This window comes from Melanotaenia boesemani, chromosome 6, assembly GCF_017639745.1.
Source record: "Melanotaenia boesemani isolate fMelBoe1 chromosome 6, fMelBoe1.pri, whole genome shotgun sequence".
Classification (NCBI taxonomy): Eukaryota; Metazoa; Chordata; class Actinopteri; order Atheriniformes; family Melanotaeniidae; genus Melanotaenia; species Melanotaenia boesemani.
This window is the reverse complement of record NC_055687.1, coordinates 19,842,087-19,965,222: the sequence shown is the minus strand read 5'-3', so window position 1 is coordinate 19,965,222 and position 123,136 is coordinate 19,842,087. Positions and strand designations below refer to the sequence as shown.

The window sequence follows — 123,136 nt, the reverse complement described above, 5'->3', positions numbered from 1 at the left end:
AATAATAAATGTTTAATTCTAACCATGGTGGAACTTAAAGAAGTGATGGGGATTTTCTATGGTGATGGACTCAGAGCAGATGGTTCCTGTGTAATGGACAGAATCATGAATAACTGTAGCAGTTATGGTCAAGAGGAAGTTCTTTCTAATGACAGAGTGGAAAGACTTGTTGCAGAGTATTACTTGATGTGTATGTCCAAAATATTACATAAAAGGGGATAATTGTGTTTAAGATAATGGTTACACTGCAGAAGTTTCACGGTTAGACGAAGAATGATCTGAGGTGGAATGAAATCAATAATCTAATGTGCTGCAATGTTTGGCACTATGACTTCTGCCTCTTCTTACTTTCAGCATGACATGATGTTTGTTTGTTTGTTTGTTTTCCTATATCTTCCCATAGGACATGTTTTAGGTTGCGGGCCATCACCCAGCACAGTCAGAAAAGCCACATCTAAAAACAGCATTTCTCCAGGCAGAAATGTAAAGAAAACAAAAAAATACTCTCATCATTTGCTAATAAAACAGTTAAGAAAAACATAGCGCTCTTTTTTTTTTTTTTTTTTGCAAGCACAATTATTAAATGAAAAATAAAGTCCAGCTGATACGCCGGCAGCAGATGTCCTCAGTGGAAGTGGGCAGCCAAGAACAGTGTTGCAAGCTGTGCTCCTCCAAACTCCAAACCCTGCCTTTTCCCTCAGCTCTGGTCTATCAATGTGATCGTTGTAGAGATTTACAGTGAATTCTCCCTACTGACCCCTGCTGCTCTGGTGCTCAATGAATAGCCTGTAAAGTTAATGGGTCAGATCCAATCTTTCCTTGTAGCACACTTCATCCCATACAGACACACACAAATACCTACACACACACCTACACACACATGCACTACTTTTTCTGTCTCTTTATGTCTTACAATGCAGAACAGCATCAGGATGAGTCCTAAGCTTTATATGAGTCCTAATCACAATGGTTATAAAATCCTGAATAAAAGAGTGAGCGATAGCTCTGGTAATACTCAAGTGTGCAATATTAGAAGAGGCATAGCAACAAATCCTCACTCCTAACTCATTATGTCACTTGGTTAGCAGATCGCATTACTCACCATAGTTAGGGATGTGCAACTTTCTGGTAAAAGTTAACGGAAATGTAAAGACCATGCTGCATTGATATGAATGTATAAAATTTAAGTAGATTTATGAAATGCTAATTCCTTCATCTGAAGCAGTTTATTAAAACAAAAGCTAACAACAGTGGTGAATATGACACAACATAAAAATATCAGTGTTTCAAAAACTCGTCATGTTTTGGTTTTATAATGTCAAAATGTGAACAGTGTGATGAAGAGGCCTTTTTAAATACAAGTTATCATGGAAACAGAACATTTAGTGGTCCTTTCATGGCTCACATACTTTGTTTTTGTTTTGTTTTGTTTTTTGGTTGTTCTTTTATTGCTGTTAATCACCTTGTTAGTGAACAGCAAGTTTAAGGTGACTTGATGTTTAGTCTCCCCCCCCCCATCGTTATGTGTTAGGACATCTGCAGTGGCAGTTTGCTGGGGTTTGTAGTGGCTTTGTGGGCGTCCTGGTTTTCAGTCAAGGACATTAATGCATGATGAACTAAAAGTTCTATGTAATCAGACAGATATTCAATCTAAAAGAAGGGTTGATAAGAGAAAATTACTTTATTAATAAGCTTTCCAAGGTTCAGTAAATACATTTTTTTATTTATCAAGTTTATTTTTGTAGTAGTATTGAATGTCATAAAGTCCCATGGCTTACATCACTACACACAAATTTGCCAATTTTTTTTTTTTACACTATAAAATCTAACAAGTTGGGTTTCCCCAAAAAAAATTATGCAAACTCACTTAAAAAAATAAGTTTTTGTTAACTTGAGTGATAGAGTATAATTAACTGGAATGATTTAAGTTTGTAGAACTTGGCTGAACTGGATAACTCTTGGCATGCTGGAAGTACATGAGGCTGTGGAAGAAACTTTATGTGATAAATATCATATTACTAGTAATTAAATAATTTCCATAAAGTTGAATCTATTTTCACTAAACATGATTCACCTTACTTTAAGTAATTTACTCTAAATTGTCCTTGCTCTGAAGCAGGAACTTGTTGGTTATTTTTTTTTTATTTTTTATTTTTTTGCTAAACTAATTAGACTCCAACGTCTCTTTCTCTTTGCCTGTACAGCCTAAACACAGGGATGCCAGTGACTGGAAAGCAGTCACATGACTCTAAGCAAGCATTCAACACCTGTACAAGAAGGATGGGAAGAATAAAGTATGGGAGACGCTTGGAACAGTTTTAGATCCAAAGTACATCATATCTTCATGGCTTCCAGGGGCTCTGGGTCACTGGTGATTATCAATGATGTGACAGCAGAGAGAAACAGCCAGATGAAATCCAAAGTTATAGGAATTTACTTTCTGCTCAGATTCGGTTAAGCTGATTGGATGTCATGTCACAGTAAAGATGAACAATGACCCAAAACATACTATTTTTTTTATAAATAAGTGGAATATTTTGCTATAGCTGAGTTAATCATCAGATCTCAACCCGAGTGACAATAAATTTCAGGAAGGGGGGGGGAAGACCCACTAACAAGGAACAACTGAGGACAGCTGCATAAAGGTTGAGCAACAGATCACAAAAGAGGAAACCAAGTGTTTAGCGATGTTTATGGGTTCCAGACTTAAGGCAGTCATTACCTGCCAAGGATTCACAACAAAGTATTAAAAGTAAACATTCTGTTCTCAGTAATGTTGATTGTCCAATTACTTTTGAGTCTCTGCAATGAGGAAACTATGCACAAAAATGGTTGCAATTCCTAAATGCTTCACAGTATATTTTTGTTCAACCCCTTGAATTAAACCTAAAATTCTGTACTTCAATTACATCTCAGCTGTTTCATTTCAAATCCAGTATGGTGGTATGCAGAGCCTAAATCATGAAAACTCGGATATTGTCTAAATATTTCTGGGCCTGACTGTAAATATTTGTGGCTTTTTAGATTTAACAGACATCAGATATGTTTAATTGTTGTCTGTGCTATCATGTGATTTATTTTTTTCTATTCATGAATGATTTCTGCACTTAAAAGCATCTGAAGCTTTTGGGAGTATCTTTTGTCTTGTGAGACCTGTTTGTGTGTGCCAGCAGTTGATGAACTACAGCAGTTGCAACATTACAGCTCCTCTGGCAGCACAATTTGCATGCTCAGCGATGAAAGCAGTTTCATAGGCAGAGCAGGGTTGTGACCATTTAAATTCCACTTGGAATTCACATTTTAATTAGATTTCAATTTGAAATTGGATTTTGCCACAAGATGAGTTAGTGGCATTGTAGCTTAGATCATTTACAGGAATTATTTTTCTGAGTTTAATTAAAATTTTGATTTAGCAGCTGAAAAATAGTGACAGCCTAGTTACAGTATTGGGGAATTTTACTGTATTTACACAGATATTTCACAAAACACTCTTGCCAAACACACAAAAACAAGAAGTGAAACTATTGTGAAAGTGGAAAAGTGGAAGCAGCTTGAACTGTTTAGCAGTTTATGCATAGAAGGTATGCATCAGTCATCTGTAACGCTAAATTACCAGAAAGATATTCAGACAAAAACTTTATTCAGAGCGTGTGAATAAAACATGAAAAAAGAAAAAAAAACTCTAAGCTGTAAGTCAGCAGTGCCCCTCTCACATCTTTCATGCATCTTGTGTTTTGCAGATCTCAGTGAGCTTTACAATAAAACTTCTTCCACATCTATTCTAATCTACCCCATCCTCTTGTCCTTAATCACACCATTCACTTCATGTTTCTGTTGTTCTTAGTTTTACTCTTGATCCCGTTATGTGTCAGCCCATACAACCTCAAATCCCACTCCTGAACATAAGTCCTTGCAGTGAAGAATATATAATTCATCTCCATGACCACACACTTCTGAATATTTCACTCTGAAAGTCATGTTTAATTATAGTTGACTGCATCATGCTGTCACTCCAGAGCCCACTTTCTGTTTTTTTTTTTTTTTTTTTTTTTTTTTCAGTACAGCCCTTCAGGCCGTTCTGTCTTGTGGAGGCAGTGGATGGCTCGATAACTGTCACTCGCTGAGTGGCAAACCACCATTAACACCTGGTCCCACCTCCGACAAAATGCGAAATGACTCACAATTACTGACAAAAAGTGTGCTGCACATAGCAGACATCCACAGAATGCATGCTGTGGTGTTAAGGAAATGAGATAAAGCAGGCAGTAATGATTCTCATGAGGGTGGTAATGAGACTTAATGGGAGTTAATGGGGTTACACTGATCAGAAGAGCGGATAGACCCCAGGTTAATACTGCATCTAACACGCCAAAGACTGAGTTGGGAGTAAAGGTATAGGCGCACAATGCACATGCACACACATATCAGATATCAGCAGTGTAAATGCCTATTGCAGCACTTGTGGCATAGCCTGAAATCATTAGACCCTTGTTATTCTCCTCAGTTTAGGAATAATACATGAGCCCTGTGGAAGTTTCTGTCTTTGATTCTGCTATGCAACTGTTAAAGTTATACAAGCTGTGGGTGTCTGCATGTGCTCATGCATGTGTGTGTGTGTGTGTGTGTTCTTTTAAGTCTTCTACAGGTAGCAGCAGTTAATTAGATCAGGTTGAGTGTTACCTGTGTGGAAGGCTTTGATGAAATATGTTCAGAAAGAGAGAGGGTCACTGAGAATGAGATGGGAGGAGAGTTCCAAAAGGACCAAGGTGTGAAGAAAGTGCCTGCATGTGTGTGAATATGAGGGGTGATATAGATGGATTTAAGAAAACTGAGAAAATATTGGAGGGAGTGAAAAAAAAGAGCATGCAGGAGCAGAGAGAAGGGAAAAGTGACAGAAGTGCTGGACATTTATTTTGAATCCTGAGGAAAAGTCAGTTTCACCACCGAAAAAGAATCAGATTGATGAGACCTTTTCATTTCCAGTCACTCATACACACTTAATACCTATGAGCATTTTACACGCTCGTACAAATCAACAGCAGGCATGCACACACTCACAGCTTCAGTTAAAAGTAAACCGTGTTTGGTCTGTTTATTTTTAAATGTTTGAAAGAGAGGATTGCATTGAAATGTTACAAAACCCATGGGAGAATGTTTGGATTATAGTTTCCTTCATCCTCATCAGACTCAAAATCCTCCCTTTAAGTCCTAATACTTTAATTCTAATTACTCCACAAACTTAAGCAAGCTGCAGGCTGGGAGGATCTCTATTGCCAGAAGAGAAACACAAAGGCACTGTAGGAGACAAAGGTGAGCAGGGAAAAAAAGAAACATTTAAAAATGGAGTGAGAGTAGGAGCACTGCCTTGATTACAGTATTTCAGTAAAGCTTTGCTGGTTTTAATTTAAAAAACGCGGGACCAAACGAGCACACAGTTCTCTATGAGAGTTAAAGGCATGTTTCATTTGAAGAGGCACATTGCAGCAAATATACAAACAAACCACTTTTGTTTGTTTTTTGTCTTTTAACCAGCTCTAAATGGTGTCAACATAAAAAGATTAATATAAAACCCTACAGAATGATCTTGAATCCAGAAATACACACCTAAATGACACATGTGACAGCTGTGTGCCATGGCAACCGAGTCTCAAAGCAAAGTATGAAATGGTCACAAAAATGTAATCTATTTATTCATGTTCATAGATGCAAGTTTTGCTTTTTCATGCACCTGAATATAAAAAAGAGCACAGCAGTGGGCAATTTTTGAAATAGTCATATTTTGTCATGTGTATGCTGGAGGATGGAGTTACACACCTGACTGCCAAGTGGGAGAGCGAAGATGGGTTTTTTTTTTTCTGTATTCAGTCGCTTTTTCCTTGTCGCTTTACACACAGCAAACTTCTCGGTTAAGGTTAGGTAACAAAAAAGAAAGATGGCTGAGATTAAATATTTTCTGTAACTTGACTAATTCACAATTTTCCATACAGCTGGGCAGGTCATAAGAAATAACTATACCACTCCTTATTAAAGGTGCCACAACTAATTAAATATACATCCACTATATACATCCATTATATATATATATATATATATATATATATATATATATATATATATATATATATATATATATATATATATATACACTTTCGTTCAGCTGATGTTAACCTAAGGAGTTTGATTTTCCTGCAGTCTTGTCAATCACATCAGGGGACCCGACATTTCAGTTTCAGTCGTTTCAGTCACAGGCAACAGGTTGTGACAGTCTGCAAATGCATCCATTCAGTGGAGTTTTTTTTTTGTTGTTGTTGTTTTTTTCTTCAGTGTTTTTAATTGTACCACAACTTCAGTTTCTCAGCTGCTGCATCTTCATCAAATGTGTGCTGGCATTTACTTATGCCTTGAAGTGCAAGAATCCAGCATTAAGTTCACTTTGCTGCAAGACCACACCAAGTGATTCTATGTAGTTAACACTTGTTTTTCATGTTTTTAATTAAATGATCAAAACCAAAATCATTGTTTATTGTTATGTTTTATACTATTCTTTTTTTGTGCTGTCCAAAGAGACGACAGTTAAGTGCTTTTATAGGGGTTTGCCTTGTTTACAGATTGGTCACTGCGCACACCTAGGCTCTTACTGATTCCCAAACTATTGCTTAAAGCCAAATTTACATCTCCCTCTGCAGGGTGTTCTGCTTATCTACAGCTGTAGTTGCTCCCTTACATCGTTTTATGTGTTTCACTTATGCTGTTTTTGATTAGCATGTTTCAAGAGAGCGTAGAATTAATAACAAACTTATTAACACAATAGTCAAGCTTGGACATGAAAGGTGGAAGGAGGAATGGAAAAGAGGTAGAAGAATAAAAACTGTGTTTCTGAGTCTGTCTTAAGAAGTTACCACAGGTTGTTGTTCACTTAGTTATTTGCAACACCAAAAATATTCTCTCCTCAAAGATATTGTCTCATACTTTTGATTTTTCTTTGTTTTCCTCACACAGATGTTTATTGAATGATTCAATAAAAGAGAAGCGTGTACTTATTTATAACTATGTCTCCTGTGCATCCAGCAGCAACATCCTTTACTTGATTACCCTCAGGTATCACCAGCTTAGAAAACAGACAAATGTTCTGTGGGATCTAATAACACTTTACTGACCAGTGGCCCAGTGGGATTTTGGTTCAAGCCAAATAAAAACATGAAAACGAAACAGGAAGGATGTTTCTTTTTCCCAAGGGGTACCATCCTCTTTCTTTTTGCTCATCCCCTTTTCTTATCTCTCTTCACATAGGTTGCTTTCATCCTGCTTCCAGAGCTGAGGAGATACACAGCACACAGAGAGAGAAATACACACAGAAGTTTAAAAACACACATACACACACACACACACACAGAAAAGAAGGAAACAGATAGAAAAGAGAGATGCTCTCTTTCACACAAACACACACTCACATATTGGTATATACAGACACAGAAGGCCCTATTTCAGGATGCTGTCAGCAGGGGGACAGAGGCTAGAGGAAACACAGGATGAATTCTCCTCTGCCTCATTCCATCACACTGCCATGACACCCCTATTTACCTCCTCCATCTATCTCCACAGTGACTGTCTACCACCTTGGCTTGTCTGTGAGTGCGCATTGTGTGGGTTTGTCTGCATGTGTGCTGGTCTAAGTGTATCAGCACATTCACAGTGATGGAATGAGGTGAGGTGGACACTGTATATTATGCTCTGTGGTGTGAGAACATGCTGTGTAGCCCATCATTGCTTGACAGAAACCCTGGGATTTTGGCTAGATGGCTGCAACAATGGCACTCATCCCCACAGGAGAGCCTCTGGAAGTTTCTTCATCTAAGTTTAAAGTGGTGCGAGTGCAGAGGTATCCCAAACAGCCTCTCCAAATGACACCCCCTTAACTCAGTTTTTTGCTACTTCTTCTTTGTCAGCTATTCAGGCAATCGAGTCCTCATTGCCATCCAGTGGCTTTACTTTATAACATGTCATCCTGCAAATATGAACAAGCCACTTTCAGCTGAGGGAAAAGTGTTCTGTTCAACTCTTCAATGTCACTTTTGCTCCGAGAGAAATGGTCTCTGTCTTAATGTCACTAACTCATTGTAATGACCCTGCTCGGCTAGGGAAGGAGGAAGAAAATAAAAGAAAGATGCCCAGATGTAAAATGGAGTAACAGGGAACTTATGGTTCTATGGCAGGTGGAAGGTGAAGTAACAGAAACAAACAGGAGGGATGGATGGGGCGGTGCTGCTCAAATCAAAGAACCAAATAAAACAAAACTAAAAACAAAAACACAACAGCAGCAGAACTGATAACTAAACAAGATAACAAACGAAAACGGAAAAAGACACAACTAACTGGCCCAACCTTCAAACAAGTAACAACTAAAATGATCCCACAAAAGTCAAGAAAAAAGCCTTAACAGCTGGGCACACGACCTATGACAGACACACTGCAAAGAAAAAGTGAAAAAAGTCAACCAGAGTCTCTAAAAGTGGGTGAGCTTTCAAACCAGAACACAGCTGCCACTGAATGAAGGACGCCACACACTTTTATCTATCTCAGCAGCAGCGATTGATCCAGAGGGCAGCAAACAAGGGAGCAGGTGAAGAAGGTGTGGCGGAGAGCAGCCAATCCCAATCAGGCAATGACACAATGACACGATGACATTTTGCAAAGCAGATGGATTGATTACCTGCACAGGTGACAGCTGTAATACTGATGTGCACATACACACTATCCCACTGTCCCTCAAGGCTATGGTCATGGATTTTTACTTCATTTTCTTGTATCTTTCTTGCCCATTTTTTCATATTAAAAAAAGACTGAACAGTCCTAATCCTAAAACAGTTAGTGCAAATAAAATTGATGTTAACAGTACAGATGTGCAGGTCTGAGCTGCCTAGTTCTCAAAGCAAACAAGGAAATCTTTGTGCACGGTTTTTGCTTGCTGTTTTTCAATGCAGAATAACATCTTACTAATTGAAGAAGAAATTTGAAATAATATGTGGAGAACCATGTACTTGTGAATAGGTGTGCTGCATGGTGCAGCTAAGCAATTTACATTTACTCATACTCTGTGACTCGTTTGTAAATACCACCAAAGTGACTTTACAGGTGACATATTATAGAAAATTCACTCCTTCTTTCTGTCCTTGAGATGCGCCTGAAGCCACTATAAACTTTAAACCACAGAAAAAAGACACCATCCTGGAATTTTTAAGCTTCCTCGAGAACATGGCATACAGTACGTCTTTCAAATTCTCAGTGTATGTCACTTTACAAAGTTCTCCAGTCTTTTCTCATTATCATGGCTTAGCTTATGACTTCAGATGATGGTGCATTTGCTGTATCTCGTAAAGTGGGAACTTGAAACCCTTAATCTTGCTTTTTTGCTATTAAATTATGTACAACCTAACGATGTGTGATTGATTAATCCAGATTAATCATATAAATTAATTTTGCAGTTAATCTTTAAAATTGTAAAGACAAACGACTCAAGTTTACACTCACTGTCAATGATGAGTGTAGTACCGAGGTAATATGATTGCTGACTAAAGCCCAGCAATCCCCAGTCAGCACAGAAGTTTTGACTCTGACCACTAGATCTCCCTTTGCTTTCCTTTCAGTGAAATAAAGTTTTTAGACCATTACGCTCCTCAATAGTGACTTGTAAGTTAGGTTAAATGATGCTATCCCTTTCCTTTACCCTGAAAGTGGTCTGCAGTTTATTGCTATCCATTTTGCAAGGGAGTAAATTAGTTGGTTAGAGGTAAGATTGGAGGCAAATTTCTTGCTGCAGAACTTGGGCTACAGTAGTAGCGGTTTAAAAGTTCCCATCCAAGCTGAAAGCCAGCCGAATACCTGCCGGCTTCCAGCCCAGTTCCATTCCAGTTCCAGCCAGCTGCCTTCCAACTTCCAGCCGCCAGAGAGGCCCCCTCCTTCTCCTGGGAGTGTCGATGTTTTAATCAAACTCCACCCATTCCTTGTAATATAGGGTAGACCCAGAAGATGGCGCTTCTCTCACAGACTTCTCATCGCCCGTAGTCTGTCAGATTTTATCTGAATTTACACTGACCGGCAGAGGCGCCACTCAAAGCACCTCTGATGGCCAGTCACAATTCATAAAAATGCATAAAACTTAATACATAATCATCGTTTGACGTGGAATGTGAAATTGTAACATGCTTGTGCGCTGCCAATTGTTTTATTCAGAAATGAATGCTAGTAGGTTAATAAAACCTTTCAAATACTGGATCACAGCCCCTAGCTCTATTCTCAATAGGATGTATTTATCATACTGATTAATCTTTTAATATTAGCATTATTAACATAGACAAATCAGATTTGGATCAAGCAACACAGAATCTGTTTGAGGTAGCTAGGAAGGGTTATTTTATTCTCATATTATTTATTTCACCTCCATAAGAAGACAGGGCGACAGATAAAAGCCCCACGCAGGATCGGAGATAATTTCTTCCACTTCAATGTGTCTAATCGCGGGGGGACATCCAACACTCGCAGTGCTGCGACTTCCTGCTCGCCGGGAATCCCGATTACGTCACCCCTCCAGGTGGGCTATTCCCCGACACGCTCTGATTACCATTCCAAAAGGTACTGTATGCAGCCCCCAACTTGAACATGCGCCTTCTTCAACATTCGCACTTGCTCCAGAAAATTACCATCTCTTAGGCTCCTCCACCACCACTTTGACTGTGGATTGATACGTAAATGAGCCGCAATGAGGCAGCTGAACAAGTGACCCAGTTTTGTGATTGTTGCACATTGGGTAAGAGTGGTCAAACGAGTCCAGTTTGTGTTGTCATGCTACCAGAAATTCAGTAGGCTAGTCGGTCCTAATGCAGTGAATTTCCATGTTAATGTTGCCAAATTCAATAGCATAGCAAGAGATGAAAAAAGAAACAACGATATTTCTTCAACATGTTAACCAAAATATTTACCTCTTAAAGCATAAACCAAGTATTTACAACAAGCAGTGTGCTTTTTAACGTTAACGTGTGCCATAGCCTACTGCACCGCTGTTCCTCCTTCCAAGTCTTCTTTTTTATTATATTGTTGTTTTATCATCTGAATATACTACAACAACACAGAGAAAATATATGAAAGTTTATTTTACGCTGGTATTTGCGCAGCAGAGTTTTCTGCCGCCGGATTTGTAGTCCAGGAACGGAGAACACAGCTGCTGCCAGGAAAGGTGGATTACATTTTGTTAAAGCACAGCAATCTCCGAGTAGCCTATTATAAATCTCAGTGGCAAAATAAAACACACTGGTCTGGTTTAGTCTTCACTCTGAAATGGTTCAGTCAGAGGAATATAAAGCTGTTTTAAAAATGTTGAGCAAGCTTAAAATAAACATTCATAGGCTATCTATGTGTTTTAGATTAACACAATGATAAAACAACAATAGGCTATAATAATGGAAAAGAAGCGGTGCAGCATGGCAATGATGCGTTAATGGCTCGGGTCGCGGGTTAAACATCAGTCTGGTTCGGATTTAAATGGAATAAATACATTGGTGACGAGTCGGGTTCGGGAGTCATTCTAACGGGTTAGAGCAGGTATGCGTAGCAAAACGGAACCGTGCAGGACTCTGCTCTAAGCAGTTCGGACTTGGTTGACCTGGAACCATTTGACAATAAAATCTGGAGCCATCCTGCAACGCGCTCGCTTAGGCGTCCAGTTAAACCGTGTTTATTCAACCAGTCCCTACTTCATTGCATTCATTCTTTCCTCATAGCCTACGTGCACATTTTTTTCAAGATTGTTTATGTCAGTTTTGTTTTGGAAAATGAAAAAGGAGTCTTTGCGCAGAACTTATAACATTATTCTAATCTTGCCACTTGCCTATTTTATTATTGTGTATTTTTGTAATAACATGTAAATTCACTGCATAGGAACCAACTAGTCTACTGAATTTTGTGTGACAACACTAACAGAACTGTTTTGACAATGCAACAATTACAAAACTGCGGCTCATTTACTTATCAATCCATAGTCAAAGTGGTGGTGGAGGAGCCTTGGAGATGGTAATTTTATGGAGCAAGTGCGAATGTTGAGGAATTTAGCCTTTGTTCAAGTTGTGGGCTGCATATATGCAGCCCACAACTTGGTATACCTTTCAGAATGATAATAAACACAACAAGACACACCAAACCAGGAGCTAAGACCACGAAGTTCAGCATCATGCTTATCTATCTTTGGCGTTTTTACACCAACATTTTTATACACTGGATAATGATAATAATTATCAATTAAAGTCACGGATAAAACTGCTGTTGTTAAAACACACCCATCTCTTACAAAATCTAAAATGTAAAACAAAAAAAACAACAAACAAAAAATCTGGATCACTGTAGAAATATCTTTATTCATTGCTGATCATCTGGCCATTGAAGCGTTTTTATTTGGAATTGGGAACAAATATTTTCCACCCTGTTATATTCTGTTCCACTCTGTTATGTTCCATTCCACCCTGTTAGTAAGGTGTTTTTTAATTTTTTTTTTTTTTTACTAAAAACATTGAGGACTGTGAACCTTGTTGCACCATATTAGGAAGTGAGGAACATTAAATTGATTTTGCTTTTCTGTTCCCAGGTCAAAAGGAATGTAATTATCTCTCATTTGAAATACTTGATTATGCTTTCCTTCTTGCCTTTGTGGAAACAGAAACGTGATAATCTCTCACTTGAAAGCAAGCTGGGCGTACAATAGTGTGATGACGATGAAAACTCACATGACCAATGCTCAATAAAGGGTACATGAAAATGTGAGAAATGGTCAAAAGCACATATACCGTTTGTGGTGAGTGAAACTATACAGCACAGTCCACAAGGCTCTTTTCAAGCACACTCCTCCCCCCAAGGAGTATGCTTGAACAGCTAACGGCAGGTAATGGCTGTGTTTACAAATGTAAAGGTGCTAATTGTTGGCCATTGAATTGTTAATTTCAAACCGGGCAGCCTTTTGGTTGTACTCTGGGCATGGTAGAGGGATAAGAAATCTCTGGGTTTTCCAGTGTTAAACACTGGAAGCGTCGCCAGCGGTCTTTTGATGACCGCCAGTCACGCTACCATGCTTATAGTGTATTAAAAACTAAACGGCTGAACCTGGTATTTTAGGACTTTTATTAGATAGTTGTTGTCTATAGTTTTACCTGCTTACTTGTTTGGAAAAGTAAACACATCAATATTTACGAGCAGTTTAGCACGTCTAAACTTCCACAGAGCCGCTCAGGGAGACTCTTTCTCAGCCAAACTGTCGTATATCACGGCTATGGAGTTGTAATAAATGGCCGCCCTACTCTGCTTCTGATTGGCTGTAAGATCACAAACCCTGTGTGATGATAGGCTGCTGGTTCCTGTCATTCCTACCAGCCTTTGCGCATGTGCCTGCTTCAGACAGCGGGCAGGCAGCTGTCCCACCGCTGAGACACAGTTGTATGACGTTTTATCACGTTTTATCACTAGATCGCTATGAATAAAATCCAGGGACACTTCATTTCACAGTATAAACCATTTATTTACTTATCTACTTAGGATAATAGCACTTTGAGGCCTAATTCAGAATATAGGTTGGGCTGGGTCCGGACTTTTGTGATCCCTGCTTTACACATTATCAGTATTATGTTATTTTTACCTGCCGATATTACGTTATGATTTTGTCAATATTCAGTTATGCAGCAGCTGTATCAACCCCCACTGTGAATAACTTACGTTGCAGTCAAATGACCGCTGGCAGCGCTCCTCGGGATGTTTAGAAAGCTCGCTGCTAGTGACATTCACCACTTAGCCGACTTGAGGAGGTTGTGCTTTGCCTTATAACACCATTAGCTACACATGTCGGCTTTTTTGATACATTTATTTGACGCCATTTTCAAATCAAATCATTTTTTAAATGTTGGCAAAAATGCAACAAATGAGCGACACAGCTCATTATAAACTGTTTAGAGAGCAGCAAGATCAAATCACTGCTCCTCCCCGTGGACAAAAGAGGGATTGCAGCTGTTTTTTTACTTGGGCTGCTTAGGGGCAGAGCCTCGCTGACGACGTCATTGCGGGGGATTACATTACCCCCACAGACCTGTGAAGGATCGGCCAAGGATCAGTCAAGGACCAGTCAAGGACCAGTCAAGAACCAGTCAAGGACCCATCATGGAAACAGGGGAACTTTTAAACCGCTACTACTGTAAGTAGTATCATGTGTTCCCACATTTTACAAATTAACCAGGAAGGCAGTAAGAAGTCAAATGACAGCTGATATAACATTAACTGTTTTAGCAGAACTGCTAATATTATTAAATCACCATAGTAGTTATATACTTCACTTAACTGAAGATGGAAATGAGATCGTTTTGCTCTACCAGTGCTGCTACCTGTTTATGTTGGAAGTAAAAATTCAGATTTCCCATTTTAATTGAATGCAATGCTAGTAACAGCTATTACAAAAACAAACATAGGTGAAATATTGGCCATATAAGCAACAGTTCTTAATGTAAGCTGCTAAAAACAAACAGAGGAATAGAGCAACAGATAAATCCAGAGTTTATGGAGCCAATATGTGACAAAGAAATTACAAAGAGTTCTCAATGGTGTTATAAACAGGCCGGCAGCAGTTACATTCTGCATCATGTGTTTTATTAACACGGGCCAATTCAACAAATGACTCATGATGAGACTATGCCTAAAAGAGGAATCACTACCAGCAATCCATGATCAAATTCAGATGGGGAAATGTTATTATCTGAGAGGACAAATTGCCATTGAAGTATTTTTCTTTAGTTCCTCAAAATGTTCTACTTGAATGTAAATTAATGGAAGTGAAAGAAGCTGCTGCAGGGTGTTTATGTATTATTTTGACAAAAACATACCACAGACATTTTATTTTCAGACATTTACATTAAGAAATTGTAACATTTTGTGAAAAAATGGTAATATATGTCTTGCTTAAAGAGGGCTTTGGAGGATATAAGCCACAAAGCCTTCTAAACTATGAAGTTTCAGCAGGGGAAAACAGAAGAGCAGCTTCCTCTTGTTTGATTGACTGCCTCCGCAGGAAGTGATCAGACTTTGTCAGCAAGAACAGTCTGCCAACAGCTGCAAAAAGATGGATATTATAAAAGGGTTGCAGTGCACCAACCCCCATTTACAAACACCTATTGCATATTTCAAAGTTTAATAGAGCAACAATTACAACCACTGATCCACAGAACAATGGAAAAAATAATATTCAGATGAATAATAAAGGGGATTGTGCATTTAAGCCATTAAATTTTTTTTCTCTTTTTTTTCTGGCATGGTTTGGGCATGCTCTAGAGCAGGGATTGGATGTGTCCCTGCAGCAACACACCTGACTGAGTCATGAACAGACTTATTTGAATCAGGTGTTGCAGTAGGAAAACATTCAATACCTGCTGGACACTGGCCCTCGAGGACTGGAGTTGGTGATCCCTGCTCTGGAGGAAAGGGTTACTAAAAAAAGTTTTTTAAGTGATACCCTTACCCTTTTAACTGACAAGGTCTGTGACATGAGAAGTGATATCCTCCATGATGACAGTCTATCGAACATCAGCGGGTTCACAGGATTATTTGCTGATTATAGAAATTACTTGAATTGTAAGCCATCTCCTTCACAGTGACAAGATCTCAACTCAGCTAAAGACCTGTAAAGAGATTGTGGACCAGATTAGGGCAGCTTTCTCCAAATGTCTCAACAAATATGATTCCATTCATCTTTTAGAATAATAGTGTTAGATCACTCTAGTACAGCTCGTCTATAGTGGTATCATAGAAATACTTGGATTTAAGAGGTGGAGGCAAACAGTGTGTTAAAATTGTGTTTGGGTACCAGAGAATGGGAAAGCTTTTCCGTTAACTGTCTTGGCTATGCAGATGATAAGTGACGGTAACACCACCACTTCTGTGAAATGCCCTACAGAGCAGTACAACACAGTAACAAGGGGTGAAAAACAGAACTATCTCAAAGCTAGATTGTAATTAAATTTATAGCAGTCTTGATAAGTTGGTCCATTAATAGAGCAAGTGGACTGTCCTTTACTAAAAATAAAGTGTCTTTGGCCATTATGTTAAAATACATGCTCATTTACTACCAAACTCCACCGTTTGAGAAGAAGCAGAAGAAGCAGGAAGCAGGGTTCAGACTGACTGATGTGAATTATTTTGTACACTTTGTTCCATTAGGAAAAGCAACCTTTCCTTTAAAGTTGCCAGCAGTGAATCTATTAAGCCCCTCTTTTTTCTTTGGGGGCTGGTCCTCAAAAACAAATCCTAAACAGAACTTGCAAATTCACATTCATGAAATGTATTATTCTTGCACAAAATGAGTATTTTGAAACTTTGTCTTGCCTTTTTGCTTATACTGAATAGCATTATCATGAGATTTTTTTTTTTTTACTTCGTACAGCACCTGAAGGCTCACTCCATGAATGAATCATGCTAAAGTTGCTTAGCTCATCACATCCAACCTTCTGGGATAGGCAAGATGTCAATCTTTGTATGTAGGTGTGACATAATAGTGCCATAGATCACATTCTCCTAGATATGATTACTGTTCTTTTGTAAATTATATTAGGCTGCTAATGCAACAATAATGTTCATTCACTTTCTCCATCTACTTAATTCACCTCAGCGTTATAAGGAGATAATCAGTTTACAGCACTGATCTGCAGCAGGGTGAAATATAGATACAGCGTCATATGCACTGATTAATATCATCATTCACAAAATGTTAGCACACTGAGAAACCTCCTCAAATGTGCAATGATGCATGCTTGAAAATCAAATTTTCTCAGTGGTTACTACTTTTATCATTAAGTATTCGATAACATGTGATATTCAAATACCTCAAGGATGCATAGATTTTTGAAAAGTGCTTACTTGCTGTAACGTTGCTCAAGATGTAATTCCTGCTGGGTTTGCTGTAGTTAATTTCATTGTGTTCAATCCAGAAATTTAGTTTTTAATACTCACTATTATTCCTCATGACAGCTTGAACACTGTGGGATGGTTGTTGCTCATATGAAAAGGTTTGTATGCAGTTATATTCATTCGTGTATTTGCATGCATGCAGGTGGATTGAACAGACTGGCAGGGAAGACTGTCAGAAATCCCCTTCCATTCTGTAGTGGCTGGCTGAACGCTATTTGTGAGTTTGGATGTGTCGGAGTGTGACTGACAGTCTGCAGATGGGCTAACATCTCCTTTCCAGACAGTCTATGTGTCTGTACTGTCTTGCCACAGCAATGGAGACTTCCTCAGCATAATAAACACACCACACCTGGACAAACAATACCCATGTCACCCACTCAGAAAGTCACAAACACTTACACATGCACATATACGCTCACAAACAGCTAAAGGACTTTTACAGAATAACAATAAAGGCAGCAAGTCTACCCCAGAAATTGAGTTGATGCAGTGTGTAGCTTGTAGTGGGTTGAGCTAACATGGGTTTCACTTTGAGGGTCTCTTTCTGATCTGTGGATGAACTTCAGGGTAAAGCCTGTTTCCACCAGTTGTTGAAAGACTTTCAAAAGCCCTGCGGCACGATTTGAGACATCACAAAAAAAAAAATCACAGCTGAGGATCCTCTACTTTCTTTGTTGCTGTGCTGTATTTCTTCGAATCTTAATGAAATGTGCATGACAAAGCTCTGCAACTGCTTTTAGGGTATGAAGTACATACATACATGAATTAAATGAAATAGTTATTATATAAGATTAGGTTAAATAAAAGATAAATTAAATTAAATTAAATTAATTTCTTTTCATGTGGGGGAATAGATATTAATAAATGTTGATGTGTACATGTTTCTGATTTTAGCCATTGTCTAATTTCCACCGTTGTCTCTTAGCAGGTTTACATTTACAGCAATAAACCTAAAAGACCACAACATAAATACATGAAATAATATAATGTAAACTTGAACCTTGGAAAACACTATTGCACATTCCCAATAATAAAATGCCTTAAAGCAGTCAATACAACAAGTAATAGAACTTTTAAAGTTCAGACTATACTGTGCTACTCATAGAGTTACAAATTGCACTTTGCAAAATTTATTTGAACTTTAAAAAAAGTTTTCAGGTTACTCTTGAATACAGACTGGAGCTTCTTCTGACTGGAGGTCCACTTTGCTGCTAAAAAAAAAAAAAAAAAAAAAAGAAAGAAATCAAAGGAACACCTAAACAATACATCTTGATGAATGAATTTCTGTGGAAAGATAACATCACTTGCTGATCCAACCTGTCGAAATTTCTCAAGACAATTCAAAATGAGGTTCAGTGGTGTGTTTGGCTTCCAAGTGTCTGTATACACTGCCTAAAACATCTGGGCATGCTCCTGATGAGACAACAGATGTTCTCCTGAGGGATCTCCTCCCAGACCTGGATCAGTCTGGGAGCATCAGTCAATACCTGGGCAGTCTGTGGTGCGATGTGACGGCGGTGGATGGAACAAGACATGATGTCCCAGAGTTCTTCGATTGGATTCAGGTCTGGTGAACAGGCAGGCCAGTCCACAGCATCAATGCCTCTGTCATGCAGGAACGGCTGACAAACTCCAGCCTCATGAGACCAAGCATTCTTATGCATCAGAAGGAACCCAGGTCCCACTTCAGAAGCACATGGTATGACAATAGGCCAAAGGATCACATCCCGGTATTTAATGACGGTCAGGATCACATGGAGGTCTGTGCGGCCCTCCAAGGATATGCCTCCCCAGGCCATCATTGACCTACTGCCAAATCCTTCATGCTGTAGTATATTTCAGGCAGCTGAACATTCTCAACAGTGTCTCCAAACTCACATCTGTCACATTTGCTCACTGTGAACCTGCTCTCATCCATTAATAGCACAGAGCAAACGGTCAATCTACCAATCCTGGTGTTCTCTGGCAAATACCAATCAGGCTGCACAATTTTGGGCTGTGAGCACAAGTCCCACTTGTTAACCTCAGGCCCTCGTACTACCCACATGGCAGTGCCAGTCTTTCCTGTAGCCCAGTCGCCTATGGTCGCCTATGAGGCCAAGACAAATCTACCAACAGGTGTTAACAGAAGGCTACGTTCTCACTGCAGGTTACGTTCATGCTTCTCCCACTTGATGTTGCTAATAGGCATCAAAATGAAAAGGCATTAGCTGTCGGTAGTTTTATGCAATAACCCAACACAAGAGATATTTTACCGTTATGAGAAGCTCCGTTGCAATGCACCTCCCCACCACTTGGTCGTGATAATGAGTCAGTTAGTTTAACAAATTCCAATAAGCAGAATCATCTAGCTGATTTGTCTTCATAAATGTGTGTATGGCTATTTTATGACTAATAGATTTGACAGCTGTTTCACTAGAAAACTTCAATAATACTGAAAATTTATATAAAATAAAGGCAAACAATAACTAATTAATACTTTTAGGTAAATATGTGCTGATATGAACCATGAACTGCTGAACTATAAACAAGTGCAACAAGAGAGACGGTACTAGCAACAGAAAAGCCAATCAGCTGATCACCCACAACCGGTTTGATGATTCACAGAATAGAAGAGGGAAGAGGAGAAGGCAGCACAGACACAGCGCAATGACTACAGTAAAATAATAATAACAACAATAACAACAACTATAATAATAATAATAAGAAGAAGAAGAAGAAGAATAAACTATGGGTTAAGTTAGAATTGAGAATGAAGGACTGAAGTTGAGAAACCTGTAACTCTCTTGCTAGGAAGTCATACCTCTTAAGGCTGCAGGCAGTGTGATCTGGGTTGTTTGGGGCTTTTGGCAGGGGGTGTTTCCCTTTCCTAATGGCTTCATTTTTAATGTCAAGGACTTGCAGATATCATCTTAAACTGGATGGAATCTTCAAATCCTTGTCTCTTCATATTAGAAGTCAATGAGTCTGATTTTCTAACTTGCTTTTTAATTGCAGATAAACATAACTTGCATAGAAATGTTAGATATTTACTGTCGGAATCTTCTGTAGACAGTATATAGTACACAAACTTTTTAAGGCACCTGCAGCTCCTCTCCTTTCACAGCCATTTGCCATTTCAGAGTAGGCAACACCGACTTTGCAATCTTGTCATTTGTTATGCTAGAGTGCGCAATGCATGGTGGTTAACGTAGTGTGAAGTTGGTTAGCGCTGGTGACAATGTAGGAAGTTACTGTTACAGGATCTGACACAATCCAAATTAGTTCACATTCGTGATTTATAAATGCGTTGCATTCAGTTCACCGTTCACAGAAAAATTAACGAATTCAGTGAACGTGTTCACTTGAGCAACACTGGCTGGGAGACACCAGCAAACCTTCTTCTACAGCGAACATTGATGTGCTACCCTGGATAAGCTAAACTACCTGAGCAACATCTCTGGGCTGCAGACACGTCCTCGTGTTATGTCTAGTGGTGAGGGCACTGGCAAAATGTAAACATGATCAAAAGACAGGGAAATACTCTGTGGCCACCACCTGCAGGACATTTCCTTTATAGGGGTTGTCTGGCTAATTGCCTCTCATTTCTACCTGCTGTCTGTTCCATTTATACAACAGCAGGTGAAATTGATTCACGATCAGTGTTACTTCCTAATTAGACAGATTGATATCCCAGAAGTGTGACTGAGTTCTATGCTAATGATTATGTGTTGTCTTTATTTTTTTGAGCAGTGCAACATTAAGCTGCCCCCAACAGACAGAATGAGGTTGCAAAAACAATAAATACATAAAGTATTATGAACTAAATATAATTATATTAATGTGACTGTTTACATTTGAGGTGAAGCACAAGTCATTTTTGACACAAACAGAAAACCAAATCAGATCATTTATGTCATCTGAGATATAGATATTCTATACATAATATATGTTTAAATCACTATATCTCAAATTATTATATATTTAATATCTCTGGTTGCCAAAGCAACATGATAGAGGACCCAAGAGTTTTGTCTGGATACCATGACAACACAGAAGTATTAGAGCTCAATTAGAGCTTGATAGACCATTCCCCTATTCAGTTCTGAATTCATTTTGGTTCCAACCTTTGCTAAAGACAGAGCTCTGTCAAACAGAGTGGATTTAATTATAATTCTCTGATTGAGTTAAACAAATTCTTTTGTCACCATGCCATTCTTTACTGTAGGTTTCATTGTTGCAGCCTTGGTGACTAAGTCAATCAAAACATACTTTAAAAAATATCTTGTAGAGGAGGAAAGACAAAGTAATAGACATCAAGATACCACAACAGGACATGTAGGACATATTCCACAAGATTCCCCAAGTTATCTGGAAAATACCACAGCCACACAAGACATGATCGTCTTATCAGGTAACATCGTGGAACATGAGAGATTCACTAATGGACATGAAGACACTACAACAAGACATGTGGAAACTTCTGTCCAACAATTTCCAACCGGATACCTGAGTATAAGCCCAACCACACAAGGAAGCCTGTTGGGAAAGACTGATATAAGGGGTGCTATGATTATTAGCTGTGGTTTCTTCTCAGCCAAGCACTCCACCCAGACAAGATACATCTGGAGGAGATGTCCCAGATGATGACATGGATTACGTAGTAGAGTACGTAGAAGAAGGCTCCTTTATAGACCCTATTTTATACTTCTGCAAGTTTTCAAACACATTTAATAATAGCTTTATGAATTCATTGCTGCAGTCTGTTATGCATCTGTATGCCACAAAAATGAAAGTGCACAGCGAGCTCAAAGGGTTTTGGGCAGCTTCATCAGAAACATCCATATTTAGAAAATTCTTTGTATCAGCTTTACTCAAACCAGGGAGATCTTTCTCTCCAAATGAGATTTTCCTGGTTTTGAGAGAAATAAATGCAAAGATACCATCAAAATATCTGGCCAAGCAAAGCAACTTGACTGATTTATTACAATATGCTATGCTTTGGGTGATACATGTGGGATTCAATCAACTTTGCTGGTAAACAAAGTCACAAAATGTGACAGCTGTCAATCTACAAAAAGCAATGAGGGAAACCTGGGTAGTTTCTGTCTCCTACCACCTCCTAGCAAGGGTGACACTACAGAAGTCTTCTCATTCTCCCTCCAAATTAAGGAGAGGACTCTTTGTAATTGTTCTCATTTCATAGTGCTCTGTTTGCAGAGGCCTGCTGATCAGATAGAGTTAAAACATCCTGTGCTTCCAACTAAAGAACTCCTCCTTCCTCCTTCCTGGAAGAAAAGGATAACAGACCTATCGTCTCTCCTCATTCATCTGTCACAAAGTCTTGAACTCAAACCTTGATCACTTTTATACATATCTGGTTCATGAAGGACTATTCATCAAAGCTGATGATCTGACAGTATCTGTGGCTTATAGAAATGCTATAGAAGACTTTTCTGTAAATGGGATAATTTACTTTTATGAAAAGTGCACATGTAATAGTGCATTCATGTGCATTTATCCAAAGTAACTTACATTAGAGAGTAAGAACAACACAAGCATAAATTCTAACAAGATGGGGCATCATAATTAAGTGATAGTCAGACTGCTGTGAGTCATGTTCGACCCAGGTGCTGTCATGTAGTGCTAGAGGCAGTGCATAATTTATTTATTTTTTAAGTTTTTTGTAGTTTTTTGTAGTTTTTGTAAGTCATTTTGTTTTGAATACAAACATCACGATTCCATCAAACAATATCAACTTGTTGATCAGTAGAGACTTCAGTAGCAGTTCTGTGGCTACTCTGTGTCCATTCAGGGTCTGTACAAAGACATGTCGCACATGGAGCACGTCTGAAGAATCTTTAATCCCAGGAAATCTGAAGCGAGCGCAAAAGTCCATTAACAAAACACCACTTAGATTCAGATCAGGGGGGCTGTATCTCCCATTCAAACCCCTCCAGGTCTTGCTGTCATTGCCCACGTCAGCATTGAACGCTCCAGAAGGAGTGCTCTCAACACCCCATCCAAGGACTCCATGAAAGGTGGGTACTCTGAACTGCTGTTCGGTACATAAGTACAAATAACAGTCAGGACCCATCCCCCCACCCAAAGGCAGAGAGAGGCTACCCTCTTGTTCACCAGGGTAAACCCCAATGTACATGTGCTAAGTCAGGGGGCAAAAAATACTCCCATGCCTGCTCAGCGCCTCTCACCGGGAGCAACTCCAGAATGGAAAAGGGCCCAGCCTTTCTCAAGGACAATGGTTCCAGAGCCAAAGCCATGCGTAAGGTAAGTCCAGCTATATCCAGCCGGAACAGCTCAACCTCGCACCCCAGCTCAGGCTCCTTCCCTGCCAGAGAGGTGATGTTCCACATCCCTAGAGCTAGCTTCTGCAGCTGAGGCTTTTGGCCATTGCCCAGCTCACACTGCCCTGACCCCTATGGCCCCTCCTGCAGGTGAAGAACCCACTGGAGGGGAGGCCCATATCACCCTTTTCGCTGAGCCCGACCTGGCCCCATGGCTAAATGCTCAGCCACCAGGTGCTCGACTCTGTGCCCCATCTCCAGGCCTGGCTCCAGATGTAGGCCCCAGTGACCCATGTTCAGACAAGGAAAACCTGGATCCTTTTTTCATCATAGGGGTCTTTTGAGCCATGCTTTGTCTGGTAGCTCCCTTAGAGACCAGTTTGACATGGGTGACCTGACCAGGGGCATAAAGCCCCGGACAGCATAGCTCTAAGGATCTTCAGGACACACAAACTCCTCCACTGCAGTAAGGTGGTGGCGTAGGAAGGAGCTATATTAAATATATTTAAAATATATTAAAATAAAAACTTTTTTAAAAGATTTCATATTTGTAAATATATTTTATTTTAAACATGTATTGTTAATTTGTTTCAGCTCCCAAATATATACACACACACACTCGTAAGGTGCATTGACCAGAATGGTTTTATTCACAGCTAACAATATATGTATATTGACCCATAGCAGTTCTATAGAATTCCCAAGGCAAGGTCAGAAAACCTTTTGTAATGATAGAAACACAACCACAAAACAAGCCAAGCATAATCCAGAAATAAAAAATTAGCACACAGCACAGACTAACCACAAAAGCTGCCCCAGATGCTGAGAAAAGCTCCAGGGGCCCATGCATTTTGCCTATGGGTAATAGTTATTTTCAGACGCAATCATTAGGGTCCATAGTGTCAAGATATGTCTCCGCCTCTGCAAAATAAGATTTTGTTTGACAACTATTAAATGGTATTAAATCAGCTTGAGAAGCTTATTAGTTTAACAACTTGGACATAACTACCTCAATATGAATATAAATAATACAAAAGGAGAATAACGTAGGGAAAAAGAAACAAGCAGCAGAGCCAAATGTCAGAGAGTATTACAAAGTATCTGTACACACTAAAAGAAGAGAGGAGAATAGAAATTGTGCACTAACAGGTTAAAGACAGCAAAGACTTAGGGCGTTTTTAGTTGTGTTTAGAATGTTTCTTGAAAAAAACAAGTATTTTGGGTTAAAAGAGACACATTTGCAAGTTATTTTATAAATGAACTACTTCTGTTTAATCAAATTAGACGCAAGCATAATTTGTGGCTATTAAAAATTAAATTTACCAAACACTTCTTCTCCTTTGAAATAACTACACATCTCTTTTCAGAGATCTGTGTATAATTTCCCACACACAAATTACTTCTTTCTAGGAAATTATATGAAAACACCATAACACCATATACAAAACATAACAGAAGGCAGGGAAAAAATGGCCGTTCTGAAGGGGTTTTGAGCTTAACTATCATAAGTCAAACTTACGTTCCACAACATCCCCTACAGCCCTGTTAAAAGAAATTTGTTCAGACATAAGCACTCCAGACTGATGATAAAATGTTTTCTGTTAGATTTTAATATTGCTGCAGCCATTGTGCAACATGGACACTTTGTATGAATTGTACAGACATAAATAGGTTCTGACAGAACAGCATTATTTGACGACCTGGAAAAAGGCCAGGATGGAAATGCTTAGGCACCCATCAACAGAGGCATCTGGTCTTTAAAGGCTTAAGGAAAATTCTCATTTAATGTTATTCCTCTGTCCATCACATCACCCTGCTTGTAGTCTGTGTAGAGATTATTGTAAGGTGATGGAGAAACCGCTGAAATGATCAGATGACAAGACAGTAAGTTGAAGAAGCAGACACACTTTTTCTTACAACAATGTCAAACAATACTTGTACTTTTAGCAGCGCACTCAAGGTCACTGAATCATCTTTCCATTTGTGTTTCCTCCTCTCTTCTTTAACTGGATATCAGTACAACTCAAACACTTCCTGTGAAGATGCAAAAATCTGTGGTTGCATAAGTGTGTGGCTTGAGTTTGTGCATGTGTATCTGTAAGAGAATGAGGATGTGAGGATAATTTAATTATGGACCAGATAGAGCGGGTTACTGAGGTTAATATCCTGCATGCACTCTTCTCCTCTCCGGACACTGTAATTGCTTTAAGCACATTAGGAAGTTTATTGACTGTGATGGCCTTTTAAGACGTTACATTTATGCTGCTTAGTGTCAGACAGGAGTTGTCCTGCTCATCTTACTGTCTCCATCTTCCTCCGTCTCTGTTGCTCCTCTAGCTTTCCCTTTCTTTGCTATGTCACTCTCTTCTTTCTGCATGCGTCTCCTTGCCTTAGTCTGCTTAATTGAGGCTCCTTTAATATGATGAGATTTGTATAGTGGCTCATCCGTAGAGGCGGTTTGATGAGGTTTGACTGGCAGGTGATTAACTCCTCTTAACCCGCAAAATCATTTGTCCTCGGTGGAACAGTTGCACTAATGACACCATAAAAAGCTTCTGGATGTGTCAAATTCTGGAGCGGAGCTCTGGAGATAGAGCTTCCAACAACTCCCTGGAAAAAATGCAGCCCCCTCACTTTCTCTCCACGTAGATCAATCCTCTCAACACCCCCTCTGTAGATGTCTCCATTTTCACTCAACTAGACCTCTTAATGAGGATGGAAGTGAATGGAAGGAGTTATTAAAAGGTCCTCACCTTTCTCCTGGGACTGCTAAAGAGGAATTATATGCAACCAAGTGCACTTACAGCTCCAGTTAGAGTTATTTCACATTTCTGTTGCCATAAATCCACATCCCACCACAGTAATAGCAGGAGAAAATTATTTCTAGCCCAGGAAGAGTTTGGTTACTTTTCTTTTTATTAGGGATCTCCTGGAAGATTTTTCATGAGAGGCTTCAGGTGAAGAAAGATTAAAATTACAAGGAGGAAGGAATAGAATTAGAGACATGGGGAAAGTGACTGGGGACGAGGAGAAGTGAAGGAACTCTGTCACAGCTGACAGGGAGCAGAGCCAAGCAATAACTACAGCAGATACAGCCAATGTGCAGAGATAAATGACGTAATATCTGCATGGATCAATGTCAATACTGTCTCTCTAAAAGGGACTCTCTCTATAAATTACACCAGTGTGCCTCTCACTGCACCCACAGACACACACTGACACCAAAGATGCACTCAAATAAACATCTTGCACAATTAGATGAATTAAGATGTTTTGCTGTGAAGATCAAGGGCCTAGAGACTTCTTTGGAAATGTCTTCCTCCAGCTGTCCAGGCCTATCACTATGCAGATGGTAGAAGGAGGCAGTGAGGAAATTATTTTTTTTTCAGCTAGTGATATCCAGCTAATGAGAAATCAAGTGGCTTGACTTTTCACATGAATTCCATCATGCCTGTTTCTGTTATGAAACCAGGAGGCCATTAGGTTAGTTTGACTAATAGTGCAAAATATCCTAATGTGGTGTCTTTGCTAACAGTGTCCCCTTGTGGCCAGTTAGATAATCATGGCCAAAAGCATCATGCTGTGAGAGAAATTATTTCTTCTTTTTTATTTTTACTTTATTTAAATTTTAAAAAGTCACACTTTATAAACCATTACATTTCTAAATGATGATCCATGATTTTGTCTTACTAAGTCTGAGAAATTACACACTCCAAATTTGCATGAAGCTAATAGATGACTTGTTTATGAAGATGTCTTAGGGATTATGATTTATTGTATTCACAACATGAACTGCTGCATCAGTTGCAACGACAGCAAAACTGTCACAAAGAGAAAAGACGATACTTTGTTTAGAGAGGTTGCAAAGTTGTGGTTTCAACTAAATGTTAATGCTACATGCTCATAATAACAATATGTAATTATGTTTAATACTGTCTGAATCTGTAGTTAGTTTTTGGATATGCAACTATATACCAAATTATCAACTGGAAAGTTACAAGATCACCAAAGTGAGATTATTAAAAGAACACCTTCCTAGCCTGACTAAATACATTCGTCCTGAGAGTAATGTTCTACTGTAATCCTAAGTGTGAGCCAAACTTCCCTGTTGTGTTATTTGTTACTTCTGCTTTCTCATGCAGTCAAAACAAATTTGTGCCAAATTCCTGCTTAATTTCTCTTTGTCAAAAGACTGCACTTAAAGTCATGGAAGGGTCATGTAGCGCATTAGCCGAGGAATACTAGATCAGTGGGCACTCTCTTCGTTGAAGACTCCCACTGTGCTGCACAGCACGAATTTTCATGCACTTCTATGCATGTGCTGTCAGATCAACACAGAACACATGAGCAACAAATCAGGAAGGACACAGAGGAGGAGATATTACATTTTCTGGTAAGAACATCACAGCTCTACTCGTTAAGATTTAGAATATTGAATTTAAACCTTTTAAGAGCACTACAAGCCTTTCCTTTCACCATCTCGCCTTTATAAGTTGCTTTCCTTCACATCATGAAAATTGTCATAGGTTAAGAGGAGATGACAGGAGAAATTTGGAAAGGCTTAGAAAAAGACAACTCTGCTATAATTAGAATTGGACCACATTAACATTAAGCTGTGGCATTGGTCTGCATCACTAAAACTACAGATATTCAATGAATATCCTACAAAAGTGCTTTAGATATTTTGTCTAATGCAATCTTATCACTTTGAAATCACATGGAGACTATATATCACATTTGTATGAAAAGATGGAAAGCATGACATTATTATGAAAATTTGTCACAGACTTCTTACACCCACCGTTCTGTCCTTATCTTGCTCCATACAAATCCCAATTAGTATGATAGGATAAATGGAATCAAGTATCCCTTTATAATTACATCCACATAGAATTGTGAAGGAGATAATGAATCAAATCAAATCCAATTTTATTTATAAAGCACCCTTCATGCACAAAGTGCTTTACATAATAAAACAAATTCTGCATATTAAAAACAAAATTTAAAAGCCTTCACACACCAGAGTATAAAACAGGAAATTAAAACACACCTCATTGTAGTTTCGTTCACACACAATCTCACACACACGCACTCACACACATATAAACAAAGCGCATGTACACTCCCCCCACCCACGCATACCCCATTCAAGCATGAACTCCCATCCCTAGTTACTGTCTCTTCTTTGAATATAAGTATAAAAATATCAACAGAATGAAAACACCTGGCTTGATGCTGCTGTGAGGAAACAGTATCTTGGGGATCCAGTCACATCGGAAGCCAGCCCACCCATGACCACAGAGGGTGCCACCACAGGACCCACCCAGGTCAGGGAAGGCTGGGGTCCACACCACAGCCACAGGGTTGCAGTGCAGGACCCCCAGCCACCCAGACAAGGGCAGTCACCATGGCAACAACCCCACAGACAGAGCAGATAGAGCTCTTGGTGTGGAGGATCCCCAGGAGGACAGTTAAAAAGTAAAAACAAGAATAAATACATTTAAAAAAATAAGAACAGAAAAGAACTGAAAAGAACTGATAAGAGCGACAAGAATAAAAATACAGATGAGTTCAGAAAAATGATAAAATAAATATAAAGGAGTTAATAAAAACTGTGTACTTGGGTAAAACAAATCAATAAAAATGGAGGTAAATAGGTGGTATTTAAAATAAATAGAAAAATATATAATTAAGTTGTTCACATAAAATTTCATAATGCATTGTTAGTTTTGTTTTTCTCCATTTCCTCTCCGCTCTCCTGCTATTTCTTTTTAGCATTCCTTCAGCTTTGTTCCACGGTGTTTTGGATTTTCTGTTTACAGTTTTTGTTTTAGGTAGAGCTGCTGAGTCAATAGCTGACTTTAGTCTATTGTTAAAATGATCAACAATAACATCACATGATGCAGGTAAAATCTGAGCAGGAGTTTGGTTTAAAATGTAAATTAAATTAGCAGCCACTTCAGAAGTAATGTATCGTTTCCTCACAGTTCTCACCGGGCCTCCTGTTGGCTAAAACTGGTGATGTTAAAAAACACACAGTAGTGATCCGATACAGCCAGGTCAACAACAGAGGACACACCAGAGGACAGGCCATAGTTTATGACAAGGTCCAGGGTGTGTCCTCTTTTGTGTGTAGGCTGTGTTATATGCTGCTTAAAATCCATACTGTTTAAAAGATTTAAAAACTTGCCAGCATGGGGATTACTACTATTATCAATATGTACTGAAGGTTTAAAATGACCAGTTATTAAAATCTTTTTGTATTTATTGTGTATGGCTGATAAAAAATCTGAAGACTCTTTAATAAAACAGGTAGGATGTTTTGGTGGTCTATAAGCTGTGATGCATAAAACAAAAACAAATCCATGGTGCTCAAATGTCAAATAATTAGTTAATGAAATTATTTGTGCTGATATTAATTAATGAAGGAATCCCAGAGGCTCCCTTCCAAATAATTTTGAGAATTTGCACATCACTTATCACGTTAAGATACTTTTGGGTCATTTCATCCAGTTAGGAATTTTCCTAAAAAATATACTCAACCAAATCACAGGGCTTCTCAACTGAAGACTCTTGTAATCTCTTTCTGTGTTGAATGTTCGGTCCTTTTTTTATATAGTGTTTATCATAGTATAAAAAAAAAAGAAATAGCCATTGTAATGTTGCTAAATGGTTGGGGGATTAACATTTTCTGGTTGGGAGTTCTGCATTTCATTTTTAAATGTTGAATCCAACAGAAAATTGGGCTTTTCCATACGATACTGTATTGTCAATCAGTCATGTAGCCCTCTTCCTAAAATGTACCCCACTTTACTTCCTATTTTATTCTAAAATGATTTACAAAATAAACTGTGTTGTAAAAGAGTTGAAATGAGTAACTGAGACTATCAACAGCTGGGACATGGTAGCAAACTAATCCAATAAGCAGTAGGGTCATTTCCTCAGTGGCTTCTATACAGTGTTGGGAAAGTTACTTCCCAAGTGTAATATATTTCACATTACCAGTTACTTTCAATTTTAAGTAATACATTTCTTTACAATATTACTCTCTGTATAAAGTAATAAGTAACATATTACTTTTCAGTTACTTTTCACCAAAATAAGCATTTAGGACAAGGCATTACGCAATGAAGGTGCGCAATATTTTGTCATGGTGAATAGTTCTCATTTAAATGTAGTTCCTCATTATTATAGTATGTGTGTGGCAACAAAGTCTAATGAGGTTGCATCAGAAAGTAGTTGTTAATATGAACTGCTGAATTACAATAATGTAATGATATGGAAGAATTAAACGACATGATGTGATACAAACTCTTGTTCTACACCTCATTGTTCTTTTCGATTTCTCTGATGTATTCAAAATAGTGAGGGTAAACCCACTTAGAAAATGTCGAGTCGGTTGCCATCATTCCTCGTCCTTTTCTTCTTCTTCTTCTGTTAATTTAAAGCCGCCGCCCTCGTCTTCTTCTTCTTCCTCTTCTTCTTCTTCTTCTTCTACTTCATATTTATTTTCGGCTGTTGCGCGATGGTTGTTTTATTATTTATTTGTCTGATGTTTATACTGACAGTTGGGATTGTAACGCATTACCGGACTCATTTACTGTAATAATATTACCAAAATATAGTTAGTAACGCGTTGTATTACTTCGTTACTGCCAAACGTAGTATATTAGAGTAACGAGTTACCTTTGTAACGCGTTACCCCCAACACTGCTTCTATATAATCTGACCCTTTTTGTTTGTTGTTCACCAGGTCTTGAATTGCTTGTTAGCCAGTAGAACGAAAGAAAGAAATTTTATTTTGGCTTCTTTTTCTTTCTTTCTTTCTTTCTTTTTTTTTTTTTTTTTTAAACCTTGATTTACTCAAGAAATAGAGTGTGTGATTAAACTCACACTTACTACTTGGTGCTGACACTGTAAAGTCCAGCTGATTTTCCTGGATGTACAATGGTTTTCTTTTTGTTTGTGTGTTTCTTCTCTTTTAAAATTATTCATCAGTTACAGGAACTGTGGCCTTTATATTAAAATAATAAATAAATAAATAAATAAAAATCCAGAGACAATTTGTGTCTGAGTTAAGTGAGTTAAGTGTAAAGTCAAATATGAGGTACACTTTTAAGTGTGGCTGCAAACTATTCTTGCCTTTGTAAAATTAAGTGTCATTTATTTGTTTTGAAATGATAAATGTACCGGCTTGGAAATGCTGTTAAAGCAGGGAGATAGTATACAGTACCTCATGAAGACAAAACAAATAGAAACCTGTTCTGCAGCTAGATAAATGGCAATTCTTCTTTTCCCTGCATGTCAGCTGCAGTAGGCAAACTACTCAATCACTGCTTTTTTATCCAGGATAGTGATAAAGAACAACTCTTCTTTCATTTGCATTTATTGTCATTAACTTATATATGCAGAGGTTAGTGGTAATACTGGAAGGTTGAGGTGGAAAGATCGATAAAGCAAAGAGCTCTTTGTCCTTGGTCCACATTATCCATCACAATGCTGCATCATTACAGTGTGAAATGAGAGAAAGGCCATGTGGTCCCAGCCACAGTTGCTAGGAGTAGCATTCACCCAGACTACCAAGTTACAGAAAATTCCCAGAGCCATATATGGGCATATGTCTCACAGAGATGATGTCACCAACGACTGAAAGAGCTCCCCTTTCATTTTGAGGAATGGAAAGGGTGTGTACTTCTCTGGGCCATTAAGATAGCTGAGGGCATGCAGATAGCAGTGTGTGTGTGGCTATGAAGGAGACAGGTCAGATCTTGCTAAACTGAATGAAACAAGAGAAACATGCGCAATCATTATTGCAGCTGGATAAATAGCTAAAGGGGAACTTAGGTAAGTTTCTGTGAGTTCTAGACAGGATGAAACAGAAAAGCTTGCATTAGTAGCTGTTTCAGACCAGTAGTGTTAAAAGGACTAAAGGTAAGGTGGGAGCAAACAGAAGAAGAGATAAAGGCAAAGGATAGGCTGCTTTTATCCTGTGTCAGCACCATGGGAAAATCAGGTGAGTGGAAACTGCACCCTAAGGGCTTAATTTTAATTATAGGCTCTTGGATTATTGTATCTGAGCTAGAACTTTTGCTCCATGAAGCTAGCTGCGTTTGTGTGCATGAGTGGGTGCTGCCTGGTTTTGTGGACATTACATATTAAAGTAGTAGAGAGCACATATAGAACTACCAGTTGAACTTATTCTTGTTTCCTCCTTTAAATTTCGCATTGTCTTAAACAGCCCTGATTGTTGCAACATGCTTAGTAAGGACAGGCAACATTTGTACTACTATTGTATTTGTGTGACTATTTGAATGTGCCTATTGTGTGTGCTCTCAAGAGATTGTGACACTTGTGAAAAGGCCAGTGAGTGATTGGCACCAGGCAGTAATGGGGGAAGGGGGGTTGCTTTGAATGACGTTTTCTGCTCCATCATCTGTCACCAAGTTGTTACTCACAGTCTGAGCTCAGTCAGCCTGTAGGTTTCAGCTCTGCAGTCATGTATGAGTCTTCACGTTGCATCATTATGTCTGTTCTGTCAGAGGGTGTCTAACTCTTCCTGTCTCTGTCCTCCACGTTTCGCAGCCTCGAAGCAGTTTGCTGAAGAGGTGCTGCAGTGCCATAATGAGTACAGGAAGAAGCACCAGGCTCCTCCACTGAAGCTGAGCAGCAAGCTGAGCAGAGAGGCAGCCCGGTGGGTTATTGCGCACGCAGATCAAATAAGAAACTTAATTAGGAAGGACTGTGTAAATCAGTCTTTGTCAAGGTGCTGTAGATAATAGTGACAGTTCCAGCTGAGCCTGTCAAATGCAATAACCACAAAATGTTGATATTTTGACTCTGTTTGTAATTGCAGGTTATTGATACTTCAGCGCCTTTAACTGCAGTTGCAATAACATTTTATTCAAAAGTTTTAGTGGAAATTAATTTCCATAGATTTTTAAAATCATTGTGACCAAATAAACTCAGATGTTACAGAGGAGTTTTTCTCCTCTTGAGTCTTATGAGAAGCTGACTAGTGCAGTCAGAAGAACAGATGCAACTATTTAACATAACAGTCTTTCACATATGTTTGATGGTGCAAATAAAAGGCATCAAAGACTTAAAACCATGTCTGATTATGTGATAGCTGATGAGATGTGCTGCAACATTTGAAACAGAAGTTTTTAAAGTGTGAAGCATGCCTTTCCTAGGGGGCTCTAAACACTTAGTTAGAAGAAAGGCCTGGTGAATGAGGGTGAGGAAATGTAACTTTAGTTATCAACAGATAACTTAATAAATGTGATGTGGGTGAATGGCTTAGGACCAATACTTCATTTTTTCCCTACAGTCAAAAAAAAAAAAAAACTTAGGAAAGACAATTTAAGCATTTAGTGTAGTCTAGATATATCAAACAGCTGGATATATTGATTTCCTTTAATGTCTGTGGGAACAGACAACATAGTCATGATCCTGCTGGCTTCCAGGAATCTGTATATATATAGAAAGTAGAATGATGAGGTGAGTTAAACTTAATGGATAACATCTGCACCACCACAGAACAGCTCGGAGGCTCCAACATCATTGTAGGTTGTAACAACTGCTTGCTTGCTGGAAAGCTTGTTGATTTAAAGGTATTGTTGTATCTGTTTAACATGGTTTTTTTGTTTGTTTTTTTTTTTTATTTCAGGGTCATATTAGGAAAAGGGAACCTACCTATAATATTTTTATTATTTTTAATATTTTAGTATCTGGTAATGTATATTTAAGCCAAAACGTTTCCTTAAGTCAATACTTCTCTTATAGTAAAAGCAATAAAATTAAGTTTTTCCTCACTTGTTTGTCTGAAATGTGAAAACTCTGAGTCTTCACCTGTACCCCTAGTACAGTTTCTATATGAACTGGATGCATTCACAAATGTTAAAACAATATGAACTGAAATGATAAAATCTTAAAAGTACAAATTTATTTGAATATAAGAAACTGTCTAACTTTACAATGATGAATTACAACATGAAAATATATAATTGTACCGCTTAGATAGTAAAGATTTTATGTTTTGCAACTTGTGAAAACTGAGACTTCTCATAGTCTTACATCTAAAAAAAGAAATTAGTCCCCTCCAGTCAACCTGGGATTGTGTCCTTTAGTAAGACACAATCACAACCACTCATGGCTGTAATTTCTCCTGTGCAGAGGTGAAATTTCCGCTTGAGTCACAATTAAAAGAGGGCAGCACACTTTAAAACAACACTGTGAAACTTGCTACATCTTTTCTCAGGTATGCTGAAAGCCTGGCCAGCACACGAATCCTGAAACACAGCGTGGAGTCCAGCAGAGGGAGCTGTGGAGAGAACCTGGCATGGGCATCCTACGATCAAACTGGTACATACAAACTAAAACATCACTGTTCATAAACTACGTTAGTGACTTTGCATGTAAACTTAAGCTTTTGAGTAATTCTGTGGTGGCAGTGTGGATAAATAAGAATGTCTGCGGTCAGAATCGGAAAAGTCCAATAAGACAGGTTCTTCTGTTGATACAAGTGAAGTTAGTCTGAGGCCTAAAGTAAATTCCTTGTACTGACTGTCAGCTGCTGCAGCTGGGATCTATTTCTCCTCCACCTCAGACACCATGACTCACTGCACAAATATCCCAGCACATGCAAGTGTGATTCATAAAAATGGCTCAGTAGTCAGTGACACAAAATAGCAACATTAAAGACAACATATTCCAAAGAGGAATTTGCTGCCCAGAGATGCTGTCTTCTTTCATTTCCTTCATGGTTAAATGTGTAGCACATGATTGAGCTGACGGTCCTCTGAGATGACTTCATATATATATATATTTTTTACTGATGTTCATGCAGGGAAGGATGTTGCAGATCGATGGTATAATGAAGTGAAACAGTACAACTTCAACCGTCCTGGATTCTCTTCGGGCACTGGTGAGACTCACTCAAGTGTGTCTCTGAGCTCCTGTTTCATGTTTTGTCCTGTCTCATCTCACCTTCTCATCTTACTATGTGTGTTGCTTTCTCTGCTTCTTCTTTATTTTCTGTTGACTTGTCACTCTTTCGTTCTGTGTCAAACTTACCCAGGCATGGGTAGGGTTGTTGTTATTCTTGTGCTGTTGTTAGTGTGTGACTGCCTGACTCTGTGACCGCTGAAAGGGAAACTTGGGGGACATCACAGTCCTGTAAATAACTCTGAAACCCACATGTCATGTCCAGTCTGCTTTAATTCCCTCAGGTGGCTTTTTTTAACCTCAGACTGCACCATGTGCGATTCAGTGTAACTTAATAGCACATGAAGCAGATCACTGGCAGATTCATAATGTTCAGTCACAGAAAAAATGTTAATAGCTGAACCAGATATGAGGAAAAGTTTAGGACTCATGAATCGGAGAAGAATTCAGACTCCTCGGTCTGTAAATATTTAGGTATACTTAAGAGTGTGTACACTTCAGCTGCAGCAATATCCAGGATGTTTCTCACTTCTACTCCATCCTCTGCTGGTTGCCTTCTAATTTTCTTGTGATTTCTCTTTCTGTTCTTAGGACATTTCACAGCAATGGTGTGGAAGAGCAGCAAAAAGCTGGGTGTGGGTAAAGCCATCGCATCAGATGGTTCATCCTTTGTGGTGGCTAGATATTTCCCAGCAGGAAATATCACTAACCAGGGACACTTTGAGAATAATGTCCTCCCAGCTAAAACCAGCTCCTGAAGGAATATTGATCTCCCTTTATTTCACATGGTCCAAAAGCATTTACTCTGTTCTGCAGGAGAGAAGCTGCCTATCTGCATCGCTGTGGAGAATCCCTGGAGATCAGCCCATCTTTAAGGATAGAAAGCCATGCCACAATCTCTTATGGATCTTAGGAGATAAGACGTGCTCAAGCTGTCTTTGTCATTTGAAAATGGGACCAGTAAATGACAGAAAATATTGACTTTGCTAACAAAGCATTTCCACTGACTTTGAAAACTGTGTAATCTTAACTAGTTTAGTTGTTTTAATAGCCACTCACATTATTTCCTCCATTTATGTTCTTTTCTATATTTCTACACAGTGAAATGCAACTTACCTTTACATCTGTTTTTGTGTAAGAATGGAGTTAATTCAGAGAGACAGACGCATTAACATATAGTTGTTGCTGTAATTTGAAGCTGATGACTGTACGTGGTTGGAATGTTCTTGTTATTGCCTGTTCATGGGAAAGCAGCCCCACATCGTGACTTGCACTCTGATCACTTTTGTATAATAAAATAGACGGATTGTCAGAAGCGAGTTGGCATCTGTCCATGTGTAATTGTGTCATCAATTCTGGATGACATTGTTGTAAGTGAGACACAGAAAGAAATTAGTTTCATTTCTTAGATACACACAATAAAAATGGCCTCTGAAACATTAAAAAGATCAAATGTAATCTTAATTTAGTTCTGCAATCTGCTTTTTCTATTCGGCATCTGCTTTCTGTGAACAGAATATGATAAAACATGACAGCTGCTGTATTAAATACTCATTTAATTGTCTTTTGAACATGAAGCAGGGGAATTTGTTCTCATTTTAAGAAATTATAGGAAAAATAAGTTTTTTTATTCTGATTATGTGGAAAAAATAAACCTTTCAATGCTCAAAATTGATTTCAAAGCCCATAAATTAGTTTCTCGTGGGAACAAAAAGGGTAAACTAAATGGTGTTTTTAAGATTCATTCCTTCATTCACTGTTTTTAAGATGTTTGTGATTTAATGTGTGTGTTTTCTGGAGGGTCGGCCTCAAAGCTGAGTCAAAGCCCACGCTGGAACAGACTTTATTTAGCAGTTACTGGGGATGCAACATACAGCAGCAGCGATACAGAGGAGTCACTGGTGTTTAGGCTTTATAGGCTGGAATAAGAGAGTCAGGAATAGTTTCTTCTTTTTCTCAGGTCTCACTCACATGGTCAGCTCCTAAAACAAAGTAAGAAGAAAAGATTGAAGAATGAATCAGAATTAGACAAAGCAAAAAACATTTAAAATATGACACATTATTGCAATTAGATTGTTATCCATTCATAAAGATTTAAAGATTAAGCCTGACAAAACACTCTTGAAGGAGGTTTATTTAGCAGGGTTTTTTTAAGAAAATAATTTTAAAAAAACATTTAAATAAAGCACTTCTTTTTACTTTTTTCCGATTAAGTAGATTTTTTTTAAATGTAATAATGCTGTTATTTACATTTCTAAAGGATGTGCATGTTTTAATCTGTGAATTAATGCAGTTAAGAGTGTTTAGCTTTCTAGCTGTCAGTGGAAACAGATTTATAAAATTCCTCTCATAAAGTAATTCAACTCAGATTGTGATAGAAAACAGAAAAAGCTACATGCCTGAAAATAAAAACACGTATAAATGTAATGAACTCAGTGTCTATGGCTGAGCATTAAGAAACCTGGAGGAAATGGGATTTACATCTAAAAAAGATTAACATAAACTATCATGAACATCTAAACAGAAGAAAACAAAGTGCAAAAGAGCAGCCATGGACTGTGAATGATTGGATTAAAGTGATAAACGCTTGCTGGAAAATCTGCAAGGAGATGATGCAGAAATTTGTGTTTGGTGCAGGTGAAATAAAGCATATTAAGACAACTGCCTGAATAAAAAAACAAGACAGCTTTTACAACCACTGATATGGGGTTGATGTCACGTAATGGACCCGAACAGATGGCCTCTTAACTCAATGTGAAGGTGAAGATCGAAATTTTGGACATTTTTCTTAAATATGAATCTAAAGGTTTGCTGATGTGATAATGCATCTTACCACAGAACAATGAGTGTCCAAATCTTCCTTCAGAAAAAAATGATTAACTCAATGATGTGATCAGCAAACAGTCCAGGTCTCAATCTGAATTACAATTCATGATGAAAAAAAAGGCCAAAGCTGATCTGCTACACGAGAAAGCTGGATCTCAATTGATTATAGACATTGTTTTAAATAGATTTAAAGTCCAAAGAATTAAATCTGTCAACAAAGTAATAATTGTGATAGTTTTTTGTTTGTTTGTTTGTTTGTTTTTTGTTGTTTTTGTTTTTTTTAGTCTACGTTTTCTGGGGAAATTAAATCCAAAGATTTTAATCATTTTATTCTGTTTTTGGGGTGCATTTTATGAAGCCAGAAATGTGTTAAAAAGATCATTTTTGTCATATCTATAATTTGTTAAATTTTTACTAAATAAAATAACTGAATGATCATTCTTCCAAAAATGTTGATTTAAATTATTTGTACCAGGGTTTGTCACGTCAATAAAAAAAAAAGGCATCTGCACCATTTAATAGCTCCAATATTCAACTCAAAATGAGCTTTTGCTGCCATCTGGTGGGCATTAACTGTACTACATGGCTTTGCAGGTTTCTCAGTCACTACGGAGAGGTTCTTTGTGTCATTTGTCCTCTGCTCTTTCTCCTCTATCCTCCCCCTTCTCTCTCTGCTCACTGGCTATGACTCATTATTTTGTTTACCATCTGCCCTCTCACTACCCTCTTGCTCTTCCTCCCTCCATCCCTCCTCCCTTCATTCTCACCATGATAGCATTCACAATGTCATTCTTGTTGTGTTTCAGTGCACGGACGGCCTTGGCTCGTGACACATTGGCCTGAGCCATCACCAGTTCGATGTCTCTCTGTTCAAGACCTCCTTCGTCCACCTGATGTTCAGAAAAAAAGAAAGGAATAAGGATAGTGGGACTTTTAAATGACAAGATTTTACAGACACATCAAACAATATATATATATATATATATATATATATAATAAAATATTTTAACAGTTAATACCTCCTCTTCCTCTTCTTCACTCTCTTCCTTGATGGTGAGGCTGGGCGGGACGGGTGGGGCTAAAGGTGATGACGTCACAGGCACCTTGAATTTCTCTGCAGCTGCTTTGTGAGCCTGCTGAGATAGGTCCTCAATCTGAGGGAAGAGAGATGAGAGGGTAATAAGCAAAAAAAAAAACATTAAATTATGTTTATATGATAAAAAAAAAAAAGACAAGAAAGATATACCTTTGCCTCTCCAAATACAATATAAATGTCTGACACGGGGCTTTTAAATACATCTGGTCTGCTGATGACGAACAAGATACTCTTCGACTTCCTAATAGTTATTCTAGTCACACCGTGGACTGGCTTCAGACCCAGTTTAGACATGGCCTACATACAGAGAGTGACAATTAGGAACAGCATCACACAAATTAAGCACTGGTGTCATACAGCTTTCAACATTATCTTCTTATTTGCTTTATTACTTTGGATGTAATGTAGAATTTAATATGAATAAATAGTCATATATAGCTTAGGCTAACCTTGCGGGCCTTCTTCTCACTGCGGCTCTGTTTTGGCCTGTTCAGCCCTTCATCTGCAGAAGAAATAGACTGAAAAAACAAACAAATATTAGTTAACTCACAAATATTTGCTCTGCTAATTTTACTAAAAAGTAGTAAACATGTAGATGTGTTTGACTGAAACCACATGGCCAAGCACAACATTTAAAGGGTCGCTTTCTATACAAGTCAAAACCATTCAAGCCTTTAAAAACCACTGTGTTCAATTATTTTCAGGCTGTTGACACACTTGTTCTAAACAATAGCATCTTGCAGATAACATAATAATCAGGACCCCTCTGGAATGGTATTTTAATTTGAAAAGGTGCTTAAAAATGAAACCTTGATGGTCTTTTTTAATAATCAAAAGCAGACTCACCTGTGGCTCTGATGGTCTTAGTGGCCCTGGCTCTTCAAGCTCAGGTACTGAACCTTCACTCTCAGACTCATTACAGGAAGCCAACATGGAACCTAAGCAAGGATATTGTTAAAAAAACATACTGTATAAATGAGGTGCACCATATCCTTATTACCATAGAAACTAATATCCATGGAAATTGCAAAAAGAGCCATCGTTGAAACTGATGAAGAGTGTTCATTATAAATTCCAAAGGCACATCTGATCAGTGCCAGGTTATTAAATCTTCCAGTGGAAAATCAACTTGATTACATCTCCCTACTATTTAATCATTAACTTCATTTACATTACGCAAGTGACAACAACAGAAACATTATGTCAGGTAGTCATCTCTTAGTCTTTGATATTCTACTCTGTAATGCTGTATTCAAATTGCATAAATGTAACAGTCAGAGAAGAAATTTAGGGATTTTTTTTTCTTTGGCCTTAAGAACATAAGAAAAAACTTACAGTTGTTTTGTAAAGAGAGGTCTATCTCTTCAGAAATACTGTGGTTGTGGTTGATTGGACAGAGTGACTGTCTGTCAGCCACTTGATGAGCAGAGAACGGTTGAATTTCCTTTTGACTGACAAGACCAGACTCATTTTGTGATGATCCGTTTTTGTTTCCTGCAACACCTCTGGGCTCAGATCTCCAACCTTGTTGAAACCATCCACCATCCTCCTCACTGTCTGTCTCCTCTTCAGCCAAAGATGAACCTTACAGAGGAAACATCATCATTGTTTTTCCTTTTTTTGGGGGGGGGGGGGGGGGGGCAACATCAATAAAATGAAAATGTCTTTACTTACCTCTGCACCTGTCTAGGTTGCTCCATGTCTGACCTTGTTTGATTTGCTTGTGAGGCTGGACGTTGACAGCAGTCTGAGCTTGTAAATAAGACTGAGATTGTGGGTGGGAAGAAGAGCCTGGAACAGAAACCAAGTCTAGACTCCCTGTCTCCTGGGTAGCCTGTGACAAGTTTAATGGCATGGCAGTGGGCAGTGAGGGCAAAGAGACATTTGTGGCAGATGCTGTTGGCGTAGAAAATACTTCAGTGACCTCTTGGATGTTGTTGTTTGGAGGAAATCCAGAGTCAGGGGGTTGCTGTGCTGTTGGGGAGGTAGAGAAAAGGGAAGGGTTGGTGTGACTTATAGATAGTGAAGATTCTTGTTGGGCAGAGAGGGCAGGTTGGGATTCTTGGACAGGTGTGGAAAGGCCATTCTCTGGCTCTGCTGAGGCACAAGGAAGGGAGGAGGAGGACATGGAAGATAAAGAAAGTGGAGTCATGGAGTTTGATGTGGTACTCTCATTCTGTACGCTGGAGTCAGTATTTATGTTATTGTCATTTATGTCCACGGTGATTCCTCTCAGAGTATCAGTTAGTGGTCTGTTATCAAGCACTTCCTGCTTTTGATTAAAGTTTTGCTTCAGGTCCACCACAGTATTGAGGTTGCCTGGTGTATTTGTGGTAGAACTGCAGTGTCCTTGTCTTGGACTTTTGACATCAGGGCTGGAACTGTTACGTCCCTGTATCTGTGAACCAGATTCAGCTTTGCTTTCCACAGATGTCCTCTGTTGATTGTCTGACGATGAAATGTTGTTGTTTTCATTACAGGCTGTTGTAGTTTTAGAACTGCCTGCAGTCTCCTTTGACCACCCATCTGTTCTAGCATTTAATGGAACAGAAACGTTCTTTGTATCTTCAATAAATTCCGGGCTAAAATCAGTATTGCTTCCTGTCAGAGATGCCCTGCGTTTATTCTGCCTCCTTCTCCTCCCTTTTGTAGCAGCAACTTGTGTATCTGTGCAAGGCCCACCCTTAGGTGTGTGTGCAAAGTGCTCTGAGCCATTCTGTGCAGAAGATGATTTTCTTTCCTTTTGGTTTTTATCTTTCACTCTTTCTCTCTCTTGTTCTCTGCTTTCCTCATCTTCTTCCCCTGAGGTACAAACACAATCCTGTCCTCTAAAGGCATCTTTAGTCTTTGGTTCATTAACAGTTCTGTTCCTCACAGGGCTGACATCACATTTGCTTTGGCTATCAGTCTGAAGCTGCTCCATCTCTGTTACCAGTGGAGAAATGTTATTTTCCACCTTGTCTTCATAAGACCCTCTTGGTCTGGAAATATCTGATTTACATTTAGGAGTAAAGTATCCAAATGTCCCCTGTGGCAAGGAAAATGCATTACTTTCTCGAGTGATTGATTGACACTCTGGGGTATCATCACATCTTGATTTGGCTTTAGCTGGTGAATCAGGGTGTTTAGTTATTCCAGCTGCATCTATGTTAGTGTCAGTCATGGATGCTGAAAACCTACAAACAGCTTCCTTTGGGACTGGTGTCTGTACTGTGTCTGATGTTTGGTTTTTGGGTCTTGCTGTTAGTTCTTGGTCTTCATCAGGAGTCTCGTCTGAAACCTGCAGAGGCATCTCTTCAAGTGGAATATTAGATACAGACTCTCTAGCACTGACATTCACACTCTGGGGTCTCACTTCCTCTGACAGAGCATTCAAACTTCCAAACAGGCCTACTTCCAAGGAATCAAAGGCAGAGTCATTGGAACTCCTCCAAGTGTCTTGTATTAGTGTGTCTGCATAGTCGTCATCATTGTCTGGATTCAAATTACTAACATCCTCTGGGAATCTAGAGCTTCCATCCTCTCCTCCACCCGCTTCTGAGATCTCCTCAATGGACTTCCAACGAGCCAAGTTGAAATCAGAAACTCCCTCTCCAACCAAATCTTTATCCACCATTTGCTCCTTCTTTCCACAAAGACTGTTGTTATCTTCATCATCAAGAATTGAACCCAGAACATTTTCATAATTTTTGCACACTTCACTGCTCATATTAGAAACCATAGCTGTCTGCATGCTTTGGCCTTCTGTGTCACACATTAGCAGGCTTTCAGACTCTAATTCATACCTCTTTCCCAGAGACAAAGATAGGGACTCTCCTGCTCCCCAGATACCAAACTCAGCCCCTGATCCAAACCCTAGTTCAAAACCCAACCCCATTCTGGTGTCAGACCATGCCCCAGCTCCAGGACCCTGCTCTCTGCTTGTGTCAGTTTCTGAATTTTCTCTTTTGGGGGAAATGGCAAGTGGGGAGTGTGAGGACCCAACAGCTCCAAGAACCCCCTCATCAGTACTCAGAGTATTCTCCCTTAGGTTTTCCTGAGCAGAGTCACCAGCACAGTGTTCAGGAGTCAGAGCCAGGTTATCAGGAAGTTCTGAAATGACTTCTGGGGAGACAGACACAGGGATATTACTTGGGTTGGGACTTGGGTCTTTAGGGCAAGACAGAAGAAGCACACCCTTATTTAAGTCATTGGTAGCAGACACCATCTTCAATGGGGAGCCAGAATTATTGATTCTACACTCCACACTTATAGACTCAGCTGATGTATTTCCATTCTTCTGGTGAGGCTCACTGCCAGAGTCGCTGTGCATACCTACCCCTTCTTCCACCTGTACAGGCACATCATATTTACTGGAGAAGGACTTTGATAATGCAACTCTACTTGCTCCTATGGTCTTTTGGCTTTCTGGGTAGTTATGACGAGGCTTAATGAGCAATTTGAAAGAGTCACTCTCAGGTTCTTTAGTGTCGTCAGCTTTCACATTGGGATTTTCTGTTGGCAGTTCATCCGAAAGGACGGAATTGTTCAGGTTTGTTGTCTCCTGGACAGAAGGAGGAACGGTTTGGGACTCAGTAGCAGAGTCCAGTGATGCATGGGTAAAAGAAGTGGTAGATGCATTTAAATGAGAGATTTCCTTAGGCTCCATGAGAGGGCTAGAAGAAAGACTGTGATTCATCATCTCCCTCTTTTCTTTGTTCTCATTCTGGTTAGTGTTAGATTCTAGCTGACAAGAATTTGCTTCAGAAGGAAGAAACAGTTTCTGGTTATCCACAGCTTTATCTGTCCTTACTTCCATGTGCAAAGTTTTTGTCTCCCCTGCTGCACTGGTTGATTCACAGTCAGGGTCTGATTGGAGTTCAGGGGTTACAGATACACCTAGAAGTTTAGTTTCTACACCTTCAGGATGCAAAGCAGTGGTTTCAGAAGGACAGGTGGTTTGGGGGTGATCCATTAGCTTATCCATACTCAGTTGTGTGTGCAAAGGTTCAGTTTGACTCAGTTCCTCTTCAGGTTCTACTTGGATTTCAGTCAATTCAAGTCCATCCACTGGCATGGGTTCAAGTGATTGTGCATGTCTCTCAGTGCTGTACAGGCTTTCATCTTCCTCCCCATTATAAGAGGCAGAATCTAATGAGTCATCTGTATCATCTTGGAAACAAAAGGATTCATCTAACCCCTCATTGATAGATGTTTCTGAAAGTGAATGAAGGAAAGATGCTGAGCTGTCCTCATCAGTAGGATCTTCTACTGCTTTGATGTCACACTCATCATCATCGCCATCTTCTTCCTCCTCTTCTTCCTCCTCTTCGTCTTCTACCACTTTCACCTCTACTTGAGCTTCCTCACCATCTCCATCCAGCCCGTTACTGTTATCATCTTTATCATTCTCCTCATCTTCATCACTATCAGGAGCGGCTGTGGCATTGCCATCATCATCATAATCATAATCGTCATCATCATCATCATCATCATCATCATCATCATCCTCTTCATCATCATCACCATCTTCTACATCTGCTTCCTCCTCTCCTGCAGCATATGCATCAACATCCTTTCTTTCATTTCTGTCATTGACTTCAATTTCATTTTCTTCCTCTGTGGGGAAGAGGGTGATTTCCATCGAGTCAGCCCTAAAGATCAGGCTGGTGTGGATGGGAAAGGAGATGAGTGAGGCAGGGATCATCATTTCGTCATCTAGTGTATCATCAGCACATGCTGCCTGGGAGAGTATGAAAGAACTAGGACCAAGGCTATCAAAGGCTCCTGGACAGAAGGCATCAAGGGGGTGGATGGGTAAGTCAGGGCTGATGCTAGAAGAGGCCATAGTCATGTTCTCTGTGTCGGGAGTCAGTGCAGTGGAGGAAAGATCTGGGTGGGTATCAACAGGTCCATAATGATCCTGGGATGTACATTCTTCCAGTTGGAGTGTCAGACCTGTCTGTATGGGCCTAGAGTACTCTGCTCTCTCTGAACTGGCCTCTTCCACCGGGCAAAGTGAACTTTCAGACTCTCCCCCATCCTCCTGTGAGTCACTGCTGCTACTGCTCCTTGTTGGAGGTGTATTATCAGTCACCCAGCAAGGACGACAACTTTCTCTGGAAATATTGATGTCCTCCCCTTTTAGAGCCTCATCTTCCTCAGGGATTATTGTGTCTGTAATTCCTATTCGAGAATTCATAACAAAATCCTCAGGATGGTACAGACAATAGTCCCCAGCTCTTTCCTCCTTCCTTTCTGCACTCAGTCGTCCCCTTTCTTCCCCAGCTTCATCTCCAATCTCTGATAAGGAGCTCACAAAGCAAGCTGGGGCCTCTTGTGTTTCTTCCGCAAGAAGCAGGTTGGGAGAAGTGGAGGGTGAGGTGGAGGATGTATAAGAGGATGTCCAGCTCCCCCCCTCTGCTGTGATATAAGAGCCAGAAGGAGAGGTGAGAGGAGAACAGAGGTCCTCGCTGTCTGAGGGAGAACCAGGGGAGAGAGGGGAGACTGGGGACCCAGGATATGAGTGATGTTTTAAGTGCGAAGAGCGGGTAGCCATCTTGATTGGGGTGGAAGGAGCAGTATAGTAAAGCTCTGGGTCAAGAGATGAGGGAACACCCACTCGTAGGGGGTCAACAGCATAAGCTGGCTCAGAGAAGGACAAAGCAACTGGACAGGCCAGCTCAGAAAAAGAGAGTGAAGGCACTTCATCTTGGGAGAGGGTCTCATCTTCTTTCTTGTTGTCTGTTAAATTACCATCTGTAGTGATGAGCTCTGGAGAAGATGGACAAGGGTGGGTGACTGAGGGCTGTACAGGGTCTTTTTCCTGATCTTCCTGTTTTTTAGGGATTTGTGATTGGCTTTCCTCTTTGCTGGTTTCGAGGTGTCTTTCTTTTATTTGGGCCTGAGGATGAGAAAGCCTTGGAATATCTGGCAAAGGGATAGCTTGGCCACTTGGCTTAACTGGGGTATTCCCTTTCTGGTTGTCTGTTGTTTTGAGCAGTGTCTCTTCACCCATTACCACCCTTGTGTCAATGGTCTGTGGCTCTTGATAGTCGCTCTCCACCTCAAAACCAGTCAGGACCTGGCAAAAACATCAAACACACACAAGCTGATATGAATATACCTCTGAAATGCATCTTATAGCATGTATTTTGTAGAATTCCAAACATGCTTAAACAAGTGCATACCTTTATTCTCTCCATCTTTACAGGTACATGACGGCCACACGGCCCATGACCACCTAATTTTCCAGACAGTCTGGGCGTGTTGCGGTGGTCAGAGCCTTCAGGCTGTGGCCTTGGAGAACCAGAGGAGTTGGGTGGTACATGAAACAGTCGTGGCCCAAATGGAGAAGTGCAAGCTGGGAGAAGTTTCTGTGGAGTGGTGGGAGAAGGGCTAGAACCACTGTCACTGGGGGAGGAACCACTGTCACTTGGGGTGGAGTCAGTAGATGGGTGTCTGGTCATGTCTGAAAAACAGAAAATAAAATCTTTTAAATAGTTAGAAGAAACAGGTTGATCAAACTCCAAATTTCAGTGGAAAAATGGGATTTATCTGGAGATTTGTGTTGATTTAAACTAATATGAGAAAGTGAAACAAAATGACTAGACATGATGGGGAATACTCTTCCATTACGCATTCATAGACTTTATCTCTCCACTGAACTTTAAACATTCAAAAATGTCACCATAATTCTAGTCAGTAAATTAAACGAATATGTAAGTAATGCAACATTGACACTGAAAATGACTTTTACAAGAGCAACAGAAAATTGCTTTGACCAGTGTTTAAAACTAAATAAGTGCAGTGGTCAGCAGTTTCTTTCTGTCACTAATACACAATTGCTCAATTAACCAGAAGCAAATAAACTGGTACTGAAATATAGAGATGTGTGTCCTCTTGTTCTTCCAGATCATAAACTTGTTATCAGATAATGGGAACATTATTTAGATGAAATGGCAGGACGGGTGAGGGAATTGGGTCATGGGGCTAGTAATGAGAGTCTTCTTTACAAGCAAGAAAGGAAAAGCAAGGATCAATAAGATGGAATGGAAAAAAACCTCATTCAGCATTTGTTCCAGTTCCACTTATTATCTTTAATGACTTTTTTAAAATGTTGATGGACTACTTTAATACAAAACTGTGCATTCATTGAAATATCCCGAGAGGATGTGCTTCAACTTTCTTTTTTTATGGAACCCCCAAAAAAAAATCTTCATTTACCCTCTGAACTGGGCTATTACCGCGGTGACCTCAAGCCACATGCTGTTTAGCTATTATAACACAGAAGTGGCTCAGCTCAGTGCCAGCCACAAACACTCACACACTTCCTTTCGCACACATGTACACACAATTTGTTCTTCCAGGAATCCAGATGCAGTATCACATTTACTCTGTTCTGTAGCTCCATCTCTGCATCTGTACCTCAAATTACCTCTAAACCTATTTTAATCTAATCCTCTCCTTAGTCCTGCCTTGTGTTAATACAAAGCAAGATTTGGTATTGACCCCTATGTCTTTTGTCTTTAAGAATTCTTTTTTTTTTTCCTGTCTTTCTTTTTTATATTTATATATGCTCCCTTGTGGCCATCATGCCCAGACTGTTGTGATGGCAGATGCAAACATCAGCACTTAGCAGTCCTGCTTGATCACTCCCTCAGTATTGTACTAAGTGTGTGATAGGAAGTGTGCTGAGTCATGCTATGGAGAATAAACTAGTTAGAGTAAAACATCCACAAAAGCAACCTCTGTTGTACAATTAAATGTGCAGGTAACAGAATGATCAGGAATGAGTGTGATCATTTCCTCATGCCAGGCCTGACAAAAAAGTACAATGCATTTGTTACTGTGAACTGACAAATATGAAAATAATCTCCGCCTTAAAGGAAATTAAGGAAGAATAGATTGTATTTAGAAATGCTTATTCTATTCTATTCTACAGTCATTTAGCAGATGCTTTTATCCAAAGCGACTTACATTTTACTTATGTTCCAGGCTTTAAAACTGCATGAATGTTTTGCTAGGTTGTTAATTTAAGCCTTAAATATATATATCAGAAAGCATCTGCTTCTTTCAAGTTCTATAATGCAGTAAAATTGAGCACCATGTTTGCTGTATAAGAAGCAGGCCGCAGCAACTTGAGCAAACTGGAGCTGCGTCACAGAGGCTGCAGTGCTACCCCCAAGGGTAGCCTTGATACAGTTACGACTCTATTTGAGCTATAACAAAACAGAACCCCTAGCAGTGTTATATGTTCCTTTGCCTTAGTCCATCTCCATAACACACACACATACTCTAATTCACATTTATTTAATTATTCCTTTTTATATCAACTACATATAGGAACATAAGTTCTAACTACAATATGAGTCAATTCTCTTTTCTTTCTATACCAAAATCCACACCAAGAAAGGTAAAAATTATTCAAGCCCAAGAACAAACAAGGTCACTAGTTAAGTTAAAGCAGCAGTACATCTAGAACAGCCAACCACTCTAAAATGTGTCCTGCAAGGAGGATGGGAACTGCTATTGCTCTCCCTTTCATCATTTTTGCTCAATTTTTATGGCAAGATTTGCAAGTTCAGATATGTGGTTGAAAAATATAAGTTGTTTCCTATGTTTGTGTGTTGCAAAGTGCTTTCCCATGCTGCTGTGTCATGCTTGTGTTGAGGCTGGGGGAAGGGAAGATCTACTAGGCTGTTACAGTTCACCAAACTAATATGGAGATGTGGGTGAGGATGTGGCATGAAGATGGGGCAGTGGATGGAGGGATGGGGGTGAGAAGGCCAGGTTAAGTGGGGTAAAGAGGGCTGAAGCTCTGATAAGAATGGAGGAAAGTAATTACACAAAGGTTTTGGAAGTCCATCAGCACATTTAGGTAAGAGATTCCTAATTTGGAGCTGATGTCTAGGATAGGAGGCTGTAGGGAGGTTGCCAGTAGCTAGAAGGGGGCACAACATGCCGTTTAATGAAGAACGATGTTAACAAGAGATGACCCAGCTTTGAAATGAGTGTTCTTCACATTGCACTTCTGAGCAGCAAGTATTTACCTAACATCCTCCTTCGTCCTATCTGTTATGCCGCCTGTTCCACTTGCCCTGTTTTATCTGTTTTATGCAACCTGTCTGTCATACAAAACAGCTTAATCGATTCAATCTTCTTTATCCACCCCCGAACCCAAAAGTCCTACCTGGTCCTTGGAGCCCTGTTTCCTCAGCTCCCCGCTCTGGTTGCTTCTCAGAAGGGACAGATCTGTGGGTGCTCTCTCCTGGCATGCTTCTCGCTGGCTCTCTCTGTCTCTGACGCAATAATAAACCATACAGCCAGAACAGACAAGGTGAACAGGGAGAGGGAGTGAGATGAAAGAAGTAGGGGAGGGGGATCTGAATGCTCAGCGACCCAGCGCTCAGATCTTCCCTGCAGCACGTGTCTGTCTATGTGTGTGTGTTTGTATGTTAGAGAGAATGAGGCAGACAGAGAGTGAAAGAGGGAGAATCAGAGATGGGAGCATGGGCTGGTCTCTTTCTGTGGTGCAGCGCAGTGATGCTGCTGCTGTGGGCGTGTGTTTTAAAGACCCATGATCCTGTTCATTTGAATATGTGTGTATGTGTGTGTTGAATCTGAGAGGGAGCTGCAGTATCCTCTCCTGATGCCCAGTTCCTGCTTTCCTCCCTCCCCCTTCCTTTATTCTATCCTCCCTGTATCTCTCTCCTTCATAGCTGCCCCCCTCCTTTGCTTCCAGCCAGGCAATGACTGGATCTTGAGGGATGATGTCAGCAGATTTGTGCTGATTTCTCAGTGCTGCCCCCAACCTTGAAGGAAAGGAGCGGTACTGCAAAAACAAGAGTAAGTTTCATATATCAAGGAAAGGTGGGGGATTTCAGGAAAATTAAACAGAAGAAAAAGAAACCAGAAAACAAACAGAATCAAAGGGGCAGATGAGATACCTAAATCTGTTACTCTAATTAGGACATATTCTAAGACTCCTGCTCTGATAATGTCCTTGAGGAGTACACAAGGAGACATTTCCCCTGAGTGCAACTAGAGCATCTGTCTGCCCTCCATCTTCAGCACACATCAAGACAGCTTTATCTAATATCTTTTTTCAAATAAAATTCAAATGGATCTACACATAAAAAGCATTAAAACTAAATTCAAAATATTTGTTATGAAAATGAATCCTGACTAAATCAATTTGGCTTCAGGATCAAGAACAATAAATATGCTATATTTAGTCCTCTAAGTACAAGAAGAAGATTGTTGTTTTCTAAAACTCTAACAATCATTCTTTCATATAAAATAATGTATTTTAGTTCAGTATTATGGACTTTCAGTAATCTTGGTTCTTGTGAGAACTCAATCAGCAGCTTTCTGAATGGCCTAATATTGGGTATCAGTTCTTTTGAGCTTCTCTCTCTCACACACACACACACACACAAACACACACACACACACACAAACTTCTTCTTCTCTGAACTCTCTCTGATCAGTAAAAGCCAGTTCTATGCTGACGCTTGTCAAATTTCTTGTTGTGTCACTTTCTCGATTTCTTTTCTTCACTTTCTCCAGTAATGTCCTCTTTGTTTCAGGCACCATTACCTCTTTTATTTTTTGCTAAATCAGCCATGGTGCATATCAAAGTGGCCATTATGTTGATATCCAGTTGTTGGCATGTGACACAGTGGTGTAAATTAAAATGCAGTTGTCATATAATAATCTGGGCTGGGATGCAGAAAGGCAACTATGGCTCCAGAAATGTGCAAAATGATATAAAGTTTGCCATTAAAATAAGTCAAAAGCACAGAGTTTTATGGTTGGAGACTAATGTAATATTGCTTTAAAGCATGGCTGAGTTTTTCCTCAAGTACTCTAGCTAAGCATATGTGATTATAGTTTTTGTTTAAAGTTGGAATATTTACCTCATCATACCACAGAATCCAATGATTTACTTACTGGTGTAAAAAGTAATTCTGACTGCAGCCTGATGTTGGTATTTGGCTTGGTTGGTTTATCCTCAAAAGAGCTTGAACAGCTTAAATACCAGCGACCCAAGAATTTAGCCTTGAGGGACTCCAAGTATTGGGGTGAAATTTCAAAACTGTAAAAGATTTATTTTATTTTTTATTTTATTTTATTTTTTTGCATTTTTTTTCATTCTGCCAAGAAAGATTTTAAAAGGCTGCACAAATTTCATTTCAGGGTATTCAGATTCAGGGTGGTAATTTAATTTCAAAGTTGAAGGTTATACAGGCCTAAATATTTAAAGAAGCTTTTTGGATACCTCTGCCCAAGCTAGATCATAACACAATAATGCTTTCTCAGAATATTTTTAGGTCCATTTCCCTCTGTTTTTTTGTTTGTTTGTTTCTTCACACTTTTTAAATGCACTCCTAGCACTGTGATATTGTCAGAAACAAACAAACTTGACTAAACGGCAGTTTAAATAAAAGGAGCAAGCTGAATGGTAATTTACTTCAAAATCTTACTTTTATCAGAAAAGCCTTTTTTTCCCTCCTACAATGAAGTTTAAAGACGTGTTTTCTCAGGTGCCAAGTTGTCAAAACTAACTGAATAAATAAAAATACTTCCAAACTTGCTCCTGTTGAAAACACTGACATCACTGAATGCAGAGTTTTGCTAAATTATTTTAATGCAACACAATTGACAGCTTCAATTGTTTGACATATAGGAATTATAAAAACAGTCAGGAGGTAACTGTGTGGCAGAGTTAATCAGCTTCCCAACTGTATAAAACAAGGTGCAAGGATCTGTTCCTGTAGATTATGTCATAGAAAATGGTTTGTCAAGCTAATAACATACCTTGAATAATATTTAGGGGGAAAACAAATAGAAAGAGGGGACAGCAGCACTGAGCCAAGTTATGAGCAATGGTTATTTCCATGGCAACCTAAATCTTCCCATGACAGAGTGCCAGCTCAGCAGAGGAGATAGTTTTCAGCTCATCCACTGCTCAGCTGTTTCTCTAAGCATGTCAGTGACAGAGTTGGAGGAACTACTTTTTATAAATTGAGCTACATACAGGTCATCTGATGCACTAGCAACAATCAAGCTTCAATTTTTGCTTCCTGAATAAAGTCTGGCTCTCCCTGCAGCTAATCCATCACAAAATACTAACTATGACTAAGGAATACAATACTGGAAGTGATGTCAAGGTTTTTTTTTCAACAGTCCATTAGTCGATCCATTAATGAGACAATCAGGAATCAGATGTAGTGTCTGGGGATCATGGGTTAGCTTATCAGAATAATATATATATTGTATTTTACCTTGTTGCCTCTCATGTCTTTTTGTGCATCATCTGGCTGTTTGCAACCTTTTCATGTGCTTTAATTTCTGTTTCTTTTCCTCTTTTTCCCACTTAGCAGTCACTGATGGTCGAATGCTGCAGCAGCTCATGATGTTGTGTAAGCAGTTTCAGGTCAGCAGAGTTTATCTCTCAATCTTGCCAGAGCTATTTTTCCATGCCAATGCTCTTTCACAAGCAAATTCACTGATATCATTTTAAAATTAACATTTAAATTAGCTATAGTTTTATCATATTACAAACCAGAAGTCCTTTAATGAACAGAAATATATATATCATTGCTGTCAGTAAAGCTGTCATCAACTCTGTTCTGCTGATCCAGAAATACAGTAGTTCACAAACAATAGACATTAATATGCTGACATTTGTGAACCGACATGAAGCATCTTCCATCTGAAAACTCCAAAACAGCCTAATATAGAGGGCTCCCAGCTGCACACTGTTAAAGGAAAATATGAGTTTATTTTCATCTCACATCTGGGGAGAATTAAGACACAAAAGGAGAAAGCTGGCAATAAAACTATTTATTCCATCATAAATTGACAGACACAGATAAGTTATTTGGATCCATTCACATCCTAATATTAAGTATATTTTGGCCTTGATTCCACAGAACACAACATCTGTTTTCAAGTCACTCACAGATGTAAAGACTTTATCAGGTCATCTCGCGGTTGTGTTTATTTCTGTCTCCAAAATTCTTTACTTATCATCACTATGGAAACAGGAAAAACCCCACACGTTGCCAAGGGAACCAGAGTCAAAATCTGTTTTTTTTTCTCTCTTTTTTTGTATTGCCATGCTGCAATGCTGCTCAGTTCAGCGTGTGAGTGTAGGTGGATGTGTGTATTCCCTGTGGTCCAGTGTAACGGGGAAGGCTCTGATTTAGCTGAGCCTGCAAATGTCCCTCAGTTCACTTGGCCATATCTTCAGCCACAGCCTTCCCCATTTTATCCTTCAGGTAGGCCAGTTTCTGCCACTCCGTCTTCAGCACCAGCCACTCATAATATGGCACCTGAGAGAAAATACAGGAAGGTAATAAGTGGGGAAAAAAAGGAAAAAGAAAGGTAAAATTGATCGTTTTCAGTCTTAATTGGACATGAGTTGATACATGCTGAAACTCTGCAAACCTTGACGAAAGTGATGCTACTAGTATGTAAGGAGATTGTCCTAGATGAGAAAGAGACAGAGCTTGGATTGGCCTAGATGAGGCAGAGCTGAGGCTGGAGCTCTATTTATACCACAGACTGCAGCGGGGCCCACCTGACTCTCAGCTCTACCAAAGTATTAGGTCCACTGTGTGCATGTTTAAGCTTTTAGCTGCAGCAGCTGCAGTTGTACTGCTCTACCTCTGTATCCCCCCTTTTTTACAGCAAACAACATCCTAGCTGATTCTTGTTTAAACTGGCTTAAGTGTGCATGTGCATATTGCATCTCCAGACTATCAATCACCTCCACTGTGATGAAACCAGCCAGCTGAAGATGTCGCTTCATCATGACAAAACGTCCCAGGAGGTCTCTACTCTTGGAGCCAAAGTCTGGAAATTCCCAACCCAAGAAAGCTAGCCTGAAAAAATAAAAAGATGAAGAAAAGAGAATAAAATAGTTTTAGATACCTACAACAAAAACACAATTGCAAAATTCAAAGGCAAAAAACAAAAAATAACTTTCACAAATCAAACCTAAGTGGTTCCTCCATATGACTCACCGTCGTGCCCCTGCAGGTAAATCCTGATCTCCTCCTCCACTTAGTAAATGAGGGGCTTTTAGCATTGATATATCAACTGGTTTGTTGTCACAGTCCACCACCATCTCACCATCTGATTAAGAAGGATGTGTCAGATGTTTTAAAAAAGAAAAAAAGCTTTGTTAATACAGATTGTACTTGTATGGACAACATTGTCCCCCTTACCAATAGTCCATCCATACACAGTGTCAACACCAGTGCGAAGGACCTCTGTCTTCCCACCCACCAAACACAGCAAGGCCTCTCTTAGACTGCTCTGCAGGGGAGACAGGGGGGAGCTGTTGGCTGGGACAGACAGGAAACTGGGCGAGGACGCAGTATCTGAGGAACTCGGATGCTCCAAGTGAAGAGTGGCAGCGATATGCAACAGCTTCAGTTTATAGTTCTCCACTCGAGCTGGGCTGCCCTCTACAGAAAGAAAAGAGAGGATATCTTAGAAATCAAAGAAATGTTTTCTGTCAGTGAAAACATGGGAACAGAAATCTACTTGACCTGTGCTGACATCTACTGGACCAGAGTGAGATTTAGATGATGGGAACAACAGGATGTCTGCATTAGAGGCATTCTGGTCTCACCTCTGAGTTTTATTTAAACCGTAAGGCAGTATGTCATAAAACTGTTCCCCCGCCTTCTTACAAACCATCAAGTCCATGTTGATTTTTAGTTCATTTCATCCCAGCTGCTTTAATCTTTGATCACCTAAGTTAATTATGATATATCAGTCTCTCGCTGTAAAACTAAATTGTATCCGGTAATTCTTATTGATGTGAATCAATCCTGTATGAGCTTAACCACACTGGTACTAAGTGTGTATCTATGTATTTATACATTCGTTACTTATAAAAAAATAGGAAAGCGGATAAGCAAACCCAGCCTCATCTCTCACCTGACAGTTTGTTGACATGATTTTGTTGAGTAAGTGGGATGAGGTACTGGGGCTTGGCCTGCTGTAGCACACACAGAGACCAAACCACATCCGTCTGCAGAAAAGGCTCCAAGCTCGTGAGAGACTCCTCCAACACAACATGAGCCTTCATACAAAATGGAACAAAGGGAAATATATTTGTGGTATAAAATACAACCAGCTATCTTCCCTTCCACAAAGAAACCTCTAACATCATTAGTACCTTGATAAAAAACTCATCTTCTTTGCTGGGCTGGAAGCCTAGTCTGGCAAAAGTCATGAGTAGATTACAGATCTGGAGGGTGCTGTAGTTGTTACTGTTTGCTGTATAGTGCTGATGAAGATATATATAAAGAGAGAGAAAAATAAAAATTTAATTTAATAACATAGATGGAGCTGTTTGAAAGTAACTGCATGTCTTGTTGGATACTGACCTTAGCGAAGGCCTCAAAGAGAGGGATATGGAGCCATTTGAGGAAACCCAGTGATTTCGCACAGCGTGTGACATCAGCAGAGCTGAGCGCAGGGACTCTGGGTAACAACTCGCTGGCCATTCGTTGAAAAACCTGAGTATGATTAAAATTCAGCTTTCCTATAAAAGGGCAGAATCAAAAATCTGTCAATGCTACAAAGTCTTTTACTTGCAAGTAATCTGCATTCAGTCTCAGAATAACTTAGAAAATAACAACCTATGTTTGATAACCACTGTTGCTGAATTATTACCGTATGCAAAGGCCATATCCATTATCAGTGGAGTGGTGTACTCTGACGAGGGCTTCTGGAGGAGGTAGTAGGACAGAGCCCTGAGTAGTGGAACACTTCTGCGACTCTGAGCTGCCAAAGATACACATACTTTACGAATCTCTTCAGCTGAAAATGTCTCAGCAAGCTCCAAGGCCTTCAAGAGAAGCGGACACAAAGTTTCCGTTATCATCTGGGTGTATGGAGCAAAAGTACAAACATTCACAGTTTTGGAAAAATTTAGGTTTCAAAATAGTTATATAATTTATTACATTAAGTATAAGCAGGTATGTATATTTCAGACTTGAACTTCTAATAAAAATATTTAATTGAGACAATCGCTGCTTTAACTCTAACAATACCTTGTCTTCAAGTCTATCCATTAAAGTTGGTGACACGTGTTCTCCTTTGGATATTAATGTACAGACAGTTTTGGCATCAGCTATTTCAGTCCAGCGCAGCTCCAGTTGTTTTAAAGCAGAGTTCACTACTGCTGCGTCTTGTGGTGTTTTCCGTGCCACTCCCCAGTCTGCCAGGTAGCCCAGCTGCTTGTATGTTAGCCTGCGGACCCTCCATATGATCTCTGTCTGGACAGAACTTAGCACTGCATTGGTAGGGGGTACACCCATAATCCAGAGAGTCCGTAAAACAGTTACTAGATTACTGTTCCACACCGAAGACACCTAAAGTAATAATGAACAGAGGACACAAAATACTTGATGTCTGCTACCTTACAGTGATCCCATTGGCCCATCTGAATGTAATAAGCCTTCCTTACCTTTTGAGATATTGTTTTCATCATATCCTGAACCCTTGAATCTGTCAGCAGTTCTGGTTGTTGTTCCCTAAATTTCCCCTTTGTCTTCAGCACCAACTGAGTCCACTTTATCATGGCTGTGGCAGCTTGATTACCATTTCCGCCATACTGTTCCCAGGCTGACAGGATGTCTTCTGGCGCTGTTGCCTTTTCCAAAGCCACATCCAGTTGGGAACGTGTAGTCACAGTTGGACATGGGTCTTCCTTGGTAACTGTCCTTTCACACATTAGCCTCTCTGTAACCCATGGCCAGCCCTTAGCTCTTGGCACCTCAGCAGGTCCAACGCCAAATGCAGGCAGTCGGGCAGTTGCAGTTGCTGAAGAGGAGGCCCGGCAAAGCAAGCGGGCACATCTGACCAGGAGGCGGCCAGCCATTGGGTCTGAGAGGAAAAAGAGGCCTCAGGCAGAGGAGGAGAGAGCAAGTTTCTCACAATCCAGAAGCTGGAGTCGCAATCCCACACTAGATCTACAGGAGTCACACAAGACACCATTAACAGTGGTTATGGGGCTGTCATTAACAAAGAGCTTATCAATATTTACACATTGTCAAATATCCACCATCGGGACAACCAAAGGCTTAAATGACCGAGATCCAGGAATTAGAGGTTGTGTAACCAGAATTTACATACCTGTGATACACAATGCTGCAGCTACATGAAGCCCTGCACAGCATATTGTTGCAACTCTAACATCTCTTGTTTTATAAGAGGACATCTCTTACAACTGCCGACTGATCGGACAGTAGCTGTTCTTCCTGTCATGTAACGTAAAATCCTGACCTTGTCGCGGAAAAGAACAGACCGGTAACGTCTCGTTCCACTTTTTCCTCATCCGAAAGAGTTTTATTTTAAAAGTAAGAACGTTGAGAAACTACAAAGAAAATCTGCTCTCACATATACACGAGACTTACCTTAATTTAAAGATAGGTTTTACGAAATCTTCTCACATGGGTATCTGTCAGAGTAAGTCGCAGGAAATTGACGTCAATGCAAGCCGTCACGTGATCTGCGGAAGGACGCGGCTACACATTTTATTTTAAAGATACATAACAAAAACACGACAATTGTATATAATAAGTATTCAGCTTAACATAGTTTACTCAGATTGAGCAAGAAAAAATAGGCCGTCAGAAACAAGACAAGATACAGTAAAACAAAAGAAACAATGAAATATAAGGAGTAAATAAATAAATAAAGTGCATTATTCCATCAGGTTAAAAAAGAGTGTTGAGGATGACTGCATGTTTAGTTCTGACCAGTGTCAGTGTATCAGAGATTTAGAATACAAGATAAAAATCATTCTTCCAGTCATTAAATGTGGCTTTAATTTTGAAATATCTACCTAAAAAAAAAAAAAAAAAGTCAAAATGTTTACTTAACATTTAGTCGTTTTGTTTTCATTTTCTACTCCAAATAAAACAGTCATATCAGACAGTAGAGAGAATACATTGTTCTTAAACCGCAGCCAGGATTGTACATCTTTCCAAAAAAGAAGTTCTGGTTCACACAAAAAATAAATTATGTAAACTCTCCACATTTCTCAAACAAAAGATTCAATATTCTGTATTCAAACTGAATTAAGACATCAAAAAGTTGGATATATTTTATTAACTATTTTGAACTGCATCCCCTTTGCATTCGCATTAAATAATTTGATCTCTTGTAAAGTCTCTTGAAGAATGTAGTTTCTTCTAACTGGGCTTGGGAAACTTTCTTTAAAGAGGAAAATCCTCAGAATTTTACATTTATCATCACAAAACTTTATTCCTTCTATCTGTAATGAGCTCAGTACTGGAGTTGTGTTTGAATACAGAACATTTTCTTTAACAAGAGTTCAGAATAGCTTGGAATTGACTTCAAAATTTTTTTAAATATTTTTTGAGACAATCTAAATGATACTTAATACAAAACCTTTCATGATCTAAGAAATTCCCTCCTGGTCCATCAAACGATTGACTGACCAGATGCCTTTTGAAAACCGCTCTTTTTCAAACACTGATTTGCAGGTGAGCAGGATGCATCTGTTGTTCCATATGTGTGGTGTAAAATTGTGTTTGCATCTTAATTTCCAGTATACTAACACTTGCTCATGAAACACAGAGTTTAACTGAAGTCACAATGTGAAAGAAAATCAATTCCTCCCATTTTTAAAAAAAAAAAAAAAATGAGTTTGGGGATTGTGACTTTAGCCATTTCAAATTTAAGACTCCATTCACTATATCACATACAGTAGCTCATAGTTTCATATCTTTAGATGTGACCCATAACCTCAACCTATAAAGTAGTTGTGTGTGTTTTATTGAAGAGTTGTTAAATACTTTGCATTTGATGTTTGCCAGACTATTATTAAGTTCGAGCTGGAAACTTTTGGGAACGCTGCACATGAGACTACAGCTTCTGAGGCCCTGAAGTGGTGAAACTGGTACATGAGAGATGGAAAGTGGAAAATTTGAATTAGTTCCTCATCAACGGCTGGCAGTTGATATTATTTCAAACAGAGACCCCGATGAATTTGACTGACCAACAATGGCAGAACTCATTACTTTCTATAAGGGAAGATGGACAAAGAGAAATGGGAGGAGTGCATCTTTACAGCAGAGACAAAAAGAAAGCATGTTTTACAAAGCGCTCTCACCATGTACATGTAAAATCAGGTAATCAGAAAATTATCAATGCTGATGACAAAATGATTGGCAGTTTATGGTATTTTAATACTTTACTGTTATTAATGCATTCAGAAATATAAACAGCACAAAAATAATTTTTTACTTGTGTATAAATGGTGATTCGCTTTTATAAATATTGGAAATGTTAATTTTTAACAATCATTTTTATTCTAGCTTGTCACTGTAAACCAACACTACAATCCTGCAACAAATAGACCATCCTTTTCATTTCAAATCTTTTTGTTTTCCTTTTTGTCAGCCTTGCTGTCTCCAGATATGATGATTTTCTTGTCACTATGGGAAAAACATTTATGTCTTCCATGTGTGCTTATTTATTCTTGTCTCTCCATTATCTTCTCCTTCTGCACTTTACTGACCTTTTTAGAATACATCTACTATTCTATCTGTTCTTTACTCCACTTTCCAGATGGCAATTTTGCCATCATGCTGTGCAGAGCCACTCAAGACGTAGCGATCCTCAGCAGAGCAGAGCGTCTGGATGCTGTCAGAATGGGCTTGCAGCTCCTTTGCCACCACGAGGTTCTCCAGATCCACCACCAACACCTGGCCTCTCAGCGGACCGTCACACTGCCCTCTGACGCCGCTCCGTCCACGGCAGCCCGCCCAGATCTGAGACAGCAAATCGTAGACAACGGAAATGAAAGATGAAAAGATGGATGAGTTGAATTACAAACAATTCAAAGCAGACAATGGAAGTACTGGATATTTCTGAACTGGTTTAACAAAAAAAAAAAAAAAAAAAAAAAAAGCATTAAGCATGGATCTTTCTGTCAAGTAAGTGTGGTGCAGCTCCAGAGAATATAGAAAATATTAATTATAAAAATAATTAGAACAATAAAAATACATCTATAGCCTGAAAGTTTTCATATCTTACCTGGTTTTTGACTCGAATCATGCATGTGATTCCTGAACTTCCTGGCAGGGAAATTTTTTTGAAAGGATGTTTGTGGTTGTTAATGTGCCAGAGACACAACTCCACCGAGTCTGAACAGCCCGTCCACAACTGCCCTCGCTGTAACACATAGCCGCAATTATTAGGTCTGCAGGTGTACTTTTAAAACATAAAAACACCAGGATAAATCTTAATGGCAGCCAAAAACCATAATGTGTGGGGTTGATTTTTCTTTTTCTTTTTTTTTTTTCTTGAGTGTTGTAGAAATATCAGTAAATCCTCAAAAATCTGAGTTTCAGTGGGTTTTTTGCTGCTGCCATGTGACAGTTAACATACAAAATTGAAAGATTTTCTTAAAACTATTGAATGGCTGTCTGACATCTTTGCTGAGAATTGCTGAAAAGTCACCTCTGGGATGACGATGAAGCAGCTGAAGCTACAGGGCATGCTCCGTATGTCATCGAGAAGTGTTATTCTCCTTTGTGGTACACCACTCTTTTTCAGTTCTACAATACTGTCGCCGCAACCTGTACAGACAAACATCGCTGATACAAAACATCAAAAGGGCCAACCTCTGGCTGGCCAAGTGCATTTGAAAGGTATGTCGACACTGTTGGCTTTAAATTGTATATCCTCAAACATAAGATCATGAAAATTACTGCAAATCTAAACTTAAAGAGAAAGAAAAGGAGCTGGAAAACATTCAAAGGATCTCAAAAAGATGCCAATTAATTAGATGAGCTAGATATAGTTTCATGTTAGGTTACACAAACTGACAGTGTACTCACAGCACCACAGGGTGCCATCATGGAGCTGTATGGACGAGAGACGCTCACAAGTGAGGTGTAACTGTCTCTTTACTTTAAGACTGGATGAGTCCCATTGTAGGATCGTCCCATCACAGCTGCAGGAGTATGTGTGCTGACTGGGAAACACAGAGGAGCCTGATTAAACAGTACTGCATGAGGTACATATACACATTCAAGCTCACCTTCGTGAGGCTGCTGTTACTGTTCAATTGTTAACTGCAGATAATCAGTTCTGGACCTGCTGTATTGATCCCTAGTGTCCACTATGAGCCCAGTCACTTCATGTCTGTGCTCGGTCAGCTGTTTGTTGCAGGACATGCTGTGAGTATCAATGATGTAAATGACAGAGTCCTGAGAACCAATCCACACCTGTTCCTGGACCAGCCCCATCATGCAGGTCTGCACAGAAGATTATGTGACAGCTTAGTTTCACCACCCTCAGAAAATTAAATGTGAGCGGAGTCAAAAAAACACATCATCCTGAGAGTATCAGTCATGTTTTTACACATCACACATCTCTAAGTACACAGCACAATCAGTCACCAACTGTGGCTGAGAAAGTGTTACAATTAATTTAATCTTTTATTATTCCACAAAATGCACTTTTTAACAAAACATAGTAGCTGAATTACAATGTCACATGACCAAGAGTAATGCGGCACTCAGCCAGTGGAAACACAGATTTACCAGCAATAATAAAATCAGTTAAATGCAAACAAGAGACATGGCAAACCAAGTCAATGACATGCACTTGCTGTCAGCAACACTGCAAACCTGGAGGCAGCCACGTTTTTATCCTCTTGCTTTGTGCTGTGAATGCACAAAGATCACCAATGATCAATTTCGAGTCTAAGATCCTATTTCCATGGTATATTAAATGCAGCAAAGTACATGCAACATTTCCTACATACTGTATGTAGGTACTCCTCAAGATCTATAATCCGATTCTGATGAGTTAAAATAGTGGATATCCCCTTGGTAACTTATCTTGGTAACATAGTACAACATGTCTCTCACCACTTGAGACTCTCCAACCTGAATGCAGTCGAGCAGAATTGACCAGCTAGCTGCATCAAATACAACCACTTTCCCCCCGCTGAGAGCCACCCACAGCTTTGGGTTCATCTCACCCTGTGAGTCGTTGGAGGTCAGCTGACCTGAAATGAGAGAGAAACAGATGAAGTTTGAGAGAGAAGAGAACACAGCTAGAGAGGAGGTGGTGAAGATCTTCCCCTTCTCGCTGGACAGGTTGAAACATGTAAATCAGATCAAACCAGAGCATAACACGGTCTAAACTGCCATTGTAACATGTTATTAGAAAAACTAATGTAAGTGGGCACCGTGTGACTTTCACAAAGTACAGCAGAAATACCACTATACCATTAAACAGAGATAATAAAACTTGTAGAACGGATGGGGCACATGGCAATTACTCTCATTGTATAATAAGATGGTTTGTCAAAACTGATTAGCATTAAATGCATCTCAGTCTTTGGCTCTGAACTGTAAAGAAGAAATCAAAGAAATTCGTGTAAGAAACTCTGCATTAAACATGTGGTTCAAAAGACAATGTGATAAAAAAAATCTTCACATGTTTGAATGTTTCGGACTAAATAATAAATACATAGAGAAATAAAACTGTTCCATCAGATACCTGGAGTATACAGCAGTACGTGTACTGTCTGAGGTTCTGCCAGGTGCAGAGACGGGTTGATCTTGTGCTTTAGAGTCTCGGAGGTAGTTTTAGGGACCATCATAGGAACTGATTAGAGGCACAACATATTCATTTAAAAACCAAGCTGTACAGGGGCATGACTGCAAACGTTTGACACACCTTTGGGTTTACAGAGGTCGTTTTGAGCATTTCCTGCATTTTGCTGCTATTCTGAAGACCAACATGTGTGAATTTGCAAAATATTAGAAATGTAGTTTTTAAATTAGCAAAGCAATGCCTTTTAATAGCAGAAGAAAGGCATCAGTCCAGACCTTCATGCTTGATTTTGTCAAAGTAAACCAGCTTTGATGCTGCAGAGATGGATCTCTGAGTCTGCAGGCAACCCACGACAGCATCCATTAACAAGACATTAGTCAGGGCCTGAGTCATGTACTGAGGGTCCTGAAGAGACAAAAGTAGATTAAAAACAAAAAACATTATACATATAATACATAATATCAGGCTTTTGACAGTTAGACCTCATTTTAAGAGCTGTAACATTTGGTGGTCACATCAGCATCTAACAGCAGACAAACCAGTTTAAGTAATAAAAAACGATTATATCCACTTTTAAAAGCGCAAAACCCCTACAAAACTAGTCCAAACTTTCAAGACAGAGTAAAAATCAGAAGAAATGAGTTTCTTCTTAAGTTTCCTGCCAAATCTCTTAACAGAAATAAAGCAAATGCTTGCTGGGTGTGCCAGTTATACAACAGCGCAGCATTGCTCATTTTACTCATACTACACGCTTTATGCTCCACGCTTTTTCAACCAGTTCTGAGATAAAAATTTGAGCCAAATAGTACTGCATCTCCTGAAGCCATGCTGTTCCAAAGGTGCCGAGTTTCTTGGTTGACTTGTACCTTGTGTTGGTCTGCCATCTTACGTCCAGCCCACATCTCCTTGACCACAAGGTTCCAGAGTTCAGTCTCCATCTTCAGGTTGGCTTCAAACACGTCAGGTCGGCTGGACGTCTGGATGCGAAGCGAGGGAATGCGAACAAGTAGAAAAGGAGCAGAGGCAATCTTGACATCCTGCAGATAGGTGGGTAGGAGGGATTTAATCAAACAGGAGTCCAGAAAGTACAAACAATTCAATAAAAGGTGACACTGAACCTGTATGTCTCTGAACTTGGTGATTTCCAGGAAGCCCGGTCGTCCCTCAGTGAGCAAAAACAGACGTTTCTGCGTCATGGCAATTTTACCCACACCATGGGAGGTCTTGACACAGGATGACAACTTGTACACACATTCGCTATTGTCAAGGTGGTTGATTACTTCAGAGGGAAGGTGGACATCTTGTGCTTCGGCCTCTGCTTCTTTCCAGAAGGTGTAGAAAACTCTGAAGAGTTCAGGGTCCACCTGCTTTAACTGGTCTGAGACACAGGGGAGGAGTTCATGTGTGCTCATAGCGAAAACAAGCAAGCACATGAATAAATAAAAAAACACAATAAAATGTACCCGACTTAACTTTGAATGTCCCCCAAACCAGTTCATTTACAGATTACATTAATCAGTTCTTCTGATTTAGAAGCAGTTATGGCAATAATATCAATAAAATCCAACTTTGCTTCCTGTGGTGTGACACTGAAGTTGACCTTCAGCCTTAAGAATTAATTATTCATGACTTTTTTTTTATTTTTTTATTTTTATTTTTAACATTTTAATATAGGGAAACTTGCAGAAGCAAGTTTAGTTTTTTCTTTAGGCATCACTGTGACATTTGTATCAAATTTAAAAGGAATGTCTTAAAGTAGGATAGGCTGGGATACTGCAGTTACAGCCAGCAATGGGACATATGGACATGTAAGGACAGACTGAACACCACTGGCAGTTGCTGGCACAGAAACATAAACCATACAAAAAATATCAGCAGAAAAATAGTCCAAGACCCAGTTCCCAAGAGCTTGTTTAGTTCCACATTTAGTCTCAGAATACTGTGGACTTCATGTATGAATCCATTAAGCAATTTAAATGGCCTGTTACTTCCAGCGTGTTGAACACTGTCACAGTTTTTTCTTCCATCTAGCTGTGCACGATTGCTTTCACACCAGATAAAAGCCAGAACAAGGACTGGTGGAAAAAAGAACTTTCTTCTAAAAATGGATCAAAGAATGGACTTAAAACTAAAAGTCTTGTTCTATGACCTTCAAACACATTACACACACTTGTTTTTCTTCTGGTTCTTCTTGATTTATAATGCCATTTCAAAGCAAGGTCATTTTTCTTTGACAAACCAATTAAACTTACTAACTGCTAATTTATAATACTTAATTTCACTGTGAAAATGACTGTAGTGCTCTATTTCTGATGAAGTAGATGACTGATTTAAACACCACTAAAATACTACTACTTTTCTTTTACCAGTCTAATAGTCTCATTTTCACACTCTGCTGGTAGACAAAATCAGCTGCATTTGGAGTGGTGGCAGGTTTAATATTTACTCTTTTTAAAGTGGAGTTTCTAGTAAACTTTGATGTGGATTCCTCAGGATGTGTAATACAGACAGAGCTCTTCTCTTACACAAAGCAAGATGTCATCTGACAGCTTCCACTCAGCCTGCTGTTGCAATTGATTTCAAATTCTATCATGTAATGGTGCTGGAGAGTGAATCCAATCTAATAAAAGGAGCTTGGGAAAAAGGCACCAACATGTACAAAAGACTTCTTGTGGATTTTGATGCAGATCCTGAATCGGTATCTTTAGCACTTTCTCTTTGACTACTTTGCTGGATGCACAACAATTTACAGACAGAGAACAGTATTGATTCAAGGTTGATAATATATGGTGTACACAGTTTATAAAAATAAAAAAATAATAATACAGAGGGGATCTTTGTTCTGCATATATCAGCCTTTCTGTCCCCTCTTACCATCAGTGAGAGCATCAAATAAACGATGTATGGTCGCCACATCTTTAACAATTCCGCACTCCTGAACGCAACGCACAAACTCATCCTGATGCAGACGATTTCTGGGAAGTTCGAACTTCTTGATATGATCATCAGTCTGGACCAGCGTCTTCTCATTATCGGTCTTTACCTAATGGATAAAGAAATGTATACCTCCATGACTGTACCATTTATTCACCAACAAATGTTGAACTTCCGCAGCATCAAACACAGCGGTCCAACCACAGGAGTAATCAATATTTGAGCTGACGGACCTTGAAGATGAGTCTTCTGAGTTCAGGTCGTCTTTGGACTTGCTGCCTCTCGTCTCGATGGAGAGTGTCCACAAGCCACGTGACCAAGTGTGTAGGGAAGATGGCGGTGTCGGTCTTGTAGAGATTCTGGAAATCACTCAAAGCGTCCAGCCGCCTTGAACACAGCGTGTTGATAAAACCACGCAAGTAGTAAAATCTACAGAGAGAAAAAAAAAAAACAGGTTTACCAGACTGAGATGGGTTTTGCATTAGAATATGCACCTCAAAATAATAAAGTTCTGACCAAGTCCATTCTGGAAAAGGTGGGAGAAAAGCTTAAGGTATAATAATAAAAAAAAAATGTTCTTAAAAGAAAATAATCACAATACCTGGCCAGCAGAGTGGAGCTCTCATTTTGGACAGCCAAAATAGTTTTGCCAAGCTGCTGAATGAGCTCACTGTAATAACTTTGGACCGAGTGGAAAGACAAAGAGACTGGGAAGTCTGGCAGTTTAAACACCTTTACGGGTTTCAGAGGCATTCTCAACGCTGGACAGAGAAAAAAATAATAATGCAGAATAAAAGATATGAGAACATATGAGCAGAATATATCTATATATAAAAGAAACAGAGCATGACATTTATTTTTCCAAGCCAGTTTGTCTATGTCAATGTGTCCTTATTATAATTTGAAGAACTGTGAGTATAGTAAAACAAATGAGCCAACACTATTAGAATAAATCAGGTACAGTCTGACAAAATGATGAATAATCATAAGCTCTGAGTGGCAGAAATATGTGAACCTTTGATATCAGCAGTGAAAATAAAAATTAAATTAGATTTAGGTGCATCCAATAAGTAGAACAAAACCTGGGCATGACTGGGTTTAGTTAAAGAGTCAGGAATCCAATGTGGTCTCCACAATATATAAAAAGAGACTTTAGAAAAGAGGTGTTAATATGCAAGCTGATGGTAACCTCTAGGTTAGTAAAGATGTCTCTTACACTGACTAATGTTGATGTTCATGAGTTCAATATGGTCTAGTTGCAAAGAGAAAGCGTTTGTTCTCCACAAAAAAAAAAAAAAAAAATTGCAAAAAATATCTGAAGAGAGAATTTCATGTGAGAAAACTCACTAACATCCTAAGTTAAAGCTGTCCTCTAGTTACTCAAACGTTTAGCAGCAATAACAGCATAAGGCCACACTAGACACTTTAAAGCAAAAATAGGTAAATAGGTAGGTAAAACTGGACATTTTAAGTATATAATTTTGGTCATTATTATGCACATCAGGCGTTGCTGTAAGTTAGTCATGTATTACGTTAGTCATTTTACATTTCTCTCTAGTTTTACCTGAGTCAGGCATCACAATCCTGGAGAAAAGTGGATTTCTTTGGAAACTGATAGTTTGATCATCTTCCAAGTTAGGGAGACTCATCCCCAGTCTTTTACTCAGCCTGTTTTCAGTGATGGAGCTTTGTCTCCGGGCTTGAATCTCCTGCATGGTGGGTCTGCGTGGTATCTCAAGCATAGCCTTCATTCTACACAACACATGAATGGAACTAAGTGCTGCAGAATTAAATTTTTCATAAGCTTGTTTTGTCTGTGAATGTTAACGTGTTCATGTTTTGACTGCACACGTCGCTATGTTTTCTAAATTATTTCAACAACTTTCTGTACTAGGTACTTGTGTTGAAGCTGTGGTGGGCCCTTAGGCTATAGGTTGTGGTGTGTTTGAATAATAAGTTGTTTGTAGCACTATATAGTCAATATCTAGATCATCTGATGACTGTATTAATTCAGCGAATCAGTAATATCAGTAATACTTACATCTCGGAACGAGTACTAAGTTCCATTCGGGCAAAGTTATCCATTTTCTTGTTGAGGCGATCCCTGAGAAAGGAGTGGAAGATGTGAGTCTCCAACACCTGCAACAAAGCCATGTTACAATTATAGATGAGCTCCCACCCAACATCTTTCATTTATAAACAGATGTCTAGCTAACCATTGAGGGTAGAGTTTACCTTTTTGTAAAAAAGTTGCTCAGCTGGCTCTCTGCTTTTTAAAAACTCTTCACTGTGAAAAACTCGATGTTCATAGTTCAGATGTCTGCCAACATCCCTGTTAAATGCACAAGCACAATTAATCTTACCAAAATATAACAATCTCTATTCAGGAAAACAAGCACACTTGTTCTCAGCACCCACAGAACCTGAAAATGCTGACAATAAGTTTCAGTGCAATCGTCTGGATATCATGATTGAGGCTGTGTTGCCATGCTCTTCTCTGTGCACGCTGCTCATTGATGTCAGTGCAGCTCGCACTGCGGCACTGATCCAAATCAAAATGTATCTGCAGTGACTGACACCTGCAAAACATATTGACAAGGTTCAGAGCAACATCTTTTGTCAAGTTTGACAAAAAAAAAAAAAAAAAAAAAAAAAAAACTTACAGCTCATGTACCTGCTAGGGTTATGATGGTACTGTACCTTTGTGCAAAGCTGTCTGCAGCAGCTGGAGGAATGTCGGGTAGATCAATAGTTTCAGAGAATGATGTGCAAATGCTTCCATTGTCAATATCAACTAAGATCAAATCATCAGTTTCCTGGGTGAAATAGTAAAAAGAAAAAACAGTAAAATTATTAAGCAGTAAGGAATTAAATATTACAATAATGACTTAATCATATATGAACTTTTAATTTTTTTTTTTTATTTTGTCTTTACAAATATGAAATGACCTCCAAAGATAAAAGCTCAGATATTCCTCTGATTCTTGAACTGAAACTTGAATTGAAACGTACAGCAGCAACCTCTGCAAAATGGTTGAGGTGACATCCCATAAGGAAGGCTGTTGGAGCCATCAGAAAGTCCAGCATACCTCTGGCCAAGACTGGAACATAAGGATGCTGCCATGACAGAGGCTTGAGGAAAAGATCAGGCGGGCATAAAACGACAAAATGAAGGTGAAGGACAGTGAAGGAATATGCAGGATTGGAAATCCTTTAATGAACCTATATAACTTTCGTACAGGAAAACTTGCTTTGACAAATGAGTAACTAGCTGTATTCTGCCACAACCTTCTTTTTCTACAACTTGCATCCCCAGGAAAACGTGTGTATTACTGCAGTTTTAATTTTTCTAAATGTTAAAATGTTGATTCCACAGGTTTGACTGCAAACAGCTTTTCAGCTAGCTGTTGAGGCTAATATGTGAAAAATGTTAATGGACTGTAGTAAAATATGGCGATTCATTCATCACAAATAAAGTCCTTAGTAGACTGACAGACAAATTTTGAACTAACCTGCAGAAAAATCAACAAGCTCTCTGCTATCAGGGTGAGTCTGGCCCAGTCAGCAGAAAACAGCACCACCCGCTGTTCCTGCAGGAGACAAGACAGCACCTGCAGAGATGGGCGCAGAAAAAAGGCGATACATGGCCCTTAATATGAGCAGACTACAATCACAAAACGTGTGTGTAATACCTGCAGTAGCTGCTGTGGCCTGAAGCAAAGGAAAGGCAGGTGGAGGTCTAAATCTATAGCTGGGTGGTCTTTGTCCTCTCTGGAGGGTAATATGATGGTCAGAGGACGTAATGTAAACATCTGGAAAACATAGTACAAAAAGACCAAACAAAATGAGAATGAAAACATAGATTTATAGAGCATTATTGAAAACGAAAGCAATGTGATGTGTTGGCTGCACAAGCTTCCTCTGTTTTACATCCTAAATCAAATAAAAAATTTAAATAAAAAGGCTTTTGATCTTAGTTTCACAGTCACACACTGCACACACCAAATGTAGTTGTCCAGGGGGAGGAACTGGTACAAGTGTCAGTTTGGTTGCAAATTCCTTCACTCTGTCCTCTATGTCTGACAACCGACACGTTCTCAGCTGGATTAAAAGACTAGCAAAAAAGAAAAACAGGAGTTGTAGGTATTCCATCTGCATTATTAGCCTGCTGATAAATGCATCAAAACATTAAAACATGAAAAAAACTGCCTACAAACAAGCAAAATTATTTGTCAAATACTTTAGTTCATTCGTTTGTTTCTCACCATGACAAGCAGTCTTTGAGAGCAGAGAAGTAAGGATATTTGGATATGACACAGAAACTGTAGGCAGAGAAAAGTTTAGAAAACTTAGAGGACCCAGCTCCATTCGGATAGACGGATGGATGGATGGCACCTTCCTGTGAAAACAGACAATCCAATAGTGACATGGTTTCATTTAAGGCTTTGTTACATTCACTCAAGATTAAGTAGAAGCCAAACTTTCTTAAGATACAAGCTAACTGGTTAAATCACGACCATTGCATCTGAAAAGTATTGTTATTTAGCATGAGCATTTTCAGCTATAGAGTTGGCTGGGATTGTTACATAAAGGATAAGTGCTGTGTGTGACACACTGCATGTGGAACCATGTACCAGTAATGGGCGGAAAAACTGCATCACTACTCCATGGGTCTTGTTCCCAAAGACATCAGTAAAAACCAGGAAGTGGAATTGCTCATTTTTCTGTTCACTGGTCACTTGCAGGCCACCTGATTGAAATAAATAAATATAAAATCTTTTTTTACACATATAAAACACAAGTACAAAATCAATGGTAAAAGTATTCTTTGAACATAGGTTATTCAAAAGAATCCAACTATACCTCATGCCTGTACATCAGACATATGGTTTAAAGATTATGTGTGTAAAGACAACTTTGACCCACTGGTGCTGTTACAAATTTCAAGGCACAGACAATAAAATTGGTGCTGGAGATTATCTCCTATCAGACAAGAGGTCCCAGTCCATCACAGAGACACAAACAACCTTTCAGTTACCAGGGAAGCAGAGCTGAGGCAAAGCCATAAAGTCGATGTCTTTTGGTACACTGACATCTTCATTCCCTTCTCTTCCCTCAGGAACACCTGCAAAAACAGAGATGGTAAAATAATATGATGCAAAATGACAAGACTGATTAAACAGAAACCTTGAGAAATGCAGCATTTCTGAGGCTCTTTAAATAGAAAACAAGACCTTTCAAATACCCAGAAAAGTTATATTTTGGTCTGCATGTACCAGACCTTGTTTGTGTGTTGCTGCAGCTGAAGATGGTTGTTCTCTCTTCTTCCTGAGAAAGGAACGCCGCCGCTTTCCTCGTGGCTTCAACACTTCACTCTCACTCTGTGGTCTGCTAAAGAATGGAGGTGCCAAAACATGAAGAACCTCTGGCTCCAACTGGAGAGGCTCTGGAGTTGCATTACTGTTAATGGCCTGAGTGGAAAACGGAATAGAGAAGCATACTAGATAGGATTCAATACGTTCAGTGCAACTTAAATATACATTCCACATTTTCTACATATATCTCACTGATAAGAAGGAAGACAGGAAACATTTAACACTGATTTTTTACTAAGGCATCGGGGCATTAATTCTTCTTCCCTTCCTTGCTTTTTCAAATCAGTTTGGTCTTAAGACCTTTTAAAAACTGGTTAATATTTGAGGTTGTCACTGATGTTAATCCTCCTAACTCTAACACATGTGTGCATACTCAAATTAATACAAAGCATGTTTGCTCAGTTCTGCCAGAGTGATTATAGCTCATTTCATCTGTGAGGAAATACATCCTTACTGACTAATGTCTCACATGGAGGCACTGAAACTGACTTAAGGACAAAAACACACCTGATTTTACCCATCTGTAAAACGACTGATAGTCCCTCCCCAACATATTATTAAAAACTGGAAGGACAGTGAGGAACCATTGTCTTTGAGAAAAAAAAAATGTTCACAAAAAAAAAAAAAAATCTGAATGATGGTGATCGGTGATCACTTAAATGTTTGGTGAAATCAAATAAAAAGACAACCAACATTAGAACTCAGGTCTATGTTTAATAGTGAAATAAGAGCATTTCTACATAAACAATGCAAGGAAAACTCAAGGAATTGGGACTGAACAGCTGTGTAACCATGAGAAAACCACTAATCAGTGAAGCTAACTGGAAAAAAGGCTTTAATTTGCTAGGGAGCATAAAGACTGGACTCTGGAGCAATAGAATGTGTGTGTTTGTGTGGGTGTGTGTGGTATGGGTTTCACAGTCAGAAAATGTGACAGCTTAAAATGTGCCACAGAGGTACTTGACCATAATTCAACAAGTTTTGCAGTCAAATTGTCTGAACCGTCTTGTTACTCATGCACTTTGCAAACATTGCAAATCATGACAAAATGTTTGCCTCCTGGTATCCAAAGCAAGACCATGAGACTGTAAATGTTAGTAACTAAAACTAGACTGGCACCGCTGTCTTATAATTTATAGCACATCAGTCCCTCATGAGGGTCACAAACATTTTGGAGGCAGACACCTGGTAGACTTCCTGGAGTTTGTCACTGGATGCTCCAACCACCACACAGGCTTCCAGGAGAGCAGGTGGCAGATAGTCCGTCATCACTGGAAGACGTCCAATATCCGGCCACAGAACTGATCCGGCTTGGATGTGCTGGCTCACAACCACTAAACTAAAAAAAACAAACAAACAAAAGAGTCAAAATTAATGACCCTAAAAGGGGAAGAGACAAAAATAAAAAAATAAATAACAATTTTCATATTACTTTGTATGTTAATTAGGAAGGCGTCTGTTTAATGTCCTTCATTTTCTATCAAATAAAGCCTTAACTCTTGACAGAAGGGTCGCTCCAGTTCATGTCTCTTAGCAGCTATTTTCATCAACATAGAAACTGCTGCTGAGATTTGGAAAAAACTCAAGTGCCAAACTCAAGGCTGGCCTGGACAGTTTTATTTTCCATTGCAGAATTAATCCCAGATAATCTGTATAGAAATGCTTTCTTGATACATTATACTTACAAGATGTTCCCAGGATTCGAATCTGGTTTTATTGGATTTTATTGCATCATAATTACGTTGTGTGATTAGAATTTGTTCCACATTTGTTCTTACAACAGCTGCATGCACTTGTTCTTGCATTTCTATCTGTGACTGCCTTCTTTCTCTACTCACCATGGCTGAAGTTAATCAGTAATAACCATAGACTATGCATAAGCATTTCTTTTTTTATATTACTAGTAAGGAGTCATAAATTCGGATTAGCTCAAAAACATCTGCAGACTCTCATTCAAAAAGTGTCAACTTCACTTAATTATGTTATTATTTCCAGCCGCACTAGACAATCAGGGTTATGTTAACTCCTGCCTTCACTCTATTACACTTTGTCTTGTCTTTTCCACATAGGAGCAAAGTTAAAGAAACAAAAGAATAAACACAAGAATTTCCCTAGGCATGTCCAGGTAATGCTTAAGTAATGGTAATGGTCAATGGTGGGTAATGAAGAGAGACCACAGTGTGTTGTATGTATTAAAATATCAGCATCTGATAGCAAGAAGTTAAAACACTACTTGGGGATGTGTCATCTTGAACACAAGGAAAAACCTGTTGATTACTTTAGAAATAAACAACTCACCTGTCTGATATAGAAGAGTTGTTTTACTAAAGCTGCATCCGTCTGAAAGCTCAACTCAAGTATTAGCAGAGTTTCCTGGTTTAGGTGAAATTTAGCTGAAATTCTCAATTCATCTCTGAATTTTGTACAAGCCTGATTCCTGAGGTTGCCCACGATGTGGCATCAAACTGTCATAATATATAGAAGCTTGTTTATGAAGCTCCAACGTAGAACTGCTGCAGAATTATATTCAAGACTTTAGGCCTCAGCCTTCTCTTTGAGAGGATTGGAAAGTACAGTTAATTACATTTTTCCTAAAACAATGTCTACATTTATGAATAAACACGCTGTGATATTGATTATTCTGCTGCAAAAAAAGGACAGAATATATTCTCATTTGTAGTTTATGGCCCCCATAAGGTTTCCATATATATCAACAGCATTAAACACGTGTAGGAAATGTGGGCGTGAAATAGGATGACTCATTTTTTTACACCATATCACTGGCTGTTGCATTCTATGTTCTTTCCTCTTTCTTTACAACTTAAGTCAGTGAGAAGTAAATGTCTGTTCTCAGAAAATTGGGCTCATGTGTGCAGAAGGGGACGCGTGCACAGAAAAGCACCAAGAACATTGCTTCGAAGTGGACTGCTACACATGCTACACGCTACCACCTTAAAACGCTTTAGCACATAATGCTTATATATGCAATTAAAGAAGACTATACTTACAATCCAGGCTACACAATATCAAGCAAATTTGCCATTTGGAAAAGGCCAGGCTTCAGTTCTTTGTCTTTTCACTTGGAGTTTTGTTTTGTTCATGTATTAAAATGACAACTTAACATCAAGTTTGGAGATAATCCACGATTCACAAACTAATATTTCCTTAAAAAAAACAAGCCATACACACAAACAAACTGCTTCTCCGTACACATGTCTGGTCAAAAGATGAAATATGATTATCGTGACACATAGTACAGTCATATGACAAGGGGAGGAAAAAAGGAGGGACACTTTCACATCAAACTACAACACAACTCTTGCCCAGTGAGAGGTTGTACCGAGCTACATCCCTAGATACTGTCACATCAGTTACATGAACATTGCGTTCTCAGACCTGAGATGCTTCCAGTGTGACTGGAATTCATCTCAGTCTAGCAAACACAGAAACTAGTGTGAAGGAAATATGGCAAACTGACACAGGCAAGCATTCAGAAATAGAAGCAAATGAAAGAGGTATCTGTCTTTTTTTAAGTTAAAGTTGGCAAACAGAAACAGACTTTTTTCTTTTTTTTTTTAAAGAGATAAATAACATCTGACCTGCAGAATCAATTAGCTGGAAAAAAATGCACATTCCCAGCCTTCCAGAAGAGTGCAAAGTAACTGCCACATGATGTGTCCTGGTTTACAAGTTCTTCTTTTGGTCAGCCTCTATGCCAGTATAGAAAACTCTACCAGGTGGGGTATTTTTCAAGTTCTTGTAAAGAGTTGACAAGTTCCTGAAAATTATTTTTATCTAGGGAAAATGAATATATTTTCCTTTCTCTTTTCTTACTTCATTCAGCAGCTTCGTGTGAATGATTAGACTAAATCTCACCTGACCAGCATACGCACTTTTTTTTTTCTTTGTCTATGTTTGTAATAGCAGATATTAACGTCTTTTTTTCTTTCTTTATAATTTTGTTTGTCATTTTTTTAAATATAAAAAAAATAGATCCAATAGTATTCTGTCTTTTGTGCACGAAAATAGATCATCTCTACTTTGCAGTTTAGCAAAATCGGTTTTGTTGCACTTGTGACACGTGACCGCGAGTCACACGCTGCACAGGTGAGGAGATGCTTCTCGCCGGTGCACGACACAAACTTTAAAGTAAAAACCTAAATTCTCACGAATTAGCTTACTAAACAAACTATAACTTTGCTAGACTGGTTTGAATTGTTCATGTTACTACCTTTTCGCTGACGCCTGCGGCTCCTTATCTCTTCCCCTTTACATTCATGGCGGCAGCACCAGAGCGTCCTTCCCTCTGAGAGAAGCTGCAGAAAGTTCCCATTTTCACCGGCTGACTGCTTCCTGTTTGTCTGCGTCCAACCTCAAACATGCGTACAGGCGTTCAGAGAAACTCAGCGCGGAATGACAGCGAATCATAAATATTCTATCAGAACTTATACCAAGGCGCGAGACGTTTATGAAGAAACCCCGTGAATGGAGGCGGGGAAATATTAAATATATAAGTATATAAACGCCCCTGGACAGGTTGCTTCTTTTTTGTTGTTGTGTTTTAATTTGTTTTAAAGTGTTTGTGGGATTAAACAACTTCATCAAGATCCAAAAGGTATGAAATAAAAGATACTTTAATCCCAGAGGGAAATTGCATATTTTTTTTTAAACGAAACAATAAACATCCATGTATTTAATAAAACATCATTCAGTGTCTTTTTTCCAAATTTAATTTAAAGTAACTAGAAAATATCCTGCATTGTAGAGAAAGTGGTCATTTAAATAAAAACAAACCATCTGAAAAAGCAAATCCCATTAAAAAAATAATAAAAGTACAAATGTGAACAGATTAAACGTAAACACACACACACCTTTCTGAAACAGTAGTTCTTAATGCCACTGTGGTAATAGCTGGTCATTTTTAAATCATAATGCTTTGGTTTATTTAACAGCCTCAGGTAAAATCTACAGGAGCAAACTAGAACAGTACATATTTCACAGAGCTACAATGACACTGCAATAACACACCAGGACCTGAAGATGGCGCTGATTTATTACATTAAACACTCAACCAAACAGCACCTGCACTGGCTGAACAATATGTTATCCTGTTGCACATATAAAACCCAACTTAATTTCTTGGTACAAATCACACTGTTCATTTCAATTTTACACACACCCTCATTGATCTCTAATCATTCATAAACTATAAGGTCACAACAGCAGGCAGAAATGTGTGTAATGGCAGCTTGTGAATAAAAACTCAGATGCAATAAAAAGGTGCAGTTTTGTCTTTTTTCACAACTATACAAAATTAATTATAATCAATTACAAAAAGATGTGTCCAGCAGCAAACATAATCAAAGATCCTTCTTAACGAACTCTTAATTAACAATTTATTCATCAAACCAAAACACACAATGTCATCACAATAGTCTTTACAAAACTACTCTCATACCTGGAGGCATGTTCTCAGAGAGGAGTTTGGCACTTAGAAAAGCTTCCTGGTGTGATGTAAACATCTGTGAAACTTTTCCACCAGCTGAAAACTGATAATAGAAGTCAGCTAATAACTACTGTGGCAGCAACAGAAGCCTTGTTTCTATTTCTCAATTTAAAAAAGTGAAATAAAAAAAGACTCCCTTCAGATTTTACAGAAGTGGAGAAAATATATATTATGATTTACAGATACTTGATGTGAAGATAATAAAAAGCTTTTCTGTATCAGTACCTTATACTGGTTCATAATCACAATGTTGGAAAAAAACTGCAAAAAATAAAGTACTTATATCACTCAAAAGGTGTTTAAAAACAGACATGTATCCCACATCACACCAGCAGTCAGTGATTTAATGCACAAAATAAACTATTTATCCTAGTTTTTGGATAGTGCTGACACTATCCAGGTACAAGTGAGTAACCAAGGTCCTGTCCTAGGTGACTGGACAAAAGTTTGTGTCAGGTCTGGCACTGTCTCCCCTGAGGTGAATAGCCTGAGAACTTTCTGAGAATTTTTAAAGATTAGTTTGGTTATGACACCCCAGTCAAGGAAAATTCAAGTTTGTCACAGGTTATCTGTTGGTCTTGCACAAATGTGGTCGTCATTTCCCTTCCTCATGCTGAATTACAGGTTTAACAATGTGTGTGTTTAATATTGTGGTACAGAAGTAAGTTATTTACTTAAGACTGTTCACAAGTCTTCTGCTGGTTTGAACTTGCAGTGAAAATATGACTCTGCCAATACCTTGCATGTTGCTCAATGGTTGCTACAATTCTCACCTGCCTCTCTGCAGTTTCTTGTGCCATTATGCTGAGATAAACTGAAATTTTACAGGAAATGTTGTTCCACTTACACATAAAACGGGATAAAGATTAACAGCTGCCAGAGGATCATTATGGGACTCTTCTGTACAGCAGGGGAAAGGTGAAGCTCCTTTTAATATAAAATACAAAACAATTCCCTTAAAATCAGACCATTTTAATTATTTATCTAAAAAAAAAAAGGAAGACTAATGTGAAAATTCATCTTAAAACGTATGTGCTATTTCAAATGAATTCAAACCATGAATCTGAAAGCAAATACCACTCTGCAATGTGATCATGAAATCCAAATGTCCCTGAGATTAATTTTCAAAGACTATAATAAACTAAAACTTCTAATTTAATTTTAAAGTATTTGCAGAGTCACTCTTCATGAAGAGACACTGCTACTGGTTGGTAATCTGAAAAACATAAAGAGGAGAGCATTCTCTGGAGGTTCAGTTGTGCCCAAAATATTCTACTGTGACAACATTCCTCAATGACTTTTTCATGGTGTGTATTTTGTGTATTATTAACGATAATCTGAACTACAGCATTTTTGTCAAGGCAAGAAAAAAGAGGGGACTGAGTTTCCCTTTGTTGCACTTTTTGCTGACAAGGAGTTGACTAAAAAAATCATTTTTATATATTTCTATAATTAGCACATTGTATAAAATAATGAGAAAATGTCAAAGAATTTCATCAAGGATTAGAACAAATATTTACATCTGTGTTCAGTCTACATTTATCCAAGATCCCACACAGCATTATGATTGTCATTAACTCTGAAGCAGCTTTCATTAAGTAAAATGTCGCATGATTTGACTTGCCAGCTTCAGTGTGATAGCACTGTTCAGAGTTGAGACAAAGTGCTATGTGCTTCTTAATTATCCGGCTGCGCGTTCATTACGTTCATGCGAATCGCAGTCTCCTCGCTCCTCTTGGAGACTTTGGCCCTCCCTCCCTATAAAAGGCTACATCCAGCGAGCAATGGCAGCGTGTATTTTTGAAGTGAAATAGCGAGAGTGTAATGAAACGTTCACCTGAAGACGAGCAGGATCCTTGTAGTTGCCTAACCAGCTAAACATCTATTCTTTTTAGTTGAGGTAGTGACAGTAAAAACAGAAAGTCTAAAAAGGACATGACTTGGAATGTCAACTTCCTGCCATCTCTTCCCTTTTTTCTTATCTTAGCTGCTCTAGAAGGCACAGACTAACACACATGTATGCCACTTGCTGCTGCTGTAATCCTCTTTTGGTTGATGAGCTTTATGCTTGGGAATCAGAGTGATCCTCTGTCTTCTTCAAACTACCTCTGTCTGAGAGGTTTAGCAGAGCCAGCCTCTGCTCACTGGTCCTTTCTCCTTTCTGATCCTGCTCTTCAGGTAAACCAGTCGAGTCCTGGTCCAGCTCTGAGCTGTTGGGTTCATTCTCAGGGTAAATGATTAGAAAACAGGCAGTAAGGAAACCGAGGAAGGCGCCCCCAGAGGCCACAACTGGAATAACACGCACACTTCCAACTGCCTCCACCACAGATCCAAGGGCCGATGCTACCAGGATCTGGCTAATATAAACCTGGAAATACAAAAAAAAAAGAAACTGTGACCACAGGCTCACATTATCCCCAACCAAATATAAAGACAATCCCAGTAACCAATTTATCTCTGCATTCATGCAAATAAAACTGATAATCCCGCTCCTGTTTGAATAAAGTTAATTTCTAATGCTCAATGTTAGCTGAATGGCTATAACTGTTTCAGTTTAAGTTTACAGCAAACAAGATACTGGTTTGGCCAGAAAATTAAAACAAGAGTCAAGACTGACCTGGCATGATAGTATGGCACAATCAATACCGAAACCTCTTCGAGTGTTTTCTGGACTGTGGTTGATGTACTGAGGAAGGAGGAACAAAAACCATAACCTTAATTACATCTTTCATGATTTTGCTGTCATGTGATATTACTGATGAAAAAGCTGACAAATCCTGCACTGGGGCTAAAGCTGAGGAAAAATAACACTCAAAACAAAATATGAGTATTGATTTGGATTATAACAGCTACTGTACACCAGGACAACAAACAGGACAGAATCAAAGTTTTTAATTGATCAAAGCTTTGGTTTAAGAATCAAAACTTTAGCGATTTATTTTTTTCATAATCTTCATTTATAGTAAAAATCACAGATATGAGTGTGACCATACCTCTTTGATCTCATGGTATTGCCCGAGTAATGCATAGGGACAGTAGGAGATACTCATGGAGATGATTCCCATGGTACTGATCATCACCATAGCAACATAAACATTGGGGAAGATTGCCATGATTGCAGTTCCTAAAACCAGGGATAACATTTCATAAATAAATGGATTTACTTTGTGCAACAACTGTGGTGCTTGAAATTTGTGAAACATTTACAGTTTTTGGTGTTTATGTATAAATATGACCCTAGAGGAGAATAAATATTCTGGCATTTTGTCTTTAGCTTTCGCTTTCATAATTAAAAAAGAATGAGTGACTCAATGATGCCAAGCTGTCCTGCCCCAGATGCTGAAACTCAGACTCAAGTCATGATACTGTCACTTCATATGTATGCAATCCGTAGTCATTCGTTGGTGCAGTTTAATTATAGATGTTTTTGTACATTTTTTTTTTTTTAAATAAAATCACGTTCATGATACAAACAAAAGTTATTTTTGAGATACACTTAAAAAAATAAGTTGTGAATGTTGGACTTTTGGCCCAATTTTTAAATTGAACAGGGCAACCGCTCACACCTGATAACATCCCAGAGACAAAAAGTCCTGACTCTAACATTGTCTTCAAATTAACTGCTAATCCTACAAGTTCACATACTTTCGCCCGACGCAGCATTGGATCATATCTGTTCAGAATATATATGAACTGATATAAATCCTATTTGTACAAAGTCCAGAGTGTAAGATATAGTGTCACAAAATCGGTACTTGGTTTTTCCCTTTAGTGCTACTGTAGTAAAATAATAGTGTCATGTATGTGGAATTTAACTTCACCTTCTATAGATGTAAATAGGTCATTCTATATTCATTTACTTTTAATAGCACACTAATTAAAACACATTTAAACCTTGTGAAAATTCCTCCTCAAATTTGGCACCCTCTTGTGACCCATGTGGCCAAAAGTGTCCACGCACAAAAACTGCTATAAAATCGTCATACATCAATATTTTTTTCTATTTTTTCTTCATAAATCATTTAAAAAACTTTAGTCCTGCTTAAAACTACCAAACACTCAATTTGGTCCCATAATATTTATTTTATAGAATTTTATGTTTTGTATGTTTTTTCAATGAATAGGGTTAATCCATCCATCCATCCATTTTCTACCGCTTATCCAAGGTTGGGTTGCGGGGGCAGCTGCCTAAGTAGGGAAGCTCAGACTCTCCTCTCCCCGGCCACATTCACCAGCTCATCCCGAGGCATCCCAAGGCGAGTCCAGGAGGCATCCTGACCAGATGCCTGAGCCACCTCATCTGGCTTCTTTCAATGCAGAGGAGCAGCAACTCTACTCCGAGCCACTCCCGGATCACCGAGCTTCTCATCCGATCTTTACAGGAGAGCCCGGTGACCTTGCAGAGAAAATTTATTTCTGCCACTTGTATTCAGGATTTTGTTTTTTCCGTCACCACCCACAGCTCGTGACCATAGGTGAGGGTAGGAAATTGAGAAAAATTGAGAACTTTGCCTTTTGGCTCAGCGCCACACCGATCTGCCTGCCGATCTCCCGCTCTGTCCTTCCCTCACTCATAAACCCCGAGATACTTGAACTCCTCCACTTGGGGCAGGACCTCATTCCTGACCTGGAGAAAACACTTCACGGTTTTCCGGCTGAGGACCATGGTCTCAGATTCCAAGGTGCTGGTTCTCATCCAGCTGTTTCACATTCAGCTGTGAATCACTCCCACGAGAGCTGAAGGTCACGGGCTAATGAACCCAACAGATCCACATCATCCGCAAAGAGCAGAGACCTGATTCTGAGGCCACCAAAGCGGATCCCTTCAACACCTCGGCTGCGCCTAGAAATTCTGTCCGTAAAAGTTATGAACAGAATTGGTAACAAAGGGCAGCCTTGGCGGAGTCCAACCCTCACCGATAACGATTCTGATTTACTGCCGGTGATGCAGACCAAGCTCTGACACCGGTCGTACAGGGACCAGACAGCTTGTACAAGGGGGTCCGGCACTCCATTCTCCTGGAACACCCCCACAGGAGTCCCCGGGAGACACAGTAGAATGCGTTCTCCAAATCCACAAAGCACGTGTAGACTGGTTGAGCGAACTGCCATGCCCGCTCCAAGACCCTGAAGAGGGTTCCACGCTCCAGTACGAAAACCACACTGCTCCCCCCTGAACAGACCTTACCAGGAAAGCTGAGGAGTGTGATCCCTCTGTAGTTGGAGCACACCCTCCTGTCCCTCTTTTTGAAGAGGCAGATCACCACCTCAGTCTGTCAGTCCAGGGGAACTGTCCCTGATGTCCACGTCATATTGTAGAGGCGTGTCAATCAAGACAGCCCTACAGCATCCTGAGCCTTAAGGAACTCCAGGATCTCATCCACCCATGGGCCCTGCCACTGAGGAGCTTTTTAACCACCTCAGGGACCTCAGCCCCAACATGTTGGTGGGATTGAAGGGATCTTCGAAGTATTCCCTCCACCGACCCACGAATTTCCGAGTCGAGGTCAGCAGCCCCCCCATCCCCACTGTACACAGTGTTGATGGAGCACTGCACTGAATCTTCTCGAAGCCGTCCGGAAATCATTCTCCATGGCCTCTCCAAACTCCTCTCATGCAGGAGTTTTTGCCTTAGTGACCACTGAAGCCGCGTTCCGCAACCAGTGGATAGCAGTGGATAATTAATCATTTAAATAATTAAACTGGCATTTAAAGGGTTAAAAGTCTTAAAATGACAAATTTTTTGATAGTTTTAGAAGAGGGGGGCAGAAGTAAAACAGTGATTTCTTTAAGAATAGTTCAGAAAATATTCTAACGTACGATGATTTAATAGTTTTTTGCTCATGTACATTTTTGCCATATGAGTCCTCACAGAGAATTTCTGACACTACATAAAAAATACAAATGGAATCTCATATCGACATATTCAAGTGTCTAATCATCACCAAAGACTCATCCCTCTAATATTCATTATATGGAAAAAAATCAGTTGTTGTGGTTTTTTGTAATGAATGAATCAGTAATTCAGATATTCAAACTGGCATTTAAAGGGTTAAAATCCTAAAAATGATTAAATGTTTGGTATTTTTCCGGAGGACAGAAGTTAAATGATTCATGAATAAAAAAGGAAAAAAAATATTGTGGACAATTTTGTCTAAATATTTACATCTATATGTGGACAGTTTTGTCTGTTTTTATTTGCTAAATTCATCAACAAAAAGACGTGTAATAGAAACACACTGGATTTAAAACAAATGTAAAAAAGAAGAGCTATTGCAAACACAGCCGAAATGATCCCCAAGTAAAAAGAAAAGTTGAGAACAAGTGTCAAGAGGAGAGCGTAAATTTTATACTGAATTTCTGTCAATGCTGTTTATCGCCATATGATATTTTATAGCTCAAATGTGCAGAAATAGAAATAAATGTAAAAGTTTTGCAAACTTTCAATCATTATTGTACATGAGACCAAAATCTACTGTAGTATGCTCTACTATTAACTTACCAATTGAGAATCCCAGAGTACCAATGACGTAGATGACCTTAATGCTCAGATCAAAATTATCCAAAGACTTCTGAAGGATGGCTGGGTGGAGAAAAATGACAGGCTACTAGAGGCAACGTTAGGGAAGGGCGCAAGAAAAGGAAAAAGAAACTCAACTGTATCTGTTACTGTAACTGGTAAATATTGAAATAGTGCATCCATTTTACCAGAGCAGACAGCAGCAGTAGCAGCATAAATTACCAGGCCCCAGCAACCCATCTGAACTCCTTTGTGATAACTGTGTAGCTCTGTGGAATTAGCTGGTGCCTAAAAAGGCAGAAATTTTTCAACAATATTTTACCCAAGACTTGACAGACTGACGAAATAATTAACACTTAGTCTAAAACTAAATAAAAAAAAACAAACAAATGATTTCAGATAATGTTTCAGTGATACAGCACAAGAAGTGTGCATGCTTGTACCGTAGGGTCACCATTGAAGATGACTTGACCCATGAAGTCGGTGTAAAACACAGCTTCAGCTATGATGGAGAACCACGTGAGAAGGTGACACACACATAACCTCCAGAGCTGCCTCGGCATCTGTGGTAGAATAAAATAAATACAGAAAAAAATAATTAAATTTAGATTGGTTTGTTAATCTCCAACAGCACATATTTCCCTCTAATGTTATAAAGTTGGTCAGTGTAATGGTAGAATGGCAAAAAAAAAAAAACACTCAGAATTTCCTATTTACTTCACCTTCAACATGGACAGCCAAAGTAGTCGCACAGTGGTACCCCTCTCTGGTCCTCCCTCACTGCTGGAGCTCTCAGAGGACAGACTACTCACAGACTGCTGCAACTCTCGCCTGCGTGCATGCCGCTGGATGTCTTGCAGATCATTGAGACTCCGGGAAGTGGTGATTGGCCGATGGTGAAGCCGATAGCGTTGGAATCCCACTCGACCATAATAAGAAAATGTGAAGGAGGGCTGAACAGAGAAGAATGACATTCATCAATCTTATTTAGATATATAAAAAACAAACAAACAAAAAAACTATGGTTTTACATTACAGAAAATAATTTTTTAAAGTGATTAATTAAAGTTTACTTGTCTGTAGAAGGTCGGTGGGTGTAGTCGAGATGAAGCTGAGGAACTGGCAATGCGGTTCCCTGACTTAGCGGTGGCATGCTTTTTGATAAACGTGGAATTGTTGAAGGCACTGACACCGTTGACAGCTTTGACCTGCTAGAACAGGAGAGAAGCACAGAGGTACAAAATAAAGGCGAGGATGGAAACCATGGAACTTCCTATATGAGAGTAAAAATGTTTTCTGTCTCTGAATTTTATATATTGTTCATATAAAATTAGGGGAAGTGTTGAGAACATTTGACAATACATTGATTACAGTCTCAAAATGATTTGACAAACATGTTTCTGTTGCAGATGGTTTCACCTGTTTAAGATGCACATCCTCTGAGGAAGGGCTGGTCACTGAGAAAGATGCCTGACCTTTTATTGGATCTGTGATGTCAGTTAAAATTGTATTTGTAGACTCTACGACCACCACCCCATCAGTATATAAGGGGGGCTCATCAGCAAGAGGTGAGGACTCAGGACTGTGATCTGATGGCTTAAAAGCATCTTCTAGGTCTCCGTGTATTTCTAAAGGAAAGTGTTCATCTGGCAAGAAAACTTGTGGCTCTATATCAAGGTCAGGATCCAACTCAATCGTAGCATCAGGCATGGCTAAAACAGAATCACTTTTACTCCGTACTCTGTCAACAGCAAGAAAGTCCATTTCTCCTTTCTCGGTATCTAATTCCTTGACCTCTCGAGATGGGGCTTGTGTGAAAGTGTCCTCCTCTGCAATCATATCTAGAAAAGGTGGCGTGTTGTCAGCTGGCCTCAAACATATTTGACTGATAGATTCTCCACCTTCTGTGTCTTTAAGCTGTTTGGATGAAGCACAGGGTCGCTCAGGGATACTGAGCATGTGCAGTGTAACAGAAATAATGAAGATTATTCCTGCAAACAGGAAAAGGACCTGTTCCTGCGACTTAAATGCTCTGCCCAGAGCTGTGTCAGTCCAGTCAAGGCCTCCCAGCATGTAACCCACTGCTCCTCCGAGCCCTGGAGAGACAGGTATATGGGGATTATTGCTACAATAATGCTTGTAAAATGTATGTGAAAAATTGCATTGCTGTGTAACTTGTGAGTGCAGAGAGATTTATGAGTGTGTAAAGGGTGTATTCAGATTATATGATATATATATATATATGACAAACTATGAAAGTCAATATTTAAAAGCCACATATGACAAAAATCTCTTTCTGTGCTTGAGAATACGATAGCAGTTTTGACACGAGAATGTTAAAAACCCCAATTCTGACACTTTCTTTGGAAAATTGTTCAGATTTCAGATATCACTCTTGAAGCTCAGAGTACAAAATTTTCCCACCATCTCATGTTTATTTCCTTCCATCTTCAACTTCAAATCCTGCTGCATTTTATTACCCAAAGTTCAATGTTCAAACTCTTTTAAGCTAGCTTTTTGCATTGCTGTAACTAACAAATTCTCTTCATTAGCAGCACATTCCTTCAGCATTCTTATCGGTGGTGTTTACAAACCTGGGACAATTCAACCCATGACAAAAGTGTGCCTAAAAAAATATCAATACCAGCTATTTATGGTTTAACTGCAGATGAGGGAAATGTAAGTATTTGAGAATAAAGTATTTTTCTGCTTTTAAGGGGAGTGAAAGTGTGAGGTTGCTTTATGTGCTAATGTTAGCTCATAAGCTAGCTCATGTATGCTTCAAGAATTATTTAGTGCAATTTGTGCCTTATTCATATTGACATGGTAGGTGGAAGTTCCTCATACGAAAACCCACAATTGTGAATTACAAATAGACAAAATAAATCCTTACATGACTTAAACTATATATAATTTAATTACACCATTATTAAAAGTAAAAATCAGCATTGGAACTGGGCATCTTTATTTTTTCATGTGTCACTTTGCAAGGGACTTTTGCTTTAGCTTTCCTACACCCTGTTGTGTAGCAATCGTAGCTGTGTCACAACTGAGGTTTTCACTGCCTGGTAGTGTGTGAAGCTAATAAGTCACACTTTAACCTGGCAGTGAATGTCTGACCAAAAGGAAATAATTAACCCAGGGCTACAGACAGAATAAACAGACATATGCAGAGCAGTAACAGCAAAGGTAACATGCAAAAAAAGACAATTAAGAAGTACAGGGTGAAAGAGGTAGATTAAATAATCTTTTGAAGATGTGCTCATGCAGACAGTTTGTAGTTTTTTTGTGAGCTGCTATTTCAATGTATATATCCTACCAGCAGAGAGGCCATGAATATTCAGGGCCATATCTTGTTCCTCAGTGTCAGCAACATCAAGAAGGTAAGCTCTGATTGGTCCTTCAGCGGCATCGGCACTGAAGTCCAGTACTATGACGCCTAGCACAGTAAGAACGATGCCAATCGGCTGCTTGTTCGGCCTGTCGCCAATAGAAAGGCCTGAAAGAAGAGTACAAAAGGTAACAGGCAGGCCTAGTCTGTAAATGCAGAGGAGGAGGGCTTGTTTTAGACATACTCACCAATTAATGATCCGTTCAAAAACAGAGCCACTCCAATCAGCACACCAAAGCACAGAGCAAGAATGAACGGTCTTCTTCGGCCCCACCGCAGAGTACAGCGGTCACTAGCTGAGCCAATAAGAGGTGTGAAAATGAGACCCATGATAGGACTGAGAAACCAAGTTAAACTGTAATATTGCTCGGGAAGACCTAGAAAACACACAAAGAAGATTCATTTAAATCAATCAGTTGAGATTACAGTTAAATTTAGTTATTGTTGAAACATGAAGCTCAAGTTTTAGTTCTCAGTACAGAGCTGATGTGGAACTATGTCTTATTCTTCTGTGCCTCAGATTCCTTTGACAGCAAGATCCTGCAAGCTAATACTTTATTATTTTCACAATATTAAAAGGTTGGAGTCTTGCTTGTATTTCTAAATTAATGACAATCAAATAAAAAAAGAAAACTGAACGACAAAGAGGACATTTACTTGTAAAATCTTTCTCATTTTGGCCTGTAGGTCTGTTTTACATATTATTTCCTACACCGTCTATATGCTTACTTTCTGTCATACTGAAATCTGCTGTTTTTGTAAACTCTGTCCTTAATATTCTTTTCTACCAGACTGAATAAGTTAAAGGCATGTTGATAGAACATTTGTATGGCAGGGACTTGTCTGAATGACTACACCATTTTAAGGTTGGACAGAGAAGTTTTCCAGTTGTTTCCTCTACAAGCAAAGCATTACTGGTTGCACAAATCAAAGCACATTACTGCTCTTGCATACCAATATATGCTGACTGCACTCACTCTCTTCCCATGACTTTTGTAAAACAGGCAACAACTTTTGATCGAAGGCAATATGAAACTCCCTCTAACAAGGAAATGCACCTTAAGTTTTGTTTTTTAACATCTCATTAATTTTATTACCCTCAGCTGGTTGGCTGAGGCACATGTAACTCTTGCTCTGCTCATGCCATCATTTACCTTAAGTCAACAAGACTTTCTCACAAAAGTAGAAATATCCTGCTTTCCATCTGCCCTTCCTATTTGTCTATCTTTATTCTTCAGTGGGCTTGCAGCAGGACATAAATGTCCTATAAAGAAAAGGTAGATATGAGTGCGCCTCTGCTTGTTTGGAGCATACAGAGGAAGTGCTGTCAGTTGTGTTTGATCTACAAAAAGCACACAAAGTGTTCCAGTGAGTAATTACATTTGTAAACATAACTATTATTTGTTACATGCAGAGCTCTACAGGTTGGCATTCAGCAGAGGTATGACACACTGTTGGTACATTAGTGTTGCCACAAGCTAAAGCTGATCATGTGTAATATTTAAATTCATCATAGTAAAGTTCCAGCCCTGTACTATGACTGACTGTTACATTTATAATCACAAGTTCCTTCGGACCTGCCTGAGTCACCTTTGTCCTGATTTTGCTGTGCAACCCCTTAAAATAAGGAAGCGGGGCACTTCATTTGTGTTGAAATTGTTAGTTTCAAAATTATTCTAAATACTGTTTTTCAAGTTCGGACATTTAAGGCAATAATAATCAACTTCTTGTGTGGGATAAGAATGGTACTTATTTTTTGTTAGTTGTTTTCTCTTAAAACTTCAAAAGAAATTAGAAAAACAAGTATTTTAAGTAAATCATCACTTGCATTAGTAAGAAATGGCTGCATTATTCTCCATCTTTTAAAACAAACCTCCGGAGGCAGCGTGTTATATTTTGAGCTATAGTGAACTATAACTATAAAAATACTGAGCTGGTAATAAATACAAAACTATAATACTATACTGAGATAAATATTAACTACATTTCTGTGCTGTTTGTTCTGAGGTGTCGCGTTTGAGAAACAAAGACCAAAACCTCCAAAAGCACAAAGTTGATGCGTCACCTGTGCTTAACTAGCTAGTTAGCTTCATTTTAGCTCAACATGTTAATGTTTGAAGGTGGTGCTGTCACAATCTTTTGCAGCACTGAATTTAAAAACTTCAGAAGAAAGTCAAAAAGAAGTTCATTTTCATTCTTACTTGCTGTTCCAACAATTGTTATAGGTAAACATGCCACACACGAAGTTTGTTCAGTTATTTTAGACACATAATTTCATAATTTCAGTAAACTGGAAGGCCATCATTTACAAATTGCCCAGCAATGAGTATGTTGTTACTGGTTGTTTTGTGATGTAGTTGGTTACCCAACAGGGATAAACACTGGTCGAAATAGGTAGACATCTGACTGTCAGTCCATCAGCCATTGATCCGCACCAGCTGAACCTCCGTGTCATGCAAGCTCTAGTAGTAGCCGCCGAGGGGCTACAGTATGCAGTTAGATGTCAAGTTTGCTACCATAGCAGAAATGGAACAAAGGCGATTTCCCCAGGCTCGGTATGGCAAGAATGTGTTACACAGCACATTTCAAGCTCCCTGTTTTCTACTCCATTAACAATATTGCTAACTTTAAAACTAAACTCCATTCAGTTGTTTTAAAAGATTTTTCAAAGCATCTAGTTTTACTTTTTACACGTCAATAATCTCTGTGGAACTTGTTGTTTTTTGTTGGTTTATTTTGTGTGTTTGCATTTAACATTTTCAGTGTGTGGGAGTAAAATGGACTGATAACTTTTTTTTCATAGCTAAAGACCAAGCTGACAGTGTGTCATCATTCAGGAGAATCATGAGGCTGCATCTTGTGTCAACATCAGTTTGACACTGTTGGAACAATTACCATACAACCGTGGATCTTAGCGTGAGAAGCCCTAAAGCTCTGATAGTGAAATAAAGGACGTAGTGTACTGTATATTTAAATTACTTGGCACATTGGCTCATTATTGTATGTACAGAAAACTGTACATCTATATTTTACACAAATCAAAAAGCTGTCCATCTCAAACTCCTTGACAATTTGAACAGAATATTCCAGTAACAGAGAGCAACTTGACTGCAGCTTGTCTTCCAGAGTGTGTCTGTGTGCATACCTATCTGCAGCAGCACTGGTGTCACAAGGGCTGTTTCCATGGCATAACAAAATTCCCGTCCAAACATCACAGCTGCGTGCATTACCCAGCGATGTACCGGAATCCGAACTGCTTTCCCCTCCTCATCCACCTCTTTCTCGCTTTCACTGTCTTCTGTGTCTTGCTTGACTTTCCTGTTTTCAGCAGGGCCCAAAGCCTCTTTCTCTCCTGCCTCACCTCCCATTTCAGTCTGATTTAACTTCACAGGATCCAACTAGCTGTGGCTGATGTCAGTCTATTTCCCTGTAAATGCCAAAATAACTTCACAACTTTATATTAAACAAGAAGAATATGTAACGTCCATTATTTCCATTTTGATTAATCCTTGTAAAGAAGAGCCAAGATTGTGTGGGAATCGTCATCAGGAAGCAGAGTTCAAAGCAAATGAAATGAGGAGGCAGGAGTCATCATTATATGGGTATGAATAATACAAAATTTTGATGTTGTAAGGGTGTTTCACTTATGGCCATCATAGTGTTATATGACCAGCCAACATGGTTCAGAAAAGCAGCTGAAAAGCGATGAAACTCTCACAGTTGCTTGCACTCAATCACAAAACTCAGGAGGAGCAGAACAAATCTGTGCAGCTCCACAGGTATACAGATAGGAGGAGCAGCTAGAGTAAAAAAGATGGAAGGGGCGATTATAAATGTGTTATGGGTTCCAGTTGCAGTGTTTGTAGTGTATTGAGGCAATCACTTGAATTGGTATGTGACGTTTCTGTGCGGGATGATTATTCCTCAGAGGTCCATGCAAGTACACACAGTAGTGCTAAAACATCTGGAATTTCCTTGGCAAAGAGACTGTTGCTCTCGTGCGGCACCTGCAGAAAAATAGATGTCAATTAAAAGTCAAAGCTGTGAGAAAATAAAACACAGTGCATTTTTCTCTGTTTAATTTGGCCTGTCTTTACTGAACCTACAACTATATGTTCATACTGTACATATTTTGTCAGATGAGCCCTCTCAGTACATTTTTCTAAAATACTTTTTTTGTAAGGATGATGGCAAGGGTCAAATACCAGAAAGTTCCCACGTTTAAAAATATGTTTGCGCATTTTGTTCCCATGAAAGATAAGAAAAGAGACAGCTTTAGAGAAATGCTGTCAATATCTAAAATATGCAATGACTCAGTTTAAAGAGGACACTGACTCTTGTGACACAATAAGACACAAAATAACTAATTATTTTTCTATAAACAAGCCTATGATTGATTTGTTAAACTCAGGGATGTTACTTTTGACTGTAACCTACACACAACATTATTGATATCAGAAGCAGGAAAATAAGCTACATTAAGAATATGAATATGGTTAAAGTATAGCACAAGCTAATGGAATATATGAAAATATTAAACTCTCTGTCACAATTTAGCCTGATCTGGGAAAATGCCTTATATAAACCAGGCAACCTGAATGTTTTATTCAAGTTGTGGGCAAAGATGGGCTAAACAAAATATCTGATCTGTGTTGGAGGATGTCTTCACAGTTACGGAGCTTTGTGTAGCTTTGATTCTGCTACACCTGTATCAGCGCTTAAATTAAACACAAGAGAGAACTTAAATATCAAATATACTATATTACAAGAAAAACGCTTGATAGCGCTGAAGTGGAAAAGGATGTGCAATTTGGATTAAGTATTAAGAATTACATATATCCTAAAAAACAAGGTGGGAATGTATGAAGAGATGTGGCAACCGTTCCAGGACTTTATAATAATATTAATAAAAAAAAGAAAATACAGCAGTCCCTGTACAACCTCAAAATGCAGACTTTTGGCATTGCTTTGTCTTTTGTGTCTTTATTATTAATATTTTGTGTCTTTATTATCTACATTATATATCTTTTTTATTTATATTAACTAATTAAATAATCTAATAACTTATTTAATAATCGATCAATTAATGAAACTGACTTGTGTATTTTGTGACTGCAGATGTCTATTCTTAAATTTACATATTTATTTTCATTACTTTCTATTTATTTATTGCTAAGGTACCATCAGTTTGTGCTCTGCATCCAACATGACTTAAAATGCTACTCTATGGGTATCTGAGCAAGATAGAATGTTATAACATTACAAATTACAGTGCTATTTTTTGGATTACAGTGTGGATTTATGTAAGCTAAATTGCACTGTAATCTATAATAAATAAACTGTGTCAATAAAAAAAAAAAAAACAGGCAATATCCTCAGATGGTAATTTAACTTGATTTTAGGGTTATAGTTAGAGATATTATTGTCAGCATTTTTTTTCTGCCTAATCTTTATTTACTTTATTTACTCTATTATTTTCTACTTGAACTTTCTGAGGTAAAAAGTGAGCATCACAAACGGACTTTGGTGACTTTCATGTTAATATTTAAATTATTCTAACCAGAGATGTGAGACAGTCTTCCGCAGTTTTAGTGTCTGTACATTGAAACAAGGTAATCTATTGTACCATGTATCTGTTGCCAAAATATATAGTTATATGTAGAGTTTGTAATAATCACTCAATAGATCATTTTTACCTCCTGTCAGAAGGATTTATTGCATGTTCCTCTCATGAGTGTCTGGAGATGCTTGGTTGTTGCTGAACGTGCTTTGCTCTGGGAAAGAATCCCAAACTTACCTGCGCTACCTACCTTCATGTACACTACAGGGATATTACCAGTCATTTTTACCTTTGAGGACGCATTTTATCGCAGAAATGTCTTTACATCTAAATGAATGAAAACACCATACCGTGTGGACTTTTGACTTGCTAATGATTACATACGCGAGCTAGGCTGGCTAATGTATTATTAAGTAGTTAACTTCAGCGAGTCAGATAATGAAGAAAAAATACTTAACGAACCTGGTTTTTAGTCTTCCCTTGGTATAGTACAAATATTTCCACACGACACCGCAGTTTTCGCTATTGTGCTAACACAGAAAAAATGTCGATTTGGGCCAGCAGCAACCCAGCTAACCTTCAATGGCCCATCTGGTTTACAACACTCTTACATTTCATTGGTTTCTACCGTATGAAAGAGGGGCGTGGTCACGAGAGAACGAACATGACGTCGGCAACGTACTGACCACATGGATTTATTACGGTTGCTTTTTTATTACTCAACTTATTAGTGACTAAAACTAATAATAATACTTTAAAGGTCTTAGGTTTTTGTGTTTTTAAGAGAAATAAAATTTCACAATAAATACAAAAGAAAAAAAAAATATGAACATTTTTACTACTGACATGGTTTGAGCTACAATGTTATATATAGCTTTTCGAATCATCTGCTTGAATTTTATATCATTTGCAAGATACGATAGGGAATAATTCTCCATCTAACTAATTCTCTAACTCTCTATTTTCTCCTTCAAAATATCTCATGTATTGTTTAGTCTGTGAACAGTTTCCATCTACACCAACTGGTTGTTTGAGGGGGGAAAAAAAGCCCAAGAGCAAACTTCCACAGAGATTATTTCACTTGAGTTGCTTGCTGTATGATCTTTTTTTTTTTTTTTTTTTTTTTTTTTTGCAATGTTGCCCTCTGCTGTATATAAAAAGACATTTTTCAGGAAAGTTTTTAAACTGACTTTTATTTTTACTCAATCAAGGAATAATGTGAAAAGTGGTTACAGGTCTGTGACATGCCATGACAGTCAGATGCTGATGTAATTGTGTTCGACCATCAATGTTTTAACAGAATGCAGTGCCACAAGCTGTGCTATTTCTAAAACTTTCTGCATAACAGACATCAGATCAAACACTGCTAATACACTTGAAGCTGTCATGTTTTTTGTGTCATTGTAACAAGTGATAGTCCTTTTTTCACCTGTATTTATGCTAATGGGTAGAAGCTTTCCCAGACAAAAAAATAAAAATAAAAATAAAAATGAAAAAATCACACATCCAATGTAATAACCCAGTCTCTTAGCATATTATAGAGTTTAGCTGCAGACAAAAACTGTCTGTTGTTAAAGTTGAAGTAGTTAGCAATAGTTTTGGGTTGCAGAACCAGCTGGGTTTCTTTTTGTGAATCTACTGGTGCTTATATTAAAAATGCATGACTTCACTGGGTGTCAGTCCTCAGGTGAGTGTATTGCACCATTATAAATAAAGCTCTTGTCACTTGCCAGCCCAGAAATATCACTGTGGTATCTTTGTAAATGTAGCACTAAGCACCATTTGTAAAAACAGTTTTACAGTGTGTTATTCTTCCCCATATTGTCTCTTTGCAGTGAACTGGCCATCTTAGTCATCATAACCACATTATTAGCAATGGCGTTAGCAGTCCCTCCTGAGGCCTTGGAGCTGTGCTGCATACTGACAATGTCACCACTGGTCTGCTCTGGCTCTGCACGACGGAAAAGATGTCTCATAGTGGCCTGGGGGCAGCAGTGGAGGTAAATTATTTATTGAGTTACAAATAAAAGATGGATGGACAAATTATGACTAGAGGGAAAAATAGATGGATAGCAGAGAGGAAGGTTGTTAAGATGGATGAGATGAAGAAGAGAGTCAGGAAGGAACTGAAGTCTTACCTGGAAATTATTTGTAACAAAGCAGTAGACAACAGGATCCATACAACTGTTCAAACTACTGAGGGTGACAGTTAAGTGGTACACAATCACATGATGGGGCATATCAGGGTAAAAGTACACCAAAACCTGCAACATAAAAATACATAAACAAACAATAACTCTCATTATTGCCTTGCTAATACTCAGGGGAGTGAAATAATGTCTTCCTTCGCCTTTTATTCTAGACTTTCAGACTGTTTGGCAAAATTATTTGAATATAGGATCCACAGTGTAGAATTTCCAATGTAATATAAAATATTTCCAATAAATAAGGGCAAAAAGTATCTAACTTTTTGCTCACTTGTCTGATGTGAAAAGGTGTGAAACAGACTGTGAAGATGATCAGCACAGTGGTTAGCAGCTGGACAGCTCTCTTTCTCCTCTCCCTGTAGAAATATCAGCAATATGAAATAGTATTAGATGCTTTTTAAAGTTGCAGGAATATCATGTTAATTACGTGTCTGTGTAACAGTGGTTTTACCTGCTCTGCTGCATCAGGCGACGGTCCACCAGGGCCCACACAATACGCAATGTGAAAACCACAATGACGATGAGGGGTAAGAAGAACTCAGTGATTGTAAGAAAAAGGAGTTTTGAGAGGCAGCAGCCTGTATGTTGGAAAGCAGTAGAGAGAAAGGAGTATGTGACCACGATGGCAAACAGCCAGACAGAAATGCACACACATTTAGCAACACTGGAGTTCCTCCAGCGACGGGAAGCTTCAACCTGCAAAAAGAAAAGAAAAAAAAAAGGAGGGGGGGGGGGGGGGGGGGGGGGGGTATTCTAGATTAATTTCTTAAGTCAGCATCAGGCATAAAGACTTTAGGAAAAATCACTGTGAAGCCAAACTGCTGGCAATACTCACCTGCACAATGGCAAGGTAACGGTCAACACATATACAGGTTAGAAACAAGATGCTGCAGTACATGTTGACAAAGTAGCTGAAGATGTGCATGTAGGAGCAGGTGAGACAAGCTCCTCCACTGTAGTAAAGCAGGATGCGAGTGGGCAGAGAAAGATTCACTAAGAGGTCAGTCACCGCCAGGTTGATGGTGTAGATCACCGAGGTGGTTTTCTGCTTGGTGCGAAAACAAAAAACATAAAGTGCAACTGTGTTGAGCACCATGCCCACCTGGAAAACAGAGGCAGATGTAAAGAAGAGGTTTGGACAATTAGAGATGCCTTGTAGATTTAAGTGTCAAAAGAGCAGAAGGACGAGATGCCAGATGTACTCCTACCAGGAAAATGAGAGAGTTTATGACCATCAGTGTGATCCAGAGGCCATAGAAGTCATTGTAGAGGCCTTCATCTAAATGTGCCAGTCTTTGAAGATATGCTTCCATCCCACTTCTGTTAGCTGGACTGGCTGTTACAGGCAGGCAAGTATTTATAAAAAGCCAGGATTCAGTACTGTTGTACTTCAACATAGTGGGGATGTGATGATGTTGATCCACATTAAAAAAAAGGATGATACAGACGACGATGAGTCAGTGAAGAAGTAGAAACTGTAAGTCACAATAACACAGAGGGTTTATTTAATTTTCTACACTCTGTAACTAGCTGCTGCTTTGCATGCAGTCTGCAATTCATCTAATGATATGCTTGTTGTTTTTAACATCCTTTAAAAGAGTGGAGCTAACATGCCATGACTTAGTCACCTCACTCATATGTACTTGTCCATCAAAAGCTAATGCAAAGCATCTAGTCATTAGCATCTCTGTCAGTCAATGCAGTCCGAGTTTTATGTGGAACCAGTTCTGGGACCGGAAAATAAGTCCTTGCTGCTTTTATTTTTATCCCGTTTTTATCTAGTTTCCTATATTTGTATTCAGGATCTGTCTCACATGCACACACAGCGTTCTATTCATTCCTCTGTTTGGACATCTGAACTTAAAATGGTTGTTTCTGTTGGCACAGCAACACTGACAAAATCACTTGAACCAACATGTAAGCTATTTACCCCAGCTATTTATAATATTATCAAATTGATTTATTTATTTCTATAGCAATGCTCTCTCATGCTATGGGTGTATCTATTTCCACAAGTTGTTCTAAAGAAAAAATAGAGTTTTTTTGAACTGTAATAAAATGCTGAGAAACTCATTCAATGAATTCTAATCAATATATGACATTAGAGTCAAACATAATTTATAAAGCTCTGAGAGGCCCAGCTCCCACTATATGAGTCCTTTTGGCTGGCATGATCAGTCCTGATCTCTAAGCTGGACTGTGTGTGTTTATTTGCCTCTGAGAGGAAATACAAGTTCATATCACTGGAATAAACACAGTGGGATTACATAAAATCTGTTTGTTTGGGGACAGGATATTTACTGTGCTGAACTTTCTGTCATTTGATTAATTATGATTTTATGCATTCATTCAGTGGATGCAACAGTACTGGCTTAATGCATTTTTTTGCCATATCTGCCATATTACAGTATGATATCCACAAACTAGGAGAAAGAGCACTGAACAGATTATCATCCCTTAGACAAAGGTGAACTAAATACTACAGAATATACTCTATAAAAGCTTGGAGTATCTTGTTAGATTAAAGCAGAATATGACCTTTTGCAGGATTTTTTTTCACAAACAAAATCCTGTTTTTATGAATCTATGAAAAGAGATGCTCAATGTATCTATGTTTGTTACAAGGAGGGAAAAAGAACTATTTTGTGTGACTATTAGTCAGTAGAGGGCAGTCAATGACCATATGATATACAGTATGCAGTACAAAACAGCCGAAATAACAATATAAAATAAAACAAATTTGTTGCTTTGTATTAGTATAGGACATAACTATAAAATGAGGACTGTGAAGGAGATGCCAAAAAGACACTGATTAAATCAAATTCATAATGGATCCCTTGGAATCTAGGATGCTGTATAAAAACTGCCAAGTCACAGGAAGATAAACACAACATTTTTTTCCATTCTTTGTTGCTCTCAATAACTGTCAACCCAAGTTTGGCTGGAAACCAGGATGTTATGTATTCTTAAATGCAGTTTAATTGCTCAGACTAGAACGTTTAGGATGCTCTATGTATTGTGTTGCATGTGCTCATTGCTCATAACTCATCTCCCAGCAAAATATCTTCCTAGTAATGAAAAATAAAGTCAGTTCAGGCTAATAAGACTAATATGCTCAGCTGAGGGTGAGACATGAAAAATGTGCTTCATCTTTAGGAACTAAACCAGTGTAGCCACAGAACATTAAAACCAATGAGTTATATAAATGGGTGTTTTTACAGTAGCATCCCCTGGTATTAGTCAGCTTATTGAAAGTAGCTCATCATCATTAACATTATTAACGAGTGTCATGAGCATCGCTCTGGAGAAATTGTATATTAAACCATGTACTTCCTCTTTTAAGTGCAAGTGGCAGTAACAAGTAAAATCTTCTAGTGGTTTTTAATGATAGCTTATTGAATGAAGATGAGCTGTGGCTAAATTAAAGTCCAAACACATCCTGACCCAGCTGATACCCATAGCTACAGGCTGTGCACCGCGAATGAAAAATATGAATACAAGATGGATTAAGATGGCTTTATCTATGATCATAGGGCACACCGTCTCCAGTCATCCCATAACATTATAGCACCACCTTAAAGCTGATATCTGTAGTGATGGATAAAATGCCTCATTAGTTATTGGATGTAGGAACATTTCATTCATTCAGATAAACACTGGAAAATAGCAAGTGGAAAGCATTTCTACACTTAATTGTTAGTTGTACAGGAGACTTCCATGGACGAGACGAGATGAGGAATAGGACCCAAATGCAGGACAGTAATGGCAATAAAGGTAATTTGATGAAACTAAAGGCACTGTCCTGGAAGGATAACAAAAAACTCCAACTACAAGTAAATAAATAAACTCATAGCAGACATATTGACAGTTAAAGTAAAGCTTTCAGGCAGAAACAAACCGGTACAGTTTAGACATGGAATGATGAGGATCTTGCAGGATACAAAAGAAACCAATGAGTATCTACACATAGGAAGCTAATGACCAAACAAGGAGCAGGAGAGGCAATTAGCAACAGAGAACCAGGTGCAAAATGAAAAAAATAAATAAAAACAAAAACAGCACCCTCAACCTGAACTCAAAGACAACATGAACTGAAAACCAAGGAACAAACAGAGTAAACAGTACCAGAAATAGAACATTTTAACATGAACTAAACCAAAACAGAACCACATACAGATCACAATGTGAGTACTTACCGAGTTAAATGACTTACTTAAATCAGCAGATAATACTGCTATGTTACCAATGCTTCTTTGTTGTTGTGATCTTATGATTCTTTTCAAAAGAATTGTTAATCAATGGTGTCTTTTTTTTGGGATGTATCTAGAACTTGACTGGAATCCACCAATGAAGCTGAATGCATTTGAATGCAATGAGATCTGTAAAGAAGGCCTGCCTCAGAGTATTAGGGATTGTAGCAGGGATGTTCAGTTCTAGTTCTTGAGGGCCACCAAGCTTTGAATGTGTTCCTGCTCCAACACACCTAATTTACCTTAAATGGCTTTCCTCAACAGTTTGTGGTCAAGTGCTGCCCAAAAATGTTGCTTCATTAATCTGATTCAGGTGTGCTGCATCAGAAAAACAACTAAAACCTGCAGGACCGTGGCCTTCAGGGACTGACTTTGGACACACTTGCACTAAGAAGACGGGAGTTGGTGTTCTGTGAGAGACTGCTGCTGTAACATAATCTAGGCATTAAAATTTCCTGCTTTTTAGGAAAACATTTGGGTTAAAATACATCCTTTGATTATCTGCTTGGTGACACACATCTTCCATTTGCAACAAGTACCATCACAATTTTCTGGGTCACACTGGTGATGGTCATGGCATCAAATGTAGGGGTTAAGAAATGTTTAAATCCATAGCCTCTGCACAATGGAAAATTTGCATTAATGTGCATTGAAATATTAAGCGAATGGCCCAAAACAAAGCAACCTCATGTGCTGAGATAGAAGTAATAACATGTTTGTACAAGTGGACCAGGACATTGCTGGGATAGGTTAGCTTCTAGTCTTTAGTTGGTGCTTTTTATGTAAAGCACTTTGAATGCTCCTGTACATGAAATGTGCTATACAAATAAACTGCCTTGCCTATCTAAGTGATCCATCCTTAAACAATAATTTAGCTCTATATATCTGTTTACAGATGCCTCTCATCCAGTTTGAAGAGGCTCAAGTGGATTTGCTTGGAAAAAATCTGATAAATTGTCCAGATTCAAGGTGAAAATCTTGTCACGTTTGTACAGGGTTGTTGAGAACTCAAAGCTTTACTTTCTTCTTTAAATGAGCTATTTTGAGGTACTGACTGACCAGTCTATGAAATAAGTTTGCAATTTTTTTTAAGGAATACGTTTTGAGGGAAGGAACTCCATATATTACAGGGTAGTCCATATTATACCATCTAAAGCACTGAACCACAAATACTGGAATCCAGGTTGTGATTTCAGTCAGCCTAGGTAAAATCTAATACATTACTATTTCTATCCTACTGTTGCTCTTCTCTCCCAACATCAAAGGGAGTGGTGATGCAATAACTGTAAAGTGATACTGAGAGGAGAACAGAAAGCCTGAAGGCAGATCGCAAATAACACTGTCCAAATAAATTCCAGCAGTGTGGGAGTCCTGTGTGTGAGTGTGTGTTGTGACTGTCTGTAAGACAGAAATATACTGAAAAGGAGAGAGACTGGGTGGGATAGTGGTGCAGAGATCTCACGTTGTACATCATCAAATTATAGCTTTACAGAGGAGCCCCCCGAGGCAAACAGAACATTTTGTTGCCCGCTATGTCTCTAATTTTAGAGATACTTGTACTTTCAACAAAAGTGGGAAAGGTATTTCTGTAGCCTGAATGGGTAATGTTTTAAAAAATTGGACTTTATATGCCATTCACTTTAAAAACTTTGAGGAGGGGGACCAAATTAATTGATTATAAAGTCTATTTACATGCAAGACTTTTACCCAAACTTAAAAAAAATAAGCCATTGTCTTAATTTTTGTGTTTAGATTTGCATGTTGTCATTAGCCTGGTTTCCTGGATGAAACGCAACTATTAAGCTTTAATAAGACTCTAGTAATGTTTACTTACCAGTTAGAAAACGTAGTTGAGTAACTCTGAATTCATCAAATCTGTGGCTAATGAAGTTCTCTTGTTCTAATCCAAAAATTCTTAATCGTCCAAGAACAAATTACTCTCAAATCATTGCCGAACATCCACTTTGACTTCAGTCACTTTTTGTGTTTAGTTTAGCTTTTCAGATGGATTTTCATTTCTCTTTTCACCCTGTCAGTCATGTCTCCTCTCAGGTTTTCCATTCATGCTGGTAGCTTACAACAACAAACATTCTCTTTAAAATCTGAGCATCGAGATGTCATTTCTGTCTGCAGCCTTCTGTTACTCAGTGTATTATTTTCTTGCCATCCTCAGATCTGTGTGAATCCACCTGTCTTTGTCCAATAGCTTTCACTATATCTTGTTCTTCCCTTCTTCTCTTTGTCCTTGTTTTAGCATTATTTTTCTTCTTTCTCCTCGTTCAGTGACTTGGCCTTCCCACTTCCCTCCCTCCCATCCTAAAGCCCTCTCAGTTTGATTCTCAGACAGGAAGTCTCAGTATGTGTTTACATTGTGCAAGGACGTGTGTGCTCATGTACACCATGCACACACACCAACAGTAGAAAACACAGACTATTCCCTTTTTTTAAAAAAAAAAAACATTTCATGTTGTTATAAAGAGTTAAAGAAGGTCTATAAAATACAAATGATGAAGATGCCACTCGCTTCAGCACATAAGTGTAGACACCTCCTCTTTTAACTCTGCATCAGCTTTCTATTTCTGTTCTTTAAGACCTTTTATTCTCATTTAATCTTATCTTTAAAATTAAAATAGGTACTCGCGTAAAGTCACAAAAAAAAGCCTGACCTCTTCCACAAACTTGAAAAGCAAGAGAGAATTTTTTTTATTCCTAACAAAGAGTACGCTTTTTTTTTTCTTTTGAATCTGGTTTTCAGATTATAAAACTAGATTACAGGCAGCAATCATTGTAAAATACTGTACTACTTTATGCACAATACACAACATCAGCTGTGAAAGCAACAACAACAATAATATTAATCATTTTTACTTTGTCAATCCTAAATTAGCCTCCCATTTTACCAGTCTCTTAAATCAAAGCACTGGGATGCCATGTTTGGCACCCAGGGAGCAGTTTGGGGGTTTACTCAGGTCTTTAAATGCAGTTACAAAGAATGATATATATATATATATATATATATATATATCAAAGGAGTTATTAAAACCAATTAAACTTCAAATTAATTATTGAATTTGTTCATATAAACATTTAATTCTATTTTACCATAAAATCACAAAAACTAAGGAAATTTGTGTTGGCTTTTTTCTTTATTGTATAGATTCTTAGAAAGCTTGTTTATTTTCTTTTTAAAAGGTACTACATTAGTGGACATGAGTGTAGAAAAATGTTGAATAAAATTTATGTCCACTTTGTCAGAAGTACTGTAAAGTTTAATTTTGTAAATTAAAGTGATAAAGAAATGTTCCCGTTATACCGCTAGTTTATGAGATATATGTTTTGTCTTTGTAAAGCCATTTAAAGTACATGAACATAAGCGCACACACACACACCTGACTAAAAGTTGTATTCACATGTTAGCCTTTCGCTGTATCTCTGTAACTACTCCCTGAGCCACTTCTCCATCCATCTTACAGAATGGGTTTGTGTCTCCTGGTTTCCTGTCTAGAGGATCATCATTGCTCATATCTTGTCAGGGTTCCTCGGGAGATCCGGAATTACGGATGTCAGGAGAAGATCTATGGATCAACCTGTTGCTGAGATCAAGTGCAGAGGAAAAGACATGAATGGAAAGGAGGAGTGGTATGACTAAGAAAAGCTAAGACAGAGTAATAAGTCTGTGTATAAGCATTGGAAATGGTGGATGCACAGCTGCATGACCTGTTTGTTAACGTACGTATGGAGAAGGGGCATCGGTATGTCCCAGTCCAACTGGGAAAGGCTTTGTTTATCCTGAATATTGATGATAAATGAGAGATGGTAAGGTTTCTGCACTTTTACTCAATTCCAGCTGTGCCTGGGTGATTTATTATCAAGAATGAGTGGGGGATAGATAGAAAATTATTTCCATTCTAACGAAAAGTACACTTCTTGGCACTGGTGAACGCTTTCCTCAGTTTAAAGGAGAGATGTGAAGGACTAATTGTTTGTGCAAACAGTTGCATGTATCTCTCTTGTATAGAAGCAAGTGGAAAATAGGAAAAAGTCTGCTAGAAAGATGCACCTCCTTCATACTTTTCTCGTATTTTATTAACCATCACATGAGAAGAGCAAGACTTCAATTATTTTTACAATAAATTTACAGTTTTGTCAGTTCATAAACTCTATAATCTCTCTCACATCTGTGCGGTGGGTCTCTACAAAAGCACCAACAGGCTTTAAGATAAGAAATGCGAAAAATTAGATCACTGGATAAACAAGTTTACTTTTAAGTTGTTTTTATCGCATTGTCCATCCTCCAAGGTCATGTCTCCCATCGCATCTGCCCACTAATCCCCAGTGATGACTATTAAACCAAATGTTGCACCCACAGCGCACACATGCCTCCAGAGAGTTTGGGATCTGCAGCAGCCTTGCTGTTTAATTTTCTGTCAACCTGACGAAGCACAGGGTCACAGCCCTGTCTGCACACCTCTGGACAACAAATCCAGCAGCACACACACACATTGTGACATGATTTTGTTCCCTAAGATGCTCATTACTGAAGATAAGGGATGTTTATCACTGTGTTAATATTTACCCCACTGGTAGCCTTATCATGACGAGCATCACTTACTATTGACGTCATGTGTGCAGTGAAAGGTGTGTGTGACTAAATACCAGACTTTAGTTGCGACTTTAAGAAGACAGCACAGTCACATGATAGATGGCATGCACATGTTATATGTTTAAAGTCACTGCTTTTAGTCGGTGTTTCTCTCCAGACTCACTTCAAACTGAAAGGATTGTGGTCCCAAAACTGACATAATATTTATTCCCCAATTAAATGAGACGATACTTTGCCTATTCTGGGATAGCTGAACTGAGGAGACTTCAAGTGATACATAATATATGGATAGGAACTTTTTTAATTTCAGCACACAGGTTAATCAGTAGATTCATGGGGGGGTTAAAGTTGTGTGAAGCTTCAGGGACAGAATAAACTCAATGCCTGGAGATATTAGTGTATGATTCCTTCAGGCCTCAGTCTTTGATGAGGAGTCACTAGTTAATCTTAGAGCAGCACTGATGCTGTGTTGTACTGTAGGTACGCTGAAAGATGTGTTTCAGCAGCCAGGAAAGAGGAAATTTTCTGCATAGTCTGTATGCAAGGGAACTAAGACTCCTGGCTTTCAAGCGGACCAGAGTCCTGCTTCTTTGGTCAACATCAGAATGTGGTTGGTGTTCACTATCTGTGGAAACGTACCACGGTCCGTTTAAAGTGAACCAAAAGGTTGAAGTGTGAACACACCCTTACAGTTAGGTTCAGATGTGATGAATGGGACGGTGTTCAGGGCATAGATCTGAACTCAAATGCGGGAGGAAAATAAAGTTTGTAAATCACGCTGCATGGTTGCACTCTGACATAGTAAAGCTCTTGGTGTCGTCTCCTGCAGTTTGATGGAGTAAAGTAGGTAAAACCTTTCTCACACACTTATAACCTACTTACCTCTTTGTGGGTCAAGAATTCTTTTCTGGTCTGGAAAGTGTCACACAACACAAATTAACAGGAAATACTGGAGGTTGTAACTCAGTGAACAGTCTACTAGTTTGATCAAATCAACAGAGAATAAAAACTAACACAAAATGAAAAATACTTAAACTCTTCTCGTTTATTTTCAGAGGCACATGTTACATTTAACACGTGATCAGGCATGATTACTCAGCAATATTCCACTGAGATACAGGAGAGTGCAAAAGTTTTGAGTCGTTCCTCATTGTTATATATATTGCCAAGAATACAGGAAATAGTGTCAAAAATCTACTGAAATGTACTAAACATTTTAACTGGAAACACAAAGCAAACACTCAGTTTGGACAATTCTAACAAACCTGAAAATCAGTATTTGCTATTTGCTATAACCTTTACTGGTTATATAGCCTCCACCCTCAAGCTTTCTTACAATTTCTTAGGTAGTCTTTGGGAACAGTTCTCCAGATTTCTTGAAGGACTTTCAAACCTCATCAATGAATTTTGATGCCTTTTGATGTGCTCTGTTGAGATGATCCCACATCGCTTTATTAATGTTGAGACTGAGGTCCTGGGAGGATTCATCCCTCCATAAGACCTGTCCCTCGCTATAACGCGGTTCACCTTTGTGGTCTTGCTGTTTTTCGCAAATTTTTTTTAGTGCAATTTTGCATGCTTTTTCTTTTTTTTTTTTACAGCGCATTGTGTTCTGCGTCCTGCCGTTTCATTCTATAAAAATGGACTTATTTTTCTACGAAGGTGTGAACTTTGAGGGTGTTTAAACAAGAGAGAAAAGTGTGAGAAAGTCAATGCCTGTCTGAGGAAAGTGTATAAAGTGTGTAGTGAGGGGTTTTACAGCCTTATAACATCTATAATAATTGTAATAAATAAAGCTGACTACTTTGCGGATTTTGCCTATTGCGGGTTATTTTTAGAACGTAACGATTAACGAGGGACCTCTGTACACTAAATGTATTGCAGCAATTGGATTTGTTGAGTATTATTGTAAAGGCACTTCAGGTCAAAAACAAACAGACTTACAGTAATGCTGGACTCTTAAACACTAACAAAGAAATAAAAAACAAATATAAAATTCATATAATGAGGAATTTTAGAGCAATACATTCATTCTTTTTGTGCCACCTCAGAATAACACCAGAGATTACATCTCTCTTTTTTCCCCAGGTTCCAGCATCACACTTGAGCCATATCATTAAAAAAAATAACATTCATCTATCATAATTACATCACTCAGGCACAGAGCTACAGAAGCGCATTACATCCACAGTGTGGTAAGAAAGCTTACACCCTATTTTGCATGCAGTACCAAATACAGTGCTTTCCATTAAAGTGACATTTCAACCCAAACTATCAGAGGTCATCAAATGGCGCTGGAGTAAAAGCCAGCTGAGTATAATGCTGCATTCAACCTCCTCATGAAGTTACTGTAGCGTTCCAAGATCGGTACATTGCTATTTCTGCTTTATCTTGTATAAAGTATTCTTAGTTTTCCAAGTTGGAAGACAAAAAATTCAGGTGCTTAATGTAAACATGCTGTAATCATAGAGTTGATGTGGTTAGCTCACCCTGATGTGTAGAGGAAAATAACTGCACTATAAATTGGTGCTACTTATGAGCATGTAGTGTGGGTATTAGTCGTCCTCCTGTCGGTAATGCATCACGTAGTAGTCATGGACATACATCAGGACAGCGAATGGCTGACCAATTATGATGGACATCCACACTGCAGCGTTGCCGTAGTTACCACGCAGGAACCGGCCAACAAACCAGGCTAATGGAAGCTGATGAGAGTATGAAAAGAGTGGGACATTTTGGTATTAAGGAATCATAACAATATGTGATTTCTTTTCCTGATGTCTGTAGTGTGGGTTTAATTGGTCTGAATTTGAAGAAGAAAAAAAAATCAGACTTCTGGCAAATAATACATTAAATACCACCAAAAATGCCTCTGAGAAAATTATTTAAGTTTACTGCAGTCAGACTAGATCAAATCATTTTGAAGCATCAAAAGAAACTAAATAATATCCCCATTTTAAACTGAACCTTTAAAGACATTTTTGCATATAAATCACAATACAAATGATACAGTTTAACAGTAAAAATGACATATTTTGCATATTAGTACAGTTATCAGTGATGAATCCTGGGTCTCACCTGTGCCATCATGCCAGCAAAAGCCCAAAGTCTGAACATCCTGAGAGGAACACTCACCAAGTACTAACACAGAAACAGACAGGAAAACAAAGTCATTTGTGCTCTGAGTAGCAGTGCTTTCCATCTGGCACGTCACCAGAAGCAGACTGGGTGCTCAACTTACCTCATGGAAGAAAGCTGACATGAAGAAGACTGCTGATTGGCAGACCATTTTACTGAATCCTCTCCTCAGCAGCGGCTTGTAAAAATGGCTGAAAAACAGACGAAACAACAGATGTCAAACCAGGTGAACAAATCAATGGGAAGTTGGAAAGACAGATGATGAAAAAAGAGTTTTGTGTGTAGTGAGTGACTAAAAACAAAATAGTGTTTTATGTAAAAAAAAAACAAAAAAAAACAAAACTTTATTGTGCTCGCAAAGACACCAAAAGACTGAAAAAATGTCATGTGAGAGTCTTAAATTTGTTATGTGCTACATTTTTTTCTTCTCTTCCAGCAAAAATCAAAGAATACTGTATTTACTTTCTTTGTTTTAATCAAACCTCACTGTCTTTGCTCCAGTTGCTGTATTAGTGTAGGAGGAACTCACTGAAGCCTGCGTTTACAGCCACTTATTCAATCACAGTCCCTAAATAGATTATTGTGTCCTGTTAAGTCTCAGTACATCAAATCCACTGCAGCCCCCGTGTGTTGAGGGTTTCATTTTCCCTGTATAAAGCCTAACTACAGTGTATATGACTCACCGTAGACACCACTTGTGTACAGGGATGTTCCAGTTCTGCCAGAAATACGTCACCGACTCAGAATTCCTGAAAGGACAAACAGAAGCATTTCAAGCTCAAGTTTATTTGTAGTTTGATCAAGACTGATAAAAACTAAAACCTGAACATCTGTACTGTTTGACAGGACAAAAGCAAATGTTTACAACAGCTTAAAAAGCTAGTTTCCAAACTCTTTTGTCTAATAAAAGCAAATTTCCACCCCACATGTCTGCAACAGGAACAAATTTACCTTCCACATCTGCCGATATGAACACTTCATTTTCATGTCTCAGTATGTGTAAATTCACTCCCATGAACACACAGATACCAGTGCATGCAGCAACTTCATGCTGTACACTTTAACAGTTCTTGAGCAGTCCATGCTCCTAGACACACACACACACTTACCACCAGTCCCTGTAAAACTGTCTGTCTCCAAAGCGGAGCAACTCAGCTGTGAAGTTCATGGAGGAGTGGAAGAACGAGTAGAAAAATATGAGCCACAGCAAGTGATTGGGAACCTGAAGAGATGAATTGAAGACATATGCTGAATAGAAGAACCGATGTATCTCTGACACTGAAATGTAAAAATATCCTTGTGTAGAAGAATTTCTTTTCTTTTTAAATAGACATACTGAGGGAATAATGTTTACATACATTTCTGTTATCACAGCCACAGTGAAATACGGTTGTTGTTTTAAGAATTAAGAATTACATGTAGTTTACATAATGGTTTTCTGTGCAGCAGTTTTACAATCTAAGCGTGATTTTTCTTTGTAAACGAATGGCAGCTACTGCATCTAGCAATAAACATGCAATCAGAAGGAGTCAACATCAGTCATCACATTTACTTCAGGTACTTTTCAACACAACAGTTGTTTGATTACTTGCGTGCTATTATATAAACAGAACCTCCCAGCAAATATAAAGGCTGATTAAGTAGCTGATCCTTGTTTTTTTTTTTTTTTTGTTGTTGTTGTTTTTGACTTACAGCTAATCGTAAGAGTCTCTCCGTCATCCTGGACAGATCCATGTCCTAGTGAAGATGATAAATCTATTAAAACTTAAACTTAAATTAAAACTTTTTTATGCAATATGCACGGCAGCGCTGTCATTTTGCCTTCTTACCTCTAGTGGTTTCATGGAGCTTTGAATGATGGGGATCATCCACTGAAAGAAAGTAAGAAAAAAAAACAAAAACAAAACAAAGGCCTAAACAAAAGTTATGATGTGTACATTTTATACATGTCTTATTTATAAGAGACTCCCAATACATTTTCCAACTATTCTAACATCAAAACCATACAACTGTGTTATGCTACAGACAGTTAAGTCCTAAAAACGAGTAGTTACAGTTAGCTGCAAACATTAAAGAAATTATGATTTACCTGCTGAGTGAGACCAACTAACAGCTGGATGAAAAACAGCTGGAGAGAAAAGGTATAGATTGATGGAGTGAGTGAAATATTTTCAGAGAAATGTTAAAATTACACATCAATAAATAAATTATAACAACAAATGAGGGGAAGAGGATTTCTTCTTTTATATTTAACGTAATTTGGTGGAGAAATTTTATTTAGCCAGCCTATTTAAAGATTAGTTTATTTATTATTAAAGTTTTTTTTATTGAAAATGTTTATTTGGACTAGGCAGAGGACTATTGTTTAATCAAAATGAATGAAAATATATATAATTCAGCAAGAGTACTATAAAAGAAAACATACAGAAAAGTACATGTGATCCACAGGTAAAAGGGATGTGCAATGAAAAGTGAAATAAAGACAAATTTCATTCTTCTCAGGATGCATTCATTTCCTTCATTCATCACCAGATTGCATTAGAGGTACAGGAAATATTTTACAGCCTACTCTCTCTAATGTCTTTTGTGTGAATGTTCAACTCTGAGGGATTCCTAAGGTTTAAAACCAAGATATGCAAAAAAAAGTAAAAAACACTACAGTAAGGAGGAGCCTTTTTTTAACTTAAATTTTATGGAAATTTTTAAAATGCTTCTGATTACTGAATTTTTAGTGACATATTTCCTCACCATTTCAAATAGTCTCCTTAGCAGGAACTTCATGCGAATTTCAGGAGAGCGAGGAAAGTTGAGTTCATAGCACAGAGTCGGAGCAAAGACAAAGTAGTACATATCTGCATATATAAAGAGAGGGGGTCAGAAAAATAAAATAGGGGCACATAATAGAAACATGGAGCAGTCAGTTGGTAAACTATAAACCAGGAATGATTTTAGTACCTCTGATTGTGAGGTTGCCAGGATAACACACCCTCTGGTTGCCTCCATTAAACTGCTGTGGAGAGGGACCTGCGATATGTGTGTCACAGAAAATGGTATTTTATACCAAACAGAAATAAAAGGCAGAGAAGATTGATGATATATATGTGACACAATTAATATTTCACTATAGTACTGTAACAATTTATGTAAGCTGCTCTCTGTCAAAGCTGCAGAGTCTATTGTCTGCCAGTAGGTGTCACTGTAACAACATGTGCAACGTTCAGACAGGTATTTCTGGGTAGGAGCTTATTCCCTTTTACAGACACAGAAACATAAGACGTTAACTGATAGTTTCAATAATTTTATCTTAAGCTAACACATGAGTCAATGCACTATATATATGTGTTTACATGACTTACAGGACAGTGACCTGGAGAGTTTCTTGGCCTTGGCAGTACTCAGCTCCCTGCACCACAGATTGACATCCTTATAGGAGTACAGCTTTAGGAAGAGAATGGTGTAAGTACCGACAACCAATGCGCCACCAGCTGAAAGAAAGAAAAGAGGAAAAGACGTGATGTTTAACTTTGTGATCACACAGACAAAACCAAGGAAGAAAACTTGTACTACACTTATTTACGGTTCAGGTAAAAGAGCATGACAAAGGAAGATAAGGGAAAGAGGTGGAAAGGTTGAGTAAAGGAAGACAAAAGGAGGATGTTCACAAGACGTTTGGAGAATGGAGACGAAATAGTAGAGAAGAAAGGTAAGAAAGTGAAAAAGAATTTGTAATTTGATCTTGAATAAAACAAGCTCAGCAAACTGCACTACCTCTCTACATCAAGGACATTGTCACACAGTCACTGTGCGGTTCAGCCATGTGGTTTTGTGTTTATTGACCAATAAGCTGAAACTGATTTAAGGGAAAATCAATTAACATTTCGCTAAATTTTAGCAGACGCTCAATTTTTTTTCAACTAGGACTTTATCAGCTACCATATGCTCGATAAAATGTAATAATGCTGAACAAACATATACTTGTACACTCAAACACAGAGAAAACACACAAATGTGAAACACACAAGTGAAAACTGGCTGTTGTGCCAACAGGGTGAAGAGGAGGTCTGCAGCACACCTGGCATCAAAACACAGCAGATCTTATCCATTAACCATCTGCCTCTCCGGCTCAGTGCGGCCTCTGAACAGCTAGACGGCCTCCAAGTCAGCTACTGTAGATAGTGATCGCAGAAACATGTGAAGACGCCGCTTGAGTGGAAAAATATGCCACAAGAGTCGGCACTTAGTTGCTCACAATTCCACACCAAAATCATGAATTTTAGATTTTCAGTGAGGCTGAGATTCCTCTTTTTGTGTACTCTTCTTCTGGAAGTAGACCCGCTCGGGGGAGTGCAACACATTTAGTTTTTTTTTTTTTTTATAATGGAGAAATAGGAGTTTTCTGTCCTAAGCAGAACATTATGACCTTTGAGATGATGTTTAAAACCTCATTATTTTTACTGATGGAGTGGTTTAGCAGACTCTATAGTTAGACCAAGATATGGAGGAAGGAAACTTCTGGGAAACCTAGAGTAAACAAATGATGGGATATCAACTCCACATTGCTATATTTAACCAAATGATCAGGTCAGGCTGACCAGAAGCTTTTACTGAGCTCAGAGTCTTTATGTCTAATAGTTGTTAAGCCCAAGAGGAATCACCTGGGATGAAACGCTAAAGACAGGACCAGTTAGAGCCCAACTATCACCCAAGACGGAATGACACCCATCTGGCAGAGCCCAAACTTTGTCAACAGCTGCAGCCGTTACATGTGAGTGAATGAAGATGTTGGAGGAAACTCTTCGTGTTTGGGCCTCACCTCTTTGCCTCAGAAACAGGTCATTCATAATTGAACGTGTGCATTAAAATATATTTTCAACTACAGTTTTAAGAAGACTGTTTCCTGGTAGAGCTTAGAATCAGGTAAAAAAAAAAAAAAGACTAGCGTACTAGTGTATACCCTGACAAGTCGTTTTAAACACATTTTTCCAACTGTGTGAAATACAGATTACAGTACTATGGAGTTTATATCTGAAATATAAGACTGGAAAAAGACAGTAACAGAACCTGAAGGCTTCAAATTCAAAACAGCTTCTCTCCATTAGACTTAAAGGATTTATTGCAGTGATGCCACTGTGGGCTTCACTGCAAATGTTTTACTGGCTAGTAACAACAAACCACACTTCCTGTTTGCATCGCCCTGCTTGTCTGGCTCACATTCCTTGTTTGGTTTCAGCAAATCTGACTTCTGAACATTAATAAGTGAATTATGTTCTTTTAATCAAGCCTATATGAGATAAGAGTGTATGAAGTTGTATCATGCTGAATGACACTGTATAATTTATTATGATTATAATTTTTTCTTGGCTTTTAACTCTAAGTATATACTATGTCCTTTGGTTTGGTTCTGTATTGAGTCCTAACTATAATAATCCAGGAATCATCTAGGGGACATTAAAAGTTCCACTGAAAGCTGTGGATATAATGAAATAATGTCTGCAGACAGCAGCGAAGTGTCCCCCTCCTCATTACAGTATCTCTTAAACAAAATTTAATAAAATATGAAATGAAGCCTGATATCATATTAACTTGTTCTCTAGTTGCATAAAGTGTCCAGTAATGCAATAGCTCCCACCACACACTACAGAGGACATTACACTGACTCACATTAATTTCCTGGAGACTCACCCCAACCACTTCTTGTGTAATCCTAAATGTTACACTAAACATTAAACTCTCTAGAAAATATAATTTGACATCATGAGATCTTGATTTTTGACCTAAAAAAGGTAGCTAAAGACCCCATATTATTACTGTGTAAATACATCCATGTCCCTTCCTCACAAGCAATAACAGATACACACATATCTGTACATACACACACCTGTCCTCTGTCATTGCCCTTCCTGTGTGCACAGCAGCGCAGAGAGGAGAACAGACAGGCAGATGGACTGACTCCCTCACTTCTTCACCTCCCAGTGAGAGAACAGATGAGAGGAAAAAGAGAGGAGCACATCACCCAAAATGGGAGAGGAGCAAAGACCCAGAGCAATGATTTTTTATTAGGAAGCAAATAAACACCACTTACATGAGGAACTCACTATCTGTCCGTCTGTTCACTAAGGGGAAGTTGGAGGTGTACTAACGAAAGTCGACTAGAGTTCAGACCGATGCTGCGCTCGCAGTTAGAGCTACTTATGTTGCTGTCATGACACATTTCTACTGTGGAACAGGTTAAGATTCAGCTAAAAGAAAGTGACTTTGATCATGGCATATTTTAAAGCTTCAGGTTACTTGTATGCCCTAAGTATCAAACATGACTGTAAAGGAGTTAGATTGGAAATTGACCACAACACTATCAGAGCTAATCTGTCTGGGTAAACACAGTGGAAGATGGATAACTACTAATTACACTGCACTAATACAAAATAAGAAACACTCCTTTTATTATGACAGGCATGAGCCAGCAACTTAAAAAAAAAAAAATAACAACAACAAAAAAAACATTTTCATAGTTTTAAACATCTCCATTTTCAAAAGTCAGTGAAAATGAATCAACTTTTTGATGGTATTGTAGTGTTTTGTGTGCATATCTCCAAGTAGTTTAGAATGAAAATTGTGTACTTGTGTATCATATAGTACAGTATACCTAATTCATCATGTGTGCACCGGTTTATGGAAGGTAGCCATGGTTTCTGTCAGGAAGCCTGATGAAGACAGAAGAAGAAGACCCTTGGATGACCCTAAACTGCAAACCACACCCACTCTGGCATCTCTCATCTCCTCCCTTCTTCTGCTTTGTCCTTTCCTTTCATTTCCTTTCCTCTGTCACCTTTTGACCTCCTCCTCTCCTCAGAGCCAGCTGGAAATAATCCAGTCATGACCAACTGGTCCATTACTGCTAACTGATTCCAATTATGCCTGGATAAGAGATATATCTTTTACTGCACCATCAAACTGGTTGACTGTTTCTCTGAAGGGCGAGGATATGAATGTCCTCATAATCTTTATTACACTTACATTATTTTCTACTTCATACACATGACTTCATTCTAAACTCCAATAAATGGATAATTGTTGGACGCACAACCGATATCGTAGCCAATGATTTGTCAAAATTATGTGCATTGCACATTTTAAACAGACATTTTACCTGGGGTCATGGATGGAACCAATAGCACCACTGTAGCGGGGAATGTTAGCATAATCGCCATGTTAATCCAGTGGACCAGAAATCCCACAAGTTCAGTAAATGAACCCTGGGTAGAAAGAGAAAAAAAAATGACGAAAAGCGGGAGATTTTACATGAAATCTGAGCAGTGTTTTGTTCCATTTTCATCCACCAAAAAAAAAAACAAACAAAAAAAAAAAAAAAAAACAAACAAAAAAAGTGCCTTTTAATGTTTTTCATTATTAACCTAATTCTAAAACCCAAGTGTGATAAAAATTAATATTTTAAGCATATGTTTTGTCTTTGAATAGACCAGATTTATAGTTATGTGTCCTAGATAAGTTTATGAAAAAGCTCACAATGTTCCATTTTCAAGCCAAAACAGCTTGAGTGTAACTGAATATGCCCTAAATGCAGATGGTGAAACTAATTTCACATTTTACCATTTAACATGTGCAGATGCAACTGGGGAGAGTCATGTGGTGAGTCAGTTTCAGAAAATGAATCCCTCCTGAGAACTGCAAAGTGCTCCAAACTCCACACTTGAGTTAAAATCCAAGCAGGGTTTCTCCTCTCACCTTCGACAGCTGCCTTTCGGTATAAAGAGCCACCAGAATGAACGCGTTGGACACTGTCAAGCACAAAGAGAGACTGGTGTTAGCTGATCCTAAACAGTTTATTGTATATAGCATATTGAGATATGTCATAGAAAGTGTCAATGTTTTGCAACCACTCATGTTAAATCAACCCCTCCCCTCTTACTGCACACAAAAAGGATCAATGAATAATCATTTACAGAATAAAGCCTCACTGGAAACCATGTCACCTACAGGATTAAGTGACTATTTAAATGTTTTAGCTTTATTGTCTTTTTCAAAGAAATACTTAACAAAAAAAATGTGTCAGCCTTCTGAAGAAACCTCAAATACTTCTGCTGCAAGACACAGGAAGTAAAGTCTGTTTTTGTGTGTCACATAAAGAGAGAACTAGTATCCGTTCATTAACATAATGATCATAAAACAAGGGCACCCCAAAAGTTTGACTAAGTAGATGTGGCACCGAGACAGTCTCCAAGGTTTTCAAGCTAGAAGTCCAGGGAAAGTTTTCCATTTCTAAAAAGAGCTGAACGGTGCTTGTCTGAGATATTATTTACAGTCAAAGCTTGTTTTGGTTTATTTAATGACATCAACATAACACACATTTGCAACTTCCCTGCCTAGTGTCTGCCTTGGGATGTCTTAAAACAAAGAATGAGCGGCTGGCTCGCACCCTGCCACTTAGGATGAATCAGACAACGCATTAAAGTCCCTCGAGTCTTTTGGGAGGGGAGCTTAAAGAAACAGGAGCTAAAGCAGCAGAGAGGCAGTGAGGAGGTGCTGCAGTGTGTAAAGTATGACTTTTTTTTTTTTTACATTAAAGCACTTAAAACTATTTTAGAAGACCCATAAAAGTAAATGATAAACCTCTGAATGAGCATAGAGTGGGCTGTGTAATTTATTAAAGTCTACTATCTATACAAGTTCAAAAAGGCTGTGGAGCAAGCAGCAATAAAAAAAAAAATCAGAAGCCATCTTGAAAGTCTCATAAAGTCTAATCAAAGTGATTTACTAACTGAAAATAAATAATAATAAAAAAAGATGGAAGTTACATTTCAGTTTAAAATGTAATACAACATATAAGAAAAATTACATAAACCTAACACAGCATACATATAAGAAAAAATACAAAACAAACAGCAAGTGCCATGTTATTTTTTACCATTTATGCACACATTATTATACATTTATAGGTGAGCAGATTTGTCTTTTTTAATCTTTGGTTTTCTTTCTTTTTTTTTCTTTCCCTGCAACTTGCTGTAATGTTTTTATGTTTTATGTAAAGCCCTTTGAATTGTCTTATACATGAAATGTGCTATACAAATAAATTTGCCTTGCTTTCAGCAGATTGTATACTGTCTTCCTTTTCATTTTCAATAAAGTTTCATTTAAACTGCAAAGGAAATAAATGCTAAATTAACTCAACAAAATCACTTATATGAAAATTGAGCCATGCATTTGGAGTAACTGTTCCTTTTTTTAAGACATAACAATACACTGGACAGTCAGTCCATTTTATCTAAAGTTGGCAAATGTAAAAAAAACTGCCCTAAACAATGTGATGTATTATGTCTCTTTACAACCCCATGTCAAAAAAGTTGGATCAGGAGCAACATAATGCAAGAAAATGAATTGAAACAAACAAAAAACAAGTAGAGGAAAAATTGACAACAAACTAGTTTAATGAGAAGCAGGTCAGTGACACAACTGGGTATAAAAGGAGCATTTCAGAGAGGCAGAGCCTCGCAGATGTAAGGATGAGCAGAAACTCACCATTCTGCAAAAACTGTCTAAAAATGTTGCCACAATATTAGAAAAATGTTCCTCAATGTAAAATTGTGAAGACTTTGAAAATCCCACCCTCAACAGTGTATCAAAACGCACAGAGAATCAGGAGGAATCTCTGTATAAAGGGGGCAAGGCTGACAAGCTCATGATTTGTGGGCAGCTTTTTCGTCTGTGAAGGCTCCATCAATGCTGAAAAGCACATGGAGCTCAGGTCAAGACAATGTCTCTCTCTTGGAAGACCTTGCATTATTTCAGTAAGACAATGTTAACCTCATATTGCATCCATCACAACAACATGGCCTTGCAGGAGAAGAGTCCGGGTGCTGCACTGGCCTGTCTGCAGTCCAAACCTTTCACACATGGAAAACATTTGGTCTCCTCAAGGAGAAAGGGGAATGCTACACAATGGTAAACATCATCCTGTTCCAACTTTTTTGAGATGTGTTGCTGCCATCAAATTCAAACTGAGCCTATGTTTTCCATGAGACGGTAAAATCTCTCAATTTCAACATCTGGTATGTTGTTTGTGATCTATTAGGAGTAAAATATTTGTTTTTTAAATTTGCAAATCATTGCATTCTGCTTTTATTTATATTTTACACAGTACTCCAACATTTTTGGGGGAATTGGGTTTGTAAAAAGTACGACAGTCACATAAGGTGGTACCATGATTAAAACAAATACCCAGGATGTCAAACTTTAACTGCCTGTTTGTAAAGCAACCTTCCCAAACAAAAATGAATACAATTTATCAGGATTTATTCCAGTTTTTTCTATTTAATCAATTAAATTAACAAAATTATTTTACTTTTCTGTGACTACGTACAAGTTACTCTCAAACGGTGAGAAGACCAACCAGGCCACGGAAGTCTAAACCTTTTCTAAAAATGCATAACTTAAAATGTTACAGCAGAAAAAATGTACTTTTAATTCTTAGTCACTCATCAAGACTCAACCATGGAAACCACTGGATATGAATAACAATCTACTGCAAAAAAAAAAGTTTAGATCTTGCCAAATAGCAATATTTGAGGGTAAGTTGCAACAAACGGCCCCATCTTGAACTTGTTAGTTGGACATAAACCTCTCACCAGGTACATTCTGGGAAATATTTTGGAAGCAACACTTGCAATGAAATGAAAAACAGCTCAACTCATAAGCCAATTTTCTAAATGTAAAACTTTCCAGGCTGGCCTTGCAAACTTTTCCCATTTTGCTAGTAGGCATCATCATTTACTCGGTGTTGGAGTATTTTAAAGTTAAAATGTGTGTGGAAGCTGCTGCAGTGGCTCTCAGAGTGTCCCCTTGGGAGTGAGCTGCACTTCTGCCCATGCTACTGTAAACAGACTCATTTGCACCCATCTCTCTGCAGTCATTTACCATAACTTCAACTATTTTTCCTTCCTTCATTCCCCCTCTTCTTCCCCTGTCTTGATGCAACACTTTACCTCAGGTCTCTCCATCTTCTTCTACCATACATTTTCGCCTTTTCTCCAACCCTCTTTACACATCTAGTTACTTAATTTAATCTCCCATTTAATGGTTCCCCAACTCCTCATCTTCATCTGGCTCTTTCTCTCTCTCTGTTGCTCTCCGTTTCCCTCTCCCCCTCTCTGCAGGAAAGTACCAGTGTGGAGTATATAGGGCAGGTGATTGTCCCTCTTGAGACACTGCAAGCTGCATCACTGCAGACTTTCACTGCAACGCACCGTAAAAATAAATATAGAAGAAACTACAGCAGCATACAGCATGCACCTGCAAGCGTCTTCAAGCAAAGCATGACTTACATGAGGCAGATCACACGACCTACACACCTTAAGATGTATCCAAAGAAATTTAATACTTTAAATTTGTCTTTTCATTTTACCACTTTTTGATTCCAGGAAACATTTTTATGTTTTTTTTTCCTTCAATTTAAATAAAAAAGACAATCATAAAATAATACTTAATGTGTAAAAACATAAAACTGCTTTGTGGTGTAATTTACCTAAATGCAATGTTGCACTAATAGTTTACTTACAAATCACCAGGCATGCTGCTGGCCAGCTGTAGGGATCATTCAGAAACAAGGAAATCACCTGAATAGGGTCCACAAGAACGCCATACCTGGTATATTCCAGTGAGAAAGATCATTAGAATCCATAAAGAGTTAGTGTGAATTTAAGACTTACGTATTCTGTTTAATATGAAAACTTTGACAGCCGATGTTTGAAACTGTCACAGCAGGAATTAGTCCATGCTACAACATAAACATAGCTGGGTTACAGTAAGTGTGCAGGTGAGCTACCTCAGTGAGGACCATGACCCTGAAACTGGCTCGCTCCCAAAGGGAGTGCAACTGTACTATTCAGCTTAGTGAAATTTAGGAGAATTTGGCATTTTGTCATATTTCTTTCATATAAACTTGGTGTAACTGTAAATCATACTCACTTTAACAGGTTTTCTAAGAAGAGGCGAGCATTACTCAGCACCTGCGACAAAAAGCAGAAGTTAAAGGTAAAACCCAGTGGAATTTCTTCTGTCTGACATTGCTCTCATTTTCCTTTCTGGTCACTCTTTCCCACTTCTTCATGTACAATTACAACTTAACCAGCCATCATGCTCTTTTTTTTTATCCCTTTTGCTCTTTCTAAAAAGATGGTAATCCTCATTATCAGGGTTCAAATTACATGGGAGCTGAGGGCATCTCTGCTGAAATACAGATGAGCTCCCTGAAAACACTCACCGGAGACACTAAGTGGGAGCTCTAAAAATAGTCCACCTTCAGGTTATATTTAATTTTATTTAATAAAAGGTTTCTGATGTTTCCTAAAAGAAAGAAAATAGTAATTTGTCAGCTGTGCTTTCTTTTAATTTAATACATAAAAATTTTAATTAATGTTTAATAGTAAGAACATTTCCACATTAACAATGTGAAAAGAACTGAAGGGAGTGGGACCGAACTGCTGTGTCGCCATAAGAAAACCACTAATCAGTGAGGATAACTGGAGATAAGGCTTCAGTTCAGCATAAAGATTGGACTCTGGAGCAATGGAAGAATTCCATGTCCAGATTTACCCTGTTCCAGAGTGATGGGAGCATCAGGACAGATGAAGTGATGCAGCCATCATGCCTAGCTGTACACTCCTGTGGGGGCAGTGCTATGATCTGGGGTTGCTGCAGGTGGTCAGGTCTAGGATCAGCAACATTATGTGTCCAAAGAATGAGGTCAGCTGATACCTGAATATAATGAATGAGCCGTTATTCCATCAACTCAAACTGTGAAAGAGTGGTTCAGGTACCATGAGACATGGTCAGGTCACCATATCCAGACCAGACTGTAACCCCATTGAGAATCTTTGGGACGTGCTGGAGAAAGCTTTATGCAGAGGTTTGACTCTTCTATCATTAATACAAGATCCTAGTGAAAAATTAATGCAACACTGGATGGAAATAAATCTTGTGACATTACAGAAGCTTTTGGAAACAATGCCACAGCGAATGTTTGCCGTAATCCAAGCTAAAGGTGCTACAACCAAATATTAGTGTTTGGCTTTTTTTTTTTTTTTTTTGGACCAGGTAGTATATATTGATGTTGCGTTAATGCACATACGATGTGATTTGATCGGAGCTGATAAAATGAAGTCATATATTTTTTGTTCTACCTCATGATATTGTTAATTCTTCTGGCCACAATATTCATATGGTAAATATCAGATATTGTGACAGACTAATATATGATGAGCAACTTTAGATACAGAAATTAAACTGTTTGTGTTCTTGTGATTTCCAGCCAACCTTAAAAAAATAAAAATAAAAAAAAACCTTAAGAGCACTGATCACACCTTAACATTTTTACTTTGACCCCTCTTTAGAACCACTGGTTCTATGTTAAATGCAACAACTTGGTTTTTACACTACTGTAAAACCAGTTATGACACACACTAGAACACATTTAATCTGTTTGAAACCTAGTGGGATTAGGATATTTCTTTCTTCAAACTCTATCATGCAATTTTAATTTATTTAAGTCAGTCAATCCATGTTAGCAATTTGTCTGGATTAACTATGAATAACTAATTAATGAGCAACAATAAGTCTGAGAAAAGTCCATTGTGAACAGATGGAAATGTTTTGAAAGAGTTTTGATGGGAAATGCTAATCACATGATTCCACACATGAACACTCAGCTGTTTTTGTTCCCAAAAACACGACCAATACTTCCTGACATTAAAGTATAACCATGTAAAATGCAGAATTAAAAATAATTCCTGAAGACATCTCTTCTCAGAATGATTAGTTTTGTTTGTCTGTGTTCACAAGTTTTGTTTCTGCTGAAAACATGAAAACAGAGCCGATGCTATGCAAAAAATAAACAAATAAATATTTAAATAAATAATGAAAAAAAAAAAAGAAAACTTGTAGTACCAGGCAATAGACAGGTAAAACAAGATGGTCTTGATATCGGTTTTGTTCAAGAGGAGTTTCAAAAGAAAAATGTGATGCTAGTTACAGCATTTGATACTTGTGACCAAAATGTAAATTAGCTGCATTTTGGCAAAAAAAAAAACAATACAAAAAAAACAAAACAAGTAACAACAGAGAGTCAGAGACAGGTCTGACCTAAATGTCCTGGGTAAAATCTTAGCTTCATTTCCATTAAGTCGTCTGACAACTGAAAAAAAAGGAAAAATGACAATATGCACTATGTACTGCTTGTATTAAGATCTGGGAAAGAAAACATCTATTTAAATATGAATGAGAAGCAGAAGTGTGGAATATGTGTATTTCTATAACTGTTAACAACTGGGAGTGATTAAAGTGAAAGACCTATCATATGCAAAGGCTACAAACAGAGCAACTTACTTGATACCACTCCAGTACCATCTATACTTTTAAAATCAATTTTCCAGTTTTGAATCTGTCAAAGTTTAAAGCAGAGTGCACGTTTCTGTGCATGTGTGCTTCTTACCAGCATCACCACACACCAGTTGAGTACTCCTCTGTAGTTACTGTAACCACTGGCTGAACTCAGAAGGGACTCCCGCATCTTGTGGCAGCTACAGAAATGAAGACAAAGGATAAATAAATCATCTTATGACTGTAGAATCATATTAACTGCACATCAAATGATAAATATAAAAGGCGAAATAAAGCTTTTTCTTTCATGGACCTTTGTACTGAAATGTGCACTCAGATTTTATAATGGATGATGATACTGGTAAGTACATGCTGCACCCAATGATAAAAAAAAGATCAGAACATTAGTTTATTAGTACAATATTTAATGACCACTTTTCTATTCTTCTTTTACATCATGACTGTATGCACATTAAAAAAGATCTCAAAGAGGCTGAATCTTTCAGAAGTGATGGTGAGGAGGGGTTCATCACTGAAATACATAAAGAATTTAATACTAAACTTTCTGTGCACAAAGAAAAAAAGAATGTGGTGATTCATCATTTGTAGTAAATCCCTGCATGCCGTAGATAAGTCCGGACACCAGCTCTAAATCGCTGTTTGGCTTCTCATGTGGTATAATAATAATAAAAGACAGTACTCTGTAGGGGAAATCATTGCATAGGTCTCACAACTATTGCTGGAAAACACAGATTGTTTCTGTACTCATATGGCTGTTGAAATGCAAAACCATGCAATGAAAAGGAAATGCTGTATGTACAAACACGAGCCAGAAACACAGCTGCCCTTGTTGAGCCTGAACTTTTTTTAAGGATTGTGGATAAGTGATCTGAAGTGGGAAACTGTCTTATTGTCTGACGGATAAGTTTAAAATGTATTCATTCATTTCTATACCTAATTTATTCGATTTGGGGTCATGTAGGGGCTGGGGTATATCCCAGCTGCCATTGGGCAAAAGTCAGGACACACCCTGGTTGGGTTGTGATCACAAAGACAAACAAATTAATAACCTTGCAAGCTCACACTCATTCCTAGGCTCAGTTTAGAATCACACATCAACATAACATGCGGGGTTTTAATGTGTAGGAGGAATCTGTGATACTCCCCCCAAAAAACCATGCATGAGCAAGAAAAACATGCAAAGTCCAGAGAAAAGCCATCTGGTAAATCATCAAATCCAGGTAAGGTTCTGCTTATTTTAGAAAGACAGTTTCAATCCAGCTCTAAAGCACACATTTAATCACGAAACAGGGTTGTTTTGTTACACTTAAAAAAAACCCATAAAACCTAAAATAACTTTACAATTAATGAATGAATGGCGAGATAAACCCAGGGATCGTCTACACCTTACATGCCTCAGGCGTTGTTACACACTCAAACAAGCTAACATGGGTAAACAAAGTTAGCTTAAGAAGATTACGTCGGTTTAACCTCAGCAGGTAGTCTGTAACCTGAAGCAGTCACACATCTGACCACAAACCAAACACCACGCAACTCTTTACGAATACTTTGGTAAATTAAGCTAACTCACCTCAATCTGTCACTTAAATCATTCCTGTGTCTCTTTTTCTCACTTTTCGTTGTTGGCCGCTCTAGAGAACGGTCTAGTTTTCTCTGCCCACCGTCGGTGCCGATGTCAGCGGGCACTATGCTCGCAGAACCCGCTGCTGAGCTCCCGTTCACCGGCTGCAGACTCACGCCTCTCACCGCTCCGAAAGTCGCCCTTCTCCGGCGAGTCAGGGCCCCGATTGTGTTGCTGTCACCCATGATTGCAGAGAAAAACTTGCTAACCTCCACACGTCCACTTCAGCCCTGCACTTTGTATGCAGCCATGCTTGTTGATACAGTACAATTTGACATGAAGGCGCGGTACTGTCGTCTCAAAGAAGGAAGTAAAGGGATTGCGAAACAGTTCAATAAAGGATCATATTTCTAAAGAGTTGACACAGAGGTAGGAGTGTATTCATGACGACACAAGAGAAAGCAGTGTGGGACTGTAACTGGTGTGTTGCAACTCAAACCGACAGGTGTGTCAGGCCCTGAGGGATCGGGAAATAAGAGACGTGAAAACAATCAACTACATTTCAGTCTGCATGTGTATAAATACTGAAACCATGAAGCAGAGTGGGCAGTGGTACAGGCTTGTGATGTACTGAGTTATGAAAAACAGTTATACCATTTTTATATTGCCTCAAAATCAAACACTCCACGTATTGTACCATATTTACTTTTTTTAAAGGATAATATTCTCTCCACAGATAAAATAATATTCTCCATAGAAACATCACAACATGTTGGCCATTCCTTATCTCATAATATTCTCAGTATAACATTTTTATTTGTAAATTTAAATGACCCTTATAAAGACCACTGGTTAAAACTAAGTCAGCAATTTAAATTAAAATGGTTTTGATAGCCCTAAACTGTTTGCTGTGTTGAAATATAACAAATAAGCTATGATA

At 38.6% G+C, this 123,136-nt stretch overlaps 7 protein-coding genes across 16 annotated transcripts; 1 reads left to right on the top strand and 6 right to left on the bottom strand.

The window, feature by feature from the left end:
• The first annotated feature begins 31,956 nt into the window (after nucleotides 1-31,956).
• On the top strand, nucleotides 31,957-37,877 carry glipr2l (GLI pathogenesis-related 2, like). Its single transcript, XM_041988406.1, has 5 exons — nucleotides 31,957-32,277; nucleotides 32,847-32,955; nucleotides 34,522-34,625; nucleotides 35,110-35,187; nucleotides 35,799-37,877. The coding sequence occupies exons 1-5, from the start codon at nucleotides 32,265-32,267 to the stop codon at nucleotides 35,963-35,965; spliced, it is 471 nt and encodes a 156-aa protein (XP_041844340.1). The 5' UTR covers nucleotides 31,957-32,264; the 3' UTR covers nucleotides 35,966-37,877.
• nacad (NAC alpha domain containing) lies at nucleotides 37,034-49,650 on the bottom strand. The gene is made up of 10 exons (XM_041988405.1): nucleotides 49,301-49,650; nucleotides 46,299-46,579; nucleotides 40,804-46,192; nucleotides 40,465-40,713; nucleotides 39,976-40,067; nucleotides 39,579-39,647; nucleotides 39,280-39,426; nucleotides 39,053-39,187; nucleotides 38,801-38,923; nucleotides 37,034-37,189 (listed from the first exon to the last, which is right to left on the bottom strand). Exons 1-10 carry the CDS (start codon nucleotides 49,383-49,385, stop codon nucleotides 37,175-37,177), a joined length of 6,585 nt encoding a protein of 2,194 aa, XP_041844339.1. The 5' UTR covers nucleotides 49,386-49,650; the 3' UTR covers nucleotides 37,034-37,174.
• A 3,294-nt stretch (nucleotides 49,651-52,944) lies between these two features.
• On the bottom strand, nucleotides 52,945-57,643 carry tbrg4 (transforming growth factor beta regulator 4). 5 transcript variants are annotated; one of them, XM_041989015.1, is made up of 11 exons: nucleotides 57,555-57,643; nucleotides 56,606-57,024; nucleotides 56,190-56,510; nucleotides 55,810-55,984; nucleotides 55,521-55,678; nucleotides 55,310-55,420; nucleotides 55,069-55,213; nucleotides 54,348-54,590; nucleotides 54,144-54,255; nucleotides 53,888-54,002; nucleotides 52,945-53,450 (listed from the first exon to the last, which is right to left on the bottom strand). In XM_041989015.1, exons 2-11 carry the CDS (start codon nucleotides 57,017-57,019, stop codon nucleotides 53,349-53,351), a joined length of 1,896 nt encoding a protein of 631 aa, XP_041844949.1. In that variant the 5' UTR covers nucleotides 57,020-57,024; nucleotides 57,555-57,643; the 3' UTR covers nucleotides 52,945-53,348. The 5 variants fall into 5 exon arrangements, with proteins under 5 accessions (XP_041844949.1, XP_041844947.1, XP_041844946.1 ...); XM_041989013.1 differs by having other exon boundaries at nucleotides 56,606-57,110; nucleotides 57,555-57,642; XM_041989012.1 differs by lacking the exon at nucleotides 57,555-57,643 and adding an exon at nucleotides 57,424-57,539.
• Nucleotides 57,644-59,552: 1,909 nt separating this feature from the next.
• Nucleotides 59,553-75,382, bottom strand: LOC121642026 (DENN domain-containing protein 3-like). Of its 4 annotated transcripts, none has more exons than XM_041988488.1 (28): nucleotides 75,283-75,382; nucleotides 72,237-72,390; nucleotides 70,958-71,147; nucleotides 70,715-70,801; nucleotides 70,311-70,426; nucleotides 69,942-70,075; nucleotides 69,679-69,790; nucleotides 69,369-69,488; nucleotides 69,189-69,287; nucleotides 68,689-68,808; nucleotides 68,377-68,492; nucleotides 68,100-68,255; nucleotides 67,912-68,008; nucleotides 67,718-67,815; nucleotides 67,241-67,428; nucleotides 66,278-66,437; nucleotides 65,910-66,105; nucleotides 65,617-65,785; nucleotides 63,861-64,120; nucleotides 63,609-63,779; nucleotides 63,018-63,147; nucleotides 62,686-62,793; nucleotides 62,049-62,188; nucleotides 61,270-61,430; nucleotides 61,011-61,147; nucleotides 60,631-60,749; nucleotides 60,205-60,342; nucleotides 59,553-59,939 (listed from the first exon to the last, which is right to left on the bottom strand). In XM_041988488.1, exons 2-28 carry the CDS (start codon nucleotides 72,318-72,320, stop codon nucleotides 59,721-59,723), a joined length of 3,825 nt encoding a protein of 1,274 aa, XP_041844422.1. In that variant the 5' UTR covers nucleotides 72,321-72,390; nucleotides 75,283-75,382; the 3' UTR covers nucleotides 59,553-59,720. The 4 variants fall into 4 exon arrangements, with proteins under 4 accessions (XP_041844422.1, XP_041844424.1, XP_041844425.1 ...); XM_041988490.1 differs by having other exon boundaries at nucleotides 72,237-72,385; nucleotides 75,283-75,361; XM_041988491.1 differs by lacking the exon at nucleotides 75,283-75,382 and adding an exon at nucleotides 74,651-74,696 and having other exon boundaries at nucleotides 68,698-68,808.
• A 486-nt stretch (nucleotides 75,383-75,868) lies between these two features.
• slc45a4b (solute carrier family 45 member 4b) lies at nucleotides 75,869-92,595 on the bottom strand. Of its 3 annotated transcripts, none has more exons than XM_041988492.1 (13): nucleotides 92,491-92,595; nucleotides 89,614-90,475; nucleotides 86,657-86,845; nucleotides 86,397-86,576; nucleotides 84,497-85,173; nucleotides 84,151-84,288; nucleotides 83,800-84,030; nucleotides 83,521-83,640; nucleotides 83,266-83,365; nucleotides 83,060-83,140; nucleotides 79,551-79,681; nucleotides 79,175-79,243; nucleotides 75,869-78,925 (listed from the first exon to the last, which is right to left on the bottom strand). In XM_041988492.1, the coding sequence occupies exons 2-13, from the start codon at nucleotides 89,834-89,836 to the stop codon at nucleotides 78,620-78,622; spliced, it is 2,445 nt and encodes an 814-aa protein (XP_041844426.1). In that variant the 5' UTR covers nucleotides 89,837-90,475; nucleotides 92,491-92,595; the 3' UTR covers nucleotides 75,869-78,619. The 3 variants fall into 3 exon arrangements, with proteins under 3 accessions (XP_041844426.1, XP_041844427.1, XP_041844428.1); XM_041988493.1 differs by having other exon boundaries at nucleotides 84,151-84,285; XM_041988494.1 differs by having other exon boundaries at nucleotides 90,352-90,475.
• A 1,229-nt stretch (nucleotides 92,596-93,824) lies between these two features.
• Nucleotides 93,825-95,797, bottom strand: gpr20 (G protein-coupled receptor 20). The gene is made up of 6 exons (XM_041987528.1): nucleotides 95,444-95,797; nucleotides 95,071-95,337; nucleotides 94,687-94,931; nucleotides 94,507-94,591; nucleotides 94,167-94,292; nucleotides 93,825-94,010 (listed from the first exon to the last, which is right to left on the bottom strand). The coding sequence occupies exons 1-6, from the start codon at nucleotides 95,630-95,632 to the stop codon at nucleotides 93,825-93,827; spliced, it is 1,098 nt and encodes a 365-aa protein (XP_041843462.1). The 5' UTR covers nucleotides 95,633-95,797.
• An 8,828-nt stretch (nucleotides 95,798-104,625) lies between these two features.
• dgat1b (diacylglycerol O-acyltransferase 1b) lies at nucleotides 104,626-122,615 on the bottom strand. The gene is made up of 17 exons (XM_041987527.1): nucleotides 122,206-122,615; nucleotides 120,727-120,814; nucleotides 118,206-118,246; nucleotides 117,796-117,881; nucleotides 113,970-114,022; nucleotides 113,374-113,479; nucleotides 109,583-109,711; nucleotides 109,182-109,250; nucleotides 108,975-109,078; nucleotides 108,316-108,354; nucleotides 108,056-108,097; nucleotides 107,919-107,963; nucleotides 107,336-107,448; nucleotides 106,910-106,975; nucleotides 106,330-106,417; nucleotides 106,167-106,229; nucleotides 104,626-105,793 (listed from the first exon to the last, which is right to left on the bottom strand). The coding sequence occupies exons 1-17, from the start codon at nucleotides 122,439-122,441 to the stop codon at nucleotides 105,644-105,646; spliced, it is 1,518 nt and encodes a 505-aa protein (XP_041843461.1). The 5' UTR covers nucleotides 122,442-122,615; the 3' UTR covers nucleotides 104,626-105,643.
• Nucleotides 122,616-123,136: the final 521 nt, after the last annotated feature.

Excerpts from the sequence above, each read along its gene's own strand:
- nacad (XM_041988405.1), bottom strand. The coding sequence starts at position 49,385 with ATGCCAGGAGAGAGCACCCACAGATCTGTCCCTTCTGAGAAGCAACCA. Across the intron at positions 46,580-49,300 it reads AACAGGGCTCCAAGGACCAG|ACATGACCAGACACCCATCT; the intron begins GTAGGACTTTTG and ends TCTGTTTTTCAG. Across the intron at positions 39,648-39,975 it reads TAAGACCATCAGAGCCACAG|TCTATTTCTTCTGCAGATGA; the intron begins GTGAGTCTGCTT and ends TTGTTTTTTCAG.
- slc45a4b (XM_041988492.1), bottom strand. The coding sequence starts at position 89,836 with ATGGGAGGTGAGGCAGGAGAGAAAGAGGCTTTGGGCCCTGCTGAAAAC. Across the intron at positions 83,141-83,265 it reads TACTGCTGCTGTCTGCTCTG|CCATCCTTCAGAAGTCTTTG; the intron begins GTAAAATGGATG and ends TTCTCCACCCAG. Across the intron at positions 79,244-79,550 it reads AATACCATGAGATCAAAGAG|TACATCAACCACAGTCCAGA; the intron begins GTATGGTCACAC and ends CTCCTTCCTCAG.
- dgat1b (XM_041987527.1), bottom strand. The coding sequence starts at position 122,441 with ATGGGTGACAGCAACACAATCGGGGCCCTGACTCGCCGGAGAAGGGCG. Across the intron at positions 117,882-118,205 it reads TTCTTAGAAAACCTGTTAAA|GTATGGCGTTCTTGTGGACC; the intron begins GTGAGTATGATT and ends GGAATATACCAG. Across the intron at positions 106,418-106,909 it reads GTACACAAGTGGTGTCTACG|CCATTTTTACAAGCCGCTGC; the intron begins GTGAGTCATATA and ends TCTGTTTTTCAG.
- tbrg4 (XM_041989011.1), bottom strand. The coding sequence starts at position 57,358 with ATGTCCTCTTATAAAACAAGAGATGTTAGAGTTGCAACAATATGCTGT. Across the intron at positions 54,591-55,068 it reads TCATGTCAACAAACTGTCAG|AGGGCAGCCCAGCTCGAGTG; the intron begins GTGAGAGATGAG and ends TTCTTTCTGTAG. Across the intron at positions 54,256-54,347 it reads TGTGTATGGATGGACTATTG|ATGGTGAGATGGTGGTGGAC; the intron begins GTAAGGGGGACA and ends CTTCTTAATCAG.
- glipr2l (XM_041988406.1), top strand. Across the intron at positions 34,626-35,109 it reads GGCATCCTACGATCAAACTG|GGAAGGATGTTGCAGATCGA; the intron begins GTACATACAAAC and ends ATGTTCATGCAG. Across the intron at positions 35,188-35,798 it reads TGGATTCTCTTCGGGCACTG|GACATTTCACAGCAATGGTG; the intron begins GTGAGACTCACT and ends TTCTGTTCTTAG.
- gpr20 (XM_041987528.1), bottom strand. The coding sequence starts at position 95,632 with ATGTTGAAGTACAACAGTACTGAATCCTGGCTTTTTATAAATACTTGC. Across the intron at positions 95,338-95,443 it reads TAAACTCTCTCATTTTCCTG|GTGGGCATGGTGCTCAACAC; the intron begins GTAGGAGTACAT and ends TCTGTTTTCCAG. Across the intron at positions 94,011-94,166 it reads TTGTTACAAATAATTTCCAG|GCCACTATGAGACATCTTTT; the intron begins GTAAGACTTCAG and ends TGCTGCCCCCAG.
- LOC121642026 (XM_041988488.1), bottom strand. The coding sequence starts at position 72,320 with ATGACGGACTATCTGCCACCTGCTCTCCTGGAAGCCTGTGTGGTGGTT. Across the intron at positions 63,780-63,860 it reads CCAAGTTCAGAGACATACAG|GATGTCAAGATTGCCTCTGC; the intron begins GTTCAGTGTCAC and ends ACCTATCTGCAG. Across the intron at positions 60,343-60,630 it reads GCTTCATCGTCATCCCAGAG|CGAGGGCAGTTGTGGACGGG; the intron begins GTGACTTTTCAG and ends TATGTGTTACAG.